Source organism: Procambarus clarkii, chromosome 50 (genome assembly GCF_040958095.1).
Source record: "Procambarus clarkii isolate CNS0578487 chromosome 50, FALCON_Pclarkii_2.0, whole genome shotgun sequence".
Classification (NCBI taxonomy): Eukaryota; Metazoa; Arthropoda; class Malacostraca; order Decapoda; family Cambaridae; genus Procambarus; species Procambarus clarkii.
Window position 1 is genome coordinate 6,590,809 of NC_091199.1, and position 144,179 is coordinate 6,734,987.

General features: G+C 46.9%; 4 protein-coding genes across 6 annotated transcripts; 2 read left to right on the plus strand and 2 right to left on the minus strand.

Annotated features, from left to right (window-relative positions):
- Positions 1-7,248: 7,248 nt before the first annotated feature.
- On the minus strand, positions 7,249-80,596 carry Cwc25 (CWC25 spliceosome associated protein homolog). 3 transcript variants are annotated; one of them, XM_045732103.2, is made up of 8 exons: positions 80,233-80,596; positions 73,481-73,690; positions 65,239-65,398; positions 51,543-51,706; positions 43,889-44,182; positions 36,460-37,127; positions 9,167-9,278; positions 7,249-8,378 (listed from the first exon to the last, which is right to left on the minus strand). In XM_045732103.2, exons 1-8 carry the CDS (start codon positions 80,248-80,250, stop codon positions 8,343-8,345), a joined length of 1,662 nt encoding a protein of 553 aa, XP_045588059.2. In that variant the 5' UTR covers positions 80,251-80,596; the 3' UTR covers positions 7,249-8,342. The 3 variants fall into 3 exon arrangements, with proteins under 3 accessions (XP_045588059.2, XP_045588058.2, XP_045588060.2); XM_045732102.2 differs by having other exon boundaries at positions 9,140-9,278; XM_045732104.2 differs by lacking the exon at positions 9,167-9,278 and having other exon boundaries at positions 80,233-80,595.
- A 4,108-nt stretch (positions 80,597-84,704) lies between these two features.
- LOC138351582 (microtubule-associated protein 1A-like) lies at positions 84,705-91,464 on the plus strand. The gene is made up of 2 exons (XM_069303380.1): positions 84,705-85,740; positions 91,355-91,464. The coding sequence occupies exons 1-2, from the start codon at positions 84,705-84,707 to the stop codon at positions 91,462-91,464; spliced, it is 1,146 nt and encodes a 381-aa protein (XP_069159481.1).
- An 8,762-nt stretch (positions 91,465-100,226) lies between these two features.
- LOC138351583 (splicing factor 3A subunit 2-like) lies at positions 100,227-111,056 on the plus strand. The gene is made up of 2 exons (XM_069303381.1): positions 100,227-100,418; positions 110,238-111,056. The coding sequence occupies exons 1-2, from the start codon at positions 100,227-100,229 to the stop codon at positions 111,054-111,056; spliced, it is 1,011 nt and encodes a 336-aa protein (XP_069159482.1).
- A 156-nt stretch (positions 111,057-111,212) lies between these two features.
- LOC123749994 (uncharacterized) lies at positions 111,213-112,144 on the minus strand. The gene is made up of 2 exons (XM_069303383.1): positions 112,103-112,144; positions 111,213-111,902 (listed from the first exon to the last, which is right to left on the minus strand). The coding sequence occupies exons 1-2, from the start codon at positions 112,142-112,144 to the stop codon at positions 111,213-111,215; spliced, it is 732 nt and encodes a 243-aa protein (XP_069159484.1).
- Positions 112,145-144,179: the final 32,035 nt, after the last annotated feature.

The following is a 144,179-nucleotide window of genomic DNA, read 5'->3' on the forward strand; positions in this document are numbered from 1 at the left end:
CCTTGCGGTTTAAATCCTCGGGGGGGGGGGGGGGGTATTTGACATCCTGGCAGACGGCCTGTCTCGGTTCATTCCTGTCCATGGAGTGGACGGTCAATGCCCACTTCAGTTGGCTTTGCCGGACGTTCGTGCACCCAGACGTGGACTTCTTTGCGTCAGCTTGGTCTCAACGTCTCCCAGTGTATATGGCACCCTTCCCTGACTGTAAAGTCTTTGCGGAAGATGCTTTTCGGCAGGATTGGTCAAGCTGGGGGGTTCCTTTACCTCTTTCCCCAATTCCAGCTGTTGCTTTGGGTTTGGCTTGGCTCAAATCCTTTCAGAGCATGGTGGTTCTCCTGGTTCCTTGGTGGCCGGCCCTGCCTTGATTTTAGGTGCTGCTTGCTCGGTGTCCAAACCCGAGAGTTTTACGTGGCTCCGCCTCTTTCAACAGGTCGGGCCAGTTAGGTACCTTGCTGGTTTGCCCTATGAAGTCTCTTGGCTTTCCTTTCCCTTCATAGGCTGTTGTCCATTTCTGATCATGTTGTTTTGTCCTTTCTCTCTTGGCTTTTTCAGGACTGGCATCTTATGCTGAATACTGTCGCTTCTTCTCGCTCCAGCTTGCATTCAGGGTGGATGTCACTTCTGCTCCATTCCGCAAGTTTTCTCATGTGTTTTTTCACCTCCAGCCTGCTCATGCACTGCTCAAATCGTCCTGGTCTTTGGCTTGGGTGCTCTCTTTCCTCTCTCTTCTTGGTTTGTTATGGCCCCTTCAGTTCAGGAGTGCTTCAGGAAGGCTTTGTTTTTGTTGACTTTGGCCTCTGGGGGTCAGGTTGGGGAGATTCATGCTTTTCTCCGATGTGGGGGTTTCTGCTCTTTTGGCCTTTGGGGGTGTTTTGTTCGTTTGCAGCCGTTTACTTCTTTTCTGGCAAAGAATGAGTTGGCGGGCTTCCGGAGGGGGTCCGTAGCTTATTGATAATTGGTTGGTCAAGCCGGGGGTGCATCATGTTTTGTGTCCGGTTGCAGCTCTCTGCCGTTACCTGTGCGCCTAGGGTTCTGTGTCCGGGGACGCGCTTTGGGTTGATCCGATTTTCTTCATTCCCTGTTCCAAGGTTTCGGTCTTTCAGGTTGTCTGCAGGGTTATCACGTCTAGCAAGCCTGTGGTCTACCTTTGTGCCCATGATGTTAGGAAGTTTGCAGCTCTTGCTGCTGTTTTTGGTAACATGTCTTGGGTTGACATTCAGGCATGGGGGTTTTGGAGGTCGAACAGGGTCCTGGCCACCTGTTATCTTGTTAACTTTCATGGCCCTCAGCAGCCTTGTGTGGCTTTGGGACTTGTCTGACGCAGCCAGCTATCCTGTCTTCATCATGAGGCATGCAGTGCTGCCGTCTCCTGGGGTAGGTCCCTTTTTACTTATCTGTGGGTATATAGATTCAGGGAGCCGACGGAGCTCTCCCCAGAAAACCAGCGCTGAATGTAATGAAATACCATTTTCTGGGTTGAGCCCCGGAGGCTCCCTGAAATCCCTCCCTCCAGTTGCCGGTTTTGTTATCCATCTACGAACTGCTGGCGTCAATGCTTGGGACCACCTGGGCGCACTGGTTGAGTGGACATTTGTTTGTTTGTTGTTTTCTCTTGGGGGGGATGGAGTTCTTAGCCTCAGTTCAGTCTTGGATTGTAATATTTTATGAGCTGGGGCTTGTAATAATTTGCCTACCTTTCTGGGTGATATCCCCAGTCGATGGCAAGCATGACTATACTCTCAAAAAATGGAGGGTTTATAAGCCATTGCTCCCTTCGCCTCTCTAAGGGAATCAGGTTCTGGCTCATGGTTCCTGGTAGGCATAAGGACTCCAGTAACTGATGCTCTAGACTAATATGGCAGACTCCACTAGCTTCAGGGAGCCTCTGGGGCTCAACTCAGAAAATGGGCGTTTCATTACATTCAACGCTGGTTTTTTGGGTTGAAATGAGGCGAGGTGCAGCACGGGAATAACTTTGTCGATTTATTTTCATCGTATCTCACTTTACTCATTTAGTTTTTCTTGCTAACAAGTTATATTGATGTGTCAAAGGTGGTGTTCATTATGTATAACTTAAAATATATTACAAATATGAGTATAAATATATGCACACCACATTTATATATATAATATATAAGCCTAAATCTTATAATTGCACATAGCACACATTTTGCCTGTAAATATATACATGGTAATCAGTCATTTGGTGTTAGTGAAAGTTGGAGAGTTGCTAGTATGACCAGCCTGCACGTCCACACACTGGGTGGTGACGTGCCACACATGCTCCTCAGGTATTTACTAAGGCCTTACAGGGAAAGTAAGGGCCTCAGCATTTTTGTCCGCTGTACGCTTACAGCGGACAGCCTGAGCACAGTCCGCATTCCACCAGGGAACGCACTTCTGCATACCCCGTGAGGTAGAGCGAGGGATAGAGCGGAAGGCAGCGTCAAAGATGGTATCATGAAAAAGGAGGAGGCATGAGGAAGAGGCAGAGAGGAGAGGTCAGAGAGAGTAGCACGGAGGGTGAATAGGTTCCAGTCAGATTTGGCAAACTGCCACCTAGGGAAGGAGAGGGGAGGATGAAAAGAGAAAAAGGAAACTAGGATGGGGAAATAGTCACTGTTATGGAGGTCATCAAGAACCCACCACATGAAATCTAAGGAAAGGGACGATGAGCAGAGAGAAAGATCAAGACAGGAAAGGGTGCGAGTTCGAGAGTCCACACAAGTGGGCTCACCAAAATTCAGAAGAGACAGGGTTATCTTGAAGTGATTTCGGGGCTTTAGTGTCCCCGCGGCCCGGTCTTCGACCAGGCCTCCACCCCCAGGAAGCAGCCCGTGACAGCTGACTAACACCCAGGTACCTATTTTACTGCTAGGTAACAGGGGCATAGGGTAAAAGAAACTCTGCCCATTGTTTCTCGCTGGCGCCCGGGATCGAACCCGGGACCACAGGATCACAAGTCCAGCGTGCTGTCCGCTCGCCCGACCAGCTCCCTGGAAGGGAAGGGAAGAAGAGAGGACGACCTAAGGCGGCCTCGGGTGTTTGTCATAACATCACCCCAGAGGGTATGTCGACAGTTGAAATCACCCAACAGGAGCATCGGCTCTGGCAAGGAGTCCAGGAGGTGCTTAAAATCAGGAAGGGAAAGCGGGACATTTGGGGGAAATAAATGGAACAGACTGTATACCATTTACTCACAAAAACATGGGCAGCAGAACAATGGATAGGCGATGGAAAAAGTAGGGTGACGAAGAGAATATCATAGAGAATCAAGAGAGCAGTAGTCATGGGGGGGTGGAGAGAAAGGAATAACCACGAAAGTGACCAGGTCGAGCAGCAAGCATTGACTCCTGGAGACAAACACAAAGTGGTGAAAACTGTGTAATCAGAAGTTGGAGTTCATGGAAGTTGGCATAAAATCCACGAATATTCCACTGAAGAATAGACATTATCAAAAAGAGAAAGGACAGCAACAGAGAACAATGAAGAAACAAAGGTAAAGAAGAACACAGTATATTAACACTATCGCCTGTGCCACGCGCGCACCGCAGACTTTGACGTCATGGGGCTAATGGTGCGGGCGAGCGTGCGGCGACGCCTAAATGTGTATACTGTACTTGTTTCAGTTTTCTCACCTTAATTCTTGTGCTACGTCGTTTGCAATTAAATTGCGAACATCCCTGCAGATGTATATGCATATAATGTCCAAAAGCTTGGCGAGACTCCCGACAGCAAAGCCTAAAGTCGGAAAAGTTACCTGTGAGCACACAAAATCAGTAAAATGTATATACTCGTTTCAGTTTTCTCACCTTAATTCTCGTGCTACATCATTTGTTTCGGCATCATTGCGTTCGCAATTAAATTCCCTGCAGATGTATATGCATAAAATGTCCAAAAGCCTGGAGAGACTCCCCGCAGCAAAGCCTAAAGTTACCCGTGAACGAGCACCAATTTGCACCCCACAACCTAATGTGTATACTCGTTCAGTTTGATAACATCAATTTTCATGTTACATCGCTCATTTTGGTATCAAATTTTCACAATATAAAGGCGCGCATTTTAAAACTAGTCCCATAATAAATAGAATTTTAACAAATATTTTAAAATTTTGACCAAAAACCTATTTATAATCTTTCAAGTGTTCTGACATCAAGTTTCGTGTTACATCGTTCATTTTGGTATCAAATTAAGCGCATTCTAAAGTCGCTTATTTGGAAACTATCCCGAGGTCGATCAGATAAAAAATGAATTTTATACAAATATTTTTGTAGTGGATGCGAGTCCTGTCCACGGCTAAGACTCAAGAGAAAAAAAATGGACGTGATCGGTGTCCAAAGCGAGCGATAGTGTTAAATTAAATAAGCTCAGGATCAGGGTCAGCAAAATCAGGATTAGGGGGTATGGGTAAATTTGGTAAGGATGGAGGGAAGGGAGTGGGAGAACAGACCAGAGGCAGACGGACGGGGTCCGGATGAGGAGGAAGAGACAACCGAGAGAGGCAGTCAAGGACAGGAGGAGGAGAGGGGGGGGGTTAGAAACCAGGGAGCGCACCTCAACAAGGTCAGCAACCGAGAGGGAATTGGGGGCTAAAGAAACCTCCATAGCAGGGATAGGGGGCCCGATCACCGAAATGGGAGGGGACGTAGTGATAGTCAGAGGTGGGGGGCGAGGAAGAAAGCGATGCCTTCTTACCCACTTGGGAGGAGGAAGAAGAGGAGCCAGGCTTACGTTTCCGACTCAAAGAGACAGGTGCTCCAGCAACAACGTACTGGGCGACAGACTCAATGGTCTCAACAGGAGGAGAAGAAGAACGAAGGGCAAACAACATGAAGATTGCTGGGAGGATGATGGAAAACAGCCTGAACAGACAGGCGGCGTGGAGGGCCAAGAGACTGGGGAAAGGGTTGGGAAGAAGGATCGGGGGAAGATGGGAAAGAAGATACAGGAGACATGGCGGACTGGGTAGGAAAGGGGGAAACTCCAGATGGAGAACCAAGATGGAGACACTTCGGGACAGAACGGAAGGGAACAGGGGAGGTGGTGGTGGGCATGTCCATGTCCGGGTCCAAGGCCTGGAAACTGTTGTGTGACTAAGGAAGGTGGGAAGGACGAGGAGAGGTAGAACGCAACACGCGAGCATACGATACGCCGGTGAAAGGGTGGAGATGGCGGACTTAGCGTCTCGCTTCAGGAAAAAAACGATCCCGGTGTTTCAAATTGAGGACGGCTTCCTCAAGCTTGTAGTGTATACATGTGCGGGAGAAGGTAGGGTGGGCCTCACCGCAATTGAGGCAGCGAGCCTGGGGAGAAGAGCAATCTGTCTTAGAGTGGTCATTGCCCCCACACATGGGGCATAGAGAGACAAGACTTGAGCATTTGAGGGGACCGTGCCCAAACTTCAAGCACTTATTACGAAGTCTAGGAGAGGGAATGTACTCCTGAACGGAGCACCTGGCACCAGCAAGAATGATAAGAGGGTAGATGGGTCCTACTATCGAAGGTGATTTTCACAACTCTAAGAGGCTGATGGTGACGACCACGAAGGGGTCAAGTGAACGTGTCCACCTGGAGGACAGGACGGCCTTGGGTTTCGAGGATACTGTAAGTTTAATATCCTCATGGCAGTCTCTTACGTCCCGAACACCAGTTGCAACATGGTGCAGGAGAACAGTCCCAACACTGGCATTTAACCAAGCATTTTTGGAGACCCAAACATGAGTCTCCCCAATGCAGGACAATGCGGCTAAGTGGGTAGCTGTATTTCGAGAAGGAGCAGCGACGACACGTACCGAAACTGGTGGGGTTAAAAGTAACAAGAGGCATCCACCGAATCAACAAGGTGTTTATAGAGGGAGAAATCGTCAGGTGTAGAAGAATCCGGATGGAGGAGATCAAAGTATTTAGCCCGCGAAGCAGGATCAAACAAGACGTTGTACGTATTAGTATGGGAAGGGATCGTGCGAGTGTGGCATGGTGGGGACGACGTTGAAAACCCCCAGAGGGAGAGCAATTAAAAGGCGCAATAGTCACAATGAGAGACTGAGCCGTGCCAGGGGACGAGGTGGTCACAGCAGGGGGCTTGGAGCTCAACCCAACCACAGAGTAGGGAGGGAGGGGAGCCGAAAGGAGTAGTCAGGAGGGTCAGAGGAGGAGCTAGATCCGGGCCCAATGTAGCGGGGCTACAGAGCCCGGTCTTCCAACACAGTCCGACTCAGGGACTTGGTCGCCCAGCCCACGAGCCTGAAAAGTCATGAGGAACAGTATTCAGCGACATGAAAAAGAGAGGTAATACTGTACAGTACTTTCATTCCCGAATGTGCCCTTGTACCCACCATGGAGCTATAATTAGAGGATAGGACATCCAACAAGAGACATGTTGCAGGTCTTGCCGACGCCCCCTAGGGGTGCGACGTGAGTATACTCTCCACAAACGCCACCTTAAGAACTGTCAGTCCGTCGAGATTGGGTTCAGTGACGAAAGAAGGATTGACAATAAAAGCGTCTCCTCGCTTGTGACATTGGGTACTACAATGTCACAAGCGAGCAATGTCACCTCTCTCGCCTGTAGTTCTACGAGTGAGAGAGTATGCCTCCCCAAACACCCGGGCACCAAAACAGAAGAAGTCTGAAAGAATAATCAAGACTGGCAAAAGGTTGGCGGGAAATGACAATTAGAAAGGAGAAGAGGGGGGAAGAAAAATGAAACACAAGGAAAAGGAAAAGACATCTGGCAAAATTGGTGAAGACAGCAGCAGGAGCATAAGGCTTCAAAAGGACAGAGGACTAACCTATGGAACATCACACTCCGACAGCCGCCCACCAAGCCCCTACACGACGACAACGGGCTAGAAAGGGAGGGGGGTTGTAATTCCAAGCAAAGATTTGGCGAGGCTTTAAATCTACATGAATGTGCCACTAGCGATCATTGTGGGCTGGACATAACTTACAACAACTGATTCTCCAACATCTTTAATGACCCTGTGAAAACGTTTGAAAAGATCTTGAGATCAGATCAGATCAGATCTCTCACCTGTAGAACTACAGGCGAGAGAGGTGACATTGCTCGCTTGCACCAGATCATTGTGATCTGGTGCATAGAACATTTTTCTGCCTAACTGTACACATCATGTCCATGATACAAGGATAACTTAATTTAGGCAGCTCATTTTAGTTCTGAAAATTGCATTTCCTATCTTACACCAGTTTTTTTCAATAGTATGTGTTAGACTAAAAAAAAAAAAAAAATTCTTCATCATAACATTTATTGTAAACTTTAAAAAGCACACCAGTGAATTATAGTTGTTCAGTGTGTCATGATCAACACACACTCGACACGTCCAAATGTGGTGCCATATCACTGTCCATACTAGAGTCCTTCCAGCTAAGTGTTAATATACGTAACAATGTTGCACAGATTCGTAGTAACTAGCCTAGGGTTAAACATTTTGTTTATTTGTTCCATAAGACTTAGTGGCTTCCTTTGGTAATTACTTGTCTGTTCTATAACTCACATGGGTGTAAATAAAATCAAGTATTTATCAAAAGAAAGCACCAAGCCGGGAAGACCATGTAGCAGGGTGTAAATAGAATTCCTCGAACACCATAGTGTATCAGGTTAACTTAGTCTTGGACAGTTTACTCTTCATGACAATCTTTCCTTCAGAAAATAAACCTAATATGATGCTGACCCCTCGACACCTGTGCTTGAATGCCCGATACTACTGCAGGTAAATATAAATTAATAAAGCACAGGAAAGAGTTGTTAAGAAGTCATTCTTTGTAAGACTAAACAGCTTTTTAAACGCCAGAATTTAAACGTTATTGCTACCAACATTAGCTATGTCAACAGTCTCTTTTCTGTCATTACATCACAATGCTAAATAAAAATGTAATAAAATAAACACATGAAATGTTAAGGTTAAAATGATAAAAATTGTTGCATATGTGAAGACAAATAATTTAAATTTGTTTTACTTGCAGATGATCAAATCTGAAGATGATGCACACAATCAATATCAAACACTTGAGTCATATGACTGCCTGGAAAATTATCTCCAAAAATACACTTATTATATATATAATTCTCAATGGCTTGGTTAGTAAAATAATAATATGCAAGCATTATGTGGCAACAGTGGGTGGTGAGCTGCTTGTGGTCACTCCTCTGGCAACACTGTACAAGAATAAATAATATACACCATACATTAACATTTTTTCATAATCTTTTTAATTGCCTTCACAATATGCTTTGTAAATTTATCATTTACTTTCTAGCAAAATTGGACTCCATGTGCGCTCCTCCTCGCTGCACCGAGCTAACGCGAGACTTGACTCTGTTCTCAATGGTCCCTCCAGAAGCACTTAACAGTTGAGTCCTGAAAAATATTTATTAAGGAATAAATATTAATATTTGGTATTTTTTTTTTTTTTACTACAAATGTAATATAACACTTTATTTGAATTTGGACTCTGGCAAGTACTAACAAACCAGCGCTCAATGTAATGAAACGTCAGTTTTGGGAGAGCCCCAGAGGCTCTCTGGAGCTATAGGACTGATATATGCTATATTAGTCTGGAATGTCAGTCAATGGAGTTCTGCCTACTGGGAACCATGAGCCAGAACCTGGCTTCCTCAGAGAAGTGCAGGGAGCAATGGCCTAGGGGAAACCCCCTTGTATTTTTAGGGGGGGGGGGGTGGTTATTCGCTGTCTGCCATCGACCGGGGTTAGGCATCTCAAAACAAGCCCCACATGGTAGGAAACTGCAAAAACTCAAGATTGAACAGAGAAACAGAACTCCTCAAAAGAAAACATGGAAAACAAGCAAACATTAACCACTGCTATCGCTTGTCCTCACACTCACAGCACTCACTCTCTTTCTTACACCCCCCCTCCCCACAGAAGGGGGAAGAGGGGAGCCCCGGACCCCCGTGCCGGCTACCCAGCTCCTCAGTTTGGAGGCTGACAGCCGCATCATTAAACATCATTAACATTAACATTTAACATCATTAAAACAAAACTGCTGACAGGAGGGAGGGTGCCAGGGAGCCTCTGGGGCTCACACAGAAAATGATGTTTCTTTACATTCAACACTGGTTTCCTGTGGGGAGCCCCTATGACTTCCTGGAGCTACATACCCAAAGATGAGTAAAATAGGGACGTACCAAGGAGGCGGCCACCCCACATGCCTCAACACGAAGATGAGATAACTGATAATCCAAAACGCGTCCACAACCACAGAAGTCGAGGCGTGCAGGTAACGGCGTAGAGCTGCAACTGGACACAACACATAATGCACCCCTGGCCTGACCAACTAAGCATGAAAAAACAGCATTGAATGTAATGAAACACCATTTTCTGGGCGAGACCCGGAGGCTTCCCGCAGCTATCCTGGCTGATATGTTACTATTAGCTTTCTGGCATCAAAGTGCATGGAGTTCTTGCCTACCGGGAACCACAAACCAGAACCTAGCCCCCCTCAGAGAGGCGCGAGGAGCAATGGCCTACAGAAACCCCTCTGTGTAGTTGGAAGCATTCTATGTCTGCCATTGACCGGGTCTGGCACCCAAAAAGGTAGATGCCCCAAAACAAACCCCTATTCTAGTGAAAATATTGCTACGTAAAGCCGAACAAGTGGACAGAACTCCCCAAATGAAAACTAGCAAACTAGCATGACGTCATCACGTCGCCGTGCCGCCGTCTGTGCAACCCCTTTTCCCCTCCCTGGGAGAGGGAAGGGGGAGCCCCAGACCTCCGTGCTGGTGATCCAACCGGCAATTCTTAGGCTGGATGTCAAAAAGATGCGAAAACACCACCAATCGGAGGGAGGGAAGGATGCTGGGGAGCCTCCGGGTCTCACCCAGAAAATGGCGTTTCATTACATTCAATGCTGGTTTTCTGGGGGGAGCCCCGTTGGCTCCCCAGAGCTACCTCACCAAAGATTAGAAAAGGAAGGAAGGACCCGAGAGGCGAACACCACGCGCCCTAACTCAAAAAACAAGACAACTGGCAAACCAAAAGACCCTACAGACAACCCGGGAGACCCGAACCCTGGAACAGGAAAGAAGGAAGGGAACCCAAGCAATCCAAAGTGGCCACAGAGGCCAAGATGTGCAGAAAACATCAGAGAGCCACAACCGAACCCAACACATAATGCAACCCCTGGCCCGATCAACCAAGCATCAACAACCCAAGGATCCCTCCAGAAAGTAGCACTCATGCATCGCCAGGGAAAAAGGAGTGCTGCAAACGAACAGAACAACCACCTGAACCAAACAAGCAGAAAAACTCCTGTACCGGAGGAGAGCCTGAAGATCTCCAAACCAACCCCCAGAGGCCAATGCCAACAGGAAAAAGAACCCTGAACCGAAGGGGCCACGACAAACCGAGGAGAAGAGAGAAGAGACCACCCGGTCTAATGACTAGGATGACACCTGCGGCGCATGAGCAGGCCGAAGGCGAAACAATGCAAGAGACAGCTGGCGGAATGGAGTAGAAGTGACATCAATACCAAATGCAAGCTGGAGCGGCTCCGCCAGCTCCGCACGATACGAGACGACAGTATCCGACACAAGAGGAGAGATCTGAAACAACCACGAAAGGAAGAACAAGACAACCCTATCAGAGACCAAAGTACACCTACGCAGTGATAGGAACAGGACAGACTGCCAGGAACATCATACTGCCACCGAGATGAAGCATGCAAGTGGGAGACCATCAACGAAGTCACCTGCGCCCATATAAGTGACGAGAAACTGGAGACAAAAACCCCAGATGCAAAGACTTGAGAAGAATGAACCAGCCACGTACCAAGCTGGACCGATCTGCAGAAAGAGGCGGAGCCGTGGGAAGATCCTCGGGTTTGGACACCGAGCAAGCAGCACTGGAAACCAAGGCTGGGCCGGCCACCAAGGAGCCATAAGGACAACTCTTCCCTGGAAAGTCTCCAAGCGAGCCAAAACCTTGGACACCCCCCAAACAGAACTGCCAGGAGAGCCAAACCCTGAGAACTCAGCAGACGAGTCACCCGAAATTACTAGTCCCAAAGAACCAAGGACTGCACGGAACCCCCCATGGATCAAGCAAAGAATCACTTGGGAACAGTCTGAAAGAAACTGGCTCGACGACCTGCAAGTGACCCGAATCCTCCGGAGCAACATCCACACAGCTGCGAACACCTACACTGTGCTGTGAGCCCGACGGAAGGACCGACCCCACTGTCCCTGGCCAGCCTGGTGAGCATGGGTCACAAAGCCCCAGCCTGGAGACAACGCGGCAGTGAAGACAACAAGCAAGGGCTCGGGTAAGCATCATGGCACAGAACCCTGAAAGCCCCAAGAGGAAGCCGGCGATGCAGCAACCGATGCAAAGCATCCGGAGGCCGAACCCAGCAGTTGCGATAGGCCGAAAGAACGTTTCCGAAGGAACCAGATGGGACATCCGCCAGGTCTCTAGGAATTCGAACCCTGTGAGCTGGGAAAGAACCAAATCCCTGGCAGGCAGACACGCGGAATGGCTGGAGCCCAAACCAGCCCATCGTCGAGGTAGGTTAGAACCCGAACACCTAACAGATGCACACGGGCCACCACGACCCGGGTAAGGCGTGTGAAAACGCGAGGTGCCAGATTCAAGCCAAATGAAAGGCAACAAAGGCGGCACCCTTGATGCCCCACAACAAAACCGAGCCAGACCTAGAACCCCGGACGCACTATGATGTGTGAATACGTGTCCTGAGGTCCAAGGACACCATCCAAGTGCCTAGGCCCAACAGAAGACGGACCTGGGACAAAGTAGTCATCCGAAAGGATGAGCAATAACCCATGGGTTCAGATGTGACAAGTCCAGAATGAACCGGAGGCCCACGCAGGCCCACGCAGGCCCGTTTCGGGACCAGAAACTGGCGGAAACCCACCTGAGAGACGAGGTCGTTTCGACCACGCTCAAGTGAACCCATCCAAGATGGGCTCTGTCAAGTCATCCAAGATGACTTGACAGAGCGCAGGAGAAGAGGCCCGCCCCACCAGCCATGAACCCCCCGAATGAGAAGGAGCCACCCAACGCCGCCGCAGGGCGACTTAAAACGACCCGAAAGGCTCACAATTTGTGGGGCCAGGCGCGAGTGAACAGAACAAGCCTCCCCCCCCTCCATCGCCCCGTCAAGGGTACGAACCGTGAAAGGGCCAAACATATCAACAATGCAGACGATGCATACACTGCCGAGGGCAATGCAGAGCGGTGCGACCCAGAGGTGGCCCCAAGCACCTCCAAATCCACCTCAAGCCAATCCGAGGACAACTCAAGGCAGTAGAAGAACACAGGGCCGAAGCCAGCAGGCAATGTGCAGGCAACGTGTATGCAAGTACTCCGCAACCAAGGCAGCTGAAAGGGAAGGAACCTACACATAAAGCTGCATCACCCCAACATCCTGCGGAAGGCCAGGGGCGAACAATATGCATCGAGACGCTCAAAGTCACTCCCCCAAGGAAGACTTGCAACGCCGTCTGAACCTCACCCAATACACGTGAGCGGGACCAGCAGAACGTGTGCCAAGCCTCCAATGAAAAGTGCGAGCAGTCTGCCAACCAGGACAACTCCGGAACTCATAACAAACCCAATACCAACACAAAGATCCATACACGAAAGCATAATCTGGGTCGTGCAGGAGATAAGCTGCAAGGGCTACCCGCACCACATGAGAAGGGATGCGGGAAGCCGAAAACCTTCAGAAAGACGGATCAAGGAACCCACGGGAACACGGAACCAAACCCAGGGAGGGGTAGACACCAAATCCAGGTCGTACGCGGAGGGAGCGAAAGAGAACCCCACTCAGTGTAACAGCAAGCCCCGCTCCAAGGGTACAAAAACCCAGGTGGGGTCCAACAGGGCCCAAGGCCTCAAGTCAACCCCTTCCCTGGAACCTCACACCGAGGACCCAGAGCCGAGCTGTCCCCCAAAGCCCCAGCCTCTCAAGAAAAAGCCGGGGTAGCCGAAAAACACTAAGGAAGGGGGGCGGGGCACTAGTCAGACCCATACACACTGGCAGAAGGAACAGGCTCGAATACCTCCGCCACCATCCAGGAAGGGAACACCCCCAAAACTGCCCGAGTCTCAACATCAACTAGACCCCCACCCCGCCCCCGAACCTGCTGATGGGTCGAAGCCGGAAGCCAGGGATGTGGGGAAGGGGGGGATTGGATGCACAATAGAAGGAAAGAAAGGCAAAAGGTACTAAGACGAAGCGACTTCCACCCCCAAAGTCCAGGTCCCGAAAACCAAAACAGGGCAGTCTCGGGGCACCCGGGGAAGTGACCAACTCATTGCATTGCAGCAACAGAGCCTAGCATGCAATGCAGCTGCTGCCTGCACCCTTAGGCCAGCCACACACGTGCAGTTTTAACTGACAGTTATAACTGTTCAGTTAAAACTGTCAGTTAAAACTGCACGTGTGTGGGTATCTCAGTTGCTCATTTCGTCAGTTCAACAGAACTGTACAGTTAAACTGCGACAAATGCAATGTTCCATATTTTTAACTGAAAGGAGTAACTGAACCGAGCGTGTGTGGGGATTCGTAACTGTACAGTTCTCAACTTCTCATTTCTACAGGTGGTAGCGGTGAGTGGTAGCGGCGATATTGCTTTTCTCATTATTGTATCTTTCTTTTTAATGAAAGGAGAAATCAGCGAAAGCAGCTTTTGGTACAGTTTCAGTCATGCGCAAATAATTGAGAAAATGAATTGGTTCTTCACTTAATTCCCTTAACAATTTAATATCAGAACATTGATTTCGCCTTAGTAACCACTTTATGCACCACTGCTTACGCTTCTAAGTTTTCTTTTTTCTATTTGCTTGTAGCATTACAAAGAATACACCAAGAGTGGCAAGATCGTACTCCTCGGAATCCATGGTAAATCTGAGGGATTGAACTGTGTGTGTGTGTGCATTTCATTTTTAACTGACGTCAGTTTGAACTGTGACAGTTATAACTGAACAGTCATAACTGTCAGTTAAAACTGCACGTGTGTGGCCGGCCTTAGATCATGAGCAATAGTGAGGGTGAACAGGAGCACGCACAAACAACACCGTTGCACGACTCCGGGTCAAAGGAACCACCTACAGGCAGTATGGCAGAGGCACAACCGGTGAATGTCACCCTGAGACAAGTGGACAGAGCAACCACCAACCTCGCACAAAGTGAGGGGGGACTGGAGGGTTACATCCATCGAACCACAGAGCCCCCCCCCCCCCCCGCAAGGTTTCCCAGGGCCTTGGCAACACGCTAAGGGAAGCCCAGGCAGGGTACTGCAAACCGGCGCCCAAAACTACCAAGCAAACTTCTAAAAGCTGAACTCCCGGGACGTGCCTACTCACAGAGGCCTAGCAGGGGGTACCACCAAGAACAAAGAATTGTCTAACGAAAGACCCCCAAAGACAGATAGGGTGCAACTAAACAAAGACAGAGCCCCACCAGGCAAAAGAAAAACCCCGCAACCCCGTACTCAGGAGAAACAGAGCCAGCCGCTATAAGAGGTGAGAACTAGCTGTGCAGTGCCCTGCTCAGGCACATCTAGTTCCCAGAGACAAACAAGGGCAACAGAAACCCCAGTTGACTCCAAGGGCGGCCAAATACCGAGCAGTAAAAGACACAGCGGAGGTAGATCCCGAGGAGACATGTAAAAGGTGGGCCCAAACCCCAAGCCTGCAGTATTTACAGGGCACCTATGGAAGGAAACCCTAGGTGCATGCAGCCCGAGTACTGTAGAATATTACTCATGACTCACACACCACCTGTAGAGACAGCCCACGCCACAAGGCACAGAAACTGAAACTAAAGCAAGAGCCAGAGGCCCCCGACCTGCCAGTATCACATCAGCCAAGAACTGCCAGTTGGATTGCCAACGCGGGAGTCTGGGGTTGCGCAAACGGCAAAGCAGCGACGTGATGATGTCATATTAGTTTACATTTGGGAAGTTCTGTCCACTCGTTCGGCTTTCGGTAGCAATATTTTCATCAGAATTGGTTTTTTTTTTGGGGGGGGGGGGCACCTACCTTTCTGGGTGCCAGACCCTGAAAGGCAGACATAGAATGCTTTCAACCACACTGGGGTTTCTATAGGCCATTGCTCCTCGTGCCTCTCTGAGGGGGACCAGGTTCTGACTCGTGGTCCCCAGTAGGCAAGAACTCTATGCACTTTAACTGATGACAGAAAGCTAATAGTTACATATCAGCCTGGATAGTTCCGGGAAGCCGATGGGGCTCTCCCCAGGAAACCCAAGGGCCTCTCCAGAAGCCCGCCAGCACGTTCTTCACCAAAAAACCAGCGTTGAATGTAATGAAACGCCATTTTCTGGGCGAGCCCCGGAGGCTCCCTGGAGCTTATCGGGCTAATGTATGTTATGTTAGACCGGGACATTAGCTAAGGAGTTCAGACCTACCAGGGACCAGCGCCAGAACCTGGCCCCTTCAGAGAGGTTTCAGGGAGCAATGGCCCTGGAAAACCCCATATGGTTGGGGGTTTTCCTTATCTGCCATCGACCGGGGTTAGGCACCCAGAAAGGTAGGCGTAACAAAACAAACCCCACATGGTAAGAAACTACAACAAAAACCGAACAGAGAGGTAGAAAACTCCCTACAATCCCAAGGAAACAAGCAAACAAGCAAACATCACACTTTACTGCCGCGCCGATCGTCCGCGCAGCCCTCCCCACCCCGGGAGGGGGAGGGGGGAGCCCCGGACCTACCGCGCCGGCTGCCAAGCTCCAGTTCGGAAGCTAAGCTTCAACCAACACGAAAAAACCGCCGACCGGTGGGAGGGAGGGTTTCCAGGGAGCCTCCGGGGCTCACCCAGAAAATGGCGTTTCATTACATTCAACGCTGGTTTTCTGTGGGGAGCCCCTACGGCTCCCTGGAGCTTCATACCCAAAGAGAAGGAAAAGAAAGGGCTAACCCGGGAGGCGGCCGCCACAAACTCTGCAACGCAAAGCCAAGACAACCGGTCGCAAACCTGCGACCCAAGGCAACAAGAACGCCCAAGAACAGACGCACATATGGATGGGCGGCCAAAAACCTGTGCGACCCACAATTCCCTGCGCCCGAAATGAGCCCGAGACGTCACCAACACAGCAGCAATTGCTGCAAACGTCTGAACAGCACGGGCGCAAAGACAGACCGCAGGAAGAAGGAAAACACTGCGGACGACCCGGGAGACCCGAGCCCTGAAAACAGGGAACGAAGGAACCGGATCAACCACAGCGCATCCCCAGGCACGGTACGCCGGCAACAGCAAAAAGCACAACTGGACAACACAGGACGCACCCCCCGGCCAAACCAAACAAGTACCAATACCCCAAGAACCCCTCCGGAAAGCAGCCGTCTTGACCGTCGCCAGGACAGAGAAAGGCTGCACACCAATAAAGCTACCACCAGTACCAAAGAGGAGGAAACTGAAACCGAAGGGGCTACCACAAACTGAGGGGAAGAGAAGAAGGCACCCTGAACAAGGACCAGGATGGCTCAGGCGACTCATGAGCAGGCCGGAGGGGAAACAAAACGCGAGAAAACGTAATAAACGTCATACAGTCTCCAAGACGAAGCTCGCAGGTGGGACACCGTCAACAAAGCCACCTGAACACCATAGAGATGGCGATACCTGCGTCAAAATACCAGACGCGAAGAGCCAAAGAGAAGGCCGAACCAGTCACGGACAGGACCGATTCGGCCTGCTGAAAGAGGCGAAGCCTCAGGAAAAACGCCCCGGGTACGGACACCTATCAAGCAGCGTCTGAAAAGAAGGCCGGGCTGGCCACCGTGGAACCATAAGGACTGTTCTCGTGGGAATGGGCTGCAACCGAGCCAGAACCCGAAGCAACAGCTGGACCGGGAGAAGAGGTACAGGTACCCCCCACCTCGACCAGGCCTGCCGAAAGCCTCCACCGTGAAGTCCTCGCAGGTGGGAAGGGCGCCACAAAACGGGCGACGCCTAGACCACGCCGACCCGAAGACGTCCATGGCCAGGAGTCCATAAGCCCAACAGAGCCAACAAAACGAATCGGCGACGACTGGCCAACCCACGAAGAGGAATGAACCGATACAGCTGTCCACCAGGACGCAGGACACACCCCGGACACGAGCCACACGGTTAACCAAACCCCCTGTGGTTCCGGCAAGAACCACCAGAGAACAGTCCAAACAGAGCTGAATGGTAGAGTACCTAGTGACCCAAATCCTCCGAAGCGCAAACCAGACAGCCATGAACACCTGAACCGGGCTGTGAGCCGACGGACAGACAGACTCCATCAACCTCGGCCGACCTGGTGAGCACTGGTCACAAAGCCCCAGCCGAGAGACGACCCGTCCGTGAACACATCGAGCGAAGGCTCGGGGAGCTGCCAAGGCACGGAACCCCGAAAACCCCAAAGAGGAAGCTGGTGACGCAGCACCAACACCAGATCCCCAGAGGAACCCAAGGAATGCAAGAGGCGGAAGTGGAGTCTCCGTAGGAACCAACCGACGCTGGAGCCAAACCCGACTCCGCGGGCAGACAAGCACGCCGAAGTGCAAACTCCCGCACAACCGCCCAAGCAACCGCTGAGCAACCCGGGACCCCCTCCTGAACAGCCAAAGGCGGGACCACAGCCACAGTAACACTTCTGGAGGGAAGACAATGAGGGGCCCAAGAGCCTGAAACAAGGCCCAGGTCCGAACCCGGGACGGAAACAGAAGGTAAAACCTCCAGATCACCAGGAAACCAAACCCAGCGATCTGGAAAGAACCATCCCCTGGCGAGCAGACAAGCGGACTGACTGGGAGCCCACTCCAGTCAGTCGTCGAGGTAGGCCAGACACCGAATCTCAGACGCAGACAGGGCACTAAGATCCGGTAAAGATGCAAAGAGTATACAAAGTGCCCTTCACAAAATAGGGAATGCAATAAAAACAGCAAACCTGAAGCCCCACCACCAAAGCATTGTATGACAACCATATTAAGACATATTATGACATATGACAATCATTATATGACAATATGACAATTATAATCAAAGCATTATATGACAGAGTGCTGGGAAGACGGGACACCACGAGAGTAGCTCTCATCCTGTAACTACACTTAGGTAAGTACACATAGGTAATTACCAACCGTGCTAGCCCCAGAAAAACTGGAGAGGAACGTGCCAAGAAGTGACCTGGAGGTCCAGGTCCACCATCCATGCACCCGGCCCTAACAGAATCCGAACAGGAGACAACAGTCCTCCGAGCAGGGCAGAGGATCCAGGGCGCAGACGGAAGTAGTCCAGAAGAACTGCAGACTGGAAAAGCTCATGACTGCAAAGAGCAGATGGGAAAAGCTCATGACTGCAAAGAGCAGACGGGAAGCCCAGAAGGATGGGGCGGATCGACCACGCCCCACGCACCCACGAAGAGGAAATGACGAAGCGCAGGGAAGAAGCCCACCCCGCCAGCTCTGAACCCCCCCCAAGGGGGAGAAGCCGTCCTCCGACGCCAGCAGAGGCCGGAAGACAACCCAAAGCGCCCACCAACAGCGGGACCAAGCGAGAGGCAACAGAGCAAGCTGCTCCCCCAGCGCCCAGTCAACAGAGAAGGGAACAGAACCCCTTCAGAAAGAAAAAGTACACTACCGAAGTCATGAGGAGAGACTACGTGAATGAAACTACACTTCGCTGGAAGAGGAAGTGAGGGGAGACCTGATCACCACATACAAGATACCCAAGGGAATCGACAGGGTTGAGAAGGACAGGCTATGTAACACAAGGGGCACACGCACTAGGGGACACAGGTGGAAACCGAGTACCCAAAAGAGCCACAGATAGAAGTTTTTTTTTTTTTTTTTTTTTTTTTTTTTTTTGAGTGTCAGAATGGGAACGGGAAAGCACTAAGAAGTAATGTGGCGACTCCTCACACAAGTAACGAGGCTGACCCCCATACAATGTCACATGTAGACATGACAGAGCCCAAGATGCACAGGAACCGATACACCAGCAAGCAGCACATGGTCAAAGGAGGAGCTAGATAGTAAACGTGAAGGTCTTATAACAATAATGAGAGAGATTATAGCGAGAGCGGATAACGATAGATCACGACTGTTGATAGTCGGTGACTTCAACTTGAAATCCATAGACTGGGAAGCATATGAAGCTAAAACAGAAGATTTTTGGACCTGTAAATTTGTAGACCTCATCCTGGAAACATTCTTGTATCAACATGTTAAACAAGCTACGAGGATGAGGGAAGGGGACGTTCCCTCCATGCTAGATTTGATATTTACCAGGAAGGAGGAAGAGATATTTGACATTCAGTACCTTCCTCCCTTGGGTAAAAGTGACCATGTCTTTTTGGGAATAAAGTATGCAATGCGTTATAAGCTGGAAGAAAATAAGGAGGTTGAAGCAGTTGAAAAACCAGACTTCAGGAGAGGACATTATGGTGACCTTAGAAATTTTTTTAGTGAGTATAATTGGACAGACTTGATGCTAGGCAAGGAAGTGAATGAGATGTATGGCAAGTTTTGTGAAATATATGATAAAGGCACAAAAAAATTTATACCAAAACAGAGATGCAGAACTAGGAAACAGGATTGGTTCAATAGAAATTGCGAGAGGGCTAGAGACCGAAAGACACAAAAATGGAATCAATACAGGAAGAGGCCGAACCCCCAAACATACCAGCGATACAAAGATGCGAGAAACAACTACACGGCAGTGAGGAGAGAGGCAGAAAGAAATTTTGAAAAAGGGATTGCGGACAAATGTAAAACAGAACCAGGTCTATTCTATAAATTCATAAACAACAAATTGCAGGTAAAGGATAATATTCAGAGGTTGAAAATGGGAAATAGATTCACGGAAGATGAAAAGGAAATGTGTGAAACACTAAACGAAAAGTTCCAAAGTGTGTTTGTACAAAATGAAATCTTTAGGGAACCAGATACAATAAGAATTCCAGAGAACAACATAGAACACATAGAGGTGTCTAGAGACGAAGTGGAAAAAATGCTCAAGGAGCTCGGTAAGAACAAAGCAGCTGGCCCAGATGGCGTTTCACCATGGGTTTTGAGAGAATGTGCATCTGAGCTTAGCATTCCACTTCACCTGATCTTTCAGGCATCCCTGTGTACAGGAATCGTAGCAGACGGGTGGAAACAGGCTAACATAGTTCCAATCTACAAAAGTGGCAGCAGGGAAGACCCCCTCAATTATAGACCTGTATCATTGACAAGTGTAATAGTGAAAGTATTGGAAAAACTAATCAAAACTAAATGGGTAGAACACCTAGAGAGAAATGATATAATATCAGACAGACAGTATGGTTTTCGATCTGGAAGATCCTGTGTATCGAATTTACTCAGTTTCTATGATCGAGCCACAGAGATATTACAGGAAAGAGATGGTTGGGTTGACTGCATCTATCTGGACCTAAAAAAGGCTTTCGACAGAGTTCCACATAAGAGGTTGTTCTGGAAACTGGAAAATATTGGAGGGGTGACAGGTAAGCTTCTAACATGGATGATAAATTTTCTGACTGATAGAAAAATGAGGGCAGTAATCAGAGGCAATGTATCGGAATGGAGAAATGTCACAAGTGGAGTACCACAGGGTTCAGTTCTTGCACCAGTGATGTTTATTGTGTACATAAATGATCTACCAGTTGGTATACAGAATTATATGAACATGTTTGCTGATGATGCTAAGATAATAGGAAGGATAAGAAATTTAGATGACTGTCATGCCCTTCAAAAAGACCTGGACAAAATAAGTATATGGAGCACCACTTGGCAAATGGAATTTAATGTTAATAAATGTCATGTTATGGAATGTGGAATAGGAGAACATAGACCCCACACAACCTATATATTATGTGAGAAATCTTTAAAGAATTCTGATAAAGAAAGAGATCTAGGAGTGGTTCTAGATAGAAAACTATCACCTGAGGACCACATAAAGAATATTGTGCAAGGAGCCTATGCTATGCTTTCTAACTTCAGAATTGCATTTAAATACATGGATGGCGATATACTAAAGAAATTGTTCATGACTTTTGTTAGGCCAAAGCTAGAATATGCAGCTGTTGTGTGGTGCCCATATCTTAAGAAGCACATCAACAAACTGGAAAAGGTGCAAAGACATGCTACTAAGTGGCTCCCAGAACTGAAGGGCAAGAGCTACGAGGAGAGGTTAGAAGCATTAAATATGCCAAAACTAGAAGACAGAAGAAAAAGAGGTGATATGATCACTACATACAAAATAGTAACAGGAATTGATAAAATCGACAGGGAAGACTTCCTGAGACCTGGAATTTCAAGAACAAGAGGTCATAGATTTAAACTAGCTAAACACAGATGCCGAAGAAATATAAGAAAATTCACCTTCGCAAATAGAGTGGTAGACGGTTGGAACAAGTTAAGTGAGAAGGTGGTGGAGGCCAAGACCGTCAGTAGTTTCAAAGCGTTATATGACAAAGAGTGCTGGGAAGACGGGACACCACGAGCGTAGCTCTCATCCTGTAACTACACTTAGGTAATTACACTTAGGTAATTACCTGATACACCATAAACCGATACACCAATTACCTGTTGACGGACGGTTGAGAGGCAGGACCAAGGAGCCAGAGCTCAACCCCCACAAGCACAACTAGGTGAGGACATATATTGTAAAAGCACAAGCCGCCGACTAGTGGCAAAGAGCACTACGCCGGCCAGGCAAAGAAGGCACAAAACTGCATCAAAAGGCCCACCTCGACAGCAAAACCACAACATGTGCCAAGACCCAAAAAGCTCAGTCTGCAAGCCAGGAAGACCCCGGAACCCCAAAAGGCAGAACCGGGTCACACGAGGAAACAAAGTCCCCTGAACCCACAAAAGGGGGCCCAAGAGGAAGAAACCTCCAGAACGAAACCAAGGAACCCAAAGGAACCCAGAATCGAACCAGGGGGAGCCCAAACCACCACATTTGCCGGCGGAGAACACCACTAAAAGGCAAAGCACAGACCCCAGCAGAACGCCCTGGGAAAACGGTCCCAACAGACTGAAAACCGAGGGGCAAGGTGTGGGAGCAAGCATACCAGCCAGGGGCACTGAGCCTAAACCCAGAGGCTCAGACCCAAAATCAACACCCCAAACGTTCCCAGAGGAACAGGAAACGGCAAGAAAACACCAGAAAAACAAAGAAACGACAACAGGAGAACAAAAACCCTGCAAATTTTTTGAAAACTCACCAGAGACGCTCGCTCGCACACCTAGACGCATGTAAACAAACCGCAACGCCGCCCTGGTGGCCACGCCGGGAAACCGGCAGACGAAAATGGCCGCCAGCAGGGGCTGTGACTGACGCTTAATACACAAAAACACGCCAGCAAATGTGGGAAGCTAGCAAACTGGAAGGGCGAAAAACGACGCCCAACAGCAGAAAAACCCCTGAAGGGGCAAAACCGCCCCAGAACTGCTAGCAGGCAACCCCCACAGCCCCGGGAACCAACAACAGAGGCCCCGGGGCAGAGCCGTCCTCCAAGCCCTCCGCCCTTAAAGAAAAGCAAGAGCCCATGGGAAAGGCAACAAGAAAGGGCCGCTGGTAAGACCCAGAAGCCTTGGCAGGAGGCACAGGCTCAAACCTCCGTCCCCAACCCGAACGGGGCATCCCCCGAAAACCGCCCGAGTCTCTGCCGCAACTGAACCCCGCCCCGACCCCGAAACCCGCAGACGGTCCGGAGCCGGGAACATGGAGAGAAAGGGGCGAGCAGCACCTAACCAAACGGGGCGGCCACGGGGCATTCGAGTGGGAAACCAACCTAGCATGTTGCAGCAACCTAACCTAGCTTGCAACACGGATGCCGCCTGTACTCTGAACAGTAATAACAACAGGAGAGTACTGGAGAACAAGCAGAGAATCACTCGCAAGACTCCGGGTCAAGGTGTCAGTGACCCAACAGGCAGCATGACGGAGGTAAAAATGGCAACTGTCACCCGGAGACAAGGGAACAGCAACCAACGATCCCGTTCAAGACGGGTTGGAACCCGGAAGACACATTCAATGGTCCCCCGAGCCCAGACAGGGGTTTCCAGGGCCCGTAGGGTAACAACTACGGGAAGCCCGGGCAAGGTGTTGCTAACCGGTTAAGAAACCCAAACATAACAAGAGGGTAGATTACAGCACTGAAAACCCCCGAGACGTGTACAAGCACGGGGGCCTAGCAGAGGGCCGCCAAACACTACCAGTGGAACTATAACCACCTTAGGCAGACCCCCACCAGGCATGAAAAATGAAAAACAAAAGAAAAACCCCGCAAAAGTACACCGTCTCCAGAGGCAACAGAAACCGGCCGCCGCTTAGGTGGCAGGCTGCGCAACACCTTGACGCCCTAACCAGCACAATACCAATCCCTACCCAGGGCCAAACAAGGGCCCCAAGCCCCAGCTGGCCCCAAGGGCGAGGCAAATGCCGAGCAGCAAGAACCTCTACGGGAATGGTTCCCGAACGCCCCAGGGAAGATAACCCTGTTACGCAAGGGCAGTACTCACAGGGCGCTTAGGGAAGTCAGCCACTAAGCACATGCAGCCCCGGCACTGATGAAGTACTCCTGGCCACCGCACACCACAACACACGGCAGTGAACGCCACACAAGGCAAACACCGCCTAGGAAACTGAGGCCAGAGAAGCGTCAATCCCGGTTGACATTAGCGAACGAACTGGAGCTTGGCAGCCGGCGCGGTAGGTCCGGGGCTCCCCCCTCCCCCTCCCGGGGTGGGGAGGGCTGCGCGGACGATCGGCGCGGCAGTAAAGTGTGATGTTTGCTTGTTTCCTTGGGATTGTAGGGAGTTTTCTACCTCTCTGTTCGGTTTTTGTTGTAGTTTCTTACCATGTGGGGTTTGTTTTGTTACGCCTACCTTTCTGGGTGCCTAACCCCGGTCGATGGCAGATAAGGAAAACCCCCAACCATATGGGGTTTTCCAGGGCCATTGCTCCCTGAAACCTCTCTGAAGGGGCCAGGTTCTGGCGCTGGTCCCTGGTAGGTCTGAACTCCTTAGCTAATGTCCCGGTCTAACATAACATACATTAGCCCGATAAGCTCCAGGGAGCCGTAGGGGCTCCCCACAGAAAAGGAGATGGCTGCAGTCGAACAAAATATTCCACCAGGGCCAAAGAGCAGAAATCCCCAAGCCAGATGAGAGCAGGAAGCACACCGACCCGACCCCCAGGGGTTAATGCCAACAGAAACAAAGCATGAAGCTTATGGAATGGGGCGGAAGGGACATTCACCGCGAACACAAGCTGGAGCAGCACCACCAGCGCCATACGATAAGAGGCAACGGTATGAGGCACAAGATGATTGTCCAGAAAGAGCGAAGAAAGAAAGGACAAGATAACCCAAATAAAAATAGAAGACAACCTACGAAGAGAGAGGAAAGGCAAAAAGTATGTCACGAGACTCCATACTGTCACAGAGACAAACACTGCAGGTGGGACACCTTCAATGAAGCTACCTGATCACCAAACAAGAGGCGATAAACCCACGTCAAAGGCCCAGACGCAAAAAGCGGAGTAGTTGATCAAATCAGCTACTGTAACGAACGGGCCCCCGGGTTCAGACACCAAGCAAGCAGCTCCTGAAACCAAGGCTGGGCCGGCCACCATGGGGCCATAAGGATGACTCTTCCCATAGAAGGACTCCAACCGAGCCAGAACCCGAAGCACCAGCTGGACCAGCGGGAAAGAGGTAAAATGAACCTCACCTCGACCAGTCCTGCCGAAAAGCATCCATCGCCACAGCACAGCAGTCGGGGAAGGGCCCCACATATATCGGGAGATGCCGGGACCACACCGAGGCAAAGTAGTTCACCACCGGGGGCCTGTACGTCGGCAGAGCCAACTGAAGGAATCGGCGTTGGGGTCAACCGTACATTCCATAGACAGGGAAATAAACCGTGACAGGCCATCCGCTAAGACGTTGGACACTCCTCAGATGTGAACTGCATGGAGAGCTAAACTCAGAACCCAGCAGATGAGTCACCCAAGGCGACCAGCCCCAAAGAGCCAAGGATCGAAGAGAATCCCTGCAGTTCAGACAAGGAACCACCAAAGTGCAGTTTGAATGGAGCCAGACTGTAGAGCCCCAGTGACCCGAACCCTCAGTAGCGAAAGTCAAACCACCACAAACTCCCGCACCATGAAGTGCGGGAAATGAAGTCTCACAAGTCAAGCCTGGCCTCGGGCTGGGCTTGGGGAGTAGAAGAACTCCCAGAACCCCATCAACCAGGTATCAACCAGGTACCATGCTTTGAGCCCAACAAAAGGACGGAGCCCCACCACCCTAGGCCGGTCTGGTGGACACTGGTCACAAAGCCCCAGCCAAGAGACAAGGCATCCATGAACACATCGAGCAAGGTATTGGGTAGGCGCCACGGCACTGAACCCCGAAAAACCTCCAGAAGCCAAAAGAAGATGTCGGTGATGCAGTAACTAACAAGGCCCACGGGGGGGGGTGAACCCAGCGGTCGCGAGACAGGCAGAAGGGACATGCCCAAAGGAACCAGAACAGATGCTGAAGCCAGACCCGACCTGGCGGGTAAATCAACTGCAGACTGTGCACAATCTCATAACCGCTTGAGCAACTGCTGAGTGACCCTGAACTCAGGAACAGCAGGAGGCGGGACTGCAGCAGCAGCAACGCCACAGGGGGGGAGGGGGGGGAGACACGGAAGTGGTTCAAGAATCCTAAACGAGGCCCAGCCAGGTCCGAACCTGGGGATGGAACCAGATGGAACTTTCCCCAGTTCATCAGGAAAGAATCACCCCTCTGGCAAGCAGACAAGCAGATTGGCTGGGAGCCCACACTAACCAGTCGTCGAGGTAGGCCAACACCCAAACACCTAGCAGACGTAGATGGGCCACCACAAACCGGGCGAAAACACAAGATGCCAGAAGTCAGCCAATCGGAAGGCAATGAAAATGAGAAGCACGCCTCTCCAACACAAAATCTAACCAGTACCCAAACCCGGGATGAACCAGGACGACAACAGGCATCCCAGAGGGCCATAGACACCATCTAACAACCCAGCCCCAAAAGAAGCCGGATCTGGGACAGAAAGGTCATTCGGAAGGAGGGGCAAAGAATCCAGCAGTTCAGACGGGACAAGTCCAGAATGAACTGAAGATCCGCACAGTCCCGTTTCGGTACTGGAACAAGCAGGAACCCACTTGAGGGACGAGGTTGTTTTGATCATGCCCAGGCGCACCCACTCTAAGATGACCCCACGGGGCACAGGGAAAAGAAGCCAGTCCAAGCCTCCGAGGAGGAGGACCCACCCAATACTACCACAGGCTGGAAAACACAACCCGAAATGCCCACAAATCGTGGGACCAAGCATGGGCAAACAAAGCCAGCCTCTTCCCCATCGCTCCGTCAACAGGGCGACCCAGGAAGGAGTCGGCACCACCTCAGAGCCAACCAGTGAGCAGAGCACTGCACCAACCAGACAAAGGCAGCCCCAGAGGAGGCACCGACACAGAAGCTGGCATCAAAGGCCCACCTCAACAAGCAGAAGCTGGAGCCCTGGCATGACCACACAACCCATGCCAAGCCCCAAGAGCAGTCTGCAAGCCAGGAAGATCCGGGAACCCCAGAACACTCCCAATATGAGGACGAGGTGCTAATGCCAGGTCGCACAGGAGGAAACCCACCAAGGGCCTCACCTCAAATGATATGGTGGAAGTGCTGATAGTCAAAATAGAGATCCTAAATGTAGTTGTTGTCCTTGTATACAAGTCACCGGAGGCAAACCCTCAGCAGTTTAAAGACCAACTAATGAAAATAGAACACTGCTTGGAAAACCTCACAAATCCAGCTCCGAACATCATCCTGCTTTTGGACTTCAACCTGCGGCACCTGAAATGGAAGCACCTGGCTAATACAGTAATATCAGAAAGAATACCAGGAAGTAGCCTAAATGAACAGGCACATGCAAATGACCTGCTACGGATGTGCGATAGGTTTGCCTTAAACCAGCAAATAGTAGAACCAACTAGGAAGGAGAACACGCTGGACCTCATTTTCACTAATAATGATGAGTTGATCGGGAACATAACGATTACAAATACCTGTTACTCAGATCACAACTTAACACTTTGGCGTACCCCGCGCGCCACCCCTCAACTGTGCGATTTGGATCCCAGGGTATCACGGGAGCGCGCGTAAATTCTGAAAAGTGTATACTCTCTTCAACTTTGTCACCTTAATTCTCGTCCTACGAGATTAAATTCTGTATCATTGTGTTCGCAATAGAATTCTCTACAGCACTAAATGCATATAAACTCCAAAAGCCCGGCTAATTACCTGCAGCAAACAGAGAAAGTGCAAACGAGTTACCCAGGAGCGCGCAAACGCAATAAAATGTTTTCACTATTTTCACTCTGGTCACCTCAATTTTCGTCCTAGGTCTTTCATTTTGGTCTCAATGGGTTCGCAATAGAATTCCCTAGAGGAATATTAGCATATAAAATAAAAAAACCTGGTCACTCTCCAACCGCCGACGAGTTCGAGACGAGCTACGCGTTAGCCGCGAGTGAGCGCTCAGACGCCTTCCAGCTACACTCCCAATTACCGCCCTTTTCAAGCCTTTCTTTCGCAATTTTCTTCCTGGAAGGGCCTTGTTCATGATCACTATCCATCGTGGAGTAAGCGTAGATAGTTTCTAAAGCCGCAGTAAGAAATATATCCACGGAAAATAACCGAAATGTTCACACGTTTGAGATGCGAGGGGAGGCGACATTGGTCACAACAGTGGAGCGAAAACAATGGGCCCACGGCGTGTGCCAAGCCGCCTGAGGGCCACGAGGCTCAACAAAGAAAATAAGAAGACATCGGCGCGCATTTTAAAACCAGTCCCAAAAAAATCGGATAAATACCTGATTTTTGGCAATTATTTAAAGTGGATGACGCAATGCTGCGTCATCCCCAGCATTACCGACAGTAAACGGATGACGCAATGCTGCGTCATGCCCGGGCGAAAGTGTTAATTGAAGTTCTGACAACCATGGGGAATGGATCTTCAAAACCAGACCAGATTCCCGGTGGAGGAGATTTCAGCAAATTTAACTTCAATAATAAACAGATAAACTGGGAGCAAATAAACCACGACTTCACAGAAATAAACTGGGAAGAACAGCTAGAAAATGCAAACCTGAACCAGTGCCTGGAAAAAATAAGCTCAGTAGCACTAGAAATATGTTCAAACCGCATACCCCTAAGAAAAAAGAGAAAGAGATGCAGATTGGAACGGGAACGTTGTTCCCTATATAGGCGAAGAAAACGAATCGCGGAACAACTTGAGAGTCGCACCCTATCTCAAGAACGGCAAAGAAGGTTAGGTAGAGAAATAGAAACAATTGAACTCAAGCTACAAGAATCATACAAAACCCAGGAGAGGCAAAGAGAGCAAAAGGCCATCAGTGAAATAGAGAGAAATTCGAAATATTTTTTCTCCTATGCAAAATCAAGATCAAAAACCACATCTAGTATCGGGCCCCTACGAAAGGGAGATGGAACTTTCACCGTTGGCAACAAAGCAATGAGCAAGTTACTGAGGACGCAGTACGACTGTTTTCAGCGAGCCATTAAACACACTAAAGATTGATAACCCAAATGAATTTTTCATGGATATGATACCAACATCAAATCATATATCAGACGTCGCCCTATCCCCACTAGATTTTGAAGAAGCCATAAACAATATGCCTATGCACTCTGCACCAGGCCCAGATTTTTGGAACTCCATATTCATCAAGAACTGTAAAAAACCACTATCGCAGGCCCTTCACATTCTGTGGAGACAAAGCCTAGATACTGGTGTTATACCTGACATACTAAAAACAGCAGAGATAGCACCACTCCATAAAGGAGGAAATACGGCAGAGGCAAAAAATTACAGACCGATAGCACTAACATCGCACATCATAAAAATTTTTGAGAGAGTGCTAAGAAGTAAGATCACAAAATACATGGAATCACAGCATCTCCATAACCCCGGACAACATTGTTTCAGAACAGGGCGCTCTTGCCTGTCGCAGTTGCTGGACCACTATGATATGGTATTAGATGCTATGGAAGACAAACAAAACGCTGATGTAATTTACACAGATTTCGCAAAAGCTTTTGATAAATGTGACCATGGTGTTATTGCACATAAAATGCGTTCAAAAGGAATTACCGGGAAAATAGGCAGATGGATCTACAATTTCCTGACTAACAGAACCCAATGTGTAATAGTCAACAAAATAAAATCCAGCCCATCAACCATGAAGAGCTCAGTCCCCCAGGGTACTGTGCTTGCTCCAGTACTTTTTCTCATCCTCATATCGGACATAGACCAGAACACAGCCTATAGCACTGTATCATCCTTTGCAGATGACACTAGGATTTTCATGAGAGTTGGCAACATAGAGGACACGGCAAACCTCCAATCAGATGTAGATCAGGTCTTTCTATGGGCTACAGAAAATAATATGGTGTTTAACGAGGATAAGTTCCAGCTCATGCGCTACGGAAAAATTGAAAATATAAAAACAGAAACCACGTACAAAACTCAGGCAAATCATAACATAGAACGAAAAGGCAATGTAAAGGATCTGGGTGTACTCATGTCGGAAGACCTTGCCTTTAAAGAACACAATAAAGTAGCCGTCACAACTGCAAGAAAAATGACAGGTTGGATAACAAGAACTTTTCACACTAGAGATGCTATACCGATGATACTTTTCAAAACGCTCGTGCTCTCTAGAGTGGAGTACTGCTGCACAATGACAGCCCCTTTCAAAGCTGGAGAAATTGCTGACCTGGAGAGCGTGCAGAGATCCTTTACTGCTAGAATCCACTCAGTAAAACATCTAAATTACTGGGACCGACTAAAGAGCCTAAATCTGTACTCCCTTGAGCGCAGGCGGGAGAGATACATAATAATTTACACGTGGAAAATAATTGAGGGGCTGGTCCCAAACCTGCACACAGAAATAACATCACATGAGACCAGGAGGCATGGCAGGATGTGCAGAATACCCCCGTTGAAAAGCAGAGGTGCAACAGGTACTCAGAGAGAGAACTATCAACATCAGAGGCCCGAGACTGTTCAATACGCTTCCACTACACATAAGGGGCATAACTGGCCGACCCCTCACAGTGTTCAAGAGAGAACTGGATAAGCACCTCCAAAGTATACCTGATCAACCAGGCTGTGACTCATACGTCAGGCTGCGAGCAGCCGCGTCTAACAGCCTGGTTGATCAGTCCAGCAACCAGGAGGCCTGGTCGATCAGTCCAGCAACCAGGAGGCCTGGTCGACGACCGGGCCGCGGGGACACTAAGCCCCGGAAGCACCTCAAGGTAGCCTCAAGGTAAGGTAAGGGCCACCCTAACCTCCACAAGGGAAACCTGAGAGGATGATAACCTCCAAAACAAAACCAAAGAACCCAAAGGAAAATGGAAACGAACCGGGGGAAGGTGGGGGGAGCCCAAACCACCACATTTGCCAGTGAAAATGCACCACGGAAAGGAAGGGTCAGAAAACAGACCCGAAAACTGAGGGCCAAAGGCATGGGAGCCAGCAGAGTATGCAGGGCACGGGCACAGACACTGGGCCCAAAACCAGGGCCCAGAACACACAGACAAAAAACACACACCGGGTGAAAAGACCAACACCAAAACGTTCCCGGAGACACAGACAGGGCAGGAAGCCCTGAAAGAAAGAAGAAAACAGAGACGGATGAGAGGATAAACTCCAGATGGAGAGGAAAAATTGTCCCCAAAACACAAGCTCACACGCCCAGCAGTCACATGTAAACAAACAAGCTGCAGCGTCACCCTGGTGGCCAGGTGGGGAAGCACCCACATAAAAGAAAAATCCTGCAAAAGCACAACAACAGGAGGAACAAGGAATACAGCCATTGCTAGGTAAGCGTACTGCGCAGCACCTCGTGCTCCAACCAGTAACAACAACATTTTCTATCCAGGGCCAAACAAAGGCCACAAAACCCCAGCTGGCCCCAAGGGCGGGATAAATGCCAAGCAGCAGGAACCCCAATGGGAGTGAAGGCCTGAAAGCTCAAGGGAAGGCAACCCTAGAACCAAAGGATAGTACTTACAGGACGCTTAGGGAAGGCAGCCCTAAGCGCATGCAGGCCCAGTACACTATGTTACTCCTGACCAACATGCCACAAACAGCAGGAAACACCACAAGGGCACAAAAGCCGGCAGGAAACCGAGGCGTATATTATATAGCGAAACTAATATAGCGTATATCAGTCCTATAGCTCTAGGACTAGGAAAATATATATATAGTTTATAGACAGTACATCAATATGTATAAGAATTTAATGTTGCTTGTCACTGTCTTTGATACTGTGTCCCTTTTATAAATCTTATTCCCTTTGGAAATTGACTTCTATGGATTGAGGAATTAAGCGGAGGGGTTCACAAACAGTCCCATCTAATAACAAGGCTATGATTGAAATAAGAAATGCATCATTTGGCTACCTTTCAAGATAAGATCTGTTGTGCTATCTGACTAGGACTTGAAACAAATAAGATGATGTTCTGGCACTGAAGCCACAGGAAATCTGCTAGGTAATCGATGGAGCTTCCTTAGTCCAGCCTGGAATGGCCAACAGAGGTGTACTCCGTATAAAACTCAAAACCTTAATTTGGCATAACCACATGATCTCTGACTCTGAAGTAAGGCATTTTTCAGACTATTCAAAGCTTTATTAGAATTCTAAGCTATCACACTCAGTTGCCGTCCAAGGTAAAATATTCAACAGATGAAGCAATTATAAACTCTGCATTGAATGTAATAGCATACCTCTGGCACCTGAACCTGGCCCCTCACAGAGGTGCAGAGAGCGAGTAACAGTCTATCATTCCATTGGGAAAGCATCCAGAAAGTCAATGAAGCTTTACAGATAACTGCATGGTTCACAGAAAATGAAGCATCAAAACAACCAAACAATTCCATAAGCAGCCCATCCTCATAAACAAAGCCCAAAGTCCATTACAAGCACCTGCCAAACCCCATTTGTGAATGAAAAATGGCATACAAACGACTCACAACTGATGACGTTCAAACACTTTCGGAACAAGTGCTTCGCTGATGACTTTCGTTCAAACTACAACACTGTAAATGCTTCACTCACATACTACAAATACAAATAATCGCCAACAGAACCTACACACAAAACCTTACCTAACTAATGCTTAGATATGCAGTATGCTAATATATAACATTATTAATATAATGTATATTTGAGAAAATTCCTATTTTGAATAAGCAGCATGTTAGAATTTATGAATGCATCTTTGGGATCGACCACTGGATGAAATCAACTTCGTCTGAGGACGGGTTGCCGTAAAAAATTAAAATAAAAGTATTGGTTCACTCAAAACTAGCTCAAACCCTCTGAAGTTAGTGCAAATAGCCACCACCAGGCAGTCCAGGCCCCTGTCTACAGCAGACTCCCTGAATCAGTTCTGGACCCGACGAACAATCCATTGATGAACTGACGAACCTGAAAGGGAAGGGAAAATCGAGAAGCCATTGGGGCTCCATCAGAAAGATGCACGTCATTAAATTGAACACTGGGTTTCTCGGGAAACCCTTGGTGGCGCCCTGAAGCTAAATGACCATTATTTACCGGGAAGGAGGAGAGATGTTACTAAGATGAGAAAGAGTGATGTTTCCATGTTTCCTAGCCAGGAAACATGGCTCAGAGCAACATAAGACCAACAGGGTCATTAATCAAATAATGAGCTGCCAAAACCCCCGAGCCTGAAAATCAGCTAAAGACATGTTAGAGAAGACTGCCGCCAATACTTGCGAACTGAGGGTAGACCACAGGCTAGCTAGACTTAATGACACTGTAGATGACCTCAGAAATAAAAGCCTTGCAACAGCCAAGGAAATGAGGTCAACAACAATGCATCATCCAAGACAGAATTAGTGGCCTGCAGGTAACTGTGCAGAGCCATCACTGGACATAACAAATTATGCACCAACCATGTATCAATACCCAAGGAAGCCCCTCCAGAAGGCAGCAGACTCATTCTTCACTAGAAAAGAAGTCTGTAGATGAATAAAATGCTCATCAGGTCAAAGAATCAGCAACCATACCCCTGGAGAAGAACATGAAGGTCACCTACACGGAATCTGGAGCAAGAGGAAAGAAAAACATTGCGAAAAAATATCTGGTCAAAGGGGAAACCGTGAATCATAGAGATGAGGAGAGAAACACCAAAACCCTGTCAAGAGACCAGAATGGTTGAGGAGAAGCTAGAGTGGGCTGTTGGCGAGAAATACACGAGATAAACTGTAGAATGGTGCCGAATCTACACCAAATGCAAGCAATAACGATTCCGCCAATGCTGCACGTTAAGAAGCAACAGTAATGGGCTCGTAGTTATTCCATGACAGGCATCAACAAAAAGAACCATTTGGACAAACTGAAGAAGGCCAATGCAGAGACAGGAAAATATGAAACAAGTGCCAAGAAACTTCCTATTATCACTGCGAAGATTGCAGGCAAGATACCAATAATCCAGCTACCTGCTCGCCATACAAATGTGTCAAAACCTGTGTCAAAAACTTGTCAAAAACTCCACATGAGTAGAACAGATCAGCCCGAACCAGCAAGGAATGCCGCCAGGCTGATCCACTGATAAAGGTGGAGCTGAATTAAAATGCTCGAGTTTGGACACCAAACTAGAGGAGCTGGAAACCAAGGCCAAGTTGGCCACCAAGGAGCCAGAAAGATCACGTTCACCCAGTACAACTCCAGACTGGACAGGACCCTAAGCAAAAACTGAACCAGGGAAAAAGAGGTAATGCACCTCCTCAAAAAGTTCAGTTGAAAGTCATCTACCAAGTAAGCCTAATGATCAGGGATTGAAGCCACACAGTAGGGAAGATGCTGGTTCCACATTAATGTAAAGAGGTCCAACTTGGGGCAACCGAATGTCTTGCAGACCCAATGGAAGATTACGTCATCAATGGTCCACTCTGTGGAAATGGGACGGAAGCGAGATACAGGTAACCCCATTCATTACAACATTGGACATGCACTACAAGTGAACCACATGGAGAACAAAACCCCAAGAATTCAAAAACCAAGCTTCTCAAAGTGTTCAGCTCCAAAGGGTAAAGAACCAAAGTGATCCTCCCCATTGCAGTTCAGGCAATGAACCTCCGAGATGCAGTTGGAATGGAGCCAGAACACAGCCCAGATGAAGCCAAACCCTCCTCAGAGTATGTCACACAGCTGCAAACTTGTACAATGTACTGTGTGCTCAATGGAATGGTCCAGAACACTGACCTTGGATGACCTGGCGAGCACTGGTCATGAATCCCAACCCAGAGCTGAGGTGTCTGAGACACATCAAGTGATGGTGAAAGATGCATGACCAGTACTTTCTTGTACTTTCCCACCTATTTTACAGCAGACATAACCCACACCCGAGGCATGTCATACATAAGGGAACGACCGAGTTACAGGTAAGAACAATAGTTCATTAACAAAATGAAAATGCCCCAAGAACTGGGAAAGGAATGATAAACTTTCATATCGATAGAAAGGTTTACTGGAAACTGCTGTGAAGCTAAGCCAACTGAGAAATAAAGATGAAGGCTTCTACCACACCACCTGCCTAAATAAGGTAGGTTAACCACTGGACTGGGCTAACCGAGAAAACTCTGATTTTTTCGTACCCATTCAAAATGTGTGCGCAGTTGGTTGTGTATGAAACAGACTCTTAGGACCTCCAGCGAGAGGCAGCCATCTTTGAAAAATTTCCCAGAATGCCCTAGGGCTGCTGGCTGGATTAATACCGAGTGTGTAACAATGGGTGGCGCACTCACCTCTGGCTCCCAAACACCTGTCCGACGCGGTGTTGAAAGATCGCGCCCTGTCAGTGAAATTCAAACCTTATTGTTTGAAGAACATAAGGGTCCTGTTATTGGTGAAGCTAGGCGCAATAAGGACATAACACAAAGGTCAGATGCAAGTGATACAGCACTTATGAGGACGATACAATTTATATAGATGATACATTGACGAATCGTTTTCTGTATTCAGTGATGATGCATCTGATAAAAGTAGCATAGATGAACAGTGTTAGCGGCTTTCATGGTGGTGTTTTCCATAGATATTTTCAAGAATAGCTGAATCTCTTCCAGGCTGACGGACATTCTTTAAGGCTAGCTGAATTTCTTCCAGAATGCCAGAATCTCTTCCAGACTGACAGACACTCTTCGAGGGTGGCTGAATCTCTTCCTGTGTGGAACCTTACAAAGTGATCTTTTCCTATAATCTTTTCAATACTACATTATGCTTTACAAGCTTGGCTACATACCACCTACAAGTACTAAAGCCAAGGGTGCACGTGAGTGCGTTATGTGTAAGCACACAGAACGAAGAAACAGTAAACGAAAATCTCTCTGTATCTGGTGCAATGAGAGCGAAGGCGCGCTGTGAACCATGGACTACTTCGTTGATTATTACTCACTTCCGAAGTACTGAGTGTGTAATACAGTGTGTTACTGTGTAAATAGTGTGTGAAACTGTACATATTGTAATTTTAGTGAATTTTTAACAAGTGGTATTGCGACAATAAACATTTATTGCGGACACATTACTGACACATGTATCACAGTTCCATGGAACATTATGAACATTCTACTGTATACATATTGTAAAGGACACAAATATGCATCATATATGATAAAAAAATAAATAAAACTGCATTGGAAATACATAGAACAAATAATTGAAAATATATTTGTGGCAACACGCGGTGCTTGAATGGCCCGCGCGACCATGTCTTGGAGCTTCATACACGGGCGACCAGCCCCTGATGAGGTCAGAGCGTACCTTGTTCACATCCCCACATCCAAAGTAAGTGGAATTTGGTATTTATTTTTACATAGTCATGATCAGGGAAGGGAATTTATCATTTTACAACGAAAAAAAAATTTGGGGGGAACACTTGATTTCATGCGCACAGGGGAAATTTCACAATAAACTTGGCACATCAGTGGTTAAAAGAACCTCACCGTCAAGATTACTTAGGGTGCGAGAAAGTCTCACCAATGTACTGTAGAGTATGAGGACCTTGCCTCCTATACAAGTCAGGGTATCAAAATAACTTGGCTTATGAAGAAATGGAATATAGTTCATGAGAACTATATTCCATTTCCATAGTTTATGCAACAAGTACCAGTTTATTCAGAGATGATGGTTGTTAAACACAAATTACTCTCTCATAAGAGTTTCACGTCAAATTCCATACTTGTACTTAAGCTGACATTCTTACTCTCTCATACCATCTGATAATTCCATGAAAGGCTTGTACTATATAACTGTTGCAGATTAATTAATTAATTAATTAATTAATGGTACTTAATACAATACAAGATTTACCTCATGAACTTTTCCACTGATTCTTCCATGTTTTCTTCCTTCTTTCTTGCTTCTTCGTACCGCAGAACATTCTGTTTCCTTTCCTCGTCTCGTTTCTTTGCCGCCTCCATCATCTCTTGCCTCTTTATCTCCATTTCCTCCTCCGTTAATCTTTGTTTACTTGTTCTTGCTTTACTTGCGTTACTTTTGCTTCTTTCCCTACTCCTGCTTCTACTTACACGTTTATTTCCAGGGTGTCTGGGTGAACTATGCCTTCTCTTTCTCTCTCTATCATTACTTTTATCTCTTTCCTTTCTTTTTTCCATTTTCTTTTCCCTTGATCTTTCTCTCTCTGCACTCCCTTCCCTTCTATAATCCCTGCTTCTCTCTCTTCTATGATCCTGCCCTCTCCTTCCTTCATTGTCCCTACTACTCTCTCTCGCCCTATGTCTCTGTGACTCTTTATTTTGAGAGCGATTCATGTCTCTATCTTTTGTTTTCGCTTCATCTCTATCACGTCTGGATATGCTCCTATCTCCCCACCTTTTCTCTTCCATGTGTCGGTGCTTCTTATCTCTGTTGGGGCTTAACTTATCATCACTGTCATCATCACTGTCTTCTTTCTTCTTCTTTTTCTTCTTGGTCTTCTTGGAGCTTTTCTTCTTCTTTTCTTTGACATCGTGTTTTTTCTGGGAATGCAATAAATATAGTGAGCTATGCAATTTAATATATATTACAATAAATATTCAAGCAGTTCTGCTTAACAATAAAATAATAAAGTGATTCAGAATGGGTACATTTTGGCCTGTATTGCAGAGATGAATTGGTAACTCACTCTCTTGGTATTTAGATGGTAGTCTTCCAACAAGAATTATTAAGAAGATCATCTAACATGTCTAATAAGTCTTTATGTGCAGCTTTGTTGGTATCCAATTAGTGGCTTATTAACAAGAATCATTAATGAGATTGTTTAAGATTTCTTATAAGTCTGTATTTACATTTCTGTTTGTGTTACATAAGAACAAAGGTAACTGCAAAAGGCCTATTGGCCCATACGAGGCAGCTCCTATTTATGACCACCCAATCCCACTCATATACATGTCCAACCCACGTTTGAAACAATCGAGGGACCCCACCTCCACCACGTTAAGCGGTAATTGGTTCCACAACAATTGGTTACTGTGGAAGTTTATCCTAATGAAAGGTAAAGTCAAAGTTTAAGGTAAATATAAGAAAGGTTAAGTCAAACTCTCTATGTAATAAATAGGGAGTTCTCCCTATTTATTACATAGGGAGTAATTGGTTACTCCACTATTACAGTAGTTGCAAAATATGTAGACATTATCGTATTAACATGTGATAATGATTTCTCTTTAGCAACAACAAAAATCAGGCTTTCAGTTAATATGAAAAAGCCACTTTCAGGAAAGACATTGATGCTACCTAAGGCAAGATCACTAAATGTTGTATTGGAAATAACCATGACACTGTAGTGAGGGCAGAGTGATGATGACCAAACCACAACTCTGAAGATGAACAAGCAACAGTGTTTCACACAACTTGATAATGGTCCAGGACGGACAGAAACGTCGTCGCTTCTCCGTCTTCCGAGTTGTGGTTTGGTGATCATTTCTTCAGCCACGTTATTGTGACACACTGTCTGCAAAGAGCAGTAATATTCTGCATTTACACAGCACATATTTTGAACAAGTGAAAAGATGCTTGTGCATCCCATAGCACCCACTGCTGCTGCCCCTCTGGGAAGAGCAGAGATGGTCATCAACAGTCAAATTGTAGCCATGAAACAGATCTAATACAGCATACCAACAAGTGTGTGTGCAACACTCCTGTAGCCTGGCCATACTGCTACTAGCAAGATACAAAAGAAGCATGCAATTTACCCGAGCCTACACAGAGTCCATTCTTAAACATTCAAAGCCTTTCCAAGGCACTGTTGCCATTACAAGGACCACCAAGTAGTGTTCTCACTAACTTGTTTGATGTACAATATTACTATTATTTTGCAATGTTAATGTGCAATGTAACATCAATTAGCATATCTACAGGATGTACAATCTGCATCAATGCTTATGACAGACAGCTCACAGTGGCTGTCTGCCATAACTTGTATACACACCAACTGAAGGGGTTCTGGAGATCAACTGGGATGTTCTGGAGGGGTTCTGGACTGGGTTCTGGAAATCAACTGGGAGGTTCTGGAGGGACCCCAAACTGGAATGTTGGGCTCCAGTTTAAGGCCTCCGGAACGTCTCGGTGAATCCAGTAGAATTCCGGGTTGGTTGACTTTTAGTCCATCATGGTTGAATCTGTTAAGGCAGGCATCTGGGAATCACCAGAGCGCCTGGTGATTCAAGTCACTCCATTGCCTCAAAATTATCTTCAATAAGGAGAGCTATTTGATACCCAATTTGAGCATGATCCATGGATTATGGATAAGGAATTTGAATATTGCAAGCACCTTGCAAGCATAAATCCACTTATCTCAGGCATAAAATTGGGCTTGAAAATCTGTTGTTGAAAAACAGAGGTGCAATAGGTACTCTGAGAGAGAACTCTATCAATATTACAGGCCAGAGACTGCTCAACACACTTCCACTACACATAAGGGGACTAACTGGCTGACCTCTCACAGTGTTCAAGAGAGAACTTGACAAACACCCCCAAACGATACCTGATCAAACAGGCTGTTATTCATACGTCAGGCTGTGAGCAACTGTGTCCAACAGTCTGTAGTCACAAGGAAGAGTTCGAGTTTGAGAGATTCCAGTCCAGTGCCAGAATCAACACAAAGTAAGGTAACAACAAAGCCTAACTTATTCAGCAATGCCAACTCACAAGCCAGGGCCAGCAGGTAAAGTCAAAGGAGGCCCAAAAGAGGCTGTCATCCGACCAGGCAGACACCGATCTCTCGAGACAGGAGCACCTGAAGAGCCACAGTAGTGAATCTAGTTTAATTTCTGGGTATGAGATTTATCCAGTAGGGGAGTGCATGACAGTAGCAGGTGTGAATGGTCCAGAACACCAGCAAGTCTCTGAAACCAAAATGGATAGGAACATGCCAATAGCCATCCTGGAGGTCCTGCTATGGTGGTCAAATATGTATATTATTATTTATGCTAATAAAAATACAATAATGTTTTGAGAAAATATAAAACTGATGAAAATAATATGCACCAGGAGGGTTCAAAATAAAAAAATTATGTTACAGAGAAAATTCACTGTAAATACAGAAGAGTGCACATTACTCCAAGACACACTTATAGTCACAACTTTCCTGTTTCCCACTTTCATGGGTAGAGGTGGCATCACCCCCCAAACATAAAAGTGAATGAACAAATCCACAAGGGCCATGACGAGGATTCAACTCCTTTTGACCATGTTGTAGCTCGGTCGATTAAGGCAGCATCTGGGAGGCTCTCTGACGCAGGTTCGAATCCTCGTCACGGCCCTTGTGGATTTGTTCATTTGATGCATCACCCAATTGTGATTTCTGTGTGTAATAAAAGTGAATAATCGCAAAAAAATGTTAGAGATATTACAAAAATAACATCACTCATTTATTCGTTACATCATTCACACTATATAACATCAAGGATAAACCAAGCGTTGAATGTAATGACACACCTCTTTCTGGTAGGGCCTCGGTGGCTCCAAGGAGCTATCCCACTGAGGTGGCAGGATAACTACCAAGTCACATCAGCCATAGGAGTCATATTTGGCTTACCAGGACCCAGAGCCACAACCTGCCCCCCCCCCATCCTCACTGAGACAGTAAAGAGCTGGGCATTGTTACTCACCCAATGCCTGAGAGTAAGCAAAACAATACACACAACTGCAAGATTCACAGAAAATAAAGCACCAAAACAGCCAAACAACTCTGCAAATAATTCTTTTAAAACCAATTGGTTTACTCAAAACTAGCATGATCCCCCGTGTAAATGGCTACCAACATATAGTGCCTCAGGAGCTTTATGTTTTCACCCCATCCATTAGCCATTAAGGGCCTGACAGCTGGGTGGACAGCACTTCAGATTCGTAGTCCTGAGGTCCCAGGTTCGAGCCCTGGTGGAGACGGAAACAAACGGGCAAAGTTTCTTTCAGCCTGATGCCCCCTGTTCACCTAGCAGTAAATAGGTACCTGGGAGTTAGACAGCGGCTACGGGCTGCTTCCTGGGGGTGTGTAACAAAAAAGGAGGCCTGGTCGTGGACCGGGCTGCGGGGACGCTAAGCCTCGAAATCATCTCAAGATGACCTCAAGAGAGAGGAGCCAATCTGGAGCTGATTAACCAAGAACTGGTGCACCTGGTAGGGAAGAGGAGAAACTTGGGAAGCTATCAAGGCTCTACCAGAAAGAGACATTTCATTACATTCAATGCTGGGTTTCTGGAAGTCTCTCTTGAAGCTATCTAACAGAACAGATGGAAAATGGGACTCACCAAGGAGGAGAGTGGCAACTACACTAGTCACCAGGAATCTGACGGAGCCAAAGAACAGCCCATGGCATGGTAGAAATCACTGCAACCAAAGGCATGAACCACATGGACCAGAGAGTAGTCCAATAGCAAATGAGAATTTATTGACACAAAGGACAACCAGGGATAAATGTTCCTTGAAACAAGAGACCGAATCACCAGATCAACAAACAGGGTGTCTGCTGAAGCAGAGCAGGTAGCGACACACCGCTGCACGGGATAAAATAAATGATGCACCTCCAGTCACACAAACCAAGCATCAATCACCGAGTGACCACTCCAGAAACCAACCGATTCATTCTTTGCCAGAAAAGAGAAAGCAGCAATCAGAGAAACTGGCCTCCAGGGCCAAAAGAACAGAATCTACATATTCAGAGGAGATAATGAAGCTTCATGACCCAAAACAGGGGTGGAATGGGCTAACAAAATCAGCACCTTAAAAAGGACATCTCATACCATAGCCAGGCAGCCAGCCAGGCAGGCAGCCGGCCAGGCAGGCAGCCGGCCAGGCAGCTGGTAGCTGAGCGGACAGAACACTGGACGCGTGATCCTGTGGTCCCGGGTGCCGGCGAGAAACGATGGGCAGAGTTTCTTTCACCCTGATGCCCCTGCTACCTAGCAGTAAATAGGTACCTGGGAGTTTGTCAGCTGTCACAGGCTGCTTGCTGGGGGTGGAGGCTTGGTCGAGGACCGGGCCGCGGGGACACTAAAAGCCCCGAAATCATTTCAAGATAACCTCAAGATTACCGAAGTGGCAAGTGTCAACAAAAGGAAGGAAAGAACACAAGCACCTTAATTGGAGACCAAGATGCCTCAGATGGAGGAAGAGCCAGCTGGAGGTGAAAGAAAGCACGAGATAGTCTGTGAAACAGAGCCGAGGAAGGGTCAATGCTGAACGCCAACAAGAGTGACTCCGACAAAGCCGAACAACAGGCAACAGTATTAGGCATGTTATGCTGATCAACAAACAACGAGAGAGAAAAAGAAAAAGACCAACGAAACACACACACACACAGAAGAAACAGGACAAAGAGAGAGAGGTGAAAGAAGCACTAAGAAACCCTCACACTGATGTCACAATAGATATAGCTGCTAGAAACTCCAGACATGTAGATTAGGAAAGACTTCATAAGAAATATGAAGACCCAATTTTACCACCTCAGGGGTCAAAACTGAAACCGACTATGCAGGCAGCATGATGGAGACAAAGAACAATCATTGGCTCGCATGAACATCCCTCCAGCTTGCATATAGTGAATGCAGGCTCAATGGGTATCCATTATGAGACACTGCAGACCCACAGGGAAGTTGCCAGGACGTGAAGACGACTAACCAATCAGGACACCCAGGCATGCCTCTCCAAAAGAACTGTCACTAAATGCAGTCTATAGAATGAATTTTGTTACAAAGGGCATCAACAGTTCTGTATGAGTAAGCATGCTACTTCTAGTGCACCCGACAAGAGGACAAACTGAATGCCCCTAACCACAGTTCCCTGCAGAGGAGTCAACAGCTCATGCACTACCCAGGGCGAGGCTCTCCACCCTGCTGGCCAGGCATCTTAGGGTTGAGCTCCCAAACACACCAGACAAGTCACAATGCTAAACGAGCACCTAGGGAAGGGCAGCCCTGACGTTTAAGGCCTAAATACATGCAGTTCTTAGAAAATATGCAGATCAAGTCAATGCAAATACTAAAGGTTAGGAACATTACACAAGCAAATAGCACCCACAGGACAATTCACAGGATGGATGTCACTAATATTTGGAAAGAAGTGGGATTTGCTCATGGCCAGCAACTCAGGGAGGTCTAAACCATTAAAAAAAAAAAAAAAAGTACTGACTGGGGTGGAAGCCTGGAGCTCACTGCACCACCTGCAGGGGGTTTGAGTTAGAGTGAATCAAACTGTTTTGAATGAATCGTTTGTCAAGTCATCTGGCTGTTGCAGTGCTTTGTTTTCTATGAATCTTACAGTTGCCGGTATTGCTCTGCATACTTTTTGGATGCTTTCTCAGTTTGGGTGATCGTGACAGTCATTGGCTCTCTGCACCAATACGAGGTGGGGGCCAGGTTCTGGCTCTGGGCCCTCCCTGGTAGGCCACACAGGACAGCTGTTCCTGTCAGCTCCTATGGCTGACATGACTCGGAAGTGAGAAGCCGCCTAAGCAAGAGAGCTTCTGGGAGCAACCGAGAAGCTCCTACCAAAAACAAGCAGTACCACACTCCACCAGTCATCCACTGCAGCACCCTATCTTTTCATAAGACTAGTTATATATTGCACCTCATGAATTATCATATACAGTGCTTTCTATGTTTGATATTATATAGGGCCCACCCCATTCAAGTTTGCCAACTTTCTTACCAGGAATGTCCAAAAATTAAAAAAATCTTAATTTTCTTTTTAACCACAATCCAATTGCTCCCACCATTGATCTGGCTACTTCCATTGTTTACCCCAGCTGTACCCTTCATTGACCCGGCTACTTCCGTCGTTTACCCTAGCTGTACGCTCCACTGACCCAACTACTACCATCGTTTACCCCAGCTGTACCCTCCATTGACCTGGCTACTTCCATTGTTTACCCCAGCTGTACCCTCCATTGACCTGGCTACTTCCATTGTTTACCCCAGCTGTACCCTCCATTGACCTGGCTACTTCCATTGTTTACCCCAGCTGTACCCTCCATTGACTTGAAAACAAATTCATTCTGGTTACTGGAATTCAGATTACCGAGTTCTTACAGTATACAGTATTGTAATACAGTATACAGTATTACTGAGCTCTTACAGTACAAACAGATGCATTTATTTCCTCTTTGTAAAGCTGTTACTTAGATTTGTCTCTTACCATATCTCGTGCACTGTTTACACCTGCCATGCTCACCCACCTTCTGCCCAACCATCCTTACTCTATTCTCACAACAATACACACACACAAAAATTTACTAACAGCTTACATTTTTCTTTGCCTTCTTTTCCTTCTTAGCTTTAACCTTCCTTTTTTTCTTTTCTTCCTCAGAACTGGAGGTGGAGTTGACGTCCGAGGAATCACTGCTTGTTACCGAGTGCCTTCTTTTGTGTCCTATCTTCTTCTTCTTTTTCGTCTTCTTTGTTCCCCTTTTATCCTTTTCTGATTTATAATCAGAACTGACATCAGATGAATCTGACGAGTCAGAAGAGCTGCTGCTGCTGCTGCTGCTGCGGCTTCTTGATCTTTTCTTTTTCTTTTTCTTTGACCTAATTGTTGATATCTGATAATAAAAAAATTAGATTTGATTTTATAGAAATATAAATTAAAAATCAATATTGTAAATACAAATCAGCAGATCATTCATTAGGGACCAGAACTATGGAAATCTTTCTAAGCTATTCCTATAGTGCCTTTAACCCCTCGGCTGTGCCACTGTTTATACCACAACAACCAGGTGCACATAAAATAAAATTCTAAAAAAACTTCCCTTCTAATATTGTTAAAATGCATACCATGATCTTAGGGGGAAGAGGGGAAATGTATATGCCTTAGTTTGGCCGCAGTGAAGCCTGGAAGCCTAGAAGCCTCGCGATGACAATCACGATTCATTGGCATTGGTCGAGCAATCACCCCAGGGTGGCTGACTGGAACCAGCCAAGCAGCAAAAAATATATTCGCGGCAACTATTCAAACAGGAGTTGCCGCGAATATACATTTTACTTATATATTTCATTGTTTTTTATTAGATTTTTCTCGATTTTTGCATTATTGCTATTCAATAGTGTGTTTTAGAGAAGTTTATATAATAAAATGTGTGGCACATTGGATTGCTCAAATATATTTGTGTCAATAAGATGTGTCTATATTATTTGGTTAAAAAAATACAAAATTGCAATTCTTGTGTCATTATACTGTATTCACACTTTATATATATAACTATATAACTACTGTATGAGCTCACTTATCCGAATTAGTGTGTACTCGCTTGAATGAACTATATGGAGCGAGGCTATTTGCTCCATCGCGGAGTTGTACCCATCAGCCCCAGGCTGTCCCTTCCCTCCCTCCATGTAATTACCCAAGTGTAAATACCTAAGTGTAGTTACAGGATGAGAGCTACACTTGTGGTGTCCCACCTTCCCAATACTCTTTGTCGTATAACACTTTGAAACTACTGACAAGTTTGGCCTCCACCACCTTCTCACTTAGCTTATTCCAACCGTCTACCACTCTGCAAAAGAAAATTTTATAATAATTTTTCAGCACCTCTGTTTTCTTACAGAAATGACAGAAAAGAGAGCACCCGGTCCAGGATGGCTCAGGTGGTGCATGAGCAGGCTGGAGAATGAAAAAAGCACAAGAAAGCTTGCGAAATGGAGCCGAAGTGACATCCACCCCGAATGCAAGCTGAAGCTGCTCCACCAGCGCCGCACAATATGAGGCAACAGTATTTGGCATAAGATGCCTGTCCTGAAAGAGCCAAGAAAGAACACAACACGATCCGAGACCAAAGACAACCTACGCAGGGAAAGGAAGTGGCGAAAAGACTGTCAAGAGACTTCATACTGTCACAAAAAATGAAGCTAAAACAGAAGATTTTTGGACCTGTAAATTTGTAGACCTCATCCTGGAAACATTCTTGTACCAACATGTTAAACAAGCTACGAGGATGAGGGAAGGGGACGTCCCCTCCATGCTAGATTTGATATTTACCAGGAAGGAGGAAGAGATACTTGACATTCAGTACTTTCCTCCCTTGGGTAAAAGTGACCATGTCTTTTTGGGAATAAAGTATGCAATGCGTTATAAGCTGGAAGAAAATAAGGAGGTTGAAGCAGTTGAAAAACCAGACTTCAGGAGAGGACATTATGGTGACCTTAGAAATTTTTTTATTGAGTATAATTGGACAGACTTGATGCTAGGCAAGGAAGTGAATGAGATGTATGTCAAGTTTTGTGAAATATATGATAAAGGCACAAAAAAATTTATACCAAAACAGAGATGCAGGGCCAGAAAACAGGATTGGTTCGACAGAAATTGTGAGAGGGCAAGAGACCAAAAGACACAAAAATGGAATCGGTATAGGAAGAGGCCAAACCCCCAAACATACCAGCGATACAAAGATGCGAGAAACAACTATACAGCAGTAAGGAGAGAGGCAGAAAGAAATTTTGAAAAAGGGATAGCGGATAAATGTAAAACAGAACCGGGCCTATTCTACAAATTCATAAACAACAAATTGCAGGTAAAGGATAATATCCAGAGGTTGAAAATGGGAAACAGATTCACGGAAAATGAAAAGGAAATGTGTGAAACATTAAATGAAAAGTTCCAAAGTGTGTTTGTACAAAATGAAATCTTCAGAGAACCAGACAATAAGAATTCCAGAGAACAACATAGAGCGGATAGAGGTGTCTAGAGATGAAGTGGAAAATATGCTAAAGGAGCTCGGTAAGAACAAAGCAGCTGGCCCAGATGGAGTTTCACCATGGGTTCTGAGAGAATGTGCATCTGGGCTCAGCATTCCACTTCACCTGATCTTTCAGGCATCCCTGTGTACAGGAATCGAAGCAGACGTGTGGAAACAGGCTAACATAGTTCCAATCTACAAAAGTGGCAGCAGGGAAGACCCCCTCAATTATAGACCTGTATCATTGACAAGTGTAATAGTGAAAGTATTGGAAAAGCTAATCAAAACTAAATGGGTAGAACACCTGGAGAGAAATGATATAATATCAGACAAACAGTATGGTTTTCGATCTAGAAGATCCTGTGTATCGAATTTACTCAGTTTCTATGATCAAGCCACAGAGATATTACAGGAAAGATATGGTTGGGTTGACTGCATCTATCTGGACCTAAAAAAGGCTTTCGACAGAGTTCCACATAAGAGGTTGTTCTGGAAACTGGAAAATATTGGAGGGGTGACAGGTAAGCTTCTATCATGGATGAAAAATTTTCTGATTGATAGAAAAATGAGGGCTGTGATCAGAGGCAATGTATCGGACTGGAGAAATGTCACAAGTGGAGTACCACAGGGTTCAGTTCTTACACCAGTGATGTTTATTGTCTACATAAATGATCTACATAAATGATCTACCAGTTGGTATACAGAATTATATGAACATGTTTGCTTTTGATGCTAAGATAATAGGAAGGATAAGAAACTTAGATGATTGTAATGCCCTTCAAGAAGACCTGGACAAAATAAGTACATGGAGCGCCACTTGGCAAATGGAATTTAATGTTAATAAATGCCATGTTATGGAATGTGGAATAGGAGAACATAGACCCCACACAACCTATATATTATGTGAGAAATCTTTAAAGAAGTCTGATAAAGAAAGAGATCTAGGGGTGGTTCTAGATAGAAACTATCACCTGAGGACCACATAAAGAATATTGTGCGAGGAGCCTATGCCACGCTTTCTAACTTCAGAATTGCTTTTAAATACATGGATGGCAATATACTAAAGAAATTGTTCACGACTTTTGTTAGGCCAAAGCTAGAATATGCAGCAGTTGTGTGGTGCCCATATCTTAAGAAGCACATCAACAAACTGGAAAAGGTGCAAAGACATGCTACTAAGTGGCTCCCAGAACTGAAGGGCAAGAGCCACGAGGAGAGGTTAGAGGCATTAAATATGCCAAAACTAGAAGACAGAAGAAAAAGAGGTGATATGATCACTACATACAAAATAGTAACAGGAATTGATAAAATCGATAGGGAAGATTTCTTGAGACCTGGAACGTTAAGAACAAGAGGTCATAGATATAAACTAGCTAAACACAGATGCCGAAGAAATATAAGAAAATTCACTTTCGCAAACAGAGTGGTAGACGGTTGGAACAAGCTAGGGGAGAAGGTGGTGGAGGCCAAGACTGTCAGTAGTTTCAAAGCGTTATATGACAAAGAGTGCTGGGAAGACGGGACACCACGAGCGTAGCTCTCATCCTGTAACTACACTTAGGTAATTACACTTGGGTAATTACAAGAAGACTGCAGGTGGGACACCAGGAGAGAAGTCCACCTGGTCACTATACAGATGGTGATACCCCTGCGTCAGAAACTCCAGACGTGAAGTGCAGAAGAGTAGAGCAAACCAGTAAGGTACCTCACCGGCCCGAATTGGTGACTTGACAGCTCACCCCCCCCCCCCCAGCCCCCTATCTGAGTATGTAATTGTTGATATGAAACAATCTATAGCATGATAATGAAATCCTGCAGGGAGGCTAGGATGGGTGGGCATTACACACTCAAACTTGCAGTGTATGCCTGGGCTGGTCTGGCCTAAGGCCTACCAGTCTGGCTGCCACTCCCCCTTCCCCTACTGCCGACCTACTACTGTACAATGACCCCTCCCTAACCACCTATGGCCAGCTAACTGCCCACTCCTCTCATCAGTTTGTGGAGAAAATTATGCGATTTCGCTTGATTGGATTTAATAATGCTCAAATATGTTGCTTTTTTACACTAAACTGTCTGTAGGTGGTTGCTCTATCAAATGCCATAGTGAAAATGAAGGATTCATAATATATGGATTTTTTCTGAATATTTATATCAAGACTGATACAGTTGGTATATGGAAATCCTGGCCATTATGTCATATTTGCAGCCACCAATAATGGTCACATAGTGATGATTTTGATATGGAACTTTTCATCAATGATTGTTCTATCATGTGCCATGTGCAAAATTATAAATATATAACGAATAGATTTTCCATGATTGTTTTGTTGTTTATAGTGGATGCAGGACCTCTGTTCTTTTCACATTGTGACTACAATGTACTATTTCTTTTCACATTTTCACATTGTGACTACACTTGGGTAATTACACACATACACTATGCGGATGATGCTAAGAAACTGGGAAAGATAGGAGATGCAGACGATTGCAATGCCCTTCAAATTTATCTAAGAGAAAATAAGTGCTTGGAGCATCAAGTGAAAAATGGAATTCAATGTGAATAAATGCCATGTTATGGAATGTGGAATTGGAGAAAATTGACTACACACACAACTGACAAATTATGTGGAAAGGAATTACAGCACTAATACAGAACGAAACCTAGGGGTGGTTTTGAAGCTGTCGCCAGAGGAACACAAAGAAAATTGTGAGAGGAGCGTACGCATCACTTTCCAACTTAAGACTTGCTTTTAATTACTGTACGTATATGAATGATTAAGTACTAAAACTGTTCATGATTTTTGCGAGACCAAAATTGGAAAATGCAACAGTTGTATGGTTCCCAAATCTCAAGAAGCACATAAATAAACTGGAAAAGGTGCAACAGCATGCTACAAAATGGCTTCCAGAACTGAAAAACAAGAGTTACAAGGAGAGACTAGACGCATTAAACACGCCAAAACTAGAAGATAGACGAAAGAGAAGTGATATGACCACCACTTACAAAATACTAACATGAATCGACCAAATTGACAAAGAGGAATGCCTGAAAATAGAAACTTCATGAACAAGAGAACACAGATTCATCCATCCATCCCCTCCCCCCCCCACAGTACATCCATCCATCCAGTTCCCCCCCCCCACCATCCATCCATCCAGTTCGCCCCCACCATCCATCCACCCATCCATCCACCCATCCATCCAGTTCCCCCCCCCCCACCATCCATCCACCCATCCATCCAGTTCCCCCACAATCCATCCATCCAGTTCCCCTCACCATCCATCCATCCAGTTCCCCTCACCATCCATCCATCCAGTTCTCCCCACCATCCATCCATCCAGTTCTCCCCACCATCCATCCATCCAGTTCTCCCTCACCATCTATCCATCCAGTTCTCCCTCACCATCCATCCATCCAGTTCTCCCTCACCATCCATCCATCCATCCAGTCCCCTCACCATCCATCCAGTCCCCCTCACCATCCATCCAGTCCCCCCTCACTATTCATCCATCCAGTCCCCTCATCATCAATCCATCCAGTCCCCTCACCATCGAACAATTCAGTCCACTCATCATCCATCCAGTCCCCTCACCATCCATCCAGTCCCCCCCACCTTCCATCCTGTTGCCCTCTCAAATACATTATTCAAGCGCGATCGTCACTAGCACGTGACACTGGTAAACTGAAGCCGGCTTTCCCCATTCCACCAGGAACCAAGCACTCGGTTGACCCATATCTATACTGTATCAACAAAGTTGCAAGGTGAGGCAAAGGTCGTACCCAATTCGAATTTTCCAAAGAAATTGAGCTCGTAGCCCAAAAAACGTGTAAAGAGGGACGTTCACTACCCAAGGTTCCATTGTATATACAGAACTATTATTACAGTATTGTATTATATTATATTATATTATATTATATTATATATATTATATATATTATATATATTATATATATATATATATATATATATATATATATATATATATATATATATATATATATATATATATATATATATGAATGAAAACTCACACCCCAGAAGTGACTCGAACCCATACTCCCAGAAGCAACGCGACTGGTAACTACAGGGCGCCTTAATCCGCTTGACCATCACGGCCGTCAAAAGGAAGTGATAGCCGAGGCTATTTGAGCCACTTCCCCGACGGCAACTCGGATGGTAATCTTGGGCATAGCATTTCACCAAATCACCTCATTCTTTGGGGCACACGTGAGGAACACAAATGCGAACAAGCCTGAATGGTCCCCAGGACTATATGCGAATGAAAACTCACACCCCAGAAGTGACTCGAACCCATACTCCCAGAAGCAACGCGACTGGTAACTACAGGGCGCCTTAATCCGCTTGACCATCACGGCCGTCAAAAGGAAGTGATAGCCGAGGCTATTTGAGCCACTTCCCCGACGGCAACTCGGATGGTAATCTTGGGCATAGCATTTCACCAAATCACCTCATTCTTTGGGGCACACGTGAGGAACACAAATGCGAACAAGCCTGAATGGTCCCCAGGACTATATGCGAATGAAAACTCACACCCCAGAAGTGACTCGAACCCATACTCCCAGAAGCAACGCGACTGGTAACTACAGGGCGCCTTAATCCGCTTGACCATCACGGCCGTCAAAAGGAAGTGATAGCCGAGGCTATTTGAGCCACTTCCCCGACGGCAACTCGGATGGTAATCTTGGGCATAGCATTTCACCAAATCACCTCATTCTTTGGGGCACACGTGAGGAACACAAATGCGAACAAGCCTGAATGGTCCCCAGGACTATATGCGAATGAAAACTCACACCCCAGAAGTGACTCGAACCCATACTCCCAGAAGCAACGCGACTGGTAACTACAGGGCGCCTTAATCCGCTTGACCATCACGGCCGTCAAAATTCGCAGATTTTAGATATTTAATTTAGATAAGGTTTTAGATATTTAATTTATTTTCACATTTCTTACATTTTGTACCCAAATTTATCATTCTATAAAGGACAAATATTTTGGGGAATATGTTTGCATTTTGCACATGGACAGACTGGCATGTATATCTATAGCAGCACATTAGGGGTTCTATTGATACTGTACTGTACAAAGAGAAATAAATGTCAGATCAAACATTGCATTTCTATCAACTGGTTTCATCAGATGCTTTACCGTTAATACTTCATCTGGACAGGATTACCTAGTTTGTTATTCTATCTACCATCTATACTTACCAATTGCTGTAACTGTTTCATCTTGACAGGATTGCTTGTGATTTGTCGTTTTGTTTCTTCTTCCCTCTGACGAATGAGCAGAAGCGGATCTTCCATTAGTTTCCGTCGCATGTCAACTTGGACACTGCTGGGTTCACGATGGATCACAGACTCGGGATTGATTTCTAATATAATTGCAAGATAAATTTTGAAAATATTAATTATTAAACTGGATATGCTGTGCATTAAGTCCCATATATTCTGCAATTTGTTACATTACCATTTCATACATCAGCTTTGGCATAATACAATACAATACAATTTTATTTAGGTAAGGTACATACATACAATAAATATTTACAAGGATTGTTTAACTTATAGGTATAGCTAGTACATACAATGCCTAAAGCCACTATTACGCAAAGCGTTTCGGGCATAATATAATAAATAAAGCTTTGTGTGAATAAAAGTAACTTCCTTACTGATGATTTGGCTGCTCCTGAAAAAAACAATCCCACTGCTTCATTGAACATAACCTTTACAATCAGGCATCACAACATACTGGTGCTGAATCAACATTTCTAATAGACTTTGCAGGGTCATAATAAGTTCTTGGGATACAATGGGAAAACTACTCAAGTTTAAAATAAAAGTCAAATCATAAAAAAAGTTCTTCACTTCCACCACAAAGCTCTCATTAATTACCATTTGAACTATCCAGCTACAAACAGTGACCACCGCCAATGGCTACACTGTGTTTCCTGACTAATCACCACATACAATGTAAGATTTAATGAGAGTAAAGAGCAAGAGAGAATGCACTACATGAAAACTGTTTACGTTTAAGAATTTAAACAATGGCCGTGTAACTTATTTAAGGACAGTTCAGTATGGCTCTGGAGGAGGATTTTGTTGAGATAATGGGTTTCTGGCATGGGTGGTTTTACCCTTAAGTGCACAAGGACAGATAAGTTAGGAAGTGTAGTGACCTGCATGAGGCATGGTCAACAAGTGTAGTGACCTGCATGAGGCATGGGCAACAAGTGTGTAGTGACCTGCATGAGGCATGGTCAACAAGTGTGTAGTGACCTGCATGAGGCATGGTCAACAAGTGTAGTGACCTGCATGAGGCATGGTCAACAAGTGTGTAGTGACCTGCATGAGGCATGGTCAACAAGTGTAGTGACCTGCATGAGGCATGGTCAACAAGTGTAGTGACCTGCATGAGGCATGGTCAACAAGTGTGTAGTGACCTGCATGAGGCCTGGTCAACAAGTGTGGTGACCTGCATGAGGCATGGTCAACAAGTGTGTAGTGACCTGCATGAGGCATGGTCAACAAGTGTGTAGTGACCTGCATGAGGCATGGTCAACAAGTGTAGTGACCTGCATGAGGCATGGTCAACAAGTGTAGTGACCTGCATGAGGCCTGGTCAACAAGTGTGTAGTGACCTGCATGAGGCATGGTCAACAAGTGTGTAGTGACCTGCATGAGGCATGGTCAACAAGTGTAGTGACCTGCATGAGGCATGGTCAACAAGTGTAGTGACCTGCATGAGGCCTGGTCAACAAGTGTAGTGACCTGCATGAGGCCTGGTCAACAAGTGTGTGGTGACCTGCATGAGGCATGGTCAACAAGTGTAGTGACCTGCATGAGGCCTGGTCAACAAGTGTGTAGTGACCTACATGAGGCATGGTCAACAAGTGTGTAGTGACCTGCATGAGGCATGGTCAACAAGTGTGTAGTGACCTACATGAGGCATGGTCAACAAGTGTGTAGTGACCTGCATGAGGCATGGTCAACAAGTGTGTAGTGACCTACATGAGGCATGGTCAACAAGTGTAGTGACCTGCATGAGGCATGGTCAACAAGTGTGTAGTGACCTGCATGAGGCATGGTCAACAAGTGTAGTGACCTGCATGAGGCCTGGTCAACAAGTGTGTGGTGACCTGCATGAGGCCTGGTCAACAAGTGTGTAGTGACCTGCATGAGGCATGGTCAACAAGTGTAGTGACCTGCATGAGGCATGGTCAACAAGTGTAGTGACCTGCATGAGGCCTGGTCAACAAGTGTGTAGTGACCTGCATGAGGCATGGTCAACAAGTGTAGTGACCTGCATGAGGCATGGTCAACAAGTGTAGTGACCTGCATGAGGCCTGGTCAACAAGTGTGTAGTGACCTGCATGAGGCATGGTCAACAAGTGTAGTGACCTACATGAGGCATGGTCAACAAGTGTGTGGTGACCTGCATGAGGCATGGTCAACAAGTGTAGTGACCTGCATGAGGCATGGTCAACAAGTGTAGTGACCTGCATGAGGCATGGTCAACAAGTGTAGTGACCTGCATGAGGCATGGTCAACAAGTGTAGTGACCTACATGAGGCCTGGTCAACAAGTGTGTGGTGACCTGCATGAGGCATGGTCAACAAGTGTAGTGACCTGCATGAGGCATGGTCAACAAGTGTGTAGTGACCTGCATGAGGCATGGTCAACAAGTGTAGTGACCTGCATGAGGCCTGGTCAACAAGTGTGTAGTGACCTGCATGAGGCATGGTCAACAAGTGTAGTGACCTGCATGAGGCATGGTCAACAAGTGTGTAGTGACCTGCATGAGGCATGGTCAACAAGTGTAGTGACCTGCATGAGGCCTGGTCAACAAGTGTGTAGTGACCTGCATGAGGCATGGTCAACAAGTGTAGTGACCTGCATGAGGCCTGGTCAACAAGTGTGTAGTGACCTGCATGAGGCATGGTCAACAAGTGTAGTGACCTGCATGAGGCATGGTCAACAAGTGTAGTGACCTACATGAGGCCTGGTCAACAAGTGTGTGGTGACCTGCATGAGGCATGGTCAACAAGTGTAGTGACCTGCATGAGGCCTGGTCAACAAGTGTGTGGTGACCTGCATGAGGCATGGTCAACAAGTGTAGTGACCTGCATGAGGCATGGTCAACAAGTGTGTAGTGACCTGCATGAGGCCTGGTCAACAAGCGTAGTGACCTGCATTAGGCCTAGTCAACAAGTGTAGTGACCTACATGAGGCCTGGTCAACAAGTGTGTAGTGACCTGCATGAGGCCTGGTCAACAAGTGTGTAGTGACCTGCATGAGGCATGGTCAACAAGTGTAGTGACCTACATGAGGCCTGGTCAACAAGTGTGTGGTGACCTGCATGAGGCCTGGTCAACAAGCGTAGTGACCTGCATGAGGCCTGGTCAACAAGTGTAGTGACCTACATGAGGCATGGTCAACAAGTGTGTGGTGACCTGCATGAGGCCTGGTCAACAAGTGTAGTGACCTACATGAGGCATGGTCAACAAGTGTGTAGTGACCTGCATGAGGCATGGTCAACAAGTGTAGTGACCTGCATGAGGCATGGTCAACAAGTGTGTAGTGACCTGCATGAGGCATGGTCAACAAGTGTAGTGACCTGCATGAGGCATGGTCAACAAGTGTGTAGTGACCTGCATGAGGCATGGTCAACAAGTGTGTGGTGACCTGCATGAGGCCTGGTCAACAAGTGTAGTGACCTGCATGAGGCATGGTCAACAAGTGTAGTGACCTGCATGAGGCATGGTCAACAAGTGTGTAGTGACCTGCATGAGGCATGGTCAACAAGTGTAGTGACCTGCATGAGGCATGGTCAACAAGTGTGTAGTGACCTGCATGAGGCATGGTCAACAAGTGTAGTGACCTGCATGAGGCATGGTCAACAAGTGTGTAGTGACCTGCATGAGGCATGGTCAACAAGTGTGTAGTGACCTGCATGAGGCATGGTCAACAAGTGTGTAGTGACCTGCATGAGGCATGGTCAACAAGTGTGTAGTGACCTGCATGAGGCATGGTCAACAAGTGTGTAGTGACCTGCATGAGGCATGGTCAACAAGTGTGTAGTGACCTGCATGAGGCATGGTCAACAAGTGTGTAGTGACCTGCATGAGGCATGGTCAACAAGTGTGTAGTGACCTGCATGAGGCATGGTCAACAAGTGTGTAGTGACCTGCATGAGGCATGGTCAACAAGTGTGTAGTGACCTGCATGAGGCATGGTCAACAAGTGTGTGGTGACCTGCATGAGGCATGGTCAACAAGTGTGTAGTGACCTGCATGAGGCATGGTCAACAAGTGTGTAGTGACCTGCATGAGGCATGGTCAACAAGTGTGTAGTGACCTGCATGAGGCATGGTCAACAAGTGTGTAGTGACCTGCATGAGGCATGGTCAACAAGTGTGTAGTGACCTGCATGAGGCATGGTCAACAAGTGTAGTGACCTGCATGAGGCATGGTCAACAAGTGTGTAGTGACCTGCATGAGGCATGGTCAACAAGTGTGTAGTGACCTGCATGAGGCATGGTCAACAAGTGTGTGGTGACCTGCATGAGGCATGGGCAACAAGTGTGTAGTGACCTGCATGAGGCATGGTCAACAAGTGTGTAGTGACCTGCATGAGGCATGGTCAACAAGTGTGTAGTGACCTGCATGAGGCATGGGCAACAAGTGTAGTGACCTGCATGAGGCATGGGCAAAATGTGTGGTGACCTGCATGAGGCCTGGTCAACAAGTGTGGTGACCTGCATGAGGCATGGGCAACAAGTGTGTAGTGACCTGCATGAGGCATGGTCAACAAGTGTGTAGTGACCTGCATGAGGCATGGTCAACAAGTGTGTGGTGACCTGCATGAGGCATGGTCAACAAGTGTGTAGTGACCTGCATGAGGCATGGGCAACAAGTGTGTAGTGACCTGCATGAGGCATGGTCAACAAGTGTGTAGTGACCTGCATGAGGCATGGTCAACAAGTGTGTGGTGACCTGCATGAGGCATGGTCAACAAGTGGGGCACCCATACTTCCAGCAAAACCAAAAGAAGGAAACGGCATCAATTGTCCACTCAGTGGAAAGAGGAAGTGAAGCGAGACAGGCCATCTGCTAGGATGTTGGACACACACCTAGCCAACACACACACCTTGCCACCTTCAGTCACAAGGCCGAAGCAACCAACGCTCCCCAAATTCAAGTTCCTACAACACAAACAGGGCAGCTCCAGGAGCTCCAACCAGGCAATCAACCTGGCCCAAGGCAATAAGGCGAATCGAGCTTGTAACACAGCCACCACCCGATCCCCGAGATCATAAGATAAAGGACGAGTAAATTGAAGCACAAGTGGGAAACAAGTCCTGCAAAACTCCGGCTCGTAGATATCCCCAACCCAACAGGCAGCATGACGGAGGCAATACAGATGATCATCTCCCCGGGGTAGGGGCGATGAACAACCTGCAACTTCGCACAGGGTGAGAGTGGACTCTTAAGAAGAATCCATGGGATCACCGAGCCCACAGGGGTTTTCCAGGGCCCATAGAGTGAATAAGCCCCATGGGAAACCCAGGCACTGGGGCCAGCTAAGACGGTAGAACCCTGTCTATAGCAGGCAAACTGACTATTAGTAGCAGACGTGAAACCATGAGGAAAACAGAGGAGAACCACCACCACCTAGGCTAGCCTAAGTAGTAGCAAAGCAGACCTTCGTCCACACAGGCAAAAATGCCGGAAATTAAAAACAAAACCCCAAAATCACACGACTAGCAAACTAGCAGTCGTAGAGAAACATTGGCCGTCACATTAAATGCAAGCTGCGCCAGCCACAGTGCCACCTGATGTGGTAAATTAGCGAGCCCTGGCCAAAACACTCCCCTACCCAAGGCAAAATGGATATTCCCAAGATGCACTAGCCCCAAGGGTGAAGACAATCTCAAGCAATGAAGTCCTCAATGGGAAGTGTTTCCCAAACACCCCAGGGAAGATAACCCTGAAATGCAAAGGTAGTACTTGCAGAGCATCTAGGGAGGATAACCCTAGGCACATGCAGCTCCAGTACCCTAAGACACCTGGCCACCACACCACCCCCACACAGCTGGAACACCTATACAGGGCAAAAATCCAGAACAGGAAATCGAGGCCAAAGTTGACATCCGACTGCCAGCACAGCACAAAAAAAAAAAAAAAAACAGCGTTGTATGTAATGAAACACCATTTTTTGGATGAGCCCCGGAGGCTCCCTAGAGCTTATCAGGCTAATGTACTTTATATTAGACCGGGACATTAGCTATGGAGTTCAGACCTACCAGGGGACCAGAGCCGGAACCTGGCCCCTTCAGAGAGGTTTCAGGAAGCAATGGCCCTGGAAAAAACCCCTGTGGTTGGGGGTTTTCCTTATCTGTCATCGACCGGGGTTAGGCACCCAGAAAGGTAGGCATAACATAAACCCCACGTGGTAAGAAACTAAAACAAAAAAATGAACAGAGCGGTAGAAACTCCCTACAATCCCAAGGAAACAAGCAAACATCACACTTTACTCCTGCACTGCTCCTCCGTGCAGCCATCCCCTCCCCGAGAGGAGGAGGGGGAACCGGATCTCACTGCGCCAGCTGCTTGGCGTGGTGAGGTCCTGGCACGAGGGAGGATTGCCAGGGAGCCTTAAGGGCTCACCCAGAAAATGGCGTTTCATTACGTTCAATGCTAGTTTTCTGTGGGAAGCCTCTACGGCTCCCTGGAGCTACATACCCAAAGAGAAAGAAAAAAGGGACTTACCCGGGAGGAGGAACAAACTCCTCAACGCGAAGTCGAGACAACTGGCTGCAACCTGCGACCCAAAGCAACACAAGAACGCAAAGGAGCAGGTACATTCACCAATTAACGGGCGGCCAGGGCCCTATTCGACCTTCAAAATCCATGCGACCAAACATGAGCCCAAGACATGTTACCAAACACAGCAGCCAAAGCTGAAAACTTCCGAACATCATGGGCGCGAGGATAGACCGCAGGCTGGCTGGGCTTAATAACCCTGCGGACAACTTGAGAGACCCGAGCCCTGGAACAGGGAACAAGGGAAACCGGATCAACCCAAAGCGCATCCCCAGCCACCCCAGCCGAGACGCGCAGGTAACGGAGAAGAGCCACAACCGGACAAAACACATGCTGCACCCCCGGCCGAACCAACCAAGTAACAATGACCCAAGGAAACTTCATGCTGTCGCCGAGATGAAGCTCTCCGGTTGGACACCATCAACGAAGCCACCTGATCACCATAGAAATGGTGATACACCCGCATCAAAAAGACCAGACACGAAGAGCAGAGGAGAAGGTTGAACCAGCCCCGTACCGGACCGGTCCAACCTGCTGAAAAAGGCGGAGCCGCAGGAAACGCCCCGGGTTTGGACACCAAGCAAATAGCGCTGGAATCCAAGGCTAGGCCGGCCACCAAGGGGCCACAAGGACTACTCTCCCTGGGAAGGTCTCCAACCGAGCCAGAACCTGAAGCAACAGCTGGACCGTGGGAAAGAGGTACAGTACAGGTAACCCCACTTCGACCAGACCTGCTGAAAGGCATCCACCGCGAACGCCTTGCTGTGGGGAAAGGGCATCACAGAGTGGGAGATGACGAAACCACGCCGACGCGAAGAGGTCCACATTCAGGAGTTCGTACGTCTGGCAGATCCAACGAAACGAGTCGTTGTTGACCGTCCATTCCGTGGACAGGGGAATGAAACGAGACAGGCCGTCCGACAGGACATTGAACACTCCCTGGATATGAACCACACGGAGATCCAAACCCCAAGAATCCAGCAGATGAACCACTAAGGGACCAACCCCAAACAGGCAAGAACCGAAGAGAACCCCCGCAGTTCAGGCAATGAACCACCAGAGAACAGTCCGAATGGGACAAGTCCAGAATGAACCTCAGATCCGCAGTGTCACGTTTTGGCACTAGAAACAGGCGGGAAACCCACCTGAGGGATGGGGTCGTTTCGGCCACCCCCAAGCGCACCCACTCCAAGATGACAAAGCGCAGGAGAAGAAGCCTGCCCTGCTAGCCTCGAACCCTCGAAAGGAGGACGAGCCGCCCAATACCACCGCAGGCCGGATGATATGACCGAAAAGGCCCACAAATCATGGGACCAAGCGTGGGCAAACAGAGCAAGCCTTCTTCCCCCCCCATCGCCCCGTCAACAGGGCGAACCGCGAAAGGGCCGACGCCCCTTACGAGAAACCAAGCGCCGAACAGGGCGATCACCGCGCCGACTAGACGATGCCGGCACCGAAGGCAACGTCGGCTCAGAAACTGGCACCAATGGCCCACTTCGACCAGTGGAACCCTGAACCCTGGCACGACCCCTCCGAGACGGCCGAGAACGACCATCCCAGAGAATCAACAAGTCCGACATAGGACGACAATTAGACGAAGTCGCTTCCAGAAACTGCAAGACCGCAGCCTCTGCAAACAGCAACAGACAAAACGGAGACAAAAACCTAAGAGCCAGAGCCAAAGCGGATTCCAAGGAGAGGAAGAGCACAGCCCGACTGCACGCGAGGCTAAAGCAAAAAAACAGAGACACCGCCTCCTTTAGGATAGGCGCAAAGAGCTTCAACAGTGCAGCCGACGCCCTAATTGCCGAAGTCAGCGCCCCAGACTAAGTCCCGGCAATCAACACCTCCACATCCTCAAGCTAGGCAGAAGACAGCTCGAGAAGGGAAAAGAAATGCAATACAATACTGAAGCCAAATGCCCATGGGCACACAAATCCTCCGCAACCAATGAGGCCGAAAGAAAAGGAACCTGCACGTGAAGCTGTAAAAGGCCAACATCCCGAGAAAGCAAAGGGGCGAACAAGCATGCATTAAGCTGCTCAAACTCGGGGCCCCCCCCCCTCCCAGGTAAGCCTGCATAACTGTAGAAGTTTCATGCTAATCAAGCGTGCGGGTCTAACAGAACCCATGCTCCACGCCCCAAACGAAAAGAATGGACAGTCTGCCAGCCAGGAAGACTTCGGTACCTCCAAACGCACCCAAAACTGGGAAGAAGAACCAAGCTCAAAAGAGGGCGGATCCATCACAGAGGCATAAACTGGGTCTCGCAAGAGATATGCAGCAAGAGCCTCTGGAACCTCCTTCGCAGAGATACGAGAAGTAGAAAATCTCTGGAAAGACGGGGCCCGAGGAACCCAAAGGGGTCCGGAACTAAACCCGGGGAGGAGTCGAACCCAAATCATACTCATACAGGGAAGGGGGGCAAGAAAACCCCTCCCCCTGCAACAATAAGCCCCGCGAGGAAGGCAAAAGCGCCCAAACGGGGTCAAAGGGGGGCCCAAGGCCCCCAGATCGACTCCTCCCCAGCCCCGAGATTCCCCAAGTCGGGACCCGTGGTAGAGCCGTCCTCCAAACCCTCTTGCCCTAAAGAAAAGGCAGAGTCCAAGGGCAAGGCAAACAAGAAGGGGGCCTGCTGGTGGGACCCAGAAGCCTTGGCAGGAGGAACTGGCTCAAATGCCTCCATCTCTGACCCGAATGGGGCAGCCCAAGTCTCATTACCAACTAAGCTCTGTGCTAAATCTGAAACCCTCAGACGTTTGGCAGCCGGACACGGGGAGAGGTGGAGAATAAACAACAGAGAGAAGGACCAGGGAGCGCAGACGGAAACAAAGTTGAAGCACCCAACGTCCCAAGGTCCGGGTCCTTAACCCTTACACTGCTCAGGGGTCCTTGGGACATTTACACCCCTGTGCGCAAGAAAAAAAAAAATTCAAAAAAATTTTTTCGTCTTCTAAACATGTTAATTTGTGTCCCCTGAGCACGGAAAAAATAAAAAAAAAATCGTAGGCGACATATTTTGGGCGCAATTGACCGAGGAAGTCTGGCAAAAAGTGGGCGTTGACAGAGCGGTCGTCAGACCCGGTCAGCGTCACCCGCGTTGACAGATGGGAGTTGCCACAAAGATATTATTACCTAATTGTTTCAATGTCTCCGATTGATTTTTTCTTAGTTTTTTTGCAGTAATATTATTCAATAGTGTGTATTGTAATATATTTATATAATAAAAGTGGTTAATAATCGCTATACTCAAAAGTATGATGTGCATATTAGTGATTCAATTATTATGTTTATAAAACAATAAACAAATAGTTTTGCTGCTATTACACTCTATACACAGGTTATATATAAGTATCTGCATATTTTGGTCACCATAACGAACCACGAAGTTGGTATTGAGAGTCGAAAAGCAACGAGGAGTTACCGCCACACACCAGCCAGCCACTCGCTGCCACTCCCTCAACACACGCACTAAACTTTCTCCCCCAACAATACCAGTTGTGGTGTTATTACACTATATACAGACGTTATATATAAGTATGTGTATATTTTGTTCACCACAACTGTACAGCTAAGCTGATATAGTTAGTTCAGGCACTAAGAGTCGTCGCTATACACAGATGGCGGCTGGCGGTTCCCTCACTCTTTCAAGGTCACACGCACTAAACTTTCTCCCCCAACAATACCTTTTGCAGTGTTATTACCCTATATACACATATTATATATAAATATCTACACGTTTTATGCACCGTAACTGCACACCTAAGCTTGTAGTGCGCCCAAAGAGCATAGTGGCCACCCTCTAAACAGCTAGACAAATCGTGCAGACGACGTCACCTCCGTCACCCATATGGCTCCTCCCAGCATAATCCTTTTGCTGTTATTACACTAATACACACATTATATATAAGTATCTACATTTGTGTTCACCATAGAGAACCACTGACCTGGTATGGTGAATGCAAACAATAACAGGTGGCCACACAGTCAGTAAATGATGCTGTCTCCCTCCGTCTCTCAGCATCACTCCTCCCACAGCGCTAATTATTACAACAATCCTGCTATTATCACAACCCTGGTTATTTATATCACAGTCATTGGTCATCTGTAATATTGTCATCGCTAAATAATAACAATTATATATTTATTTTGACATTTGTCGGCGATGCTGTGGTCACAAGCTGAACATCAATGCTGTTCGCTCATGCTGCGTGCGCCAGCCTTGGTTGCTCCAACAGTACTGTGCCTCTCACACCTGAGAATATTGCCCACGATTTTTTTTTAAAATGGCATCTGTTTACAAGAGCCCTGAGGAAGCTACTGTGAACCCCGTGTAGCCGCGGGCCATTTGAATCAGGCCTGGCACCCTATGGCGTATATATACGCCATGCGCACCATGGGACATGTTACTCAAGGCGTATATATACGCCATGCGCAGTTTAAGGGTTAAAACCAAAGTGGGGCAGCCGCAGGGCATCCGGGTGGGAAATCAACCTAGTGTGTTGCAATAACCTAAACTTAACATACAACGCAGATGCTGCCTGTACCCTAACAGCATCATCATCACAATAAAACTGGAGCACAAGCAGAGAACACGACTCAAGACTCGGGTCAAAGGTGTCATTGACCCAACAGGCAGCATGACGGAGGAGAAACAGGTGACTGTCACCCTGAGACAAGGGCACACAACAACCTTCAAACCCACACAAGGCAGGCTGGAACTCGAAAGACACATCCATGGGTCCACCGAGCCCCGACAGAGATTTCCAGGGTCCATAGGGTAACAACTATGGGAAGCCCAGGCAAGGTGTTGCTAACTGGGTTAAACACCCAAATTAACAAGAGGTAGATGAAAACACTGAAACCCCTGTGACGTATACAAGCAAGGGGGCCTAGCAGAGGGCCATCAAAACAGTACCAGCGGAACTATTGTCCCACTAGGCAGACCCCCACCAGGTAAACAAAAACAAAAGAAAAGAAAAAACCCGCAAATGCACACCGTCCCATGAGGCAGCAGAAACCGGTCACCATGTAGGTGGCAGGTCGCGCAACAACTTGACGCCCTAACCAGCACACCACCACTCCTTACTCAAGGCCGAACAAGGGCCCCAAGCCCCAGCTGGCCCCAAGGGGGAAGCAAATGCTGAGCAGCAAGAACCCCTATGGGAGGGGTTCCCGAACACCCTAGGGGAGATAACCCTGACACGCAGGGGCAGTACTCACAGGGCACTCAAGGAAGGAAGCCCCCTAAGCTCATGCAGCCCCAGGCACTGATGAGGTACTTCTGGCTACCACACATCACGACAAGACAGCAGAGAACACCACACAGGCAAACACCGCCCAGGAATTTGAGGCCAGAAAAGCGTCTGTCCCAGTTGACATTAGCTTACGAACGGGAGTGCTAGACAGCCGACGCAGTGAGGTCCGAGGGCCCTCCTCCCCCTCTCGGGGAGAGGAGGGCTGCGCAGACAAGCGGTGCGGCAGTAAAGTGTGATGTTTGCTTGTTTCCTTGGAATTGTAGGGAGTTTCTACCTCTCTGTTTGGTGTTTTGTTTTAGTTTCTTACCACATGGGGTTTGTTTTGTTATGCCTACCTTTTTGGGTGCCTAACCCCAGTCGATGGCAGATAAGGAAAAACCCCAACCACAGGGGGGATTTTCCAGGGTCATTGCTCCCTGAAACTTCTCTGAAGGGGCCAGGTTCCGGCTCTGGTCCCTGGTAGGTCTGAACTCCATAGGTAATATCCCGGTCTAATATAAAGTACATTATTTCACTGTCAGAGTAGTTAGTAAATGGAATGCACTAGGAAGTGATGTGGTGGAGGCTGACTCTATGCACAGTTTCAAATGTAGATATGACAGAGCTCAAGAGGCTCAGGAATCTGTACACAAGTAGAGTAATTGTTGAGGGGAAAAGGAGAACCAAAGAGCCAAAGCTCAACCCCCGCAAGCACAACTAGGCGAGTTGTGCAACTTTGGACGCAGGTTCGAATCCTCGTCACGGCCCTTGTGGATTTGTTCTTTAGGCGAGTACATCAGTTCAAGAATTGGAGTGGTGGGCTGCCGACACATGTGAGCTGGATCCCCCCCCCCTTCCCCCCCCCTTCCCCCCCCCCTTCCCCCCCCCATGAAGGGGGGAGTAGTGATAACGAGTGGGTGGGGGGGGCCTAGTTGCATGAAGTGTTGCTCGTTTATTTTTTTTTTTTTTTAGGGGATTGCATAATGTAACCAGACAGTGGTCCGTTTTGATTCGTCTACTTTTCTGAGTCATTCCCCGGTCTTTGACATTTATGACATACAGTACTTTAAATGTAAAGTCCTCATAGGCCATTGTGGCTTGCACCTCCCTGAGGGGGGCCAGGTTCTGGCTCATGGTCCCCAGTAGGCAAAGGACTCTGACTGATGACCCCAAACTAATATAGCACTATATCAGTTCTGATAGCTTCAAGGAGCCGACGGGGCTCCCTACAGAAAACACACAATTCTTCCACAGCTTCAAAAGTTTTTAAGGCTACAGACATTTATCAGTGTAAGGTGTAAATATTCTTTTGTTAGTATTTCACACCATTAAGCTCCTCTCACTGCTGACCCCTCACACACTAGACAATTATAATTTTTATAAGAGAAAGAGACAGATATAGACCAAGACAGATAAAGAGACAGACAATAGATAGATGAATGGATAGATAGATAGATGAATATATCAAGAGATGGATACAGGTATAGACAGACATAAGTAGATGGATGGCTATTAAGATGGATGGATAGATATACAGTAGATATATGGATGGACAGATGGGGAGAGATGAATAGATAGTTGGATAAATAGGATGGGTAGATAGTTGGATAAATTGATGGATACATGGAGAAATAGAAGGATACATGGTTGGATAGATGGAACAATAGATGGATAGATTGATGGATGGATAAACTGGATATATAAATGGACAGATGGGAGACAAACAGACTTGGGCAATGCCTGGTACATCCCCATAATAAACTATATAGAGCAAGCATCTATCTGCATCAGGCTTCAGAAATATAATGGTATTGTATTCCATAAAAGAATTCAAATATAACCCACCATGTTCGATGGTGTATGGTGCTCTGCTGTGCTGGGGTGGAGGCTCCTCGCCCTCTAATGGGTTAACAGCGGTAGACTCGGATTTATCCAGCTGTTCGAAGGCCTTGTCAATCTTACGCCCTAGTAAGTATTCTTCTCGACTAACATGACCTCCTGGACCCTGAGAGAAAATAAATGAGAGTGCAACAAATAATTGGAGCAGGCAAAAGTTTCTTTCGTGCTACACATTTGTATTACTTTTAGAACAAGGCAAAGCATAACAAGCATCTTTTTCAAAGATTAAATCAATAGAAAACTGGCAGGATATGTCCCAAGGTATGGATACTGGCAATCATCACATGATCATGTCACTAAATTACAACATTTTGTAATCCAGCTCATAATGTCAAAACTAAAACCATACATGGCTTGTCAACTTTAGGGAAAATGAGTGAATGAATAAATTGCTACATATATTATTATCACACCAAGTAAGCAAGTAAGGAATTATGAAAAGATTAATGCACCAAAAACCAGCGTTGAACGTAATCAAATGCCATTTTCTGGGTGAGCCCGGAGGCTCCACCAGGCTTTCAAACTGAAATGTACCATATTAGTTTGGTGCCATCAGTCCTTGAAGTTTTATGCCTACTGGGGGCTACGAGCCAGAACCTGGCCCCCCCCCTCAGAGAGGTGCAGAGAGCAATGGCCATTTAAACACACTACATTTAGAGTTTGTCATGTCTGCCATCGCCCATGGAAGGCACCCAGAAAGATAGGCGAACAAATACAAACCTCTATCAGGTTAAAATTGTGGAAGGCACCCAGAAAGATAGGCGAACAAATACAAACCTCTATCAGGTTAAAATTGTGGAAGGCACCCAGAAAGATAGGCGAACAAATACAAACCTCTATCAGGTTAAAATTGTGGAAGGCACCCAGAAAGATAGGCGAACAAATACAAACCTCTATCAGGTTAAAATTGTGGAAGGCACCCAGAAAGATAGGCGAACAAATACAATTTATCTGGTTAAAATTGCATCCTATATCTGAACACAGCCAAAGAACTCCCCAAAAAAGAAAAGAATGAAACAAGCAAAACGTCATCTGAGCAGGGGTCCCCCTCCCCCAACAGGGGGTTAGGAGGGGACCCTGCTCAGGCAAGCCGGTCGCACCACCCCCAGTTCAGAGAATGATGAAAACTGCCAACCGGAGGGAGGGAGGGAAGGGGGGAAGGTGTCAGGGAGCCTCCAGGGCTCACCCAGTAAATGGCGTTTCATTACATTCCATGCTGATTTTCTGAGGAGAGCCCCGTCAGCTCCATGAAGCTAAGTACCCACAGTTAAGTGAAAACAGGGACTTACCTGGAAGGTGCAACACTGCAGGACTCAACGAAGACAAGATAACTGCCGTAACAGATGCCCCATCTCCACATACAGCCGCAGGGGGCGTGGAACATTCATAAGATATCTGGCGGCCAGGACCCTGTTCAATTTCCAAAACCCCCGTGCCCGAATGTCAACCCAAGACATATTACCAAACATTGCAGTAAGAGCTGCATACTTCCTCACATGGGCACGAGGGTAGACCGCAGGCTGGCTAGATTTGATAGTCCTGCGGAACACCCGAGACACACAAGACCTGGAACGGGGAACCAGGAAACCGGGTCTACCCAGACCGCATCCACTGTCACTAAAGCAGTAGTGCACAGGTAGCGACATAAAGCCGCAACCAAACACAAAACATGATACTCCCCCAGCTGAACCAACCAAGCATCAACAACCCAAGGACCCCTCCAGAAAGCAGCCCTCTCCATTCTTCACCAGAAAAGAAAGTTGGCTGCAAACGAACAATACAACCACCAGGACCGAAAGAGCAGAAAGCCCTGCTCCAAAGGAGAGCATGAAGCTCGCCAACCTGACTCCCAGAGGCCAATGCCAACAAGAAAGGAGCCTTAGAAAAACAGTCCTGAACCGAAGGAGCCACCACAAACTGAGGAGGAGAGAGAAAAGAGAGCACCCGGTCCAACAACCTGGATGGCTCAGGTGACGTATGAGCAGACCGGAGGTGAAACAATGCCCGAGAAAGCTTGCGGAAAGAAGCAGAAGCGACATTCACCCGGAACACAACCTGAGGCGGCTCTGCCAGCACTGCACAATATGAGGCGGCAGTGTTCGGCATAAGATGACTGTCCTGAAATAACCAAGAGAGAGAAAGGACAAAACAACCCGATCAGAAATCAAAGACAGCCTACAAAGAGTCAAGAAGTCCTGAAAGGACCACCAGGAAACTTCACACTGCCGTCGAGATGCGACTCACAGGTGGGACACCATCAACGAAGCCACCTGATCACCATATAAGTGGTAATAAACCCACGTAAAAAATCTAGACGCGAAGATCGGAGGAGAAGATTGTACCAGCCACGTACCGGATTGGACCAATCTGCTGAAAGAGGCGGAGCCACGGGAAGACCCTCGGGTTCGGACATCAAGCAAGCAGTGCCTGAAACCAAGGCTGGGCCAGCCACCAAGGGGGCCAACGAGACTACCCTCCCCTGGTAAGTCTACAAGCGAACCAGGACCTGGGGCAACAATCAAATCAGGGGGGGGGGAAGAGATACAGGTAACCCCACCTTGGCTATTTCAGCTGAAAGGCATTGACCCCGATGGCCTCACAGTCAGGGAAGGGCGCCACATAAACCAGGAGACGCCTTGATGACGCCGATGCAAAGAGGTCCACCTCAGAGCACCCGAATGTCTGGTAATGTCTCCAAAGGAACGAGACATCGTCAACACTCCATTCTGTGGACAGGGAAATGAAATAGGACAGGCCATCTGACAGGATGTTGAACACCCCCTGGATATGAATTCCCAGGAGAACCAAACACTGAGAACTCAGCAGACAAGTCACCCAAAGTGACCACCCCAAAGAGCCAAGGACTGCATCAAACCCAGTCAGTTCAGGCCGAACTACCGGGGAGCAGTCCGAATGGAGTCGAATCGTTGATCCGAAAGTGACATGAACCCTTTGAAGTGAAAGACACATTGCTGCAAACTCCCACACCATGCTGCGAGCCTGACAGAAGGACAGACCCCATCGCTCCTGGCAGGCCTGGTGAGCACTGGTCACAAAGCCCCAGCTGAGAGACAATGCATCTGTGAGCACATCGAGCGAAGGCTCGGGTAGGTGCCATGGCACAGAAACCCCGAAAAACCCGAAGAGGAAGCCAGCAAAGCAGCAGCCGATGCAAGGCTTCCCAGGGTCCAGACCCAGCAATCATGACAGCGATGAAGGGATGTCCCCGAAGGAACCAGAACAGCAGCCGAAGCCAGATCCAACCTGACTGGTAGACCAGCACGGTGAAGTTCAGACTCCCGCACAGCTGCTCAAGCAACCTACAAGTGACCCGGGTACCCTCCAAAAACAACCGAAGGTGGGACTGCAACCACAGCAATGCCGCTGGAGGGAAAGACAAGGAAGCGGTTCGAGAGTCTCACACAAGACCCAGCCAAGTCCAAACCTAAGAGGGAACCAAATGGGACTTTCTCCGAGTTCACCAAGAACCCAAATCCGACAAGCTGGGAAAGAACCAAATCCCTGGCAAGCAGACACGCAAACCGGCTGGGAGCCCAGACCAGCCAGTCGTCGAAGTAAGCCTGAACCCGAAACCCTAACAGACACAAATGGGTCACCACAACCTAGGTAAGGCCTGTAAAAATGCAAGGTGCCAGATTCAAGCTGAATGGAAGGCAACGAAAGCTGTAAGCTTGCTGCCCCACAAAAAAACCGAGCCAGTCCCTGAACCCCAGATGAATCGGGACATGCCAACATGCGTCCCGGGGGTCCATGGGCAACATCCAAGCACCAGGTTCCAAAAGCAGCCAGACCTGGTACAGAGTGGTCGTACATAAGGCGAGCCAAAAGACCCAGGGGTTCAGATGGGACAAGTCCAGAAAGAACCTTAGGTCTGCACAGTCCCGTTTTTGAACTGGAAACATGGGGGAAAACCCACCTGAGGAACGCTTTTGTTTCAACAACGCCCAAGCGTACCCACTTCAGGATGACCTGACAGAGCACAGAGGAAGAGGTCTGTCCCACCAGCCCCAAACCCCCCGAAAGAGGAGGAACCACCTAAACGCCACCACAGGCTGGAGGAAACGACCCGAAATGCCCACGAATCGTGGGACCAGACGCAAGCAAACAGCACGAACCCCCCCTTCCCAATCGCCCCATCAATGGAGGAAACTGCAAAAGAACTGACAACATTTATGAGAGGCCAACCAACGCCCAGAGCGAGCACTGTGCCGACCAGACATTGACGGCTCCACAGGAGGGACTGGCCCCGAACCTGGTACCGCTTGCTTATGATGACCGAAGGAGCCCCGAGCCCTGGAAGGACCTTCCGGGTAGGGCCCCCATGCCACTCCCCACGGAGACCTGACAAGTCTGACATAGGCCGGCAACTAGACAAAGCCGCCTGCAGAAAATACACCATTGCAGACTCTGCAAACAGCAACGAACAAAAAGAGGACGAAATTCTAAAAAGAGCCAGGGCCCAAGCAGATTGCAAAGAGTGGACGAGCACCGCCTGTCTGCACGCAAGGCGAGAAGCAAAGAACAGAGACACTGCTTCCTTCAGAATCGGTGCAAACAACTTCAACAAGGCAGCCGACACCCAAGCTGCCGAGGCAAGTGTGCTGGACACCGGCCAGGAAACCAGCTCCTCCACATCCTCCTTGAGCCAGTCTGAAGACAGCTCTAAGAGGGGAAAAGAAATGCAAGACCGAAGCCAAATGCCCATGGGCCCGCAAATCTGCTGCCACCAGGGACGCCGAAGGAGAGGGAATCTGCACGTGAAGCTGCACCTGGCCACTTATCGCGAGGAAGCACAGGGCGAACAAGCACGAATTGAGGTGCTCAAATTTGCCCCCCCAGGTAAACCTGATTGACTGCAGTCAACTCCCGCCATTAAAGCATGTGGGTCTATTGGAACCCATGCCATGCCCACAGTGGAAAAAAAAAGGTAGTCTGCCAGCCAGGGAAACTCCGGCCCCTCGTAACACCCAGTTAGGAAAAAGAAAAGCCATACGCAAAAGAAGAAAGATCCATTATCAAGGAGTAATCCGGGTCTCGCATGAGGTGAGCTGCAAGGGCCTCCCGCACCTCTCTTGGCGGGATGCGGGAAGCCGAAAACCTTCGGAAGGAGGGAACCGAGGAACCCAAGGGAACCCGGAGCTGAACCCAGGGAGAAGTCGAACCCATATCAAATTCGTACAAGGCAGGGAGAGAGGAAAACCCCTTTCCCTGTAACAACACGCCCCATGCTGAGGGTACCAACACCCAAGCGGAGTCAACAGGAGCCCAAGCCCCCCAAAGTCAACTCCTCTCCAGCCCTGGGATCCTCCACGGCAGGACCCAGGGAGGCCAAGTCTTCCTCCAAACTATCTGCCTCTGAAGAAAGGCAGAGTCCTCCGGAGAAGCAAGAAAGAAGGGGGCCCACTGGCATGACCCGAAAGCTCCGGCAGGAGAAACAGGCTTTAATGCCGCCACCACCGATCTGGAAGAGGCAGTCCGAGTCTCACCACCAAGAAAGCCCTGCCCAACTCCGAAACCCTCAGACTTTTGGGAGCCGAGAGCAGGGAGGAAAAGCAGAATGAACCACAGCAGGGAAAGGACAAGAAAGCGCAGATGAAACAAAGTCGAGGCAACTAACACCCCCAAGTCCGGATCCCTATAACCAAACGCGGGGTAACCGTGGGGCATCCGGAAAGGCAACTAACCGAGCACGTAGCAGCAGCCTAAACCACGCATGCAATGCTATAGCTAACTGCACCCGAATATCAATATTAGTGGACTGGGTGAATTGGAGTACAAACAAGGAACACCACTCACAGGACTCCGGGTCAAAGGTGTCATTGACCCAGCAGGCAGCATGGCGGAGGCAAAGACGGCGAGTGTCACCCTGAGACAAGGGGACAGAGGAACCTTCAAACTCTAACGAAGCAAGATGGGATTCGGATGACACATCCATTGGACCAATGAGCCCCAATGGGGGTTTTCAGGGCCCCTTAGGCTGACTGCTAAGGGAAGCCCAGGCAAGGTACTTCTAACCGGTTATCCCAGAATTACCAAACAAAAATGCTGAACCCCTGTGACGTGTGCAATCATGGAGACCTAGCAGAGGGCCACCAAAATCATACAAGAGGTTGTACAGCCGCACCAGGCCAAACAAAACACGAGAAAAGAAGCACCCCGCAAAAGCACAACATCTCCAGGAGGAACGGAACCGGCCCCTATGTTTTTTTTTTTTTTTTTTTTTTTTTTTGAGATATATACAAGAGTTGTTACATTCTTGTACAGCCACTAGTACGCGTAGCGTTTCGGGCAGGTCCCTGGAATACGATCCCCACCGCGAAGAATCGTTGTTACAACCAAGTACACATTTTACTGTTGTGTTAAACAGAGGCTACAGTTAAGGATTTGCGCCCAGTAAATCCTCCCCGGCCAGGATACGAACCCATGACAAAGCGCTCGCGAAACGCCAGGCGAGTGTCTTACCACTACACCACGGAGACTGAATGTACGGAGAATGTGTATTATAAGACAGCTGGCACAGTACCTAGCGCCCCTGCCAGTGACGATGCTACCTCCTACCCAAGGCCAAATAGGGGTAGGAAAAAAAAACCAGCAGACCCCCAGGGTGGGCAATCACCAAGCAGCAAAAGAACCTTGCGAAGATAACCCCCGAACAGTTTGAGTAAGGTAACTCCAAACTGCAAGGGCAGTACTTACAGGGCACCTAGGGAAGAGAACCCTAGGTACATGCAGCCCCAGTCCTTCTGGAATAACACCTGGCTCGCACACGACCACACCGCAGCACATCATCACAAGGCACAGCACTGCTCAAAGATTGGAGCCAGAGTCGATCGACCGCCGCCCAACACAACAGCCTCAGAACTGGGGTTGGGAAGCTGGAGCGGGAGATCTGGGACCGCTTTTTCCCCTTCCAGGGAATAAGGTGTTGCACAGACAGCACTGTGGGGGCTGTGGCGACGTCATGCTTGTTAGCTTGTTTTTCGATTGGGGAGTTCTGTTTGCTCGTTCGGCTTTTGGTTTGCAATATTTAACCGGCTGTAGTTTGTTTTGAGATTCCTACCATTCTGGGTGCCTGACCTGGTAGATGGCTAACAGAGAATGCTTATAACTACATGGGGGGGGTGTCTATAGGGCATTGCTCCTCGTGCCTCTCTGAGGGGGGCCAGGTTCTGGCTCGTGGTCCTCGGTAGGCTAAGAACTTCACTGATTGACTGTTGTCATGGTCTAATACATACACATCAGCCCGGTATAGCTCCGGGAAGCAGGAGGGGCTCTCCACAGAAAACTGCTGTTATCAAATTCCTGTCATAAAATACCAAATATGAATCCATTTACATAACAAAATGAACTTTGGTGACGGAACATAAGGTTTCATGATGCCTAGATGCAGGAAACAATGGCTGCGTGCTGTCTCTCTCTACCTCATGCTGTGAATATCCTAACTAACATTATGTTCACCGAGATCTGAACATTGTACAGAGTCTTTATGACAGTCAGGATCATCTATAACATTATCAATGCTAAATAATTTCAGTTGCTTATTTTAGTCATTACTAAGTGGTGCTGTGGCCCCTAGCTGCACAGTGGTGCTGTGCACGGCTCCTGCATACACCAGCCTTGGTCGCTCTCTCTCAGTACCAAGGCTCTCCCAACTAGCAAGGATGCTGATGATTTTTTCAAGATGGCATCTGTTTACTGGAGTCTTGAGACACAGGATGTGAGCCCTGTGTACTGGCGGGAGTTTTGAGTCACTCCCTATACTGTACCTAAAAATGCACGATGCTCTGCGCACCCTCGATCCAGTGCCACAAGGCACTCTACGCAGTGCAGTGATTAAGGAGCAGATATATGGTCTAAGATGTAATCACATAATCTACATGTCCTTAACAAAAACAACAATAAAAGCTCTGAATGCGAGCCGAGGTGCAGTACATTAAAATTTGACCACTTGTGTAGACTTCATCTTTGGTGAAGTCACTTAATAGCTCAGGCTATTAATACTTGTTCTATCTCATGCTGTCTCTGGGATGCAGCCTTTATCTTGCTAGTGGCCTGCTAGTACAATATACACTCTTGCTCTATTAAAAATTAAGAATCAAATTTCCCACTTGTCATAGGCTCTTTGAATCACAAATGTTTTATTTTTAACAATCTTTTGCCAACTCACCTTATACATCCAGTCAAGCTTGTCATCTCCTTTTTTCTCAACTGCTCCTGAATCTTCTGCAGTTTTTCTGAGCTCGTCCCTCTCTCTCTCTTCCTTCAGTTCTCGCTGAAGTTCTGCCACCTTACGGTCTTCTTCAGCTTTCTGTTGTTCTGCCTTCCACACCCTCTCCTGGTTCTTCATGGTATGGGGGTGCCATGATTTCTTCAAATTCTGAAGTTAATATTTAAATATACTGTATACTGATAAACACTTGAAAACTTATAGGGGAGTATTAGATAAATATTGCATAACAGCCAATTAATTATTCATTAGTGAAAATTTATATTTTTATTTTTGTCTTTTGCATCACAGTAAAATTTAAATACAATGTAACATTCATAATCTGTTCTATATCATTCTAAACCTGATCTGGATTTCCAAATAATCCCGGTTATTTACAATTAGTAAATTACTGCCTTTTTAAACAACATATCAATGAGCAACACAGGGAAAATAGTATTTTAGAGTGTTAGTTAACACTAATAAATATAGGAACATCAAAAGAGACAGTGACCCAAGGAACAATTATCACAAGGAAATTAGATTTAATGAGAGAAAACTTAATTAGGGTACAAGACTGTCATAAAGTAAATCATGAGTGATTTATCACCCTTATCCCAGGACACAAGTGTCTCATGTTGGGAGTTTACAGATCAGTGATCACAATTACAGTTCAGATGTGGTGGGTGTGATGAAATAAGACATCTGATTATACTGGCAGATGGCAATTTATACATTCACCTGTACAGTATTATTATGGATAGATCTCATTGCTATATTAGATGGAGTAGAGTGTTACAGGTAGCGAGAAGGAACAAGGTCTTGACCCGACTTCCCAACGATTCGGATAACCAATTCCTCCACCACTCCCAGTGACATCAGAGGAACCATAGTTTAGCCAGTCATATGCAAGTGATGGTAGAAATTGCATTCTGATTTGTTAATTACTTCCTCAGAGAACACCAATGAAGGCACAAAGGCAGGAGACTATGTAGCATTCTGTGAGGAAGCCTCTCCGTGACGCCATACGAGGAGTGAGCTCGGCTAGCTCTCCTTTAGCTCTATCACCTCATTCTCAGTGTAGCAACCAAGGTATTAGGATGCGGTACTCATCCTAGTACCAGAGTCACATCACTCCTTAAGCTACAAGTACCAACTCAAGAACGCATCCTTTGACAGACAACACCACGATGGTAGAGACAACTCCCCATTCAGTGATGACTTAAGAAGTACACGTATGATGTGCGGTGTGGATGTTAAGCGAGTACAGTGGTACCTCGGAATGCGATTGTCCCTGTATGCAAGGTTTTCGGAAGGCGAGGTGTATTTACTCCAAAAATTTGTCTCGGAAGGCGATGGTTACTTCGGGAGGCGAGTTTGGACGCGAGTTTGTTGATACGCGTACAGCCGACCTAGCGCGTGGTAGTTCGGCGATCGTCGCCCCTCCGCCCCGCCGCCCCTCAGTTTATTATTGTCTCGCGCTCAGTGACTACCCCCACATCAATTCTTCTCGCGGATTTTCAGTGTTTTGTTGGATTTTTGGTGATTTGTCTATACAATTTGTTATTATATATCTCACCATGGGTCCCAAGAAAGCCAGTGGTAAGGATAAAGGCCAGAAAGCTCATGTGAGGATGACAATAGAGGAGAAACAAGAGATCATTCGGAAGCATGAGAACGGTACACGTGTTGTTGAACTTTGTAGGCAGTACAACAAAGCCACATCAACAATATGCACTATACTTAAGAAGAAAAATAAGATTATGGGTGCTAAAGTGGCAAAAGGAGTAAGAACATTAACGGCACAAAGACCACAAATACTTGAAGAAGTGGAAAAGTTGTTATTAATTTGGATACACGACAAGGAGTTGAGGGGTGATAGTGTTTCGGAGGCCATTATTTGTGAGAAAGCCAGGGTGTTAATACGAAGACCTTCTAAAGAATACCCCTGCAACGAGTGATGCAGATAAGAAAGAGTTTAAGGCAAGCAGGGGCTGGTTTGAAAAATTTAGAAAGAGAAGTGGTATCCATAGTGTTACAAGGCATGGGGTTATGTGATGTGATTATGGAAGGGGACTCCCCTTCCAAACAGTAACTCCTCTCCTCCTCCCCCCTCCTCACCATCTTCCATACGCCTACAGCACTCGACAGCAAGGTAAGTAATAACTGGAACACAGTTTTGTAGGTTTATTTAGATGAATTAGGTAAATTAGGTATAAAAATTTAGTTTGATGTGGGGTTTTTGGGGTAGTCAGGAACGGATTAATTCATTTCCCTTTATTTCTTATGGGGAAATTAACTTCGGAATGCGAGTTTTCGGAAGGCGAGGCGTCTCCAGGAACGGATTAAACTCTTATTCTGAGGTATGCCTGTACTCCATTAATTGGCGAGTACGTTAGTAATTCACATTTTCGTGGTGCTAAGTGCAGCTCAGTGAGCTGAGGTAGTGTTTCTTGACTAATATTTGATGCGGCCATTTCAGGCAAGAACCCCTGCGAGGTGAATGTATTTATACACATGTCAATTACTTGTGCATGCAATTATTCCCCAACATAATTTTGAGCTCCTAATTGTCCTTTGGATATGGCAGTGGGTTAGGTAGCCATTATTGCTGGAACATAAGCAAGTGTTAACAAAGGATGCAGCCGACACATATTTCGGCCAACATCATGTTCCATAAAGACAATTAGCCCCAAATCCACGTGTACAGTATATACAATACTGTGGAACCTTGAATAACAAATTTAATCCGTTCCGGCACCGAGCTTGTTATGTGAAACGTACATCTTTCAAAATGAATTTCCTCATTTAAAATAATGAAAATCAAATTAATCCGTTCTACCACCGAAAAACATCAATATGATATTCAATGTTTTAAATAATGGAGCAGCCTACCTTACATACACTGAACAAACCTTTATGACATTTTTCTTTCATCAAATTTGTTCAATTTGTTTTCATTCGTTTTTATAGCAAAAGGTTCGTTCGGTGTTTGTCAGGTAGGCTGCTCCATGTTCCTTAAAAGATAAAATAAATAAAAACAGTTGAAACAATTTGAAAAACGGACAAATGCCATGAAGGTTCGTTCAGTGTTTGTCGGGTAGGCTGCTCCATTATGACAATCTTTGTTTCAAATATGTTCCATTTGTTTTGTATTTTTCCATTTATTTCTCAATAATGGAGCAGCCTACCTGACAAACACCGAACAAACCTTTTTGACTTTTTTTTTTTTAATTTCATTTCTTTTTTCTACAAAAAGAGTCAATGCTTTGCAACATCACAGCAGTCACCCCTTTACATCCCAGAATCATTAGCATCTTTAAAAAAAAAAATTATTTATTTGCATAGTGGGAGGCGTCCAAGAATGTGCGAGAAGCAGCACGACCCCACCAAGTGGTGTTGTCGTTGTTCAAACGAGCGCTCGCCAAACGAGACGAATTGTCAGCGATCAGGGCGCTCGTTACCCAAATTGCTCGCCAATTTGCCCAATTGAGGCGCTCGTCACTCGAGGTTCTACTGTACTTCATTTTCGTTTTATGCTTAATAAATTAGATATTAAGCACAGGGTGTTTCAGGAAATACCATCTCCCTCATAATTTGCAAACTTGTCATATCGGTCCTAAAAAAGGATCCTCTGCCTATACTAGCCCTGTCAAAGGAAATTTTGATGAATTAATTACAAAATACTCTGAATTACCTTGCACAACCAGGATCAAATCAGAAACCAATATCTGGCAAGATCTCCTCAAGATCTTGTGCCATTGCTCTAGGTATTTTATGTTGTAGATAACTACTTTGAGTGGTAAACAAGCCTCTCCCAGCCTAGCTGAACACAAAGGTGGTACAGCAATAAAGTAATCTTGGAGAAGATGATTATATATATTAGGACTAGGAGGTGTACCCAGCTGCACCCACATCTATCTCCCCTTCCACACTTCTCCCCTCTCTTTTTTCCCTATCCCTCCTCTCGTCCTATCTCCCTTCCTTCTCCAACTTTCTCCCCTCCCCTCTTCTCTCACCCTACTCATTACCTCTTATCTTGCCCCACTACTCCACTCCCCTCCCCTCTCACTCCACTCCTTCACTCTCCGCTGTCTATCTCAATTTCCTCCCCTCTCTCCTTCCCTCTCCAAACCATCCCCCCCCCCCTTGACCCAGTCTCTACAGGCTTATCTCTGTTTCTGTGTCTTTTCATTGTCTCTATCTCTCCCTCTCCAATAAAAATACAGTAGTAGCTCCAACAACATAGTGGAACCTCAGTTTTCAAATGCCCCCCTTTTCGAATTTTTCAGTTCTTGAGCTCAATTTCTTCTAAAAATTTGACTCGGTATTCGAGGTTTGCCTCAGTGCTCGAGTTTGTTGGTGCACGTATGGGCCGACCGAGCACGTGGCGTGCTTCAGCTTACCAATGTCTCCCACCTAGTGACAACCACACTTGAATTCTTTGTAAAAAATCATTGTTTTTGTGCTTTTTTTGGTTTATGAACATAAAAGTTCTTATTGCCACGCCATGGATTCTAAGAAAGTCAGTGGTAAAGTTCAACCTAAGAAAATAGTTGTGAGGATGACGATAGAGGAAAAACAAGAGAGCATTCATAGTGAGTAAATGTGATGTCTCACTACAGACAAGTGTTAAAACGTAGGGGAAACAAGTGTCTATAGACAGATTCTTTGTAAGGCAAGCAAGCAGTGAGCCACAACCAGGTCCTAGTAGTATGCCTGCAAAAGTCTTCAATAAAGGCAAGATATACATGTACATACTGTAGAACAAAATATTAATAGTAGTATGTACATAAAATGTACTTTTAAGTTAATATTTTTGCGGGTTTGGAACGGATTAATTCAATTTACATTATTTCTTATGGGAAAATTCGTTTCGGGTTTTGAATTTTCGGTTTTCGAACCATCTTTGGGAACAGATGAAATTAGAAAACGGAGGTACCACTGTACTAGTATTACGTATGTTAGTATTAAATGTGTAATATGTTAGTATTAAACCTCGCCCCACTGTGGAATTATGTGAAGCTTTATATACCTATAGAATATAGTTCATTACCAAATACAGGTACTATATTCAATATACAGTCCCCTGATGAAGATACTGTAAATTAATAAACAATGAATAAATTTACCTGAATAAACAGTGGGAGTTAGAATGTGATGATGGCACACTATTCCCTCTTGAATTCTGGCAACACTGAAAAGCCTATGTTTGTCCTGTACCCAAGACCATTCAACCCCTTGCAAAGTTGGATAAGGCTGACCTGCAACCTTGGATGGACAGACAGGCATTCTTACAGATACAGATGGTTGGAAATCTGGCTATCTGGATGTAAACAAGATGTAGTCCTGAATGCAAATGCATCGGACTGGCTTGATGTGACAAGTGAATTGCCACAGAATTCTGTAATGAGCCTGTGAGTTTTTTATATACAGTACATAAATGATACCAGTGATGTCTTATGCAGCATAATATAAAAATTAGCTGATGACATCAAACTAGGTGTCATCAGCTAACACCTGATGTACCATAGCTGAATAGGCAGCTATGCTACAACACCCTTAGTGCAACATAGACTGCACAACTTGATAATGGCCCAGGACAGACCGAAACATCATTTTCCCATTTTCTGACGAGTGGTTTGGTCATCATATCTTCAGCCACATTATTGTGACATCATCTGAATAGACTGCAAGATGACAAACATCTTGGTAGGTCTACAAGTAGTAGATAATGTTCAGTGCTGAAGTTAAAAAAAGTAGTGTTGCACATCGGAAAGATAAATGAATTTAAAGCAAATTATCAAACTATCAATAAAATATTAACCGAAGTAAACAATGATACCTTTGAGTGATAACAACTAATGAAGTAGGATTCAAAACTTGAGTTGGTGCTAAAATTATGATGTCATGCACCTCGTGCACACCATATAAACAACACAGTGGTATGCGAACAAGGGGACACAGGTGGAAACCAAGTACCCAAATGAGCCACAGGGGCGTTAGAAAGAACTTTTCCAGTGTCAGAGTAGTTAACAGATGGACTGCATTAGGCAGTGATGTGGTAGAGGCTGACTCCATACACAGTTTTAAATGTAGATATGATAGAGCCCAATAGGCCCAGGAATCTGTACACCAGTCGATTGACAGTTGAGAGGCAGAAGTCATCTCTCGTATCAGGAATGGTTGAGTGCCACAGGGCTAACAACATTGCAAATGACACATGACAGGGCTGATCTCATGGAAACTTAAAATACTGAACAATTTGGAGGATGTTGATCCAGACAATTTCTTTAAAAAGGTCAGATGCAACACAAACAAGGAGCAACGGTTTCAAGGTCAACAAGCCACAATGTAGAACTGAGAACAGGAGATGCTTTTTCACCCACAGGGTCATAAACCCATGGAACTGCCTACCCGCCAAAGACGTAAATGCCAAAACTCTGTTTAGTTTTAAAAACCAGCTTAAAAATTCAACAGGACAAACGGAGGGACCTTTGACAAACTGCCAGCTTCCTGTCCTTGTCAAGGCCATTCGAGTGTTAGTAGCCCCTCAGGTAAATTCAGACACTGCTGTGCTAATGACCTGAAGCTAAGCAAGCAATGTACAAAGTTTATAAGAATGGCAAAATAGAATGATGGGTTTTACTAGCAATCTTTTTAGTTTCCTCCATCTGTATTGCATACATATAAATAAGGGAAATAATCCTTACAAGATCTCCACCACCCATCCTGATGATCCGGTTAAAGGTTCTTCTTGTCCAACTATACCAAAGGATTACATGAAGGTAAACTGGACCGCTTCTTGTTCTTCACGACATTCTTGTTCTTGCCCGAGGGTTGTTCCTGGCACTGCACTCGTCCTCCTGGTACTGCACTCGTCCTCCTGGCACTGCACTCGTCCTCCTGGCACTGCACTCGTCCTCCTGGCACTGCACTCGTCCTCCTGGCACTGCACTCGTCCTCCTGGCACTGCACTCGTCCTCCTGGCACTGCACTCTTCCTAGCGGCACTGCACGAGCGATGAACTCAGGACCAACTGCCAGAACCTCGCGGTGCTACACCGAACGTAAACAAACTATCACGTTCGTGTTAAGAAATCCGCGATAATCTGTTTACTATTAAGGTACTTTTTTTTTTTAGCCTTTTAGATATTTATTATGAATAAATAATAAATAATAAATAAATGTTTATTTAGGTAAGGTACATACATACAAGAGATTTTACAAAGAATGATGGATTTATAGATAGGGCTAGTACATACAATGCCTAAAGCCACTATTACGCAAAGCGTTTCGGGCATGAAAAACTTAAATGACTAAATGACTTGTAACGTACATTTATGTCACGTTGTTGGGTAGATTAGATACACATTGTTTAGTGAGTTTTCATATTTATTTAGTAGTCTTGATTACAGTAGTCGGTTGGTAGCATTGTCTTAAACGTTCAGACGGAGCTTGGAGCAGAGCAGAGAGCTGAGTGAGGTCGGAGTCGCGGAACTCTATGTGGGAGAGCGTGGCGGCTCGATTGGGAATTGCGAGTGTCTGAACTCGGGGAGCGAGAGCGTAGTAGCTTGATGTGGTCGTAGTCTGCTGTCTGCTCTGTGTCGAAGCTGTAGCGTCTTGGGTCGATTAGAACTGCCTACGCCGAGTACTACATTCTTGACTGGAGATTTTACTGTTCGCTATTGGTTGTTGTTGTTTAAGATTCGCTACTCAGAACAATAAGTTCCAGTTCAATAAGTAACAATAAGTTACTTCTTCTCAAGGTCATGTTTTTTATTAATGGATTTAAGTATCCCCTTTGTAAGCCAAGGATTGTTTAACCTTTTAGTTGTGACTTGTTTCGTTAGCATAGGACAGTGGGTGTTAGAATGTTTGTACTGTAACTCTGCAACTATGTATGTACTGTTCCTAAATAAATTATTATTATTATTATTATTATTATTATTATTATCCTCAAGAAAGAGAAGATATACTGTGTGGTAAGTATATAACATAAGGATATGTAGCGAGTAGATTATCCCAATAATATACTCGCTCCAAATATAGTGTTAATATTCCTGTCAACCTTTGGAGATGAATGAGGTGAGGTGTTGCCCGAGCAATATAAGCAGCGGTGTAGCGAACATTGGCTAGTCTACTTTCAAGTGTGGTCTAGAGCAGACACTTGCGAGATACTGTACCAACGCTCAGTGCGCTCAACTCACACCAACGTATCACCTGTGTACTTCTGTATATTCGACCAAATATATATATAGTATCTTAGTGTCTGTGTTTATTTGTCACCATACTTTACGTAACCAAGAACCGTTACATTGGTGACCCCAGAGAGTTTCGACGATACCCAGCCACGATGGACTACAACATGGACTCTCACTGGACCTCCACTGCTGCTGCTTGCTGTGGACCGCAGCCACCTGTCATGGAACGTTGCCAACACCCTTGCCATAGCTATGATTTTCATCGCGATCGTCTCTGCATTTTCATCTACTACGACTTGCTGCTCCACGATCACTACTCACTCATCTGGCAGCTTCATCAGTAACTACATAATGTGGGATCTACAGCCTGCCCTGCCGACTCTCCGTCGCTGCCAGGGCACTGCTTGTTCTACAGGGGCGCCCACGAAAGCTGCTCTTTCGTCAGATTCATCTACACGTTCACTGCATTCTGATACTCTGCCGACTCAAGCCCTTTGCGCAGTACAGGACTTACAGCTTGCGTTTCCGACTCTTCGTCGCCTCCAGGACAATTCAGCTCTAGCAGTGATTCCCTCGTTGTCCTAACTACGTGCCTACATTACCTCCTAATGTCCTGGTGCCCGAGCCCATCCGCCCCGGATCTAAATGCTCCACCAGCGACCCAAGGACGCAACAATTATGCACATTCTTCTCTCCTGCTACACCGAGCTTGTCCACACACTGCCTACATCTTTTAGTACCAGACTACAATTTCCACAGTCAACAATGTAGTACTCGGCGTGTACAGTCCTAATTAATCAACCCAAGACGCTACAGCTTCGACACAGAGCAGACAGCAGACTACGACCGCATCGAGCCGCCACGCTCTCGCTCCCCGAGTTTAGACACTCACAATTCTCAATCGAGCCGCCACGCTCTCGCTCCCCGAGTTTAGACACTCACAATTCTCAATCGAGCCGCCACGCTCTCCCACATAGAGCTCCACGACTCCGGCCTCACTCAGCTCTCTGCTCTGCTCCAGGCTTCGTCTCAACGTCTGCGACACTGCTAAATCCAGAGACACATCCGCCGACTACGCAGTTCACTTTTCGACCACAGTTACCAGCAGCACCGCCACCTACGACAACGGACGATCCTGTACGACCTCTCACCCTACAACCCCAGTTACCAGCCGCACCACAACCTGATCCTACGACGACGGACGATCCTGTGCGACCTCCCACCCTACGACCCCAGTTAGATGACATCAGCGAAGAGGAGGAAGTTAACTTTGATGGTTATGTAACGCGAGCAGAGCGTACAATTCACCGACCAGCTAAGTTCCTTGATCAAGTATTTTTCCTTTCATCCCCTGGGAGGGGGAGTTCTGTAGCGAGTAGATTATCCCAATAATATACTCGCTCCAAATATAGTGTTAATATTCCTGTCAACCTTTGGAGATGAATGAGGTGAGGTGTTGCCCGAGCAATATAAGCAGCGGTGTAGCGAACATTGGCTAGTCTACTTTCAAGTGTGGTCTAGAGCAGACACTTGCGAGATACTGTACCAACGCTCAGTGCGCTCAACTCACACCAAAGTATCACCTGTGTACTTCTGTATATTCGACCAAATATATATATAGTATCTTAGTGTCTGTGTTTATTTGTCACCATACTTTACGTAACCAAGAACCGTTACAGATATGATATATGTTGAGTACATTAATCACATCAATAATGTACTCCCTGTGGCGTGCAGTGGTAACACATATTCGCCCGGTGTTTCACGAGCGCTTTGGCCTGGGTTCGTATCCTGGCCGAGGAGGATTGACTGGGCGCCAACCCTTAACTGTAGCCTCTGTTCACCCAGCAGTGAATGGGTACCTGGTTGTTAAACGATTTGGCGGGTCATATACCGAGAAAAGTTAGGATTAAGGGCCTGCCCAAAACGCTATGCGTGTTTGTGCCTTTATAAAAATGTAAGAACTTTTGTATATATGAAAAAAACAGCAAAATAAACAAAATAAAAAAGTATTTATGTTTAAGTTCTTCAAGAATATTTACTTAAAAATAAATTTTTAGGCAGTTTATTTTACATCAATATAGATTAACTACATAAAATATAATTTATTGATATTTTTTAATAAACACTTAAAATATGTAAAAACTCATATAAATATTGTATAAAAATATATGGTTTGCTGATTAACAAATTTAAAGAAAATAGTTGCTAGTATCCCCTTCGCTGAAACGTTTTTTTTTTTAGACATAAATTGAATAAATTTTTAGACTACATAAAAATTAACTACGACTAAATTAACTACATAAAATATAATTTATTGATTTTTTTTAATAAACACTTCAAATATTTAAAAACTCATATAAATATTGTATAAAAATATATGGTTTGCTGATTAACAAATTTAAAGAAAATAGTTGCTAGTATCCCCTTCGCTGAAACGTTTTTTTTAGACATAAATTGAATAAATTTTTAGATGCCCATTGATGGCAGCAAGGCATTATAATTCCCGATATCAGGAAGATGACGCTTGTCATAGCTTATCATCACTTATATGATGTCCCGTAGTCACTTATATGTAAGCACTGCAGATCATAGAGGAGGAAGACTTTCAGAAATAATTTTAATCTTACATAAGCATTGGATGAGTGTATAAAATTCTTGCATGTTGACTTTATTAAGGTGATGGCTAAAGTCTTTAGAGGTTTTGATAAGGGGAGGAAGAAGGGCGGGGAGTTTAAATTCTGGAAATTAAGGGTAGAGGCGTGTGAAAAATAGATTAGATTAGATTAAAAAATTTATTCAGGTAAAGTTACGTACATTGAAGATGAGTTACAAACATAATGTTGGATATAAAGATAAAGATAGTATATACAATACCTAAAGCCACTAATACGCACAGCGTTTCGGGCAAGGTGAGGGGGGGGGGAGAAAACCCTTAGACTAAAAGTTAATAGTAATTGAGCTTAAAGTATAATTACATTAATGAAGGAGGGAGTTGATATAAAGGATGAGGGTGTGGATATAAAGGATGAGGGTGTGGATATAAAGGATGAGGGTGTGGATATAAAGGATGAGGGTGTGGATATAAAGGATGAGGGTGTGGATATAAAGGATGAGGGTGTGGATATAAAGGATGAGGGTGTGGATATAAAGGATGAGGGTGTGGATATAAAGGATGAGGGAGTGGATATAAAGGATGAGGGTGTGGATATAAAGGATGAGGGTGTGGATATAAAGGATGAGGGTGTGGATATAAAGGATGAGGGTGTGGATATAAAGGATGAGGGTGTGGATATAAAGGATGAGGGTGTGGATATAAAGGATGAGGGTGTGGATATAAAGGATGAGGGTGTGGATATAAAGGATGAGGGTGTGGATATAAAGGATGAGGGTGTGGATATAAAGGATGAGGGTGTGGATATAAAGGATGAGGGTGTGGATATAAAGGATGAGGGTGTGGATATAAAGGATGAGGGTGTGGATATAAAGGATGAGGGTGTGGATATACAGGATGAGGGTGTGGATATACAGGATGAGGGTGTGGATATACAGGATGAGGGTGGGGATATAAAGGATGAGGGTGTGGATATACAGGATGAGGGTGTGGATATAAAGGATGAGGGTGTGGATATAAAGGATGAGGGTGTGGATAGAAAGGATGAGGGTGTGGATATAAAGGATGAGGGTGTGGATAGAAAGGATGATGATGTGGATATAAAGGATGATGATGTGGATATAAAGGACGAGGGTGTGGATAGAAAGGATGATGATGTGGATATAAAGGATGAGGGTGTGGATATAAAGGATGATGATGTGGATATAAAGGATGAGGGTGTGGATATAAAGGATGATGATGTGGATATAAAGGATGAGGGTGTGGATATAAAGGATGATGATGTGGATATAAAGGATGAGGGTGTGGATATAAAGGATGATGATGTGGATATAAAGGACGAGGGTGTGGATATAAAGGATGATGATGTGGATATACAGGATGAGGTGGAGAGCGAGGAGGTTGGTAAGTTCCGTGGCTTGCCCACCTTGGATTGGGCTTGGTGGTGGGGCAGTCTGGTGGGGGCTTGGTGGTGGGGCAGTCTGGTGGGGGCTTGGTGGTGGGGCAGTCTGGTGGGGGCTTGGTGGTGGAGCAGTCTGGTGGGGGCTTGGTGGTGGGGCAGTCTGGTGGTGGAGCAGTCTGGTGGGGGCTTGGTGGTGGGGCAGTCTGGTGGGGGCTTGGTGGTGGAGCAGTCTGGTGGTGGAGCAGTCTGGTGGGGGCTTGGTGGTGGAGCAGTCTGGTGGGGGCTTGGTGGTGGGGCAGTCTGGTGGGGGCTTGGTGGTGGAGCAGTCTGGTGGGGGCTTGGTGGTGGAGCAGTCTGGTGGGGGCTTGGTGGTGGGGCAGTCTGGTGGGGGCTTGGTGGTGGAGCAGTCTGGTGGGGGCTTGGTGGTGGAGCAGTCTGGTGGGGGCTTGGTGGTGGAGCAGTCTGGTGGGGGCTTGGTGGTGGAGCAGTCTGGTGGGGGCTTGGTGGTGGGGCAGTCTCGTGGGGGCTTGGTGGTGGAGCAGTCTGGTGGGGGCTTGGTGGTGGGGCAGTCTGGTGGGGGCTTGGTGGTGGAGCAGTCTGGTGGGGGCTTGGTGGTGGGGCAGTCTGGTGGGGGCTTGGTGGTGGAGCAGTCTGGTGGGGGCTTGGTGGTGGGGCAGTCTGGTGGTGGAGCAGTCTGGTGGGGGCTTGGTGGTGGGGCAGTCTGGTGGGGGCTTGGTGGTGGGGCAGTCTGGTGGGGGCTTGGTGGTGGGGCAGTCTGGTGGGGGCTTGGTGGTGGGGCAGTCTGGTGGGGGCTTGGTGGTGGAGCAGTCTGGTGGGGGCTTGGTGGTGGAGCAGTCTGGTGAGGGCTTGGTGGTGGGGCAGTCTGGTGGGGGCTTGGTGGTGGAGCAGTCTGGTGGGGGCTTGGTGGTGGGCAGTCTGGTGGGGGCTTGGTGGTGGAGCAGTCTGGTGGGGGCTTGGTGGTGGGGCAGTCTGGTGGTGGAGCAGTCTGGTGGGGGCTTGGTGGTGGGGCAGTCTGGTGGGGGCTTGGTGGTGGGGCAGTCTGGTGGGGGCTTGGTGGTGGGACGGTCTGGTGGGGGCTTGGTGGTGGGACGGTCTGGTGGGGGCTTGGTGGTGGGGCAGTCTGGTGGGGGCTTGGTGGTGGGGCAGTCTGGTGGGGGCTTGGTGGTGGGGCAGTCTGGTGGGGGCTTGGTGGTGGGGCAGTCTGGTGGGGGCTTGGTGGTGGGACGGTCTGGTGGGGGCTTGGTGGTGGGACGGTCTGGTGGGGGCTTGGTGGTGGAACGGTCTGGTGGGGGCTTGGTGGTGGGGCAGTCTAGTGGGGGCTTGGTGGTGGAACGGTCTAGTGGCGGCTTGGTGGTGGGACGGTCTGGTGGGGGCTTGGTGGTGGGACGGTCTGGTGGGGGGCTTGGTGGTGGAACGGTCTAGTGGCGGCTTGGTGGTGGGACGGTCTGGTGGGGGCTTGGTGGTGGAGCAGTCTGGTGGGGGCTTGGTGGTGGAACGGTCTAGTGGGGGCTTGGTGGTGGGACGGTCTAGTGGGGGCTTGGTGGTGGGACGGTCTAGTGGGGGCTTGGTGGTGGGGGAGTCTGGTGGGGGCTTGGAATCTCTCATACGGGGCTTCATGGGACATAGAGAGGCATCAGGACCTAGACTCATGAAGCGCCATGTATTTGAAATAAGAATATAAGCGCTTAAATTGCTGCCTGCATGCTGACCAAGACATTACTAGATCAAGAATCAGTTCACTTAAAGATATAATCAATGGAGCATTAAGCTAGACCAGAAGAACTTCCAGTAACAACAGGCGGAGTCACTATGCAATAAACATCAACAATACATTCGAGATCACAAATACAATTATTGAGCAAGTTGGCAATGAATACATGCAGACTCCGTTATGCGATCACCATGGTAATGATCGCATAACGCCAGGAGAATGGTAATGGTGTTCGCATAACGCCAGGAGAATGGTAATGGTGTTCGCATAACGCCAGGAGAATGGTAATGGTGTTCGCATAACGCCAGGAGAATGGTAATGGTGTTCGCATAACGCCAGGAGAATGGTAATGGTGTTCGCATAACGCCAGGAGAATGGTAATGGTGTTCGCATAACGCCAGGAGAATGGTAATGGTGTTCGCATAACGCCAGGAGAATGGTAATGGTGTTCGCATAACGCCAGGAGAATGGTAATGGTGTTCGCATAACGCCAGGAGAATGGTAATGGTGTTCGCATAACGCCAGGAGAATGGTAATGGTGTTCGCATAACGCCAGGAGACTTCAAGATAGTGACCAACGTTTGGGAGAACGGCACGGCGACGATTAAGGATAGCCTAGCGGCAGTAGGACCCAAGATAACATAAAGTGTATCCTCGTGGTGGTGAGGTGCAGGACAGCGGTCGGTACCCAGATGAGCCACAGAGACATTAGAAAGAATTTTTTCAGTGTCAGGATAGTTAACAAATGGAATGCATTAAGTAGTGTTGTGGTGGAGGCTGACTCCATACACAGTTTACAATGTAGATATGATAGAGCCCAATAGGTTCAGGAATCTGTATACCAGTTGATTGACAGTTGAGAGGCGGGACCGAAGAGCCAGAGCTCAACCCCCGCAAACACAACTAGGTGACAAGAGGACTGAAGCTCTAGAAAATTAGCTATGGCAAACAGATGATGTGTAGTGGGGAATGAAATGGAGAGGAAATAAAGTAAGGAAGAGGATGATCACGGAGGGAAGTCTCTGGAAAATGAATTATCCACTTATGATGGCAGTGTTGAACCCGGTGTGGTGGTAAATGTTGACACAAAAGCTAATGAGAAATGGATTACACAAACCAAAGTTAAAGATATACTTAACAATAGCGTTGGTGTTGTTGTTTTAGATTCAACTACTCGGAACAAAATGTTCCAAGTAGAACGGGCTATGGTGAGCCCGTAGTGGACATACCTGGCACACGAGCGGGGCAAGTAGCACGGGCTATGGTGAGCCCGTAGTGGACATACCTGGCACACGAGCGGGGCAAGTAGCACGGGCTATGGTGAGCCCGTAGTGGACATACCTGACACAGGAGCGGGGCAAGTAGCACGGGCTATGGTGAGCCGGTAGTGGACATACCTGACACAGGAGCGGGGCAAGTAGCACGGGCTATGGTGAGCCCGTAGTGGACATACCTGACACAGGAGCGGGGCAAGTAGCACGGGCTATGGTGAGCCCGTAGTGGACTTACCGGGCACAGGAGCGGGGCTGTACCTTGACAATACCGTTACCTATGATTGCAGCGGGGGTACAAGTTTTGAGCAAGATGAAGTTAAAATGTTGGTCTGTGTCCAAGAGTATGTTGCTTCTCAATGATTTATTAGACAGCGGCAACTTTAAATGACTGAAAACTCATCATGGAAGAAAATAGAGGGAATACATTACGCATCTACGATACGTCCATTCCATGGAATGTTGGTGTTAATTGTTTATTTGGAGAAACAATAAATTCTTGAATGACATCATACTTTGTAACTTTAGTACATAAGGATTTCATATGTGCTCTTATTATATACTTTAGCATGCAGTGTACATCTCTTTCCAACTTTTAAAGTGAGAGGATATATTCATTAGATTTATCTCATAAAACGTTAATCGCCTGAGCAACATGTATCTCTGAAAGTCTATCCCTAATACTCTGCAAGTTGCATTCCATTATCTCATTAAGCTCCTCACTTTTTGTTTCCAGTAGCTGAATCTTAAACAACATAAGCTACTCACAGTTATAGCCCCGCTCCTGTGCCAGCTAAGTCTACCACGGGCTCACCATAGCCCGTGCTACTTGGAACATTTTTGTTCCCAGTAGCTGAACCTTAAACAACAACAGTTGATTACTTTTGAGTGTCTTTGGCGCCACGTCTGTCATATTAAATGTATCCTTTACCTTTTATATGGAGAAATGTTAAGAGAACAAGGCTTTATTGCCCCTTTGGGCAACCAAAAAGTTATTATTTGTGTATCTAAATATGCACATGTATAGAGCTCCGGCTACTTGAAAATAAATATTTGATTTACTTTTCGAAAAACCTAAATATTTTATATAAAATATATATCATAATAATATTATTTTTTAAGCAATTAAGATTTAGCTTAATTTTACACTATATCATGATTATTAAATCAATTTTATACTTAGCTTATAATTAAAATACAGATTAAATATTTGTTTTCCTAATACATATTTTGTAATGTTTAAAAAAGTAGTACTTTAAGGTAAACTAAAGCATAATAATATATTTCAAAGAATTTTTGTAATTTTAGAAAATGAGAATTTAAGGTAGACTGAAATATGTTTGCAGGTTCAGCTACTCTAGTTTTGTTTAGTTTTCGTAACGTTTAGTGTGAGTATACTTTGTAAATATCAGATCTTTAGTAGAATACGCCTAACTCTATTTGCTCCAATGCCTGACCGAATACTTAGAGAGCTTTACAAATCTAGTTATTTGGACATTGATTTGGTGTGGTGTTTATGGCGGGCCGGAGACAGGTCCACCAGGCAGGCGCCTGTGACACAGACCTCAGAGTGGCTTAGTACTGACTTATTAAGACTTTAGAGGGTCCCAGTTTTGAGAAAGATAATTAAAGATACTTTAGCATGCATTGTACATTTCTAAAGTATACAAATTATTGCATATTTTTGCATAAGTATTACTTATTTTTGCAATTTAAATTTAGCTGTTGCATGTTTGGTCTTGCAACAGAATCCTGCGTGTCTACAGAATCGAGTTATTAGCTTTTGGACCCCGCTTTTCTAACAAAATTTCCTCTATTGTATACTACATATATTTCTCTATAGCACACACAGGGACCTGGTAGCCTGGTGGATAGCGCGCAGGACTAGTAATTCTGTTGTATACTACATATATTTCTCTATAGCACACACACACACACACAGGGACCTGGTAGCCTGGTGGATAGCGCGCAGGACTAGTAATTCTGTGGCACGGGTTCGATTCCCGCACCAGACAGAACAAATGGGCAAAGTTTCTTTCACTCTGAATGCCCCTGTTACCTAGCAGTAAATAGGTACCCGGGAGTTAGTCAGCTGTCACGGGCTGCTTCCTGGTGTGTGTGTGTGGTGAATGAAAAAAAAGTAGTTAGTAAACAGTTGATTGACAGATGAGAGGCGGGCCGAAAGAGCAAAGCTCAACCCCCGCAGATACAACTAGGTGAATACACAGGAAGCAGCCCGTAGCAGCTGTCTTACTCCTATGTTCCTATTTACTGCTAGGGTGAACAAGCCCAGCAGGTAAAAGAAACTGCGCATTTCTTTCTGCCTCGGCCGAGATTTTTTTTCTTGCAGGGATATGCGCAGGACTAAGGGCCTGCGCGGGCTGCGCGGGCCCTAAACCTCTGCATGGCTGGCCCACTAAGTGTTACTTGTTTCTTGTTTCTGTGTTACTTAGGTGGAGCATGAGTATTTATGCCTGGTATGTTCACTTCAATAAGATTATGCCCCATGTAAAGAGCAGTACCACCACCTCTCTCAATTGGTCGACAGTTGTGAATTGCCGAGTAGTTTCATATGTTAAAGAGTTGTGTTGGACCCTCTTTTAACCGTTTCAGTAAGTATATCAAAGGAGAATTTGTTATCAACTGTTTCAATTAGGGCACTAACATCGTCAAAGTGTTTGCTTAGAGATCTTACATTCAAGTCAATTACAGAAACATTGTGATTATGTGTTATACATTGTTTACAACATGTGCTGTATAATACAGCCAATTTTGATCAATAAAGTGATGATTGTCATGGATACTAGGTAAGAGGTTTAGTTCTGGGTCTATACTAGTTTGCATAAGAGAGCTGTTTGATGGTAAAAAAGGCCCAAAAAAGGCAATTATAAAAAAGATCTAGATATAAAAAAAATATAAAACTATACAAAACTGAGATAGATTGCTTTGAGGCACACTCAGGTACACTGAAAGTAATAATTTGCACTCGGAGACACAGGCAAAGCCAGGGGTACAATGGAGCAAGGGAGTATGGAGAGGCTAGGCAATCTAGGTAACAAAAAAAAACTAGGTTACCTAGCCTGCACTAGGTGACAAGGGAGTTAATTAAGATGAGGCAGTGATAGGGTTAATCAGGTGAGACAAACCACATTAAGTGAGGAATGTGTTGAGGTTATCCTCATTTGCTATTGTAAACATTTTACCTGTCTAGGAGTTTTCCTCACTTTATCATGCCAGCTTCAACGAAGCACTGATGGATCACACCTTGGTTATGACACCAGATTTGTCGTAGGGGGTGAGGAGTGCTTGTATTGTTCTGGTCAAGCACTCGTTGATGTAAATCCCTATTTTAGAGGATACAACTGCCTGAACAAGATCAGATTTTAGGGACTGGGTAGTTAGTTTGAGGCGAATTTTTCTTTGGGTTAGTCCTGCTGGATTCTTTTTGCGTACTCTATAAGCAGCAATTATGTCTGCTTTGTTGACCTCAACGTGCAGTTGGTCTTTTATGATAGCATGCACAATGTCAATACACTTCTCACCTTCACTTTCCACAGGGATGTCTGAAGATGACACAATAACAGAGTCCAGCAACTTTTGCTGGTCTTGTTCATCCTGGGAGATAGAATGTTGGGCGGTTAAGGTACTGATACATACATTTTGTTGAGAGCTTGTGTGTTTCCCTGCAGAGATTATATATTTATTTATTTATTTATTCATTTATTTATTTATTTATTTATATACAAGAAGGTACATTGGGAGTTAACAGAGAACATAGAAATTAAGTTGATTTTACATTCTTGTAAAGACACTAGCACGCATAGCGTTTCGGGCAAGTCCTTAAACTAACAGATAATTTTTAGATAACTCACAGTAAAATTGACAAAAAATATGTACAGATACTTTACAGCTTACTTTACAGGTACAGATAATTTTAAGTAGAATAATTACAGAAAAATTGTCAAAAAATGTTTACAGGTACATTGCTAGCAATTTTGACACAAAGCAGATCAGAATAATACACAATAATAACAGTACACAATAATTATGTTATTTGAACTTGTCATAACATTTGCGTTTTATTCTTGATTAGTATAAGTTCTTCACTGTCGCGGATAATAATTTATTGTGTTGTGTATGTTGAGGGACAGGCAGCCACAGTACACGTTTGGCTTATATCGAAGTCCCTCCCCCACACAAGACTTATATCGAAGTCCCTCCCCCACACAAGGCTTATATCGAAGTCCCTCCCCCACACAAGGCTTATATCGAAGTCCCTCCCCCACACAAGGCTTATATCGAAGTCCCTCCCCCACACAAGGCTTATATCGAAGTCCCTCCCCCACACAAGGCTTATATCGAAGTCCCTCCCCCACACAAGACTTATATCGAAGTCCCTCCCCCACACAAGGCTTATATCGAAGTCCCTCCCCCACACAAGGCTTATATCGAAGTCCCTCCCCCACACAAGACTTATATCGAAGTCCCTCCCCCACACAAGACTTATATCGAAGTCCCTCCCCCACACAAGGCTTATATCGAAGTCCCTCCCCCACACAAGGCTTATATCGAAGTCCCTCCCCCACACAAGGCTTATATCGAAGTCCCTCCCCCACACAAGGTCGAATTACTGACCCCGCCCAGGATACAACCTCACAACAAGCTGACTAACTCTTGAGTACCTACTTACTGCTAGGTGAACAGAAGCATTAGGTGATAGGAAACGTGTCATGCATGTTGACAATGTTGACAGTTGCTTTGGAGAGTTGGGACAACGGTGCTATTTTAGAAATTGCGTTACATAAGAAAACGTGTCATGTAAGAAAACGTAGTTCATATTGAGGAGTGACTAAAGAACACAAAATCCAAACCTGCGACCATAATACCAATATTTTTTTTTTTTTTTTGAGATATATACAAGAGTTGTTACATTCTTGTACAGCCACTAGTACGCGTAGCGTTTCGGGCAAGTCCTTAATCCTATGGTCCCTGGAATACGATCCCCTGCCGCGAAGAATCGTTTTTTCATCCAAGTACACATTTTACTGTTGCGTTAAACAGAGGCTACAGTTAAGGAATTGCGCCCAGTAAATCCTCCTCGGCCAGGATACGAACCCATGACACAGCGCTCGCGGAACGCCAGGCGAGTGTCTTACCACTACACCACGGAGACTGCTGACTGCTATTGTGATTTCTGTTAATAGTTTATAAATACTTTAAATTCCTCAGTTAAATGGTTACTGTAGCTCAGTTCTCGAACTGTAGGTAGTGCAAACAAGTGACCGTAACGTTTGTGAAAATGTAATGAGTGTGAGCTTCATGACAGACAAATTAACATTTGAGCTAATGAGGGCCACTATTTCTTGTGGCATCGACGGGTACAGGAAGCCAGAGGCTTGTCAGACCCCCCACGCCAGTGTTCCATAACATTATTTCAACCTGAATTTGTCTTGGGCTGATGTCTTTTTTGTCAAATTTCTTATATAATTTATTTTGTGTATACTTTTTTACAATGCATTTTTATACCTTCTTACAATGTAACCCGTTCTCGCACTTTCTTACAGTCAATATTACATACTAAACATACTAGTTTACCTTGAAAAGCTTCATAGAAAACACCGACCTTACCTAACCTTCTTAGTATGTTAAGATAAGCATCTTATTGCTTCGTAATTACAATTATTACTTAACTTATTATAGGTATAGATTAAGTAATAATTGTAATTTCGAAGCAATAAGATGCTTATCTTAACATACTAAGAAGGTTAGATAAGGTCGGTGTTTTCTATGAAGCTTTTCAAGGTAAACTAATATGTTAAGTATGTCACATATGCACGTATTTAATAAGTCAATATTGACTATACGAAAGTGCGAGAACGGGTTGTACAATGTACCTATATATATATATATATATATATATATATATATATATATATATATATATATATATATATATATATATATATATATATATATTTTGCTAGAAATTTCCTTCTTAAAATTATATGTTAGATCAAGGATCTGCCCGAAACGCTATGCGTGCTAGTGGCTGTACAAGAATGTCTCTGTACTCTCATAAACCCAATGTACCTTCTTGTATATAAATAAATATATTTTCTCCTTGAAACTTTTAAAATACAAAATAATTTTTTTATTTTTATGTATATATACAATAGTTGTTACATTCTTGCATAACCACTAGCACTTATAGCGTTTCGGGCAAGTCCTTAATGCTATGTTCCCCAGAATACGACCCGCCAAATCGTTTAACAACCAGGTACCCATTTTACTGTTGGGTAAACAGAGGCTACAGTTAAGGATTGACGCCCAGTGAATCCTCCCCGGCCAGGATACGAACCCAAGACAAAGCGCTCGCGTAACGCGAGGTGAGCGTCTTATCACTACAGCCAGCCCGTCCTCCAAACAGACCCAAAAGTGATTCCATCCACCCGCCAAACCCCAGCTGTTTATAAATGAAAAGCGGTTTTCACACGACTCACAACTGATTTCGTTCGAACACTTCCGGAATAAGTACTTCACTGACGAATTTTGTTCGAACCACAACACTGTAAATGCTTCACCCATGTATTATAAATACACATAATCACCAACAGAACCTAAACACCTGACCTAACTTAACTTATGGCTATGTATGCCCAATATGCTAATATATTATAATATTAATTTACATTTGAGAAAATTCCTGTTTTGAATGAACAGCATGTGAAAAATTACTGCGTCTGTGGGGTCGACCGCTGGATGTAATGAACTGGAGTCGAGGTTGACTACACCACGGGAACTGCACATTCAAAACAATGTGTGTACAAAGTACATAAGAGTAATGTGCAATTGTAGGCACATATGAGTTACACATACTAATGAAGCCTAAACAACTTAGAAGACATTGATCTAGACAACTTCTTCAAAAGGACAGATGTAACATAAAAAAAGGAGCAACGAATCAGGCTCAACAAGCCACAATGTGGGACTGAGAACAACAGATGCTTTCTCACAGGGTTATAAACCCATGGAACCGCCTACCCGTCGAAGCTGTAAATGACAAAACACTGCTGAATTTTAAAATCCAGCTTGAAACTTATCAGGACAAATAATTAATTCAATGAATTAAAGTGAAATGAGGGGACCTTTGACAAGCCGCCGGCTTCCTGTTCACGTCGAGGTCACTAGAGAAATAGTGGCCCTCAGGTAAATGTAGTTCGTGTTACTATGCCATATACGTAACACTCTTCCCACTGTCAAGCGCCATACAATGACATTTTTAAACATGAGAGACGGCCCTAGGTATCTTTTCTTAATATTATATGAGCATATGATTTGTTAATTGTTATTTTCTTCGGCAAATTCGGCAGGCTAGGCTACCCCATTGAATTTGCAAAAGCATTTTGCAAATTCAAGGGGGTAGCCTAGCCTGCTGAATTTCGAGCATGGCGTCCGGTTCTATCATTGTATTTGCTGGATTTGTTTGGCGTCCGTGAAGGAGTGCCCGGGCTGAGAAGGTCGGGTGTGGGCACTCGGGCAGGAGATTGCACTGACCTGCCAATCAACGTTTGACCTCTGAGGAGAAGCTGCAAGGCGGCTCGTTGCCCCAACGAACGTCATTGATACCAAGAGGTCATACGAGAACATACCAGAGGTCGCTCTACGAGCCATGAGGGGTTTTTTCGAGGCACTGTACCAGACTGAAGCACAGCATCTTAGACACCGAGAGACCCTGCGCTTTTTCAGAGTATGGTCAGGTGTACTGGCCATGCCTGTTATTATTGTAGTGACTTCAGTAACGCGGAACGTCCACGTGAAGCGACCGAGGTTAGCAAAATCAAGAGTGGAGTGACCACACTATAGCCGTAGGCAGGTACGACAGAACCGTCGGCAGCAACCATGTCCTGGTGTGGAGTGCGAGGTGGCTTGATCGCTGAAGGGGGCTTGTGCGTTGTGGTTCGAACAAAATTCGTCAGTGAAGCACTTGTTCCGGAAGTGTTCGAAAGAAATCAGTAGTGAGATCAGAAACTGAAGCACCCGTGTCAACCAGGTAACGGCGCGGGAGGTACAATCGACCATATATAAAAATGAATCATCCAAGGCGGCGGGTTTCTGGCCATTAACAGACCCCGCCGGAGCCGTTTCCCGAATAGGCCCACGGTTGGCGGCAGTTCCGGGCTCTGGCCCCAAACCTGTGATGGTTGTAGCAGTAGTCTGGGTTGGAGTCGGGCGTCACGGACGGGCTGCGGAACTTGCACTGGGAATGTTAGCAGCTCTGAACTAATACCAATGTTCGACGTTGGGCTGCTACTGCCTCCAGTGTCAGCAAAGATACATCGACACACACAGACTTTTCGTTACCATCGGCCATATTTAAAGTGGTGCATGTGGATATCGTCGGTTCATTTTCTCGATTCGGGGGATACTCGTACCTTCTCACGTGTGTTGACCGCTTCTCATGAGGCAGTTTCTATGGTGGAAATGACAGCTGAGTCGGTAGTTTGGGCTTTCCTTCATGGGTGAGTCTCCCGTTCTGGAGCCCCTGCAATGGTTGTCACATTGTCACGGACCAGGGTCGACAACCCATCTACCCGCCCTACCTACATAACCCTGGACGTTCTCTCTGCTAGCCGGGTGTTTCTGAGGGTTGACGCGTCGGCCGCTACAGCGGAAGGACATATGAGGGTCCCTTCCGGGTGCTGTCGAGAACTCTGAAATCCATTACCATCGACCGTCGGGGTGCTGAAGTGGTCGTCTCGATCGACTGGGTGAAAACAACACATTTCAACGCCACACCAGCAGAGGCGATACCAGCTGGTGCTGCTGTGGAGGAGGTCTGGTACCCACACCAACACACTGAATCCCCACCAGCAGCAGACCCTCTTCCTGAAGTTGCACCAACTGATTTCTTTCATCTACCGGTATCATCTCTAGATCCGGGCCTTCCAGCGCCTGCCGATGACTCCATGGACGACAACGATGGTGACGTCAACAACTACTCCCACGGGACGCACAGTGCACTGACCGGACCGATTCCTGGACTCTCTGATACCTCGTCGTCTGGAGAGGGAGGGAGTAGTAGTGTAGTGACTTCAGAACCCCTTACAACACGACGGAGATCAGGGAAAACGGCAGAGGAGCAAGAGAGAGGCAACCGACCAACGAGGGGACAACAAGCAGACAGCCACGAGACCAGACCCTCCTTGGGTTTGTTCAGCCTTAGAACATATCCGGCAACTTGACCCGTCTTGGATATTAGGATATAAAGGGCCCCAGGGTACAACAGGTAAAGGGGCCCTAGGGTACAACAGGTAAGGGGCCCTAGGGTACAACAGGTAAAGGAGACCTAGGGTACAACAGGTAAAGGGCCTCTAGGGTACAACAGGTTAAGGGGCCCTAGGGTACAACAGGTAAAGGGGCCCTAGGGTACAACAGGTAAGGGGCCCTAGGGTACAACAGGTAAAGGGCCCAGGGTACAACAGGTAAAGGGCCCCTAGGGTACAACAGGTTAAGGGGCCCTAGGGTACAACAGGTTAAGGGGCCCTAGGGTACAACAGGTAAAGGGGCCCTAGGGTACAACAGGTAAAGGGGCCCTAGGGTACAACAGGTAAAGGGCCCCTAGGGTACAACAGGTAAAGGGCCCTAGGGTACAACAGGTAAAGGGCTCCTAGGGTACAACAGGTAAAGGGGCCCTAGGGTACAACAGGTAAAGGGGCCCTAGGGTACAACAGGTAAAGGGCCTCTAGGGTACAATAGGTAAAGGGCCCCTAGGGTACAACAGGTAAAGGGGCCCTAGGGTACAACAGGTTAAGGGGCCCTAGGGTACAACAGGTTAAGGGCCCCTAGGGTACAACAGGTAAAGGAGTCCTAGGGTACAACAGGTAAAGGGGCCCTAGGGTACAACAGGTAAAGGGGTCCTAGGGTACAACAGGTAAAGGGCCCCTAGGGTACAACAGGTTAAGGGGCCCTAAGGTACAACAGGTTAAGGGGCCCTAGGGTACAACAGGTAAAGGGGCCCCTAGGGTACAACAGGTTAAGGGGCCCTAGGGTACAACAGGTAAAGGGGCCCCTAGGGTACAACAGGTAAAGGGCCCCTAGGGTACAACAGGTAAAGGGGCCCTAGGGTACAACAGGTAAAGGAGACCTAGGGTACAACAGGTAAAGGAGACCTAGGGTACAACAGGTTAAGGGGCCCTAGGGTGCAACAGGTAAAGGGGCCCCTAGGGTACAACAGATAAAGGGGCCCTAGGGTACAACAGGTTAAGGGGCCCTAGGGTACAACAGGTAAAGGGGCCCCTAGGGTACAACAGGTTAAGGGGCCCTAGGGTACAACAGGTAAAGGGGCCCCTAGGGTACAACAGGTAAAGGGCCCCTAGGGTACAACAGGTAAAGGGGCCCTAGGGTACAACAGGTAAAGGAGACCTTGGGTACAACAGGTAAAGGAGACCTAGGGTACAACAGGTTAAGGGGCCCTAGGGTACAACAGGTAAAGGGGCCCCTAGGGTACAACAGGCAAAGGGGCCCTAGGGTACAACAGGTAAAGGGCCCCAGGGTACAACAGGTTAAGGGGCCTTAGGGTACAACAGGTTAAGGGGACCTAGGGTACAACAGGTTAAGGGGCCCTAGGGTACAACAGGTTAAGGGGCCCTAGGGTACAACAGGTTAAGGGGCCTTAGGGTACAACAGGTTAAGGGGCCCTAGGGTACAACAGGTTAAGGGGCCTTAGGGTACAACAGGTTAAGGGCCCCTAGGTTACAACAGGTAAAGGGGTCCTAGGGTACAACAGGTAAAGGGACCCCTAGGGTACAACAGGTAAAGGGGCCCTAGGGTACAACAGGTAAAGGGGCCTAAGACCCCTTTACCTGTTGTAGCCTAGGTCCCAAAAACCGTTACATCTTGCCCTGCACTCAATGGCCACATTTATCAAAAGTCTTTACAAAGTCTGTGTATATAACATCTGTATTTTCTTGTTCTTCTAATGCTTCCGTGATTTTGTCATAATGGTTAAGTAATTACGAAAGGCAGGATCGTCCCTCTCTAAGTTATATTCCTTGTTCTCGATAAACTTAATAAAGATTTGACTCCTAATCCTTCACAAACTTTTAATTATGTGTGATGTTCCTGTGACTGGTCTATGGTTCTTAGCCCAAACTGTGCTACCTCTGTTGTGGAGAGGAGTTATATATTACAGCTTCTCGTATCTCACCAGTACCTGAACTTTCTCTCAAGTTCAAGTATGTTTATTGAGACAGAAATAAACATATCTCAATGGGATAGAGTAGCTTAGGCTATTTCTACCCCGCCCCCAGAACTTTCTCTCCTACACTGAGCGCTCGTGCTGCTGGTACTTTGCATTTCTTTCTAAATATAGAATTCCTGGAGACGACTCAATAGCTTGGTCGATAGCGCTTTGGACTCACATGCGTGGGGTCCGTGGTTCGAGTCTCCTAGAACCCTGGTAGCATCCCGGGCTGAGTTGACAGGCATGTTGTCAACGGCTCATTCCAAGCCTGATGTGCTCGTGGTAATATCAGTTGTATTGACCGAGTTGTGGAGAGCGCTCATAAAGAAGTTGTCTGGATCTGCAACTTTCATGGTGTTACTTGGAACTGCTGCCCCCTGCCCTCGATCTTACATCAAGTTCCCGGGTAATATCCAAGACGGGTCAAGTTCCCGGGTAATATCCAAGACGGGTCAAGTTCCCGGGTAATATCCAAGACGGGTCAAGTTCCCGGGTAATATCCAAGACGGGTCAAGTTCCCGGGTAATATCTAAGACGGGTCAAGTTCCCGGGTAATATCCAAGACGGGTCAAGTTCCCGGGTAATATCCAAGACGGGTCAAGTTCCCGGGTAATATCTAAGACGGGTCAAGTTCCCGGGTAATATCTAAGACGGGTCAAGTTCCCGGGTAATATCTAAGACGGGTCAAGTTCCCGGGTAATATCCAAGACGGGTCAAGTTCCCGGGTAATATCCAAGACGGGTCAAGTTCCCGGGTAATATCTAAGACGGGTCAAGTTCCCGGGTAATATCCAAGACGGGTCAAGTTCCCGGGTAATATCTAAGACGGGTCAAGTTCCCGGGTAATATCTAAGACGGGTCAAGTTCCCGGGTAATATCCAAGACGGGTCAAGTTCCCGGGTAATATCCAAGACGGGTCAAGTTCCCGGGTAATATCCAAGACGGGTCAAGTTCCCGGGTAATATCCAAGACGGGTCAAGTTCCCGGGTAATATCTAAGACGGGTCAAATTCCCGGGTAATAACTTACACAGGTAATTTCAAACACAAACTTGATACATCCAACTCACTGTCATATATCCGGCTTGTGCTATGTGAATTCTAATCTGTGTTGTCGGGGAGATGAAGCCTATATATATATATATATATATATATATATATATATATATATATATATATATATATATATATATATATATATATATCTTTTTTTTGTGTAATGACATTTTCAAATAAAGTTAGATAAATATACACACTTAACAAAAGAATAGGGGTGGTAGGAGAAGAAAATATCAAAGTGTTCAGTGAGGATCCACAAGGTCTTCTCTGAGTACTCTTTATTTTCTTCTCCGAGGCTATGGGTCCCTACATTTGCACCAGAGGTGGTACCCCTATATATATTTTAAAAAATATATATATATATATATATATATATATATATATATATATATATATATATATTATATATATATATATATATATATATATATATATATATATATATATATATATATATATATATATTGGGTTTGTGTAGAGGTCTCCACAAAGTTGAACTACGGACCCTCGCAAGATGCAGACATACAAAAGTTGGCTAATTACCGGGGACCTATTTACTACTATGTGATTAGAAGCATTACATGAAGGGAAACGTGCCCAACCATTTCTGTTCCAGCGCGGGAATAGAAACTCTGAATCCCCGAGTGTGAGTTGAGAACGAAGTCAACTGAACTACGAGACCCTTTACAAAGTTGAAACAAAGCTCACCTTTTGTTTCACTGCAGCTCTGACTGTTCTGTTAAGTTGAATTCCCGAACAGACGGAGACAGTTTGGGTCTTTTTTATTACACCTGATGACTCTGTTCACCTAAGAGTAAACAGGTACCTGTGAGTTAGGCAACTGTTGTGGGTTGCATCCCGGGTCTTAGAGAAGGTCAGCCCAGGGGCCAGATTCACGGAAGTGCTTACGCAAGGACTTACGAACCTGTACATCTTTTCTCAATCATTGGCGGCTTTGTTTACAATTATTAAACAAGTAATGAGCTCCGAAGCACGAGGAGGTTGTTTATAACAATAACAACAGTTGATTGGGAAGTTTTCATGCTTGTAAACTGTTTAATAAATGTAACCAAAGCCGTCAAAGATTGAGGAAAGATGCACACGTTCGTAAGTATTTGCGTAAGTGCTTTCGTGAATCTGGCCGCTTGGCCCAGCAAAAAACCAATAAACTGTCAAAAGAGATGAGGCGCAGGTGATTATCAGGTTGTTGTCCTACTTAGTAAAAAAATAATTTATCTTCTCGTATTATCCTAAATATGCAGAATCATGAAGTTGGCGACCAACACCTAGAGTCACTTCAACATTTGCACCATCTCGTAAATGTTGCGCTAATTACATAGTAACGAGAAAGGGAGGGGTTTGTGGGTTAAAATGTTGGAAGCCTAATCCTAATGAACCATGAATCATAAACGTAATCAATAAACTACTGTCCCCTTCACTAGGGAGATAAAGACGTGTGGTGGGAAGAATGACGGCGGAAGCGAGGTAAGAAGAGTGATGCGGAAGGTGAGGCAGGAATAATAATAAGGAAGTATTTGAGGAAGTTGGCCCGCGGACGGAAGGAAATATGGCGGGAATCACAGGGTGGCGAGAGTTAGTGTCCCACAGGTCGTGGTGGAGTGAGGGTGGCCGCGCTGCTCCGCGCTCCACCGGATCACTCGCCCACTCCTTCCTTGACATTTACAGCTCCGGGTAGTGAATGAATTTTTGAAAGCTATATTCGGCCTTTTCCTTGTGACGACCCGAGTGAACAAGTGTGAAGGTATATTTAATTTGTAGCTTTTTAATACGCTTTTGTTAGTCAAGGAGTTGAACAAAAATTGAAAATGTTATTTATTAGTGTAGAAAATCAAACTGGGATTTGAGTGTGACTTAATAGTGACGACCTCGCCCGCGGAAGACACTTTGTAACAAGATAAAGTTACACATTTCAGTGCTGGATTAACTTTGTAACCCGGAATTTGTGTTCAAGAAGTTCAAACATTGTTCATAACAGTTCATGTTCTTGGCCTCGCCCCTCAAAAAAAGACCAGCTTGTATATTAACTAAACCTTCTTCATCACTCCTCTCAAAACCATCGACTAAAACTGTAGTTAGGTTTCAAGTGTTTTCAGTCGCCTCGCTTGTTTGAAACACACACACACACACCTGTGTACACACGTGTGTACACCTGTGTAGGTGGGAGCCAGCCCCCCCCCGGTGTACCGTAGGCCTACACCGCTGCTCCACAACATGGTAGGCCTTGTACACTGTGGGGTCACGACCCCACACACCGGGGTCACGACACTACGGATCTGGACCACTACTCCCCCTGGAACATGTAGTGTGGGGTCACAGTAGCCTACGGTGTCATCACCGTAGGCTGCCACACACCCTACTCTTGTCAACTGTTGAGCCAGTGGTATTGACCTCCAACAACAGTTCGCTTGGTCAACCACGCCATCTATTACCACTTGCTTTACTTTAAAATAACGCTAAATAAAGACCCTGACACATTAAAACACGTCCCGAGGAGCAACAGAGTTACAGTGACCACAAGATGAACCAGTTATTGAAGTGTCTTAACTATTCACTACTAGAAGAAGCTATCATTAGTAATATTATTGACGTGTAATAATAGTATTTACGACAGTTTGATCTCGGAAGACACTATGGTAGTTGGGAAATTAGTGAGTAATGGTCATTAACGTCGTTCTTAATCAAAATCTTAACGTCGTTCGTTAGCAAAAGTTATCGTCCGCTGATAACTTAAGATAATCCCTCGTCATATAAACGACAAAGATCATTTTGATAATCGACATGAAGAAAATTGTCGAATTTACTATAAAAAACCAACTAAAATAAAAAAAGAAATGTAGACATTTTAAAGACAATTCCAATTAGGAAAAAAATTGTGAGCAATTGTGTGTTAATATTAGCATTGAATAGTAGTTGAAATTGAATTGAAATTGAAATAAGTTTATTGAGGTAAAATAGACACAAAGGGAATAGTAGTGAATTGCCGCCTCCACCACGTCAACCCCGCTACTGTGACACAAGGTAAGTTGAACTGTGAGTCTTTTCCTATGCTAACTCTGGCAGTCAATGGTCAACACGCCATTAATAATAGTGGCGGCATTAGTGGCACCCCATTAGTGATAATGGCCCCTTCACACACACATTTTGTATTTTTTTTTTAAATTTGCCCCAAAGGGCGAGTTTATTGGGCAGCGTCACTCATCCTGTGTACACACCGCCATAGTGACAGTATTGGGCAGCGCCACTCATCCTGTGAGTGGACACACCGCCATAGTGACAGTATTGGGCAGCGCCACTCATCCTGTGAGTGAACACACCGCCATAGTGACAGTATTGGGCAGCGCCACTCATCCTGTGAGTGGACACACCGCCATAGTGACAGTATTGGGCAGCGCCACTCATCCTGTGAGTGGACACACCGCCATAGTGACAGTATTGGGCAGCGTCACTCATCCTGTGAGTGGACACACCGCCATAGTGACAGTATTGGGCAGCGCCACTCATCCTGTGAGTGGACACACCGCCATAGTGACAGTATTGGGCAGCGCCACTCATCCTGTGAGTGGACACACCGCCATAGTGACAGTATTGAGCAGCGCCACTCATCCTGTGAGTGGACACACCGCCATAGTGACAGTATTGAGCAGCGCCACTCATCCTGTGAGTGGACACACCGCCATAGTGACAGTATTGGGCAGCGCCACTCATCCTGTGAGTGGACACACCGCCACAGTGACAGTATTGAGCAGCGCCACTCATCCTGTGAGTGGACACACCGCCATAGTGACAGTATTGGGCAGCGCCACTCATCCTGTGAGTGGACACACCGCCATAGTGACAGTATTGGGCAGCGCCACTCATCCTGTGAGTGGACACACCGCCATAGTGACAGTATTGGGCAGCGCTACTCATCCTATGAGTGTACACACCGCAATAGTGACAGTATTGGGCAGCGCCACTCATCCTGTGAGTGAACACATCGCCATAGTGACAGTATTGGGCAGCGCTACTCATCCTATGAGTGAACACATCGCCATAGTGACAGTATTGAGCAGCGCCACTCATCCTGTGAGTGAACACACCGCCATAGTGACAGTATTGGGCAGCGCCACTCATCCTGTGAGTGGACACACCTCCATAGTGAAAATATTGGGCGGCGCCACTCATCCTGTGAGTGGACACACCGCCATAGTGACAGTATTGGGTAGCGTCACTCACCCTGTGAGTGGACACACTGCCATAGTGACAGTATTGGGCAGCGCCACTCATCCTGTGAGTGGACACACCTCCATAATGACAACATTGGGCAGCGCCACTCATCCTGTGAGTGGACACACTGCCATAGTGACAGTATTGGGCAGCGCCACTCATCCTGTGAGTGGAAACACCGCCATAGTGACAGTATTGGGCAGCGTCACTCATCCTGTGAGTGAACGCACCGCCATAGTGGCAGTATTGGGTAGCGTCACTCACCCTGTGAGTGGACACACCGCCATAGTGACAGTATTGGGTAGCGTCACTCACCCTGTGAGTGGACACACCGCCATAGTGACAGTATTGGGCAGCGCCACTCATCCTGTGAGTGGAAACACCGCCATAGTGACAGTATTGGGCAGCGCCACTCATCCTGTGAGTGGACACACCGCCATAGTGACAGTATTGGGCAGCGCCACTCATCCTGTGAGTGGAAACACCGCCATAGTGACAGTATTGGGCAGCGCCACTCATCCTGTGAGTGGACACACCGCCATAGTGACAGTATTGGGCAGCGCCACTCATCCTGTGAGTGGACACACCGCCATAGTGACAGTATTGGGCAGCGCCACTCATCCTGTGAGTGGAAACACCGCCATAGTGACAGTATTGGGCAGCGTCACTCATCCTGTGAGTGAACACACCGCCATAGTGACAGTATTGGGCAGCGCCACTCATCCTGTGAGTGGACACACCGCCATAGTGGCAGTATTGGGCAGCGCCACTCATCCTTTGAGTGAACACACCGCCATAGCAGCATGTACAACACTCCCCAATAGGAAGAAAACCCGCTGGGTTGTTCATCCTGTCACTTGTACCCAGACACAGCTGGGACTTGCTGAATTGTCTCAGGCGAACAGCTCCTCAAACAAGAAGATTAACATCTGTCAACCTTTAAAATCTTACGTTATCTTGCGGGTGCAAAATGTGAAAATCTTTTAAGAACAGTATCAATATTTGACAAATAGTGTTTTCCCAACTCAAACAATGTGGGGTTTATTATTCTACACATATTCCTAATGTCTCTCAGGTGTTCACATTCACGTAGATAGTGGTCAAGGCGGTGTCCGTCACTCTCACCACAGATTCTACAATTCCGCTGCTCAACTGTTGTTTCCATTCCGTATCGCCATGGATAGTTGTATCCAAGACAGATTCTTGCTATTACTGATTCTCTCCCTCGTCGTCCTCCTCTTCGTCCATAATGATTGTGATTGCCAGCTGCAACCATGTTGTACCATCGTACAGATTCACTGGTTTGTTCTTCTGTTCTCCTTTCCTCAGTTACCTTGCCACGGTGGTGTTGCCTGATGATACCTCTAATTTGTAGCAGTCTTGGGTATGAAGTATTCAGTTTGGTCTCTTTCAGAGACAATAGTTCAGTTGCCAGCACATCTGCTCGTTCATTTCCACAGATTCCAACATGGGAGGGGATCAGGTTATCTTGAGGTTATCTTGAAATGATTTCGGGGCTTTTAGTGTCCCCGCGGCCCGGTCCTCGACCAGGCCTCCACCCCCAGGAAGCAGCCCGTGACAGCTGACTAACACCCAGGTACCTATTTACTGCTAGGTAACAGGGGCATAAGGTGAAAGAAACTCTGCGAATTGTTTCTCGCCGGCGCCTGGAATCCAACCCAGGACCACAGGATCACAAGTCCAGCGTGCTGTCCGCTCGGCCGACAGGGTCAACAGGCTCTGTGGACAGGGTCCACAGAGCCTGTTGATTGACGGTTGAGAGGCGGGACCAAAGAACCAGAGCTCAACCCCCGCAAACACAACTAGTTGAGTACAGAAATTTAACGATTTCTCTAATTGGTTAGTACCCTCACAGCTCTCTTGATTTCAGTGATTATCGCAAGACTTTTTGCCTGATTTTTACTAAGGCTTTGTAGCGCTGGTTTTTGAATCAGTGCAGACCACTGCACCGTTAGTGTTTCAAAACTTCTCAAAATTAATGAGAAGAATTGTGGCAGATGAGGATTGTAAGATCCTTCAAGAGGACCTGGACAGGTTGCAGAGATGGTCAGAGAAATGACTACTAGAGTTCAACACGAGCAAATGTAAAGTTATGGAATTGGAATTAGGTGATTGGAGAACAAAGGGACAGTACACAATGAAGGGGAACTGCCTACCTGTGACGATTCGAGAAAGAGACCTGGGCGTGGACATAACACCTAATCTATCTCCTGAGGCACATATAAATAGGATAACACCAGCAGATTACTCTACACTGGCAAAAGTTAGAACATCATTCAGAAACCTAAGTGAGGAGGCTTTTAGGGCACTTTTCACTGCCTACGTGAGACCAGTCTTAGAGTATGCCGCGCCATCTTGGAGTCCCCATCTGAAGAAACACATAAGGAAACTGGAAAACATTCAAAAATTTGTGACGGGGCTCGTCCCAGAGTTACGAGGGATAGGATACGAAGAGCGCCAGAAGGAACTGAACCTTACGACACTAGAAAAAAGAAGGGAGAGAGGGGGATATGATAGTAACGTATAAAATACTCAGGGGAATTGACAGAATGGAAATTAAAGAAATGTTCACACAGAATACCTAACAGAACGAGGGGACATGGGTAGAAGCTAGAAACTCAGATGAGTCACAGAGATGTTAGGAAGATTTCTTTTAACGTGAGAGTAGTAGGAAAATAGAATGCACTTAAGGAACAGGTTGTGGAAGCAAACTCTATTCATAATTTTAAAACTAGACATGATAGGGAAATAGGACCGGAGTCATTGTTGTAAACAACCGATGACTAGAAAGGCGGGATCCAAGAGTCAATGCTCGATCCTGCAGGCACAAATAGGTAAGTACACACAGGCGCATCAACACCCCTCCACACACACACACACACACACACACACACACACACACACACACACACACACACACACACACACACAGGGCCTCGTAGCCTGGTGGATAGCGCGCAGGACTCGTAATTCTGTGGCGCGGGTTCGATTCCCGCACGAGGCAGAAACAAATGGGCAAAGTTTCTTTCACCCTAAGTGCCCCTGTTACCTAGCAGTAAATAGGTACCTGGGAGTTAGTCATCTGTCACGGGCTGCTTCCTGGGGTGTGTGTGTGTGTGTGGTGTGTAAAAAAAAAAAAAATAATTAGTAAACAGTTGATTGACAGTTGAGAGGCGGGCCGAAAGAGCAAAGCTCAACCCCCGCAAAAACACAACTAGTAAACACAACTAGTAAACACACACACACACACACACACACACACACACACACACACACACACACACACACACACACACACACACACACACACACACATGCGACCAGGCAACAAAAATCAGGCAAGAGAGAGAGAGAGGGCTGGGCAGACTGCATATTTCTGGACTGCCAGAAAGCTTTTGACACAGTACCACATAAGAGAATAGTGCACAAACTGGAGATGCAGGCAGGAGTGAAAGGGAAGGTACTCCACTGGATAAGGGAGTACCTAAACAACAGGACACAACGAGTCACCGTGAGAGGTGAGGTCTCGGAGTGGCGGGGGAGTCACCAGTGGAGTCCCACAGGGATCAGTCCTTGGACCTATACTGTTTCTGATATACGTAAATGATCTCCCAGAAGGAATTGACTCGTTCCTCTCGATGTTTGTTGATGACGCAAAAATTATGAGGAGGATCAAGACAGAGGATAGTATGAGGCTACAAGATGACCTAGACAAACTGAAGGAATGGTCCGACAAATGGCTACTAAAGTTCAACCCAAGTAAATGTAAGGTAATGAAACTAGGAGAAAGAACTATGAGGCCAGTCACTGGATACCGAATGGGAGATAAAGTCCTTCACGAAACGGACAGAGAGAAAGATCTAGGAGTTGATATCACGCCAAACCTGTCTCCTGAAGCCCACATCCAAAGAATAACATCAGCGGCCTATGCGAGGCTGGCTAACATCAGAACTGCTTTCAGAAACCTGTGTAAGGAATCCTTCAGAACCTTGAATACCACATATGTAAGACCAATCCTGGAGTATGCGGCCCGTATCTTGTCAAGCACAAGACGAAACTGGAAAAAGTTCAGAGGTATGCCACTAGGCTAGTCCCAGAACTAAGAGGCATGAGTCATGAGGACAGACTACGTGAACTGCACCTCACGTCGCTGGAAGACAGAAGAGCTAGGGTAGACATGATCACCACATATAAAATTCTTAGGGGAATTGACAGGGTGGACAAGGATGGATTATTTAACACGGGTGGCACATGCACAAGGGGACACAGGTGGAAACTGAGTACCCAAATGAGCCACAGGGACGTTATAAAGAATTTTTTCAGTGTCAGAGTAGTTAACAGTTGGAATGCATTAGGCAGAGATGTGATGGAGGCGGATTCCATACACACCTTTAAATGTAGATATGTAGATTCCTGAGTCCAGTAGGCTCAGGAATCTGTACACCAGTTTTTTGACAGTTGAGAGGCGGGACTAAAGAGCCAAAGCTCAACCCCCGCAAGCACAAGTAGGTGAGTACACACACACACACACACATACACATACACACATACAGACACACACACACTCAACACCCCCCCCACACACACACTCACTCAACACCCCCCCCCCACACACACACACACACTCAACACCTCCCCCCCCCACACACACACACACTCAACACCCCCCTCCACACACACCACTGGCCGTGTTTACAAGAAGAGAGGAAGGGAAGAGTGTCCCAGGGGCCGCGGGTGGAGGCCCCGTGCCCAACAGGCTCCTACAGCTACCCGCTCCCACATTCATAGCCGCCTCCTCTACCTCCGCAATCTTTGTCCTAATTACCGGCGCTATTCATCGGGGCGAAGAGTACGTGATGAAGCTGCCGGACGCTGTCCTCACTCTCCTCGCTTCTGTAATAAATAATAACATTTTATTTATATAAATGTGTATTTTGATACATTAAATAGTGGGCCATAGACGGTCTACACCCTGATGTAGACGGTCTACACCCTGATGTAGACGGTCTACACCCGGATGTTGACGGTCTACACCCTGATGTAGACGGTCTACACCCTGATGTAGACGGTCTACACCCGGATGTTGACGGTCTACACCCTGATGTAGACGGTCTACACCCTGATGTAGACGGTCTACACCCTGATGTTGACGGTCTACACCCTGATGTTGACGGTCTACACCCTGATGTAGACGGTCTACACCCTGATGTAGACGGTCTACACCCTGATGTAGACGGTCTACACCCTGATGTTGACGGTCTACACCCTGATGTAGACGGTCTACACCCTGATGTAGACGGTCTACACCCTGATGTAGACGGTCTACACCCTGATGTAGACGGTCTACACCCTGATGTAGACGGTCTACACCCTGATGTAGACGGTCTACACCCTGATGTAGACGGTCTACACCCTGATGTAGACGGTCTACACCCTGATGTAGACGGTCTACACCCTGATGTAGACGGTCTACACCCTGATGTAGACGGTCTACACCCTGATGTAGACGGTCTACACCCTGATGTAGACGGTCTACACCCTGATGTAGACGGTCTACACCCTGATGTAGACGGTCTACACCCTGATGTAGACGGTCTACACCCTGATGTTGACGGTCTACACCCTGATGTTGACGGTCTACACCCTGATGTAGACGGTCTACACCCTGATGTAGACGGTCTACACCCTGATGTTGACGGTCTACACCCTGATGTTGACGGTCTACACCCTGATGTAGACGGTCTACACCCGGGACAACCCCTGGTGTAGACCAGGCCGTGTGGATCCTCCTTATCACAGATTATGTGGGTTTTATGGTGCCCTCAAGGACCCTGGCCCCCGTGGCTCTCCTACATCATCATCTTCACCTTCATCATCCTCATTATAACGTTAATCATCATCACCATCATCATCCTCATTATAACGTTAATCATCATCACCATCATCATCCTCATTATCACCATCATCCTCATTATCACTATCATCCTCATTATCACCACCATCATCCTCATTATCACTATCATCCTCATTATCACTTTCATCATCCTCATTATCACCATCATCCTCATTATCACCTTCATCATCCTCATTATCACCTTCATCCTCATTATCACCTTCATAATCCTCATTATCACCATCATCCTCATTATCACCATCATCTTCATTATCACCTTCATCATCCTCATTATCACCTTCATCATCCTCATTATCACCTTCATCATCCTCATTATCACCTTCATCATCCTCATTATCACCATCATCCTCATTATCACCATCATCATCCTCATTATCACCATCATCATCCTCATTATCACCATCCTCATTATCACCATCATCATCCTCATTATCACCATCATCATCCTCATTATCACCATCCTCATTATCACCATCATCAGCCTCATTATCACCATCATCCTCATTATCACCATCCTCATTATCACCATCATCCTCATTATCACCTTCATCATCCTCATTATCACCATCATCATCCTCATTATCACCATCATCCTCATTATCATCATCATCATCCTCATTATCACCATCCTCATTATCACCATCATCATCATCATTATCACCTTCATCATCCTCATTATCACCATCATCACCGTCATCATTCTCATGTTAAGAACATAAGAATGAAGGCAAGAGCGGAAGGCTTATTGGTCCATACGAGGCAGCTCCTATTTATAACCACCCAATTTCTTCATATATATGTCTAACTTACGCTTGAAACAATCAAGGGACCCCTACTTCTATTACGTTACGTGGTAATTGGTTCCTCAAATAAAGAAGCCTGTTACCGAACCAGTATTTACCCAGGTCTTTCCCAAGTCTAAACTTTTCCAATTTATAGCCATTGTTTCGTGTTCTGTCTTGTATTGATACTTTTAATACCCCGATTAATATCCCCCTTTGTTATGTCCATTCATCCACTTGTTAACCTCTATCATGTCACCCCTAATTCTTTGCCTCTCTGGAGAATGTAATTTAAGCTTTGTCAATCTTTCTTCATATGACAGGTTTCTAATTTTGGGGATTAACTTAGTCATCCTACACTGGACACGTTCAAGTGATTTTATATCACATCTATAGTACAGCGACCAAACCTGAACTGTATCTTGAGGTTATCTTGAGATGATTTCGGGGCTTTTAGTGTCCCCGCGGCCCGGTCCTCGACCAGGCCTCCACCCCCAGGAAGCAGCCCGTGACAGCTGACTAACACCCAGGTACCTATTTTACTGCTAGGTAACAGGGGCATAGGGTGAAAGAAACTCTGCCCATTGTTTCTCGCCGGCGCCTGGGATTGAACCCAGGACCACAGGATCACAACTCCCGCGTGCTGTCCGCGCTCGGCCGACCGGCTCCCTGTATAATCTAAATGGGGCCTAACCAGAGCAAGATATAGCTGAAGAACCACACCAGGTGTCTTGTTACTAACGCTTCCATTAATAAATCCCAGTGTCCTATTCGCCTTATTACGAACATTCATGCATTGATCTTTTGATTTTAAATTCTTACTAATTATAACTCCCAGATCCCTTTCACAATCCGACTTCGCAAACGGAATCAACAATTTATTATCACCATCATCCTCATCATCACCATCCCCATCCTCATTATCAAATTAATCATCCTTATCACCTTCATCCTCACCATCCTCACCATCATCACCATTGCAACGTTGCACTACAATCTGAGGCAAGACACTTGTCTAAGGGTTAGCAGTGATTTTGGTCGTAGTGATATTGGTTGACACCCTTTCTCTGCCTTCTTCCTCCCCCCCTTTCTCTGCCTTCTTCCTCCCCCCCTTTCTCTGCCTTCTTCCTCCCCCCCTTTCTCTGCCTTCTCCCTCCCCCCCCTTTCTCTGCCTTCTCCCTCCCCCGTTTCTCTGCCTTCTTCCTCCCCCCGTTTCTCTGCCTTCTTCCTCACCCCCCTTTCTCTGCCTTCTCCCTCCCCCCCCTTTCTCTGCCTTCTCCCTCCCCCCTTTCTCTGCCTTCTCCCTCCCCCCCCCCTTTCTCTGCCTTCTCCCTCCCCCCGTTTCTCTGCCTTCTTCCTCCCCCCCCCTTTCTCTCCCCCCTCCCCCCCCCCTGGCCCAGGTCACCGGGACAGCTTCATATATAACATGAAGAGCCATTGTTCCTCTCCGGGCCGCTGGGAGCCTGGTTTGATTATTATAACCTGCCTCGTTGTGCGCTGATCACCTGCTGAGGTGATCACCTGCTGAGGTGGTCACCTGCTGAGGTGATCACCTGCTGAGGTGGTCAACTGCTGAGGTGGTCACCTGCTGAGGTGGTCACCTGCTGAGGTGGTCACCTGCTGAGGTGGTCACCTGCTGAGGTGGTCACCTGCTGAGGTGATCACCTGCTGAGGTGGTCACCTGCTGAGGTGGTCACCTGCTGAGGTGGTCACCTGCTGAGGTGGTCACCTGCTGAGGTGTTCAGATGCTGAGGTGATCACCTGCTGAGGTGTTCAGATGCTGAGGTGATCACCTGCTGAGGTGGTCACCTGCTGAGGTGATCACCTGCTGAGGTGGTCAACTGCTGAGGTGGTCACCTGCTGAGGTGGTCACCTGCTGAGGTGGTCACCTGCTGAGGTGATCACCTGCTGAGGTGGTCACCTGCTGAGGTGGTCACCTGCTGAGGTGATCACCTGCTGAGGTGATCACCTGCTGATGTGATCACCTGCTGAGGTGATCACCTGCTGAGGTGATCACCTGCTGAGGTGGTCACCTGCTGAGGTGCCCGCTGATCAGCTGTTTTGGCCAAAACAAAAACAGTCATGTCACTATTAATTTGGTAGAGATGAGTGAATGAGGTGGAGGTGCAGTCAGTCGGGTCTATTATACAACATGCATACTACATGAGGCCTAACATACCTTACATTAGGCTCATGTTTATGTTCCACTAGCACCTCACGGCTGGCTGGACACCGCTCCGCATTCCTTGTCTTTAGGTTCCGGGTTCGATCCCCGGTGGAGGCGGAAACCGATGGGCAGAGTTTCTTTCACCCTCATGCACCTGTTCACCTAGCAGTAAACAGGTACCTGGGAGTTAGACAGCTGCTACGGGCTGCTTCCTGGGGGTGTGTAACAAAAAAGGAGGCCTGGTTGAGGACCGGGCCGCAGGGACGCTAAGCCCCGAAATCATCTCAAGATAGGACGGGATAGGTTAGATTGGTGGTACTGTTCCTCCTTTTTAGAGTTGTCAGCAGTACAGAAGTACGTTGTGGGTACAACAGTCCGTTTTTGTACGTTCAGTCAATAGTTGCTGTGAGTACTATCATATGTGGAGGCTGGGGCTGTGCCATCCACCACGGTCATTAATTGATCGTTACTGTCTCCTTTAAACACAGAATAACATTCCGGTAATATAATGAATCATATATGTATATATATATATATATATATATATATATATATATATATATATATATATATATATATATATATATATATTTATATATATATATATATAAATATAAATATAAATATATATATATATATATATATATATATATATATATATATATATATATATATATATATATATATATATATATATATATATATATATATATATATGTGCAGAAAATCCACAGAGAAATATGAAAGGAAGTGAATCGCCCCATTCCAGTTAAGTGTGTGATCGCATAAATTCGTGTGCAGATACAATGCACTAGACGTTTGGGCAGTTGTAATACTATAAGCATGTTGTGACAACCGCAATTGTAAGGACTTTCCTGTTTGTACAAGGTACACACAATCACAATCATTGCAGGGAAGCGAATACACACAACCTGCTGTATCAGGGGAGTTTTTTATTAAATTAGACTTGATCGTACTATTAGTGAACACCAAATTGATATTAAGTTTCTTAAAAATCAAAGACAGTTTTTCAAGTCCACTCGCATAAGGTACCACCAATGAGTTAATAATTTCTGGTTTCGCCTTAGGGACGTGATTATAAAACGTGCGCTTGGGTTTTTCAAACGAGAAATCCAAAAACATCTTAGGATATTGTAAATTATTCCCAATTTCATATATTTTAGCAATCTCTTCATCAAAAAACTCAGGGCTGCATACCCTCAAAGCTCGTAGAAACATTCCTGAAAATACTGCATGTTTAACTTTACTATGGTGATTCGAATAATAATGAACAAACGACCCCACGTTGGTAGGTTTCCTATAGACATTAAATTTGAACTTTTTAGTGACTCTATGAATCATAATGTCCAAAAACGGAAGAGTACCATTCTCCTCAGTCTCACAAGTGAATTTTATTGAAGGTACCAAAGAATTGAGTTCATTAAGAAAAACTATCTGGCCTTTGTCGCACGGTCATAAGCACAAAATATCATCAACATACCTAAACCAAACTACATTAGCCGGGATAATCCTGGATAAGATTTTTGTTTCGAAGAATTCCATATACAAATTGCTCAAAACTGGGGAAAGGGAGATTGCCCATCGCCATTCCAAATGTTTGTTTGAAATTTTTTCCATTAAAACTAAAATAATTGTCTTTTATACACAACTTGATAAGTTCCAATACTTTATTGGTCTGCAAGCTCAAATTATATTTGGGCAGTTCCTCACGTAGGAATTCTAATTCTACCTGCATTTTACTTTTTCTAAACAGAAAAAGAAATCATAATACAATAAAAGTGTGTGTGTTGGCGGGTGGAGACCAGGGGCGAGATTCACGAAGCAGTTACGCAAGCACTTACGAACCTGTACATCTTTTCTCAATCTTTGGCGGCTTGGTTTACAATTATTAAACAGTTATTCAGCTCGGAAGCACCAGGAGGCTGTTATTAACAATAACAACAGTTGATTGGGAAGTTTTCATGCTTGCAAACTGTTTAATAAATGTAACCAAAGCCGTCAAAAATTGTGGAAAGATGTACACGTTCGTAAGTGCTTGCGTAACTGATTAGTGAATCTGGCTCCAGAGGCTCGGGGCTAGCCCCACCCAGCTTTCCAAGGTGACATGGTGGATGGAGTATGGGAGTGTGAGGGAGCGGGGGGGGGGGGGGGGCTAGCACATAGTGACACACTGGGAGAAGTGTCGCCATCTCCACCAAACACACCTGCCTTTATCCTCAAGTCTGAAGTACTGGGTGTGTTTTCCCTAGAGTTATTTAGCAGTTTTAGAGCGTCGTAATGTTACATTTTGAGAGGGTGGTGGAGGAGAAGGGGGGGTGGGGGGTAAGGAGGAAAACATACCCGGGCACCACCGGGTACCTCTTCACGTATATTCTATAATAAATATATAACAGCAGACCTTAAACACCTCTACTACCCCAGCTTTAAGACTGAGTATACAAACATTAACATTTATTAGTGTTAATTTTTTGGAAAATATCATTTTTTGTTGATCATTATGTTCAAAATTACGCCGTTGTCAGTAGGCTTGGACGACTACAGTCTGGGGCAGGGTTGGGGTCGTCCACAGCTTAGACGGCCACAGTCTGGGGCAGTGTTGGGGTCGTCCACAGCTTGGACGGCCACAGTCTGGGGCAGGGTTGGGGTCGTCCACATCTTGGACGAGCACAGTCTGGGGCAGGGTTGGGGTCGTCCACAGCTTGGACGGCCACAGTCTGGGGCAGTGTTGGGGTCGTCCACAGCTTGGACGGCCACAGTCTGGGGCAGGGTTGGGGTCGTCCACAGCTTGGACGAGCACAGTCTGGGGCAGGGTTGTGGTCGTCCACAGCTTGGACGAGCACAGTCTGGGGCAGGGTTGTGGTCGTCCACAGCTTGGACGAGGTAGTCTGGGGCAGGGTTGGGGTCGTCTGTAGGCTTGGACGGCCACAGTCTGGGGCAGGGTTGGGGTCGTCTGTAGGCTTGGACGGCCACAGTCTGGGGCAGGGTTGTGGTCGTCCACAGCTTGGACGAGCACAGTCTGGGGCAGGGTTGGGGTCGTCCACAGCTTGGACGAGCACAGTCTGGGGCAGGGTTGTGGTCGTCCACAGCTTGGACGAGCACAGTCTGGGGCAGGGTTGGGGTCGTCCACAGCTTGGACGGCCACAGTCTGGGGCAGGGTTGGGGTCGTCCACAGCTTGGACGAGCACAGTCTGGGGCAGGGTTGGGGTCGTCCACAGCTTGGACGAGCACAGTCTGGGGCAGGGTTGGGGTCGTCCACAGCTTGGACGGCCACAGTCTGGGGCAGGGTTGTGGTCGTCCACAGCTTGGACGAGCACAGTCTGGGGCAGGGTTGGGGTCGTCCACAGCTTGGACGGCCACAGTCTGGGGCAGGGTTGGGGTCGTCTCACAGAGAGACGCCACACTACTCCACACTGAGAGCCCCGACATATAATATATTTATATATATATATATATATATATATATATATATATATATATATATATATATATATATATATATATATATATATATATATATAACAACAACACTCATATATATATATATATATGAGGACACATGTACATATAGATGGGTGACAGGGCCAGCAAGGGGACGTCATCTCGGGGACTGAGGCCCGGCAAGTGGGGGCAACTTAACAGATAAGCTCCAGGACTAAGTTGCAGAAACTCTTGAAAAGTGAGATTTGGAAAGTTGAACAAGTACTCGCGTAGTTGTGCTTGCGGGTGTTGAGCCTCAGCTCTGTGGTCCCGCCTTATCCTGGTCCCGAGGGAAGTGTCACATGTGTGCTGGCAACATGACTAAACTTAGTGTCGTCGTTAACTTTGAACGTAAAATGTCGCTTCCTTTCTCCCTAAACTTAAATCCTTAACAATAACACAACTTTGATGACATTCAGAAATTTGAAGATTTTAAATATCTCTTTCCCTTTTCCTCTTTTTTTTTAAACTAAGGATTTAAAATGGCTGTTAAATGACGTACATAGTGAAACTGCAAGCAAGAGTTGTTATCCTGTCTCAGCTCGTCTGAAGCCTGCTTCTAGACACCCATTCATGAGCCTGTTATATGCATCATTAGCAATCAACTTTACTCATTAAGAACATTAGGTAACAATCACATAAGGAACAGGACGAGCCTGTAGCCAACTGTGTGCCAGAGCCTTCATGTGATCAGGTGACCTGATCTCCCGCGTGTCAACCTATTGAGTGAACAAACTGGTTGTCCACGGAGTTGGGCTAGGTGCGGAACTTTGAGGATGTTGGCCTTGTACATAACAGTAAGACCAACAACGTCACGACGGTGTTGCAGGCTCTGATGTTCAGACCGTTCCCACCAGACTTGGTCAAGACTAGAGATAAGTCTTCTTGTACGGCTCTCCACTTTGTTGGTGTATATATTGGTGTACACGTACTGGTGTGTATGTGAGGGTGTACACGTACTGGTGTGTATGTGAGGGTGTACACGTACTGGTGTGAATGTGAGGGGTGTGTATGCGAGGGTGTATATACAAGTATGTATAACACAGGGTTAGCAGAGAGCAGCTATCAATTATCGACCCACCACCACCTTATTATCCAGACCTCTCAACAAAAGGGACCCCCGCCCTCCCCCCCCCCACGCCTATAACAATGCCTTTTTCATTAACTTCCCAACCACAACAGCGTTCCCCTTTTTTGTGGTGGCTTTTCTGCCTTTCGCAAGTAAATGAACATCTTTGAAATATCCAATCGTGTTTTTGCTTGTATTGCTTTTGTTTGCCAGACGTGGACGAAAGTCGATAACTGAACGAAAAGTTCTGTTACATTAATGATGTGTAGGTCTCTTTTTTTTTTGGTGTTTGGTTAATTAGTCAAGAGCTGTTTGGGTTGGTTGGGGAATGATTTTTTGTGTTTTATTGTGTTTCTTGGCTCTTGTCCTAGTGGCACTGTTTCTTGGGACCTCTCCTACTGGCACTGTTTCTTGGGTCTTGTCCTAGTGGCACTGTTTCTTGGGTCTTGTCCTAGTGGCACTGTTTCTTGGGTCTTGTCCTACTGGCACTGTTTCTTGGGACCTCTCCTACTGGCACTGTTTCTTGGGTCTTGTCCTAGTGGCACTGTTTCTTGGGTCTTGTCCTAGTGGCACTGTTTCTTGGGTCTTGTCCTACTGGCACTGTTTCTTGGGTCTTGTCCTAGTGGCACTGTTTCTTGGGTCTTGTCCTAGTGGCACTGTTTCTTGGGTCTTGTCCTAGTGGCACTGTTTCTTGGGTCCTGTCCTACTGGCACTCTTTCTTGGGTCTTGTCCTAGTGGCACTGTTTCTTGGGTCCTCTCCTACTGGCACTGTTTCTTGGGTCCTCTCCTACTGGCACTGTTTCTTGGGTCCTGTCCTAGTGGCACTGTTTCTTGGGTCCTGTCCTAGTGGCACTGTTTCTTGGGTCCTGTCCTACTGGCACTCTTTCTTGGGTCTTGTCCTAGTGGCACTGTTTCTTGGGTCCTGTCCTAGTGGCACTGTTTCTTGGGTCCTGTCCTAGTGGCACTGTTTCTTGGGTCCTCTCCTACTGGCACTGTTTCTTGGGTCCTGTCCTACTGGCACTGTTTCTTGGGTCCTGTCCTAGTGGCACTGTTTCTTGGGTCCTGTCCTAGTGGCACTGTTTCTTGGGTCCTGTCCTACTGGCACTGTTTCTTGGGACCTCTCCTACTGGCACTGTTTCTTGGGTCTTGTCCTAGTGGCACTGTTTCTTGGGTCCTCTCCTACTGGCACTGTTTCTTGGGTCCTCTCCTACTGGCACTGTTTCTTGGGTCCTCTCCTACTGGCACTGTTTCTTGGGTCCTGTTATACTGGCACTGTTTCTTGGGTCCTCTCCTACTGGCACTGTTTCTTGGGTCCTGTTATACTGGCACTGTTTCTTGGGTCCTCCTACTGGCACTGTTTCTTGGGTCCTGTTATACTGGCACTGTTTCTTGGGTCTTGTCCTAGTGGCACTGTTTCTTGGGTCTTGTCCTAGTGGCACTGTTTCTTGGGTCTTGTCCTACTGGCACTGTTTCTTGGGTCTTCTCCTACTGGCACTGTTTCTTGGGTCCTGTCCTCCTGGCACTGTTTCTTGGGTCCTCTCCTACTGGCACTGTTTCTTGGGACCTGTCCTACTGGCACTGTTTCTTGGGTCCTCTCCTACTGGCACTGTTTCTTGGGTCCTGTCCTGCTGGCACTGTTTCTTGGGTCCTCTCCTACTGGCACTGTTTCTTGGGACCTCTCCTACTGGCACTGTTTCTTGGGTCCTCTCCTACTGGCACTGTTTCTTGGGTCCTCTCCTACTGGCACTGTTTCTTGGGACCTGTCCTACTGGCACTGTTTCTTGGGTCCTCTCCTCCTGGCACTGTTTCTTGGGTCCTCTCCTACTGGCACTGTTTCTTGGGTCTTGTCCTACTGGCACTGTTTCTTGGGTCTTGTCCTACTGGCACTGTTTCTTGGGTCCTCTCCTACTGGCACTGTTTCTTGGGTCTTGTCCTACTGGCACTGTTTCTTGGGTCCTCTCCTACTGGCACTGTTTCTTGGGTCCTCTCCTACTGGCACTGTTTCTTGGGACCTCTCCTCCTGGCACTGTTTCTTGGGTCCTCTCCTACTGGCACTGTTTCTTGGGACCTCTCCTTCTGGCACTGTTTCTTGGGTCTTGTCCTCCTGGCACTGTTTCTTGGGTCCTCTTCTACTGGCACTGTTTCTTGGGTCTTGTCCTCCTGGCACTGTTTCTTGGGTCCTCTCCTACTGGCACTGTTTCTTGGGTCCTCTCCTACTGGCACTGTTTCTTGGGTCTTGTCCTCCTGGCACTGTTTCTTGGGTCCTCTCCTACTGGCACTGTTTCTTGGGTCCTCTCCTACTGGCACTGTTTCTTGGGTCTTGTCCTCCTGGCACTGTTTCTTGGGTCCTCTCCTACTGGCACTGTTTCTTGGGACCTCTCCTACTGGCACTGTTTCTTGGGACCTCTCCTACTGGCACTGTTTCTTGGGTCCTCTTCTACTGGCACTGTTTCTTGGGTCCTCTCCTACTGGCACTGTTTCTTGGGTCCTCTCCTACTGGCACTGTTTCTTGGGTCCTGTTATACTGGCACTGTTTCTTGGGTCTTGTCCTAGTGGCACTGTTTCTTGGGACCTCTCCTACTGGCACTGTTTCTTGGGTCCTCTCCTACTGGCACTGTTTCTTGGGTCTTGTCCTAGTGGCACTGTTTCTTGGGACCTCTCCTACTGGCACTGTTTCTTGGGTCCTCTCCTACTGGCACTGCTTCTTGGGTGTTGTCCTAGTGGCACTGTTTCTTGGGACCTCTCCTACTGGCACTGTTTCTTGGGTCCTCTCCTACTGGCACTGTTTCTTGGGACCTCTCCTACTGGCACTGTTTCTTGGGTCTTGTCCTACTGGCACTGTTTCTTGGGACCTCTCCTACTGGCACTGTTTCTTGGGTCCTCTCCTACTGGCACTGTTTCTTGGGTCCTCTCCTACTGGCACTGTTTCTTGGGACCTCTCCTACTGGCACTGTTTCTTGGGACCTCTCCTACTGGCACTGTTTCTTGGGACCTCTCCTACTGGCACTGTTTCTTGGGTCCTCTCCTACTGGCACTGTTTCTTGGGACCTCTCCTACTGGCACTGTTTCTTGGGACCTCTCCTACTGGCACTGTTTCTTGGGACCTCTCCTACTGGCACTGTTTCTTGGGTCCTCTCCTACTGGCACTGTTTCTTGGGACCTCTCCTACTGGCACTGTTTCTTGGGTCTTGTCCTACTGGCACTGTTTCTTGGGACCTCTCCTCCTGGCACTGTTTCTTGGGACCTCTCCTACTGGCACTGTTTCTTGGGTCCTCTCCTCCTGGCACTGTTTCTTGGGACCTCTCCTACTGGCACTGTTTCTTGGGTCCTCTCCTCCTGGCACTGTTTCTTGGGTCCTCTCCTCCTGGCACTGTTTCTTGGGTCCTCTCCTACTGGCACTGTTTCTTGGGACCTCCTACTGGCACTGTTTCTTGGGTCCTCTTCTACTGGCACTGTTTCTTGGGTCCTCTCCTACTGGTACTGTTTCTTGGGACCTCTCCTACTGGCACTGTTTCTTGGGTCTTGTCCTACTGGCACTGTTTCTTGGGACCTCTCCTACTGGCACTGTTTCTTGGGTCTTGTCCTACTGGCACTGTTTCTTGGGACCTCTCCTACTGGCACTGTTTCTTGGGTCCTCTCCTACTGGCACTGTTTCTTGGGACCTCTCCTACTGGCACTGTTTCTTGGGACCTCTCCTACTGGCACTGTTTCTTGGGTCCTCTCCTACTGGCACTGTTTCTTGGGTCCTCTCCTCCTGGCACTGTTTCTTGGGTCCTCTCCTACTGGCACTGTTTCTTGGGTCTTGTCCTACTGGCACTGTTTCTTGGGCATAACAATAACTTTCTCCTGAGTGTATTATCTGCCTCTCCGAAGAGACGTTAACCTGGAGAGACACTACACATGATACATGCTTAGCCCAACCAGTTTAGACAGTGGTCGCGTGGTCCCAAGCCGACGTAGTGGAGGAGTGCAGGCCACACTATCCTCAGGCTAGCGAGGACAGAGGAGGATAGTCGTACAGGGATATAATAGTTGACGCACTTAGAGATGGCCATCGTTATTGCTCTGAGAGGAGCGAGGGTGATGTGAGAGTTGATTGGGGCCTTAGTGAATGATCTGCAACAGTTAGCATATTGTGTTATCGCAAGACCATGATAATACTGTTCTATGCCATGGTTTGACCTGTACGGTAGACCGTGATAATACATTAACCATAGAGTATAGAAAAGTTTTGAGAGAATTGTTGAATTCGTTGGTTAGGCTACTATGTAATTTTGTATATATGTGTCTCTCACTGCTTGTTCGTCCTCGTGATCTCTCACTTAAGATGTCTCGTGATCTCTCACTTAAGATGTCTCGTGATCTCTCACTTAAGATGTCTCGTGATCTCCCAGTTAAGATGTCTCGTGATCTCCCAGTTAAGATGTCTCGTGATCTCCCAGTTAAGATGTCTCGTGATTTCCCAGTTAAGATGTCTCGTGATCTCCCAGTTAAGATGTCTCGTGATTTCCCAGTTAAGATGTCTCGTGATCTCCCAGTTAAGATGTCTCGTGATCTCTCACTTAAGATGCCTCGTGATCTCTCACTTAAGATGTCTCGTGATCGCCCACCTAAGATGTCTCGTGATCTCTCACTTAAGTTGCCTCGTGATCTCCCACTTAAGATGTCTCGTGATCAGTAATAATGAGACAAGGTCTCCTGAGACGGCAGGAGAGGCAACTATCTCACGCTGCCGTGCCTTCATGCTCTCTCTCTCCTCCTGCCTCTCTCTCTCTCTCTCTCTCTCTCTCTCTCTCTCTCTCTCTCTCTCTCTCTCTCTCTCTCTCTCTCTCTCTCTCTCTCTCTCTCTCTCTCTCTCTCTCTCCTCCCTCCCCACCTGCCTCTCTTACCCTCTTGCCTCTCCCCTAACATCTAGTTAACGTGTTATCATACAGGCTATAAGGATTCTTCTGGTAAACGATAACCTTATCTCTCTGGCCGACGACTCTTATTTTGTACACACATCTTGGGTTGAGCTCTGGCTCTTTGTTCCCGCCTCTCAACAGGTGTACAGGTTCCTGAGCCTACTGGGCTTTATCATATCTACATTGTAAACTGTGTATGGCGTCAGCCTCCACCACATCACTGCCTAATGCATTCCATCTGTTAACTACTCTGACACTGAAAAAGTTCTTTCTAACGTCCCTGTGGCTCATGTGCGTACTCAGTTTCCACCTGCTGCTTGACTGTGTGCCCTGTGTTCCCTTGTTCGTGTCCCACCCGTGCTAAACAGTTTATCTTTCTCCACCCTGACAATTCCCCCTGAAAATTTTGTAGGTGGTTATCATGTCTCCCTTTACTCTTCTGTTTTCCAGGGACGTGAGGTTTAGCTCCCTTAGCCTTTCCTTGTAGCTCATACCTCTCGGTTTTGGGACTAATCTGGTGGCATACCTTTGAATCTTTTCTAATTTTGTCTTGTGTTTACCTAGGTATGGACTCCAGGCTGGAGCTGCATATTCTAGGATTGGTCTGGCATAAGTGGTATACAAAGTTATGAATGATTCCTTACACAAGTTTCTAAAGGCAGTTCTTATGTTGGTCAGCCTAGTATATGCCGCTGATTATATGCTTTTGATGTGGGCTTCTGGGGAGAGGTTGGGTGTGATATGTTACCTATCGTTCACACAGCTCAGACATCCGTCACCGTATAATCTTAATATTCTAGGGGAAAAACGGTATATAATTATGATGTCCCAGTGTGTCCCATGATATGACACAAGACAAAGAAAAAAACAGATAAATTAGTGTTCACCAGGTGGGGTTTAAACTATAACAAACATTAATATAGAATGTAATATATTTTCTTATAACTCAAAACATATAGTATTAAACAATTATTTCAGATGGCAATCACTTAATAAATGGTTATGTAATTAAAAGAAAACTGTCTTCCAGACACAATTAATCTACCTATATACAAGAGACATAAATACTCAACTTATGTAACCCAGACGAGGTCTCGCAGCTGACTGACTAGCGTGGCGTCATGACGCCCCGCATTCCCTCTCAAAACATGACCAATGTTAAATAAGGACTTTTTAATAATTACAGTTATATGATCAACCACTTGTTCTCAAAACACATAATAATGCAATTAAAATATAATAGGTATATAGTGGTATATATATAGTGGTATATATATATAGTGGTATATAGTGGTATATATATATATATATAGTGGTATATATAGGTATAATAGGTATATATATACAATAGGTATATATATATAAAATATGAATTACAATGCCACATGAATAATTATAGTAAATTAACAAAGATATTAATATTAAACAGTGACATCTGGAACTCCCATAATTGAACAGGTCCAGGAATTCTACTTTCCCGAATCTAACAGGTATTAGACGTGTGTAGAGCCTCCCGCTCCTCTCACTGATACTGCCACATCACACTAATTACAAAATATAATATATATACACAATACAAGTAATGATGAGTTTATTTAATTTTATATACGTATCCAGCTATGAATACGTAACAATATCAACCCCCAGATCTTTCTATTTGACTCTTGCAGGATTTCACCTCCCAGATGGTACCTTGTGTTCAGCCTCCTGCTCCCTTCGCCTAATTGCATTACTTTACACTTTCCTGAGCTGAACTTTAGCAGCCATTTTCTAGACCATTCCTCCAGTTTGTCCAGGTCGTCCTGTAGTCTCTGTCTATCTTCATCTGTCTTGATTCTTCTCATAATTTTTATATCATAAGCAAACATTGAGAGGAAGGAGTCTATACCTTCTGGAAGATCGTTTACATACATTAGAAACAGAATTGGTTCAAGTACAGAGCCCTGTGTGACTCCGCTGGTGACATCTCGCCACTCTGATGTCTCCCCCTCACAGTTACTCGCTGTTTCCTGTTACTTAGATACTCCCTTATCCACTGGTGTACCTTACCTTTTACTCCTGCCTTTTGCTCCAACTTTTGTAACAGCCTTTTATGGGGTACTGTGTCAAAGGCTTTCTGGCAGTCCAAGAAAATGCAATCTACCCCACCCTTCTCTTTCTTGCCTAATTTTTGTTGCTTGGTCGTAGAATTCTATTAAGCCTGTGAGGCACGATTTGCCATCTCTGAACTCATGTTGGTGGTGCGTTACAAAGCTGTTTCCCTCCAGATGCTTCTCTCCTCACTCTGAGGTACTCATTCCTGGGTCTCTGGTATCTCCCTGCGCTCTCTGGTGTTCTGTTATTTATGTAGTTTCTCCATGTTCTTGTACACATTTGCTTTGCTTCCTTACATGCTTGATTGAACCATGAATTCTTCTGCTGCTCTTCATTTTTCTTCTTTTGTGCCGGGATAAACCTGTCCACAGCTTCCTGACTATTATGGGTGAAGTAGTCCATTATATCTTGTACAGTCTTTTCTCTGAGATATTTCCCATGGTATTCCCATTAGGAATCTCCTCATATCATCACTGCTTCCTCTTCGCTAAGCCAACCTTTTCCTTTCTGATCCCTTCTTTGGATAGGTTATCCCTACTTGGTTTCCTATCCCTACAGATACTCAGATGTCAGTACGCTGTGCTCACTCATTCCCATTTGGGTTTCTAGTTTCACTTCCATTATGTCTTGACTCATTCACGGTCAATATCAGGGAGAGTGTAGCTGGTTCATCGTTGGCTCACATTCGTGTGGCTCCCTTGACATGTTGGCTCACATTCGTGTGGCTCCCTTGACATGTTGGCTCACATTCGTGTGGCTCCCTTGACATGTTGGCTCACATTCGTGTGGCTCCCTTGACATGTTGGCTTACATTCGTGTGGCTCCCTTGACATGTTGGCTCACATTCGTGTGGCTCCCTTGACATGTTGGCTCACAAAGTTTCTTGTTGCCACATCCAATAGTTTAGTTCTCCATGTAGACTATCAAAATCCTCAGATTAGGCAAAATTGTAATTAATTTTGTCAATAAAGATGTTAATAATAATAAGTTCTCCATGTATGTGCACCTCCTCGTGGGTCCCCAGTCTCCCAGTTTGTTCCCGTGGTTGAAGTCCTCCATGACTAACAGTCTGGATTCATTCCTGCAGGCAAATGACGTTCCCCTCTCTCTATTATATTATTGGTTATCTTTAGGCTATCTTGAGATGATTTCGGGGCTTTGCGTCCCCGCGGCCCGGTCCTTGACCAGGCCTCCTTTTTGTTACACACCGCCAGGAAGCAGCCCGCAGCAGGTGTCTAACGCCCAGGTACCTATTTACTGCTAGGTGAACAGGTGCATCAGGGTGAAAGAAACTTTTAGCCCATTTGTCTCCGCTTCCACCGGGGATCGAACCCGGAACCTCAGGACTATGAATCCGAAGCGCTGTCCAGCCAGCTGTCAGGCGTCCTGGTTGCCATGCTGTTCCTATCACACTTCTGTTTGGGTCTTCTATCATTTAATGAACGGTTATAACTTATACTGTTATCTTAGATCCTTCCATTGTTATTGTTCCTATTATATACCTTCTGAATACTTCACAGGCCGGGATATCCATCTCTTCAAAACTCCAGTCCTTCCTTATCAGCAGTCCTTCCTTATCAGCTTACCTTTCTCTTCCTCTCCCTTCCCTCTCTTTCCTTACTATATTGTAGTTCAGCAGGAACGCTGCATTTGTTATGATGCCTGACAATTTCGTTTCTGTGAATGCTACTACATCTGAGTTTTCTTCTTGTACCCTTTCTGCCAGTTCACTTGCTTTATTGGTAATCCCATCGATGTTTGAGTACATTACCTTGAAACTCACTTTCCCTATGTGCATTATCACACGCTCCCCACTAGTGTAGGAAGCCGCTTCATGGGGGAGGCTGTTTGGTAGGTGTGGCCTCCTGTGAGGTGGGTAGCAGGGGTACGGAGGGAGGTGGCGTGGGAGATGGTGGGCTTAGATCTTGCTTAAGCCTATGCTCATACACACCGGGTCTTAGGCCCTTGTGTGTATGTGATGGTGTGTATGTGGTGTATGGATTAGCTGAACAATTATATCGACTTCGTATATAAAAAAAAAAAAATATTTGTACACATTCGTATGGCAGACGCTTGGGGTTAGCCACCATAATGTGTTGTTGACCAGACCACACACTACAAGGTGAAGGGACGACGACGTTTCGGTCCGTCCTGGACCATTCTCAAGTCGATTGTGAGAATGAATGGACTTGAGAATGGTCCAGGACGGAGCGAAACGTCGTCGTCCCTTCACCTGCTAGTGTGTGGTCTGGTCAACATACTTGAGCCACGTTATTGTGACTCATCGCCTGCATACCATAATGTCTGCTGGTGGACGCCTCGTGGACCCTCACTCACGGGTCGGGGTCGGCCCCATTGGCCCTCTTTAAAGCGACTCTGCTCCCATGGCTACCCTCTGACCTGACCAATCCACCTGACGGCTGAGTGGAGACCGCTTGGGATTCGTAGTCCTAAGGTTCCGGGTTCGATCCCCGGCTGAGGCGGAAACAAATGGGCAGAGTTTGTTTCACCCTGATGCCCCATGTTCACCTAGCAGTAAATAGGTACCTAGACGTTAGACAGCTGCTACGGGCTGCTTCCTGGGGTGTGTGTAACAAAAAGGAGATCTGGTCGAGGACCGGGCCGCGGGGACGCTAAGCCCCGAAATCATCTCAAGATAACTTCAAGATAACCTCAAGCTAACCCCGATGAAGTCGCGAATGTTGTGTCAATAATGTATTGAGCCGTTGCTAATATTGTAGATAATAACACACATTGTACATGTTGTGATGGCAGGTTGTGGGGCCCACAACACTTATATGGCACAACTCTTGTGGGTCGTCCCGGGCACCGCCGGGTACCTTAGCCAGTAAGAAATATATATGAAAATGTTTTAACATTTTCTTGACCTGTTACAAGCGGGCAATATTGTTTACACTTCAGATCAATACATTATTATTATTACGTCAAACGTGACGTCCTCATACTTTAGAAATCCATTTTGAAGAATTAAGTTCTTAACAAATTAAAGTCGAACAAATTAAATTGAAAACTTTAAAATGAGTTGCACAAACTTTGTAAAGGTTCAGATATTTTACACGTTACAAATACCCGAGAGATGACCTCTGATCCACGCCCTCTGATCCACGACCTCTAATCAACGCCCTCTAATCGACGCCCTCTGATCGACGACCTTTGATCGACGCCCTCTGATCGACGACCTCGGATCGACGACCTCTGATCGACGCCCTCTGACGACCTCTGATCGACGACCTCTGATTGACGACCTCTGATCGACGACCTCTGATTGACGACCTTTGATCGACGCCCTCTGATCGACGACCTCTGACGACCTCTGATCGACGACCTCTGATTGACGACCTCTGATCGACGACCTCTGATTGACGACATCTGATCGACGCCCTCTGATCGACGACCTCTGATCGACGACCTCTGATCGACGCCCTCTGATCGACGACCTCTGATCGACGACCTCTGATCGACGCCCTCTGATCAACGACCTCTGATCCACGCCCTCTGCTGTTGCTTGGGAAGCTCTCTGGTACCTGGTCTTCAGGGCTTGAGTACCACCTTGTGGTTACCTCGCGATTATTTCGGGGCTCAACGTCCTCGCGGCCCGGTCCTCGACCAGGCCTCCTGGTTGCTGGACTGGTCAACCAGGTTGTTGAACGCGGCTTCTCGCAGCCTGACGTATGACTCACAGCCTGGTTGATCAGGTATCCTTTGGAGGTGTTTGTCAGGTTCTCTCTCGAACACTGCGAGGGAGGTCGGTTGAATGAGGTTACTCTATTTGGGGTAGTTGAACTGGGAGACATTTTTGGCAGGTCCATTATGCGTGGACATGTCGAGGTTGTTGTGGCCAGTACTGAGTGTTGTAGGGTTGTTATCTCTCGTGGTTGTAGCTCTGTTGTGGAGTGTAATTGAGGCTGTGCGTCTGGTGTGCAAGTGGGTCTGGCATCCACTTCCATACATTCTCTATGTCCCACCTTTTGAAACCTCTTTCATCTCGATATAAAAAAAATTATTTGAATTTCCTCCAGATCGCATGACAGTCTGGGCAGCTGAGGTCATAGCATTTTCTGTCACCCGAGTGATGTAAGGCATATGTCAGGATGGAAAATCCTACATGTTGAGCCAAATCGACACTTTCCTTTCCTAAGCATATTTAAACATTTCCGGGGATATTGGGAGCTAATTTACAAATCGGGTTCCTCACTGGTTCTATTCAGGATTACCTTCCGTAATCCTGAATAGAACCATTTGTTGTCATATCCATTTGTTGTCCTTCATGGATATGCCCGACATGCTCAGGGTACTAGTGACTTCAGCCACAGTATGTACTAGTTCTACCTTGAAATCTAACATTTTATTTGTAACTCATTTTCTATATATGCACTTTTACCTGAGTAAACATTATTATTATTATTATTATTATTATTATTATTATTATTATTATTATTATTATTATTATTATTGTATCACAATGATGATTCGTACTTGTTGTGGGAACCGACCTGTGAGATTTATATATTTTAATTTATATGAATTTATATAGAATTTATATTTACATTAATTTATATACTTCGATAGCAATTTGTATGATGTTAAGTGGACTGTATTTCTGCAATAATCTCACAAATCGATCCTCTACACATTAGGGGGGGGGGTTATATTGAATTTATATATATATGCAGCCAATCAAACTACAGTATTAAAATACATATTAGTAGATTAAAGAGGTTCCTTATCTTATTTGTACAGCAGGCCTTAGTCCACCAGGTATAACTACGATGTAGACACCAAATTTTCCTCGTGTGAGGCAGCTTCCATCACCCTGGTAACTGATGCACAAAGCATGCTTCCTCGTCTTGACCTGTCAAAAGGGCGCTAGCTATGAAGCCAGAAGCCTAATATATGACAGCTATATCAGAGAAAACACTGTACAATGAACCATAAAGACCAAGGCTTAATTATCTTTTGTATGAGGCGATTTCGCATTCTAACCGGCTTGCCCTTATCTACTTAACATTTAACTGGCCAGAAATGATTAGATAAACGTGTTTCGGCAGAACACTTTCCTTGTATTTGATGACAGCGTGTTGATGATGGCGAACCTTTGGTTTCCATAGCACTTCGTCCAAGAGAAATTAACAGGAGCCGAATTTCCTCCCGTGCGCCTCGCTGGTCTTAAACAATAACAATGGCTGACCACTCCCTCACTCCTGACGCCACTGGCTTACATTGTCCAGATATCAGAAAGTGATAGAAGGGTCACATTTACTCTATTTTGATTCTGATAATTAAGTTAATTCAAATGAGATATTTTTATGATGGTAAAGTCCAAAGACTAATGTATTTAAGAATAATTCCCACCATAATAGGTGGTGAATTTATAATAGTATGTGGCAATGATATCCCGTTTTCTATAGACGGAAAATTCCACTACAAGTTACATTTTCTATGGGTAACGTGTATACAACGCAGCAATATTATCTGCAATTGCATTAATATTATTAAATGGTGTCGGATTTTCCGACACTTGTATTAATATGTTCTCTCTTGTGTTTGTGGTGCTGTAGGAATTATTCAACGTACGTTGACGTGTTGCAGACGTCACCCACATGATGTTGACGTGTTGCAGACGTCACCCACATGATGTTGACGTGTTGCAGACGTCACCCACATGACGTTGACGTGTTGCAGACGTCACCCACATGACGTTGACGTGTTGCAGACGTCACCCACATGATGTTGACGTGTTGCAGACGTCACCCACATGATGTTGACGTGTTGCAGACGTCACCCACATGATGTTGACGTGTTGCAGACGTCACCCACAAGATGTTGACGTGTTGCAGACGTCACCCACATGACGTTGACGTGTTGCAGACGTCACCCACATGACGTTGACGTGTTGCAGACGTCACCCACATGATGTTGACGTGTTGCAGACGTCACCCACATGACGTTGCAATGTTGGGAAGGTCACTGGGCTCCCAGAGAGAGCAGGAGAAAGGTTACTCTAGTGGATCCCTGCCTGCTGCTACTGTAGAGCGCTCTCTCTCTCTCTCTCTCTCTCTCTCTCTCTCTCTCTCTCTCTCTCTCTCTCTCTCTCTCTCTCTCTCTCTCTCTCTCTCTCTCTCTCTCCCGTCTCTCCCCCCTATCTATCTCTTTCTATCCCTTGGAAACTGGCAGATTTAATTTCTCAGCCCCGTACAAGCACCCAGACGTCTTCAAGTCTTTAATGCCACCAATAAAGCAACTTGCTCCCCCTCCCCTGGCAGCTTATCTATCACAACTAGCAACTACAACAACACTCAAGGCTACTTGGCCCCGGCACAAGCAACAAAGCCTCAATCCTCATGTGTTGAAACACTTCCCAAAGCAGCTGAGACTGAATCATAACCCCTCTATGGAGGCTTGGTTGGTGCTAGTTAAACACACAGTACTAAGGAAGGCAAGAGAATGACTAATGGGCACTAATGACATGTACCATTATTTAGTACATTAATGAGATTATAATGTGGGAAGCAACTTCCGGACTCAGGCTCTCCATTACTTGTTATGTATCCTGGTGCAGCAAGGCTCTGGCTACCTCTCAGCATGGGCAATATTCTGACATATTTATTTTGGGGTTTGAGAATAAATAAATATATATATATATATATATATATATATATATATATATATATATATATATATATATAAAGTATATTTTGGTAGCAGTCTTTCCTGTAGACATATATTATTAAATATGACCGAAAAAGTAAGATTAATAATTCTAACACGAATTTTCTCTATCTTTCTTACATTTCTTTTCACTGTTGATGGTAATTCAAAGATCAATTCTCCAAAATTCATTTTTATTTCTAGTCTGACGCGACACTTGAGCGCGTTTCGGAAAACTTATTACATTTTCAAAGACTTTAGTTTACAAACACACAACTGAAACTGAATAGAGCTTACACACCTTCGAGTTTATATCTACGATATATACTCGAAAATCATATAGATATCGTAGATATCATATATCTACGATATATGTAGATATAAACTCGAAAATGTGTAAGCTCTATTCAGTTTCAGTTGTGTGTTTGTAAACTAAAGTCTTTGAAAATGTAATAAGTTTTCCGAAACGCGCTCATGTGTCGCGTCAGACTAGAAATAAAAATGAATTTTGGAGAATTGATCTTTGAATTACCATCAACAGTGAAAAGAAATGTAAGAAAGATAGAGAAAATTCGTGTTAGAATTATTAATCTTACTTTTTCGGTCATATTTAATAATATATATTTATATATATATATATATATATATATATATATATATATATATATATATATATATATATATATATATATATATATATATATTGTGACGGTAACGCGTTGGTGTTCGACTGTTCAAAAGCTAGGGGTATGGCCTCGTCACATATAGAAACAAAAAATAGAAAATCTGGAACTTCGTCTGTGGTAAGGTAATGAGAAGACACACAAAACACAAGTAAATTTAACAATGAAATTTTAATTACGTTAGAAAAGCAAAACATGAATAAAATGGACATACAAATTCATATAATAAAATCAATCAATCAAAATAGTAAGAATAATCAAATGACAAAATGAAAAGTTACGTTAAGACAAGTGAGTAAGAACAAGTGAGCAATATACAATCAAATAAGAGGTGCAGGAATATTGGCTTTAAGCTATCACCTCTCTTAGTACACGTAAGCCACAGCTTAGTCTACCAACGAGACGTGTTAACCTGATGAAAGCACTGGATATTCTGAGATCTGGTGGTCGTGTGGCCCCAGACATCAAGTAGTGTGGTGGGTGGAGTGCAGTTGCAACTGGACCCGCAGCCAATCAGCGATGAGCAGGCGACAAGACAGGTAGTTTGGTGGTTCGAGGTGGAGCAGGTGTTCCTGCCTGCATACGTTTTGCGCTTCTGGCAAAACTTGGTGTTGTTGTCGTTGTTGGATATTTCTTCCATATTAGTTGTATAGGGATGTAGGTATCGACGTATTTTGGAGGGAAGAGCAGGCTCAATCTCTTGAAGGAGATTATCGTCACAACGCATTACCGTCACAATATATATATATATATATATATATATATATATATATATATATATATATATATATATATATATATATATATATATATATATATATATATATATATATATATATGGCTGGAAATCCTAATACATCATTTATATCAACACCACCAATGTATATATGTCATTCCCTCTCATACACATCCTACTGAGATGGGAGTATGAGATATGTTATGCGTATGAACCAGGTACTCTTAAGCATCACCACATCACTGCCTCATGCATTCATTTGTTAACTACTCTGACACTGAACAAGTCCTTTCTAATGGCTCTGCACCTGTTCCTCCTTCTTGTTTGGTGTTGCTGTGTTGTGTTTATTGTTGCTGTGTTGTGTTTATTGTTGCTGTGTTGTGTTTATTGTTGTTATGTTGTGTTTATTGTTGCTGTGTTGTGTTTATTGTTGCTGTGTTTATTGTTGCTGTGTTGTGTTTATTGTTGTTGTGTTGTGTTTATTGTTGCTGTGTTGTGTTTATTGTTGTTGTGTTGTGTTTATTGTTGCTGTGTTGTGTTTATTGTTGCTGTGTTTATTGTTGCTGTGTTGTGTTTATTGTTGCTGTGTTGTGTTTATTGTTGCTGTGTTGTGTTTATTGTTGTTGTGTTGTGTTTATTGTTGCTGTGTTGTGTTTATTGTTGTTGTGTTGTGTTTATTGTTGCTGTGTTTATTGTTGCTGTGTTGTGTTTATTGTTGCTGTGTTGTGTTTATTGTTGCTGTGTTGTGTTTATTGTTGTTGTGTTGTGTTTATTGTTGTTGTGTTGTGTTTATTGTTGCTGTGTTGTGTTTATTGTTGCTGTGTTGTGTTTATTGTTGTTGTGTTGTGTTTATTGTTGCTGTGTTGTGTTTATTGTTGCTGTGTTGTGTTTATTGTTGTTGTGTTGTGTTTATTGTTGCTGTGTTGTGTTTATTGTTGCTGTGTTGTGTTTATTGTTGCTGTGTTGTGTTTATTGTTGCTGTGTTGTGTTTATTGTTGCTGTGTTGTGTTTATTGTTGCTGTGTTGTGTTTATTGTTGCTGTGTTGTGTTTATTGTTGTTGTGTTGTGTTTATTGTTGCTGTGTTGTGTTTATTGTTGCTGTGTTGTGTTTATTGTTGCTGTGTTGTGTTTATTGTTGCTGTGTTTATTGTTGCTGTGTTGTGTTTAGTGTTGCTGTGTTGTGTTTACCTTGGCTGCTGTGTTGTGTTTACCTTGGCTGCTGTGTTGTGTTTACCTTGGCTGCTGTGTTGTGTTTACCTTGGCTGCTGTGTTGTGTTTACCTTGGCTGCTGGAATTCGAGAAGTTCCATTAACACATTCTCAGTGTTATAATTAACATTTATAATTATTCGTTAATTTTGGATGCTTAATTTATAATTAACCAGCCAAGCTAGTATTACCGGGGTTGTTGATCCTCCACACACACCAGGGTTGTTGACCCTCCACACACACCAGGGTTGTTGACCCTCCACACACACCAGGGTTGTTGACCCACCACACACACCAGGGTTGTTGACCCTCCACACACACCAGGGTTGTTGACCCTCCACACACACCAGGGTTGTTGACCCTCCACACACACCAGGGTTGTTGACCCTCCACACACACCAGGGTTGTTGACCCACCACACACACCAGGGTTGTTGACCCTCCACACACACCAGGGTTGTTGACCCACCACACACACCAGGGTTGTTGACCCTCCACACACACCAGGGTTGTTGACCCACCACACACACCAGGGTTGTTGACCCTCCACACACACCAGGGTTGTTGACCCACCACACACACCAGGGTTGTTGACCCACCACACACACCAGGGTTGTTGACCCACCACACACACCAGGGTTGTTGACCCTCCACACACACACCAGGGTTGTTGACCCACCACACACACCAGGGTTGTTGACCCTCCACACACACCAGGGTTGTTGACCCACCACACACACCAGGGTTGTTGACCCACCACACACACCAGGGTTGCTGACCCTCCACACACACCAGGGGTGTTGACCCACCACACACACCAGGGTTGTTGACCCTCCACACACACCAGGGTTGTTGACCCACCACACACACCAGGGTTGTTGACCCACCACACACACCAGGGTTGTTGACCCTCCACACACACCAGGGTTGTTGACCCACCCCACACACACCAGGGTTGTTGACCCTCCACACACACCAGGGTTGTTGACCCTCCACACACACCAGGGTTGTTGACCCACCACACACACCAGGGTTGTTGACCCTCCACACACACCAGGGTTGTTGACCCACCACACACACCAGGGTTGTTGACCCTCCACACACACCAGGGTTGTTGACCCACCACACACACCAGGGTTGTTGACCCACCACACACACCAGGGTTGTTGACCCACCACACACACCAGGGTTGTTGACCCTCCACACACACACCAGGGTTGTTGACCCAACACACACACCAGGGTTGTTGACCCTCCACACACACCAGGGTTGTTGACCCACCACACACACCAGGGTTGTTGACCCACCACACACACCAGGGTTGCTGACCCTCCACACACACCAGGGGTGTTGACCCACCACACACACCAGGGTTGTTGACCCTCCACACACACCAGGGTTGTTGACCCACCACACACACCAGGGTTGTTGACCCACCACACACACCAGGGTTGTTGACCCACCACACACACCAGGGTTGTTGACCCACCACACACACCAGGGTTGTTGACCCACCCCACACACACCAGGGTTGTTGACCCTCCACACACACCAGGGTTGTTGACCCACCACACACACCAGGGTTGTTGACCCACCACACACACACACCAGGGTTGTTGACCCACCACACACACCAGGGTTGTTGACCCACCACACACACCAGGGTTGTTGACCCACCACACACACCAGGGTTGCTGACCCTCCACACACACCAGGGGTGTTGACCCACCACACACACCAGGGTTGTTGACCCTCCACACACACCAGGGTTGTTGACCCACCCACACCACCAGGGTTCTTGACCCACCACACACACCAGGGTTGTGACCCTCCACACACACCAGGGTTGTTGACCCACCACACACACCAGGGTTGTTGACCCACCACACACACCAGGGTTGTTGACCCTCCACACACACCAGGGTTGTTGACCCACCACACACACCAGGGTTGTTGGACCCACCACACACACACACCAGGGTTGTTGACCACCCACACACACCAGGGTTGTTGACCCACCACACACACCAGGGTGTTGACCCTCCACACACACACCAGGTTGTTGACCCACCACACACACCAGGGTTGTTGACCCTACCACACACACCAGGGTTGTTGACCCTCCACACACACCAGGGTTGTTGACCCACCCACACACCAGGGTTGTTGACCCGCCACACACACCAGGGTTGTTGACCCACCACACAACACCAGGGTTGTGTTGACCCTCCACACACACCAGGGTTGTTGACCCTACCACACCACACCAGGGGTTGTTGACCCACCACACACACCAGGGTTGTTGACCCTCCACACACACCAGGGTTGTTGACCCACCACACACACACCAGGGTTGTTGACCCATCCACACACACCAGGGTTGTTGACCCTCACCACACACACCAGGGTTGTTGACCCCCACCCCCTTCCACACACACCAGGGTTGTTGACCCTCCACACACACCAGGGTGTTGACCCTCACCACACACACCAGGGTTGTGACCCTCCACACACACCAGGGTTGTTGACCCACCACACACACCAGGGTTGTTGACCCTCCACACACACCAGGGTTGTTGACCCACCACACACCAGGGTTGTTGACCCTCCACACACACCAGGGTTGTTGACCCACCACACACACCAGGGTTGTTGACCCTCCACACACACCAGGGTTGTTGACCCTCCACACACACCAGGGTTGTTGACCCTACCACACACACCAGGGTTGGTTGACCCTCCACACACACCAGGGTTGTTGACCCACCACACACCCCAGGGTTGTTGACCCTCCACACACACAGGGTTGTTGACCCACCACACACACCAGGGTTGTTGACCCTCCACACACACCAGGGTTGTTGACCCACACACACCAGGGTTGTTGACCCTCCCCACACCACCAGGGTTGTTGACCTACCACACACACCAGGGTTGTTGACCCTCCACACACACCAGGGTTGTTGACCAACTACCACACACACCAGGGGTGTTGACCCTCCCACACACCCAGGGTTGTTGACCCTCCACACACACCAGGGTTGTTGACCCACCACACACACCAGGGTTGTTGACCCTCCACACACACCAGGGTTGTTGACCCATCCACACACACCAGGGTTGTTGACCCTCCACACACACCAGGGTTGTTGACCCACACACACCAGGGTTGTTGACCCTCCACACACACCAGGGTTGTTGACCCACCACACACCAGGGTTGTTGACCCTCCACACACACCAGGGTTGTTGACCCACACACACCAGGGTTGTTGACCCTCCACACACACCAGGGTTGTTGACCCACCACACACACCAGGGTTGTTGACCCTCCACACACACCAGGGTTGTTGACCCCCCACACACACCAGTTGTTGACCCTCCACACACACCAGGGTTGTTGACCCACCACACACACCAGGGTTGTTGACCCACCACACACACCAGGGTTGTTGACCCTCCACACACACCAGGGTTGTTGACCCACACACACACCAGGGTTGTTGACCCACCACACACACCAGGGTTGTTGACCCACCACACACACCAGGGTTGTTGACCCTCCACCACACACCAGGGTTGTTGACCCACCACACACACCAGGGTTGTTGACCCACCACACACACCAGGGTTGTTGACCCACCACACACACACCAGGGTTGTTGACCCACCACACACACCAGGGTTGTTGACCACCCACACACACACCAGGGTTGTTGACCCTCCACACACACCAGGGTTGTTGACCCTCCACACACACCAGGGTGTTGACCCTCCACACACACCAGGGTTGTTGACCCTCCACACACACCAGGGTTGTTGACCCACACACACACCAGGGTTGTTGACCCACCACACACACCAGGGTTGTTGACCCTCCACACACACCAGGGTTGTTGACCACCACACACACACCAGGGTTGTTGACCCACCACACACACCAGGGTTGTTGACCCACCACACACACCAGGGTTGTTGACCCTCCACACACACCAGGGTTGTTGACCCTCCACACACACCAGGGTTGTTGACCCACACACACACACCAGGGTTGTTGACCCACCACACACCAGGGTTGTTGACCCTCCACACACACCAGGGTTGTTGACCCTCCACACACACACCAGGGTTGTTGACCCACACACACACCAGGGTTGTTGACCCACCACACACACCAGGGTTGTTGACCCTCCACACACACCAGGGTTGTTGACCCTCCACACACACCAGGGTTGTTGACCCTCCACACACACCAGGGTTGTTGACCCACCACACACACCAGGGTTGTTGACCCTCCACACACACCAGGGTTGTTGACCCACCACACACACCAGGGTTGTTGACCCACCACACACACCAGGGTTGTTGACCCTCCACACACCAGGGTTGTTGACCCTCCACACACACCAGGGTTGTTGACCCACCACACACACCAGGGTTGTTGACCCTCCACACACACCAGGGTTGTTGACCCTCCACACACACCAGGGTTGTTGACCCTCACACACACCAGGGTTGTTGACCCACCACACACACCAGGGTTGTTGACCCTCCACACACACCAGGGTTGTTGACCCACCACACACACCAGGGTTGTTGACCCTCCACACACACCAGGGGTGTTGACCCACCACACACCAGGGTTGTTGACCCTCCACACACACCAGGGTTGTTGACCCACCACACACACCAGGGTTGTTGACCCTCCACACACACACCAGGGTTGTTGACCCTCCACACACACCAGGGTTGTTGACCCTCCACACACACCAGGGTTGTTGACCCTCCACACACACCAGGGTTGTTGACCCACACACACACACCAGGTTGTTGACCCTCCACACACACCAGGGTTGTTGACCCACCACACACACCAGGGTTGTTGACCCACCACACACACCAGGGTTGTTGACCCTCCACACACACCAGGGTTGTTGACCCACCACACACACCAGGGTTGTTGACCCTCCACACACACCAGGGTTGTTGACCCACCACACACAGGGTTGTTGACCCCCACACACACCAGGGTTGTTGACCCACCCACACACACCAGGGTTGTTGACCCACCACACACACCAGGGTTGTTGACCCTCCACACACACACCAGGGTTGTTGACCCTCCACACACACCAGGGTGTGACCCTCCACACACACACCAGGGTGTTGACCTCCACACAGACCAGGGTTGTTGACCCTCCACACACACCAGGGTTTGTTGACCCACCACACTACACTCAGGGTTGTTGACCCACCACACCACACCAGGGTTGTTGACCCTCCACACACACACCAGGGTTGTTGACCCACCACACACACACCAGGGTTGTTGACCCACCACACACACACCAGGGTTGTTGACCCCCCACACACACCAGGGTTGTGACCCTCCACACACACACCAGGGTTGTTGACCCTCCACACACACACACAGGGTTGTTTACCCCACCACACACACCAGGATTGTTGACCCTCACACACCACCAGGGATTGTTGACCCTCCACACACACCAGGTGTTGTTGACCCTCCACACACACACCAGGGTTGTTGACCCACCACACACACCAGGGTTGTTGACCCCCACACACACCAGGGTTGTTGACCCTCCACACACACCAGGGTTGTTGACCCACCACACACACCAGGGTTGTTGACCCTCCACACACACCAGGGTTGTTGACCCTCCACACACACCAGGGTTGTTGACCCTCCACACACACCAGGGTTGTTGACCCTCCACACACACACCAGGGTTGTTGACCCTCCACACACACCAGGGTTGTTGACCCTCCACACACACCAGGGTTGTTGACCCTCCACACACACCAGGGTTGTTGACCCACCACACACACCAGGGTTGTTGACCCTCCACACACACACCAGGGTTGTTGACCCCCACACACACACACCAGGGTTGTTGACCCCACACACACACACCAGGGTTGTTGACCCTCCACACACACAGGGTTGTTGACCCTCCACACACACAGGGTTGTTGACCCCCACACACACACCAGGGTTGTTGACCCCCACACACACACCAGGGTTGTTGACCCACCACACACACAGGGTTGTTGACCCTCCACACACACAGGGTTGTTGACCCTCCACACACACCAGGGTTGTTGACCCTCCACACACACACCAGGGTTGTTGACCCACCACACACACCAGGGTTGTTGACCCTCCACACACCAGGGTTGTTGACCCTCCACACACACCAGGGTTGTTGACCCTCCACACACACCAGGGTTGTTGACCCACACACACCAGGTTGTTGACCCACCACACACCAGGGTTGTTGACCCTCCACACACACCAGGGTTGTTGACCCTCCACACACACCAGGGTTGTTGACCCACCACACACACCAGGGTTGTTGACCCACCACACACACCAGGGTTGTTGACACCACACACACCAGGGTTGTTGACCCACCACACACACCAGGGTTGTTGACCCTCCACACACACACCAGGGTTGTTGACCCACCACACAACCAGGGTTGTTGACCCACACACACACCAGGGTTGTTGACCCACCACACACACCAGGGTTGTTGACCCCCACACACACCAGGGTTGTTGACCCTCCACACACACCAGGGTTGTTGACCCACCACACACACCAGGGTTGTTGACCCACCACACACACCAGGGTTGTTGACCCCCACACACACACCAGGGTTGTTGACCCTCCACACACACCAGGGTTGTTGACCCTCCACACACACCAGGGTTGTTGACCCACCACACACACCAGGGTTGTTGACCCACCACACACACAGGGTTGTTGACCCACCACACACACCAGGGTTGTTGACCCTCCACACACACCAGGGTTGTTGACCCTCCACACACACCAGGGTTGTTGACCACCACACACACCAGGGTTGTTGACCCACCACACACCAGGGTTGTTGACCCACACACACCAGGGTTGTTGACCCTCACACACACACCAGGTTGTTGACCCACACACACCAGGGTTGTTGACCACCACACAACCAGGGTTGTTGACCTCCACCACACACCAGGGTTGTTGACCCACCACACACACCAGGGTTGTTGACCCACCACACACACCAGGGTTGTTGACCCACCACACACACCAGGGTTGTTGACCCACCACACACACCAGGGTTGTTGACCCTACCACACACACCAGGGTTGTTGACCCTACCACACACACACCAGGGTTGTTGGACCCACCAAACACATTGACAGGGTTTGTTGACCCACCACACACACCAGGGTTGTTGACCCATCCACACACACCAGGGTTGTTGACCCTCCACACACACCAGGGTTGTGACCCTCACACAACACCAGGGTTGTTGACCCTACCACACACACACCAGGGTTGTTGACCCACCACACACACCAGGGTTGTTGACCCTACCACACAACCAGGGTTGTTGACCCCACCACACACACCAGGGTTGTTGACCCCTCACACATCACCAGGGTTGTTGACCCTACCACACACACCAGGGTTGTTGACCCATCCACACACACCAGGGTTGTTGACCCTCCACACACACCAGGGTTGTTGACCCTCCACACCAGGTTGACCCACACACACCAGGGTTGTTGACCCACCACACACACCAGGGTTGTTGACCCTCCACACACACCAGGGTTTGTTGACCCTCCACACACACACCAGGGTTGTTGACCCCACACACACCAGGGTTGTTGACCCTCCACACACCACCAGGGTTGTTGACCCACCACACACCAGGGTTGTTGACCCCACACACACACCAGGGTTGTTGACCCTCCACCACACACAGTCTCAGGGTTGTTGACCCTCCACACACACAGGGGTTGTTGACCCTCCACACACACACCAGGGTTTGTTGACCCACCACACACACGACCAGGGTTGTTGACCAACCACACACAACAGGGTTGTTGACCCAATCACACACACAGGTTTGTTGACCCTCCACACACACACAGGGTTGTTGACCCTCCCACACACACCAGGGTTGTTGACCCACCACACACTGACACCAGGGTTGTTGACCCTCCACACACACCAGGGTTGTTGACCCAATCCACACACCCAGGGTTGTTGACCCTCCACAGCACACCAGGGTTGTTGACCCACCACACACACCAGGGTTGTTGACCCACCACACACACCAGGGTTGTTGACCCTCCAACACACAACCAGGGTTGTTGACCCTCCACCACACACCAGGTTGTTGACCCTCCACACACACCAGGGTTGTTGACCCACCACACACCAGGGTTGTTGACCCACCACACACCAGGGTTGTTGACCCTCCACACACACCAGGGTTGTTGACCCACCACACACACCAGGGTTGTTGACCCACCACACACACACACCAGGGTTGTTGACCCACACACACACCAGGGTTGTTGACCCTCCACACACACCAGGGTTGTTGACCCTCCACACACACACACCAGGGTTGTTGACCCTCCACACACACCAGGGTTGTTGACCCTCCACACACACCAGGGTTGTTGACCCCACACACACACACCAGGGTTGTTGACCCACCACACACACCAGGGTTGTTGACCCACCACACACACCAGGGTTGTTGACCCACCACACACCAGGGTTGTTGACCCACACACACACCAGGGTTGTTGACCCACCACACACCAGGGTTGTTGACCCACACACACCAGGGTTGTTGACCACCACACACACACACCAGGGTTGTTGACCCTCCACACACCAGGGTTGTTGACCCCACACACCAGGGTTGTTTGACCACACACACAGGGTTGTTGACCCCACACACACCAGGGTTGTTGACCCACCACACACCAGGGTTGTTGACCCTCCACACACACCAGGGTTGTTGACCCCCACACACACCAGGGTTGTTGACCCACACACACCAGGGTTGTTGACCCTCCACACACACCAGGGTTGTTGACCCTCCACACACACCAGGGTTGTTGACCCACCACACACACCAGGGTTGTTGACCCTCCACACACACCAGGGTTGTTGACCCACCACACACACCAGGGTTGTTGACCCTCACACACACCAGGGTTGTTGACCCTCCACCACACACAGGGTTGTTGACCCTCCACACACACACCAGGGTTGTTGACCCACCACACACCAGGGTTGTTGACCCTCACACACACAGGGTTGTTGACCCACACACACA

What these genes read in the sequence shown, in the direction of transcription:
- Cwc25 (XM_045732102.2), bottom strand. An exon ending in AGCTTGACTGGATGTATAAG is followed by an intron (nt 65,399 to 73,480) that starts GTGAGTTGGCAA and finishes ATTTTCTCTCAG; the next exon opens with GGTCCAGGAGGTCATGTTAG. An exon ending in ACCATACACCATCGAACATG is followed by an intron (nt 51,707 to 65,238) that starts GTGGGTTATATT and finishes CAATTATATTAG; the next exon opens with AAATCAATCCCGAGTCTGTG.
- LOC138351582 (XM_069303380.1), top strand. Translation starts at nt 84,705, where the DNA reads ATGAAGGAGGGAGTTGATATAAAGGATGAGGGTGTGGATATAAAGGAT. An exon ending in GGTGGAGAGCGAGGAGGTTG is followed by an intron (nt 85,741 to 91,354) that starts GTAAGTTCCGTG and finishes TAACCGTTTCAG; the next exon opens with TAAGTATATCAAAGGAGAAT.
- LOC138351583 (XM_069303381.1), top strand. Translation starts at nt 100,227, where the DNA reads ATGTTGTCAACGGCTCATTCCAAGCCTGATGTGCTCGTGGTAATATCA. An exon ending in AAGACGGGTCAAGTTCCCGG is followed by an intron (nt 100,419 to 110,237) that starts GTAATATCCAAG and finishes TACATTAAATAG; the next exon opens with TGGGCCATAGACGGTCTACA.
- LOC123749994 (XM_069303383.1), bottom strand. Translation starts at nt 112,144, where the DNA reads ATGGCTATAAATTGGAAAAGTTTAGACTTGGGAAAGACCTGG. An exon ending in TAGACTTGGGAAAGACCTGG is followed by an intron (nt 111,903 to 112,102) that starts GTAAATACTGGT and finishes TCTTAACATGAG; the next exon opens with AATGATGACGGTGATGATGG.